At 40.6% G+C, this 144179-nt stretch overlaps 1 protein-coding gene and 1 long non-coding RNA gene across 3 annotated transcripts; both read right to left on the bottom strand.

The window, feature by feature from the left end:
• Positions 1-69811: 69811 nt before the first annotated feature.
• LOC138066547 (uncharacterized) lies at positions 69812-128454 on the bottom strand. The gene is made up of 4 exons (XR_011139858.1): positions 128232-128454; positions 87436-87525; positions 82969-83122; positions 69812-73885 (listed from the first exon to the last, which is right to left on the bottom strand). It is a non-coding gene; the product is annotated as an uncharacterized lncRNA (long non-coding RNA).
• A 1748-nt stretch (positions 128455-130202) lies between these two features.
• OSR1 (odd-skipped related transcription factor 1) lies at positions 130203-141735 on the bottom strand. Of its 2 annotated transcripts, none has more exons than XM_068937116.1 (4): positions 141576-141735; positions 138350-138410; positions 132035-132722; positions 130203-131402 (listed from the first exon to the last, which is right to left on the bottom strand). In XM_068937116.1, the coding sequence occupies exons 3-4, from the start codon at positions 132679-132681 to the stop codon at positions 131267-131269; spliced, it is 783 nt and encodes a 260-aa protein (XP_068793217.1). In that variant the 5' UTR covers positions 132682-132722; positions 138350-138410; positions 141576-141735; the 3' UTR covers positions 130203-131266. The 2 variants fall into 2 exon arrangements, with proteins under 2 accessions (XP_068793217.1, XP_068793216.1); XM_068937115.1 differs by lacking the exon at positions 141576-141735 and adding an exon at positions 139392-139543.
• Between the last annotated feature and the right edge of the window lie 2444 nt (positions 141736-144179).

The raw sequence follows: 144179 nt of genomic DNA, 5'->3' as shown, positions 1-144179 counted from the left end.
ATGTTTTGTCTTCTGCTTTTGTTTATAGTCCTTCAGCCACTTTTCATTCCACAAGACAGTGCTCATATCCCAGCCAATTTAAATTACTTCAGCATTTTCTATCAAATAGTTTCCACATCCTGGGCCAAACTCTTCCTTCAGTTATTCCTGCCCGCACTTATTGATGTCAGTGGGATTATATACAAGCAATGCATGAAAGAATGTGGTACGCTTTTTTTTATTATGTTTAGGTTTTAGCTTTTACTTTTTAGTTTTGCTTTATGATAATTCGGAATTTAAAAATCAGCATATTTTCTCTCTGTATTGTCTGAGAGCATATTGTAAGCTCTTAGCCAAGAAGATGGAATCACCTGATCATGCAGAGCGAAAATATTTTCATCTCTAAAGTATGGGCTTGGCTTATCATAAAAAACATGATGAAATTTTACTCCTGTTTTTATATGCATATGAAATTCTGCATTTATATCTTAAAAAATAAACAAACAGAATCAACCTCTCCTTCTAGAATCTCATTAATTTTATAGCAGTAATCTTTCTTGAAGCTGATTTGATCTTTTGGGAGAATTATGCCTATATTTGATTTAATTGAAACCTGGAGCTTTCTGAAGTACTGGAATGCTGCTGAATCTTTTTCCCTTCCTCTTAACGTTAGTTTGAATAACTTCATCGTTGTCATTACAGTGATCTGACATACTGCAGAAGATGCATCTTGAAATATTTTAAGTGACAGGTCTGTGAAGTCTATGGACTCTGAGTCAGATATCATAACATTTATCCTTAGAATAGCCAACAAAATGCCTTTTTAATTAGCATACTATCTGGATACTTAAACGGTATCCCCAATTAGTATTAATAAAATCTGTTTAAAACCAGATTCAGCTGAAATAGCTAAGAAGCCTGATAGTAAAGAGTTCTTAGGTCACTGATCAAATCCAGTACAGATAAGTAATGCAGTAATGGCTGAAATTTATATTTGTTAGCAAATATAAAACAATTTGACTGGTTCAGTCCAGAACCTAGTACAAAGGTGATGATTTAATTAAAAAAGAAAAACATACTTAGAACTACATTGTTACTCTTGGGAAAATCTCAGCAGAACACCGAGTGTGTGGAGGTATTTCTTGTGATTGTAATAGAGATGTCTCAAGTTAGGAAATGAAAAATATTAGCGAAGAGCCTTGCCCAGCTTTAGTCTGCTATCTACCTGTTAGGCTGATCAAAGCATATTAATCAAATTAGGCAAATAGAATTACCATCTGTGGATCTTCAGAGGTACCTGCCTCTCTTCCTGAACTGTATAGGCAGGTTAGTTACTCATTCTATGAGACCCGCTTCATTAGGAACCTTATGTTCGAGTGCAAACCATGTGCACAGGTTAGGAGAACTGGATCCAACCTGTAAAGTGCATTTCAGATACAAAATTCTAATGAGCAATCCTAATCCCCTCATTTAAATACCTAGGGGTTGTACTAAAAGTTTGTGGCCCATCCTCCGGACTGGACCAACTCAGATGAGCGAATGTGAGTGTAAAGCCATCTCAGCTTTGCCGAGACTAACGCCCTCTCTGACTCAGTCCCATGAAGAGCCTAATTTGAGCCTAAGCCTGCACAGATGATATTTAGCATATACTGGCAACATCCAGTTCCCACCAGAGAAGAGCATAACACTGCGCAGAGCGGGACAGAGAGGGAAGGGTCTGGGAGCTACACCCCTGCCAGGCAGAAGTGATAGGAACCCCCCAGTCCCAGGCTGTAGGAGAGCTCAGCAGCCAGTGCCTGTGAAGTATTTTGAATAAGAGCCCACTTCACCTCCTGGGCCACAAGATTCATGGGGCCAGGGAGAGGGAAGGTAAGCGGATATCAGGCTCTGCAGCCTCAGTGGGTTTCATATGCACGCACTGAAGCCTCATAGTTGTATTTTACATTAGAAAGCCATTCAGCAATCAGACACACACACATGCACTCACGCGCACGCACACACATGCACAGAAGACAAATTTTCCTCTTTCCTAGACCTGTGTCCTACCCATAAGACTCCTGTGCTAGAGGCAGGCAAACAGCATCTCCGCCCCTTGTCACCTCAGCCTAATTCATGGCATCTAAATTTCACCACAGCTTAAACGTAGAATAGGTTTGTATTTTTCCAGATCATAGTACTTTCAGGATGACCATGAAACCATGATACCTAATGAATCCCTCCGGCCAGAAGCGGGAAGCAGGGCTTAGGTAGAGAGAAATGTGTGTTTAGACCTTTATTCCTTTAATGTTTTGCTCTGAGCTCTCTACTCTCTGGAGCAAATTAATGAATCAATACTGTGTTTGGAGTGACTAATCTGCTACTGTCACAGGCTCTCAGAGGAAAAGACTTTGGGATCAATGCATTTGAACCCATGGAAGTATGTTTTTGTGGAACAGGGTTGCTGGTGCCCCACCATGCAATAAAATACAGTAAGTTGGGCTGTGTAATTACATCCAGGACAAGCTGTAGGAAGGCTAGCCTGTCACCTAATATATGCGCTTTGAAGGAAGTGAAAAAAAAAGGAGAATTCATGGCAGTGTATAAGAATCTATCTGCTCTGCCTTTGACCAGCAAGTTAAGCTTTCCAGTGGTATTTAAAGCAAAGAGTAGTAGAGGCAAAATATATATATATATGTCACAGGTAAAGCACATGTAACTCTTATGAAGTCTATCTCCAACTGTCTTTCACTAGCCATAATTAATGGCTTAATTTCTTGTATATGCAGTGTTAGTCATGAGCGTTAAAGGTAGGGATTTAAAGAAGGAAAGGAAAAGGGTTTAAGAGTTGATGTGTGGGGGCAGATGGCCTATAAAAATAGCAGAGGCCAGCACATCATTGCTGTTTTATTTCCTTACCAGTGTCACCCATTAGTTCTTTTATTTGAGCTGTTTGGGATTGTCTGCCCATGTCTCCCATGTACCACTTAAAAGTACAATTTCAATGTTATATCAGAAGACTTTTGGAAGCGTGACAGTTGTCTAAAAGACCATGAGTATACTGCAGAGTTTCAGCAGACACCAGCTGCAAGAAAAATACATGCAAGGAAATGTAAAATTATTTTTTTCCTCCTAGTTTATTAGAACTTAATTCATTCTGGGGGGCTAGTTAGCAGCATAAACTGACATTTAGCAGTCTGCCTGCATCATCCATTTAAGTCAATTAAAAGAGGTAGGTATCCCTGAAGATTTCGGAGATGTATTGAGCCCACAGAACTGAAACACATAAATTTGGAAGTGAGTTCCCCCAGGCCTGCTGTATTAATAAAGTTGGGCAATGAGGAGAGGGCATTTACATGCAGAACTGGTTAGTGCTCCACGTGGACTGAATCCCACCAGTTTTTCTATTGTGAGGTTGAGTTCTTCTCTCTAGGTCCATCTTCACTAATGGATTAGCTTTGTCATTCCTGCAATGGACTGAGATTTTTCATGTTTGTATGCCACAGGCATTGCTTTAGCTAATCTTCCCCAAAGATGCCACTTTTTATCCTAAATCATCATCTCCTCTTTTTAAGGGAAGGAAATAAGAAGTATGTGTGTGCGTGCTTGCATGCGTGTGTGTGTGTGAAATTCAGAGAGAGAGAGAGAGAGAGAGAGAGACAGAGAGAAAGAGAAATAGCTCCTGGAGCAGGTATAAGATAAATACATGAAAACTATAGACATGAAACAGACCCTGATCAGGTACACAGCAGGGTGCCTGTTTAATGTCCACTTTGTACCTATTGCTTGTACAAATAGAAAGCAGTGGCTTCAGACATGGCCTTCACTTTACCTGCTCCGATATTGAACAGACCTACTTTCATACAGGAGACAAGAAGCAGTGGAAGTACAGGTGGCGAGTAATAATAGCCACAGGAAAAATCTGGACACAAAAAGTCAAACTGGTGAAACTTGCTCCTGCTCATCTCATGGCTAAGAAAAAATAAATGCAATCCTTTATGTTTTATATCAGAAACAAGGTTCAGTTTCTATACATGTACATACACATGCATATATATTTTATATATATATAAAATATATACACACACACACGTATAGATGCACATATGGAGAGAAGAAGAGAGGAAGAGATGGAATGGGGGCTGCAGCTTATATCATTTTCCTAGTGTTGCTGGATTTCAGTGCCAGTTTGATTGTTTATTGCCTCTTACTTTGTATCACTGACATCTTCTTGATATCATTAATATACCAACACACTACTTATATAACTGATGGCCTGAAACGAAGTTTCAGAAACTGCCTACATTATATCAGCTAATTGTCCGGTGACTGTGGAGAAAAGAAACCAGAACTATGTATTTCAAGTAATGCCCAACACATGGCAAACATCAAGTGAGGAATGCAAGGCCTATGCTAGTGAAGAATGCAATAAATATGGTCCAGATCATAAACACTGCTATAATAAGACAATTGAGGAAGAAGATTTGAAAAGATAAAATTGATTACTGTACCTCTGCTTGTACAGCTTCTCCAGGAAATAATTGAACAAATAAACTCTAACCCATCACCTCCATGTCTAGTTCAACCACAAGTTTTTGAGCTCACTATTCCTGACTTCGAAATAGGGAAGAATGATTCTCTCCACAGCATGAATTAATCTGCAGAACACTCTGGCTTGTGTTACGCAGGAAATATGAGTTACATGGTTACAGTGCTACCTCTGGTCTTAAACTCCGTTAACTCTGAAACGAGCTGTGTTTCACATCATTTAAACACAGTGGCCTATATCCTACTTTGTTTCACCCATCAACTGACCTCACAAAGTCCACTGCAGTGTGGTAAATGGGGATGTCATTCTGCCCGTCCTCACTATTCTATTTCTCTGTGCAGGGCTAAATAATTCAACAGTTGGTGCCAAGACAATTGGTGTTGTGCCTGAATAAGCGTTATAAGATTTGGCCCTTGGACTAAGATCATGTCAGGGGCTATGTCTCATTCTGTATTTTTTTATATTGCCAGGTTTCTTGCATATCAATAGCATAATGTGAATAAGACAAATCCAAATCCTCTTCTGCTGGCCATAAGAAATGTTTCACTGAGGTCAGTGTTCACCCCTTTATACCGTTCTGCTGATGGATAGAGGGGCGTTGGATCTGAGAGGATCACAGAGTAGCTTTGCTCTACATGGACCATATGACTATGCACCAAATTATGGCTTTGCTTAGGAGGAGCTTACAATTGTTTTTAGACATTCTTCATATTAAAGTTATTAGGAAGGAAATAGGATATATGAGGTTGGTAGCAAAGGTTTTCTTACTAATCTGACAACACGAATAAGTTCAGCTCCATTTTCCCATGCATTGTGATAGAACTGATAATGATTAGTGGTTATTGTTAGGGATCGCCATTAATGGTTCCACAGTATACATGCTGACAAGCACCGATCTCTTCAGTGATCGTCCTGGTACATTTAACTTTATCTGCAGGAGTTGTTTGTATGCTAATTAGAGATTTCTCGTCACAAGATTAGTAAACCGGACGACTGGACTCTGCTTCTCCTTCCCACCTCATAACTGAGTCTCTCTACGTGCTAATGACAGTTGTGTAAGCTGTCTGTAATAAAACTTATATAGCATACCTATATAGAATCAGGCTTAATTTTAATCTTTCTAAAATGCTTTGAGATTCTCAGCTGAAGAACGTTCTCAATGTCTGGAAAATATCAAACCTTTACTATTGTTAAAACTAGCCAAAGAAATAGATTAAATAGCCTTTGCAATGACATCCTTTACCTTTGTAATTAAGATAAACACTTCTAAGAATCAATCTACATTATTAATGAGTAACCTTTTACAAAATGAATAACCTTTTACAAAAGCTGCTTAAACAGTTTTGCCACACTGAATATGTGAATGGTAGGTATGGGTATTTTCCACGCCTGTTTCCTAGATTAATGAGAAAATAAATTTAATTCTCATGATAAAACAATGAATGAAAGACGCAGAACTCAGACACATGCCTATAAGATTATGTAATATTTTAGAATACTTAGATACTTGCTGTCATATCAAAAGTCATCAGATGATTGCTGTAACTGCTAGTCCCTGCCACTGTTCCAAAGGAAGTTAGAAAATCTGCTTAACATAGGCTGTTTTTTAGTCACCATCTTCACTCTGTCTCATTACAAGGGGAGCATTCCCCACTCGTTACATAGAATGTACAAAGATTAATTTGTGAACTGGCTTCTTCTTTGGGAGTGCTGTAATCTCACATTTCCAAAGAAAATGATGGGAGACCCAGATATTCAGCACCTCCCAGGAATGGGACCAGTATGCTGGACACAGAAAGTATTTCCATATTTGAATCTCTTTTTGTGTGTGTAATATTATTTTTTTCTTCCAAAGACAAAACGTCCAGTATAGGTAAAGTGGGGGTAGTGCCACTGACACGGCTAATTAGAGGTCAGATTTCAAAGTGTGGTGCTGATATGTATACCCAGCATTCACAGAAATAGTGAAATAACTGTGCAGCCAGGCAACAATATTTTCATATTAGGTCTGATTAAATAAATACGTAGTGTAAGTGAAAATAAGTGTTCAGTACGACACGTATTGGCCCTCTTCACGTCAGATACCTACTAGTTTGCAAGTATATCCCATTCAGTTGATACAGGAGAAGGTTTTTGGGGGGGCTTAGAGTATTCATTGTTCTGTAAGATCCTAAGCTCCTCCACTGACATCAAAGCAATGCTCCACTGACTTCTGACCGGCAGGTTCAGCACCTGGCCTGCTTGTGGGAAGCACAAACAAATAGCAGAATCCCATGTCCTCAAGCCTGTGTGGTTTCACCAAAGATCCAGGATAAAGCAATTTGAGTGAGGATTCATCCACCTATCACCTACTGTCTGAAAGCTTGACTTTCTGCAGTCAGTGAAGACTGACACCTCAAAAGGGTGAGTCATCCCTTCATCCTATGCTGGGATAAGTGGATCAACAGAAGTGCCTGTCTATTCCCTTTAAGAAACTAGATGAGAGATTTAGACACCCTAATTATGTTGCCCATATGTAGGGGTGTATATGTGTGCCAGCTGTCCAAGTTCCCACAATAGTCGGTGAAGATGCAGTCAAAGGAGCATAGAGAGTAATTCGGCTGAACTTTGACCTGGGGAAGACTCAGCTGCCTAAACACAAGTGTCCAGTGCCTTTAGAAATGCTTTAGGGTAGCTGACACGCTGCAGGGTGTGGGCAGATATGGCACGAGAACCACAGGAGACCTAACACACCTGGATTGGCAGCTGGGCTACAGTAAGTAAGGCATCTGCTAGGGCATGTATGCCTTGATATGTATGTGGCTGAAGCAGGTGAAATTGGTCCCAGCTGTTGATTCACAAAGTTCAGGAAAACTGTTTAGAAGATGCACCTAAGCATTTTTAGCATACAAAATCAATTAAATTTTTTTCTGAAATATATTCAGTGAAAACTGCCCATCCAGCAGCTGTGGCTCCTTTAGTTTCTGTACAGAAGTTTTGAGTTCTGCTAGGCCCAATCCTAGTTAATTAATCAATATTGATTAACATGCTAGTAAATCTTTAAGGAGTGAGCTTCAACAGCAGCTGATTTCTGTTACGAACAATGACTGACTCAGCAAAGGGAAGTTTGAGCTGAATTTGTGCAAAGAATAAAGAAATGGGTGAAAATAAAGGCTGTCAGAAAGCAGGTTTTCTGTCAAAGCATTCCACTTATCTTACAGCTTTGACACATGGATTGTGGAAATGTTTCCTGTTCCAGTTATATAAAACCATCATTTACACATAGTCAGTCCACAGCTTGGCATAAAAGAAAATAAAAAAATTGTGCAGATAACTATGTGTACTGTCCTATTCTGACATTAGGGAGTTACCTTTCTCAATACAGAATGGCTAATTCTTCTCTGACATTACATATATAAAATTTAGCAGTCTTTAAAGGAAGCAGGTAAAACTTATTTTCAGGAGCCCAATTCACATTGAAAAGAAATAAAGCACATGATGTTTAGTTTCTCTGAAATAGTTTTTTTCAGATCTCCTTTCTATCATTCACTGACGCATGTGGAACATGTGAGCTTACAGCTTTCCTATCAAAAAGTTACCTTACGGTCCTTTCATCCATAAGCATGTTTAATTATGTTTTTTAATCCTACTGAGATCCTGACCTCCATTATATTAACCTTTCTTCAGATTCTGAATAACTCTGGCATCAAAGTACAGGGTAAATATACTCTGACCCAAATATATTAGCACACTGTCTGACCATTGTGGAACAAGACTGAAATCTGGGCAGAAAACAACAAATGGTCGAGCAATGTCACTCAAAAGTTACAGCTACAGTAAGTGCAGAAGAACACATACATCAGCACAAATGTTTATTTTTTGAAGGATAAGGAAGCTTCATACTCTGCCTCTCACAACCAGCAAGCTATTTAAGCCCAAACTTCAATTGCCCCAGTTAAATTTATTCAGTTCTATGGGTTATCCTTATTCCAGGATCTCCCACGTGTTCTAGCCACCCAAAATGTATGGCATCTCACTAAAGTCCCAAGTTTTGCATATTTTAAGGGCTTTGGGATCTTCAATATTTGCTATTAGCATAAGAATGAAGAAAAACAAGGGTTGTTGGATAAATTTTAATAATAGATGGTTTAAGTTTGAAAGAACTGAAAAACAAGTTGTGGTGAAATCCAGAATCAGATCCTCTGTGAGGATGGGATGTCAGTAACTCCATAGGTGGAGCTTTCTTGCAGGAGAAAATATTACAGAATGTACCAAGAAAAACTTCCAGCTGAGACAAACTTATCTCCCATAGGTTCTCCAAGCAAAAAAAGTTACTTTTGACTTACTTCGGTTCCGAAGTTGCTGCTTTCAGATCAGGAGGTTTTAATGCAAATTGTAACTGTAGGACCATGCAAGGAGCACACGAAATGTGCTTAATTTCCAGATGAGGGGGGAATATATCCTAATTAGTTATGTCTGCTCTGGTGTCTGGCTACCAGCTGACAGACACAACAGCTGATCTCTCTGAACCAATCCAAATTGAAAAAAGATTTGGGTTAGGGTCACTTTTTGAGTGGGCAAAGGTTGGGGCTGGTTGTTATTTAAACTGAACTACTTCATTCATCTCTAGTTACCTATATGTCAATACAAGAGATTCCCTTCACCTAATATGCTATGGGCTAAAAATGTTATATTTTGTTTCTACCTGCTCGTCTTCATGTGACGTGGCCAGAAGAAGAAGACAAGTCCTGGGACAAAGGGGAAGTTCTCGACACTGCTGGAAAGACTCTAGAGTACGTTATGAGAAAAGACACTTTGGATGTAAAGTTTTGTGCAGCTCAGGTCAGGCTGAGACAGTCAATCAGACGGTTATTGTTAATGCCTGTAAATGATACATTCGACATGAGGGCTTTTGATCTTTTTACTTCAGATGCTCTTCCATTATCAATGTGGCAATTTAGCTATCAGTATGGAGTTGCTCAACTCAAAATAGAGATTGAGATAAAATGCAATAAAATCAGTGGAAGACGTCCCCTAAATTTCATAATAAATTGGTTCAAGTTCATCGGATAGGTCCAGGACAACAAATCCTTAGGTAATTGAGCAATTAGATATTGCAATCATTACTTAATGAGTCAAATCTTAAATTTAATTTATGAGTTAAATTATATTTAATTTATGAAGTAAATTTAATAGCCAAATGTTTGAAAAAATAATTGGTTATATTATCTCGGTGTCTAAAATTCTGTGATTTCTGACTTGACTTTCAGACTAACTATATCACCATCATCCTAACCATCAGTATTAATAAGAATAATTAGTTTCAGTAAATTATAGATGTTTTTCACTACGTTTCCTCCTCCTTAGAGGAATGAGTATGTGTGAATACTTGCAGGACCAATATGGATGATGTTTACAGCAAAATAGTGTACACTATTAAACATGTAAATTAAATAGTGCCTCGCTATTGACCGTCTCATAAAAGAATTCCTGGGCATGGTTTGGTAGCATGCATGGCTCAGGGACCACTCCCTAAAGGCAATTTGGTCGAGGTTACCCTCCTCTGAAGGCTGAAGGATTTTAATAACTCCTTATGCCACTGGCCTGAGGGACAGAGAATGTCTGTGGTCTTACTGGTATGGACATTCCCAGAGAGCCCTGGGAAGTGTCTCTAAGAGGCATATATGCTCTGTGGCGCTAGAAGGACTGAAAGGCAGACGAAATTAATAATTCAGGATTCAAATCATATGAAAAGAGCCAAGCATTTTCAAGCAAAATGTTTCAATTTTTGCTCTCTCTGACTAGAGTCACACTCCTGAGCTCATAAAACAGACAAAGTATAAGCAGGAAGTACAAATCTGTGTATTATATACAGCATATTTAAAAGCCTAGAAAGGATCCTTCATTTCAGATTTTTCCCTTTTCACAGACGGATGACTAGGTGGTATTGTTTTGCTACCTTCCCTTAGCTTTTCACATCTGTCCTCTGACATTCTCTCCACCTCTCCCCTTACCATATCCCACAGCATATGTTTAGGATGTTCATAAAACTATCCCTTAATTATAAAATCTTGTCTACACACTTTAATAGAAATCTGCCCCATTACACCGCTGACTACTCGTTCTCCAACATATACTCTTATTATCTTCTTCCATCCTGTGATGCTGAAGAAGGTAACAGGGGTCACCAATCTAAATTCCGAGTGTGTAGACCTTCTGGATTATCATCTGGCAAACATTACAAACTTTTCCCTTCATGATTATTTTCTATCTGTTTTATGGCTGTAGAGCACTGCACGCTAGTTCCACTGATTATAAATTACAGGACGGGGAAAGATCTGATGAAAATGTTCACCTTTAAGTGGCCCAGAATTTTATGTGTGTGAGAAAACACATATTTTTCATTGCTAACAGATGCAGCTCAGACCGTAGCCAAGTAACTACGCATGACACACAGATATACACCTATGTTACATGCATTGCACATGCACATGAACACATACCCTGTATTATTACAAATTCAGCTTTCACTTTATCACCGTAAAAGCCACTGATGAAGAGTCTAGAGTTTGCAACGCTTTACTGTGCAGCTGTTTGGCATACTCTTGTGGCAAAGAGCAAGTGCCATGACTGCAAAATGGGACACAATAATGAATGACACTTGCAGATTTCTTTTTCCGTACGCCAGAACTCCTACATGCACTGCTACTAGCATACTGGTACTTCTTAAGACCCACTTCAACTGCTGGAAATGTTACTGAGAAGAATATCAGCTTCTGTTTTTAACTGGAAACGTATTCTGGTTTGATATTTGGATATCACTTCACAGCTAAATGCTTCTATTTCCTCATATGTAAAATGGGGAATAATGATATTGACCTTTGTGGAGCGCTTTGAAATCCAAGGAAAAAAAGAGCTACATGAAAAGCTGGCATTATTATTATTATTCTCTTACCATCTGCAGAGGGAAAAAGAATGAAAGCTGATACAACAGAAACAAAGAAGTAGATGTGTTTTGACAACTTCACATAGCCTAGAATTATCTAGGCGGAGGCTGGTATTTGCATGGAATACTTGGCCAATTTTCAAGAACAAAGGCAACAAAATCTAAAATATTAGAGTTTATACTTCACGCTACTGACGTGTAAGGTCAGAACTGAAAGAAGGATTTTAGGTGGGTTAGCATACTATTTTTGTTTGGTGCTTCTATCCAAGTGTTATAGACCTATAGCTAGATTCTGGCTTCTGGAGTCTTCATGTGTCAAGATCTGAGACCTGATTTTCCTGTTTTAAATTGAGCAGCCATCCTGAAAACCGTAATAAGATGCAGCACTGTTGACAGACTTTCTTATGGAAAGCAGAATAAAATGCTATAGAAATTGCTATATACAGCTATGTAGTGTAAGGGGTTCAGTGCCGTCATAAAGCCTCCGGATGTTGCTTCCTTTATATCTTTCTATTGTTCTTTTTTTAGTTCTTTGCTATTGTTTTATAAGCTTAGCTTCATCTCACTAACTGTTGCCATCTAAAAGTTAGTACTTTATCCAAGTTAGTTGTCCAGATTCCTTTTATCCTTAGCAAGGAGTGGTAGGCACATATAATCCAGGCTACGTGGACCTGTCTGTCTTAAATCTATCTCTTTGGATGGGTTAAACTACAATCTGAAAAATTTTTCTTTCCATTGACTAGTGAGGATGCCAAACTAGCAAGCTTAGATTAGATGGCTAAGTGTTTGATGGCTAAAGTTAGGTGAGAAAAATCCTTCTCCCAGTTGCACGTAATAATATCAAGAGCTTCACAGAAAACATGGAGAAGAAAGGTCCTGGCCTAGTCTAGGAACTCACATCAAAGAGATGGACATACCAGCGAAGTGAGAGTATACCAGTAAGGGCAATGGTTATGGAAATAACAGTACACAATTACTCATTTTAGGCATCCATCTGGTTAGGTGTGTTGTTTCATTTAAATGATGTGTAAACGCACTCACTTAATGGCCATCATTTATACATTTATACATGTCATGTGAGCACTGCAACACACACGGTTTTAATTTTAAAACCTAAAGCACAAGTAGCAGACCTCACCTTTGCTGGATGCTGTCGGGTGTCAAAACCGAAAAGTTCAGCTTGTGCCCCTTCCAAGGAAATATAATACATACGCATCTGTGCACCCTGAGGTCTGCACACAGCTGCACGATGTTTTATGAGATGTTGCAGTGGCTTCTGCTAGACTTCCTGACGTAAAACTACAAACAATCAATCCCTCCTTCCCCCACATCTCATTCTCTCAAGCAAATGCCTGAGAAAATAGATTTTTTTTTGCCTACTATGTCCTTTAAACACTTTGGCTCTAAAGAGTAGAAGTTATCTCAGTATTTATAGGAGATTATGATCCTGGGTATTTCAGCTTTGAGTAGAAGGAAGCCAACTTCTTAGCTTTGGTTCAAAACAAAAGTTTCCCTCAAAAAAGTCTAAACCAACCTTAGAAGGCAGAAATAAGTATGCTCCATCAAGCAGAAAAGCGTGAGCTCACATTTAAAATCTGCACACTGCTATCTCAGCCACCCAAGAGAGAAATGATTCTGCATTAACAGAAGAAAAATGCAACTCTGAAAACTGATATCTTTGTGTTTACGCTAGGACAACTGCAACACAATACAATATCCTGGCACTCTTCTTTCTTATAGTCTGGCTCTTCTACTCAGCTTGCATCTTGTTCTAACTAGATCCAAGTCAAAAGAATAAAATAATAAACAAAATACATACTTTTTTCTTGTTGTCAAGAAGATGCAAATTTGATAACCCGAAATATTTTTAAATTGGTGTTGATTCTGGCAAATGGATTGTTTTATTTTTTAACTCTAAAGACTTCATTTTGACATTTTCAGAACATAAGATTTTCATTCAAAATGACTTTCATTTTGATAAGTGGCTTAAATTCACTAAAAAAAGAACAAAGGCATGAGTAAAACAATAAATTAAATTTTTGTAACTTTGCAGTTAACCAAAAAACTGGAAAAGAAACCTCTCTAATCAAAACAATTCAAAGTGATTTTAAATTCCTTATTTTTTAAAACTGCCAACAAACTGAAAAAAAAATCAATCATTCTCTCATCCTTTCAAACTAGAACCCAGAAAAAAAAGTAGCAAATACTCCAATCCTCAAGTGCAAAAGGTGTACCAGCATTTATTTTCATGTTTTCACAAAATAATCATGAAGCTTTCAGTACAATATTTTCAACATCCTAGAATAGTGTAAATGCTTGAGAAACGAAACTAATCATCGGGACTACTTTGAGCACTGACTATTTTGAGCATTCTCCAAACTGATATTTGTCCATGTTTTTCAAAACCGATGCACCCATGCATTGTTTTCTGTATTTATTATCATTCCCATATAGGAACTGAAACAGAGATACATGCCTAAGCAATAGGTATGAGTGCATCAATAAGCATAGTCATGACTTCAGGCATTACACATCCAAAGGAACTGAAGAATAAACTTTTAGCCATTTCACAGTGTCATGAACTGTTAGTCCGGGACTTCCAGAAAAAAGCTTGGGCAGAAAGTACACAAACTCTATTGCAATTCAGTGGAAATGGTGCACATAACTCCATCAGCCATCCCTGAAAATCCAAGTCTTTGAGCTGTAACACACTCATTTGGCCTTTCACTCAACACTATCTAAAGTAATACACTTGTAAATAGAAATCCTTTGCTGGTGGCCCTTCTCTTGGAATATGGCAGAAAAAAACCCTGTACTGTGAATGACATTCTCTCCAGTAGAACCTCACTTTGCACAGTTCCTGCGTAAGATTTGATGTACGCACAAAATCATGGTGGTGTCTTGCTATGTGACTGTTCAACGGCCTAATGCTAAGGGATATATGATCACTCTTTTCAAATGTTACCCTGGAAACAATTTGTCTCTTGGCAGACATTGCATACTTACACAGGAAACTAAATTTAAATCCTTAGGCATAACATCTTGGTCATGCCTGCCCTTTTGTTTGAACTCCTTTAATAAAACTCTTGCCCTCACACTTGGCTGTACTAAATCCAAGTATGATCTTTGCTTCCTCCTCATTATTAGTTCAGAGGGAACACTCTAGTAGTTGTATGCAGGGTTATCCATTACCTAAAGGGAAAACGTGCCAACTTGGAGCTCTGTTCATTGACTTACATGATGTTTACCCAAGGATTTTCATGCAACTGGCTTATAATGGCCATGTAATTTGCCTCTTCTGAGCAGCTTTACAGAACTGGTATTCATCATCAACTCAGACTTCTCAGCATACAACAGGTGAGTCAATTCATAGGTGGCTTGGGAATAAACAACGGAACAAGGTGGAATATTAAGAAAAGAAAACTAGGCAAATAGAACCAGTGCAATCAATCAAAAATATGATTCTTAAATGAGTAGTTTGAGAGGGGGACGACGACAAATTAATGGAAATGTTATGTACACAAGTTAGCCTCATACCTGGCTGGAGGAAAATAGTGCAACTGGAAATTTTGGAAGGAAATCTAAATATCTGCCCACCTGCTTGCATTCTTGGCCAGCAAGAACAGCACTTTCCAAACAGATCAGAGATTAAAGCAGTTTTACACCTTTGCCCACCAACTGCTACAAATGCAGACAGCCCCAAATAGGACAGGGGAGAGGAAATCATCTCGTTATTTCACAACATAAGCGAGCTTGCACTCACACTATCTATTTAACAATTATTTCTCAAAAACCTGTACAGCAGCCGAGGTTGTGCAAAGCTCAGGCTCTCACAATGTCCTTTTGTGATGGCAGACTGCCAAAATTTGTTTCCAAATGAGCATGTTCAAGGCCTGATAGGCCTTCTGGGAGAGCTTAGACCTCCCACATTAATAAAGAGGTTTGGGGTCCCCCTTCCTTTTTTTTTCTCTTTTTTTAATTGTTGCTGAAGCATTCCCTGTGGCCCTGGAAGCACATGTAAAGGGAGACAAAACTCGATATAAGACTCAGAAGGATGGCATAGGGATTTAATAATACCTCTAGGACTTGACTCCACTGATGAGGTAGGTCCTGGCAGGGGACTGTGAGGAATTATGCAGAGTGCACCCTCCCTCCCCCTTTTCTTCATAAAATAGCCTATAAGGCAGAGAGTGCCTGAGACATGAGCAATGTTTTTTTTGGGAATGGAGGACTTTTAGCAGGGGGAGGAAAAGCAATTTTCAGAACTTACTTTTCAGCACCATACAACACCTTGAAAATATTTTGGCAAAAAAAAAGGCAGGTGTTGAGCAGTTCCAGGATTCAATCAGAGATTCTGTTCTTTGGCTGGTAGCGTAGAAAATGCTACCAGCATATTAGAAGAAATATGAATAGGTCTACTCAAACTGTTTAATACTGTAACTAGGAGAAAGAGAGAGTCCGTGTGAGCCTTACTGTGTCTCATCTAAAGCATCATTAGGCACCAGTTAAGGAAAGTTAAACTATTTAACAAATTAGGGCTTTGTTGTGCTGAGTGCTTTTCTAACACATACCAGGAGGCATTTGCTGTTCCTCAGTATTTAGTGCAACTAAATGGGACAACTGAAAGATGAGAAAAAAAAAAAATTCATCCTCACTTTGCTTATCATGAGTGCATGTCTTGCAGAAGGCCTCACAGAAAGGTTGTTTTAATCAGGAACTGCATGCACATCTCTCAAATTCCATTTCCCTGCTACAGATACAAGAATTTTCTTCTCAGAAGTATTCTCTAGGTTCCTCATGCACATACCAGATACTACTCCACTGCTGTCAAATAATGTTTTTACTGGGTTATACAGATAAAAACAGAAGTCAAACCTGGCTAAAAACATATTCACAGAACCCGATTCACGAATATGCTCCAGTGGCTTTATGTTACCCCAGTTATACAAGACAGTCATAAAACTAGACTAACTAATGTAGGGCTGCTGTGTGACACCATCAAAGTACAAAGCAGCTAGAACATCTATGGGAAATCTATGTTGCAGTATTTTACCTTTTCTGCCTCCTCACTTTTCTGACTTTCTCATCAGTGATTATTACCAATTCCAAAGGCATTGAAAATACCCGGAAAATAAACACTTGAAGAAAGAAAAACTAAGTGTTTGACAGCAATAACTCAGACAGGTCCTAGCTTTTGTTTCTTAATTAAGTATGCAAGTGTATCTCTATTACCGTTGTTTTTATACTTCCTACAACTACATTTCTTCATAGGAGGATCTAGCAATATTAAATTACTTTTTGTTAACAAGATCATCCCATGCTCCTTAACTCTGAAAGAAAATGTTTCTCAAAATGTCTAGATGAGCCTGGGAACTCCTTAACTGATCATGTGATTGAAATTGTATCCACAGATTTCAGATACACCATCTCCCATGTATACTAGATTCAGGCAACTTCATTGTGCATAATTATCACTGTTTTAAATACTAGTAAGTCGATAAAACACACTTGTAAAATAATTTCTTACTGTCTTGGAGGTGGCCTGGATGATCTTACATTGCAACTGACCTAAAATTCTAAAAAAAAGTAAAATTTCAAAAAAATGCAAATTAAGTGGGAAAACACCTGCAACTTTTTCAAAACTTCCTTTCCTCTTCAGAAGAATCTTCAGAATAGTGGAAAATTTGAAATATCAATTTGAAAAATTTGAGAAAAAAAAAATCCATGTCTAAGGTTGCTTTCCCATAGAAATTCCTGTAACACTTTAGTAAGGTTTTAGACTGAAATCTGAAAGAGTTGGAAAAGGACAGAAAGAATTTCCTTTAACAAACTTAAATAAGATAGAATTTCTTAGCAGTGAGAGTGATTAAATATTGGAACAGCTTACTCACACTGGCCTAACTGTAAGAAAAGACAGGAGATGGCTCGCAGCCTGTGCGCAAAGAGGGAAGAAGATCTGGCTGAACACTGTGATATGAAAATCTTTCTGGTGTGGGAATATATGGATATGAATTCCTCTGTTTGTCCCTTACCTTTTGTGCCATGTTGCAATGTTTGCCACTCCAGAGTAAGATAATAAGGCAGAATACACACCTTCAGCAAATTTGAGGACTTTAGTAAATTAAAGGAAGCCAGATGGCAAACTAAATAACAGAGATTCAACCCCAAGGGAACCTGATAAACTTGAGGGCTGGACCAACAGAAATCTCATGGAATTCAACAAAGAGAAGTGCAAAGCCCTGCACCTGGGACAAAATAACTCCATGCATTAGTACATTAGCGCATTGATGCTGGGAACTGGCTGAGTAGTAGCTCCGGTGGGTGTGAGACTGAATATGAGTCAACAGTGCCCTCGCATCGTGGATAATGCAAACTGCATACTTGGCTGCATTAGGAGGAATGTCGCTAGGAGATCTAGGGAAATTCCATTATCCCCTCACATTCAATGTTGGTGAGGCCCCATCTGGCATACATTGTCCTGATTTGGGCCCCTCTGCTCCTGTTTCAAGACAGATCTTCCAAAGACCAAGTTAGGATTTAAAAGTCGCATGCGGTAGTTGTTAGCGGAAAAGTTGCTTGAATTGGAGATATAGATATTGCATGCTTTGAGATATACAGGAGGTCCAGATGAAACAGTTTTATCTTGTCCCTTCTCTCCTTCCATTTCAATGAAATCTAAAATAGCCTGTCCTATGAAGTCAGTTTGTTTCACTGATGGTTTTGGCAGAGCGTCTCTGTCATCATGCTGCCAGGACATGTGACAGAATAAGATGACTGTTGGACTGTCACAGCTTTAGGCCTTATGACTCTGAGGGACGAATGCCAAGGCAATCAACAGGCCGGGAAAGCTGTACACTTTGCAAGTTCTGCGGCATGACACGACCCTGCAAAGGGGAAAACTGATGAGTTAAAGGATAAGGAAAGACAGGGAATGAAAGCACTGCAGAGCAATTAGTCCCACTATTTCATCTTTACTGGGCTCCTACTGCCTGTATTTCATTTCAGACTATTCGATAAGATATTCTGAAGACTTTAGCACAAAAGGAAAAATTAAATGATGGTCGCGCAACATCCCCACACTTCTCTAGTAGGGATATGACAAGGGATTCTGCAAACCTCCGCGCTCCACCCTAACTTTGCACTTTATCTTGTCTTGCCTTGTCTTATCTTGTCTTATTTTGTCATGTCTTGCCTTGTCTTATCTTATTTTATGAAGACAATCCTGCCTGAGCTAGCTGTGAATATTCCAATCCTAATTTTTCCATCAGGTTTTCCAGCCTGTACTAAATTTACCACTTACGGATGAATAATCTGTTACCCTTCTGCAACAAATTAATTGCAGACTGTTACAGAATGAGTGATGTGGGTACAAATTCTGTGAGTCTCTGCTATATAAAATTCAATGTAGCCTTTGCTGTTGGGATAATCCCTCACTAATGTACTTGGCAAAAAATACTGAATGTGTGTATACGACGTGGGAAATTCTCAAGTCAGTATTGGCTCCTCAGTTGCATGTTTTTTTATTTATTAAAAAAAAAAAAAAAGCTTGTAAAGGTCTAGAAAGGCTTGTTCTGAAGTATTCCTGCTACCCTATGCCTTCACAAAATGCCTCAGGGGCATTTCGCAAAAGTATATGTAAATGGCTGCTCCTGATTGCTTTCAGAACTGCACCCAGCTCATCACTGTAATCCCAGCACAAAAGGTAATTCTGTTATTAAAAACTGAACCAAATATACACAAGCATGTGCACGACATGTTCTGTTAACCTGGCTTTACGGTCCACACATATGGTGGATGTAGTGTAACAGCTTCGACGTAATTAAGATTCAGTCCTGCAAATAACTGCATGAGCTTAACAATCACTGCCTGTGGGGATGTCTATACTGAGGTCTGTACTATGAATGCAATTCATACACATTTATTAAGCCGAATTATTTTTAAACTGGCTCGTTCAGATCCTGGTAGGAGTGCACCTATCCCAATACAGAACTCAGTATGGGTAAATGTATGAATTTTTACCCAGCTTTTTTGAGAGTTTTGCATCTTGCACAGAATCCCCTGCTGATGCAGCTACATTTCTAGCAGTGTCTAAGCTACTTAATTTAGAAATGGCTCATATCTGCATGTACAATTTGTAGACAAAGTACAGAAAAATCCTCAGGCAGTGAGAACTATATAATACAATTAGTCTTTTGCAATAGCGTACCCAAAAAATGTGTTTACACAGGGATATGGACTTGTTCTGGGGACAAACAGATTCCAACAACTAGTATAAGTGAGACACTGAAGAACATGACTTCTTGGACTAGAATGAGCTGTATTCTGAGATACTTCAGAAACTGTGGTTAGACTGCTTAGTGTAAAGCTGTGTGTTGTAAGTCTGCAGCCTTGGTTAAAGTCAGAAGGAATTGCATATGTGTCAGGGAAGAATTTGGCCCATTAGAACCTAATGCGATGCATCAAAAGAAGATAGAGCTGGCATCTTTCAGAGAACTTTTCTGACGTTCACATGCAACTGCACACTGTGGGTGGCACTGAGCTGGGTATGAATTGGTTGGAGCATAGACAGGAACCAGAGCAACTGCAGCTAAGAGGAGGTCTGCAGACCACCCCCAGGATTCTGTAAGACCACCAGTTTCCTTCAGAAAAGGGAAGGAGGATGGGGTAAATGCATGTAGGCATTACAGACTCTTGCAACAGAAAACAATTTACTGTTACCAATGAGAACTGTGGCTAGAGAGAGGGGCTGAGTGTCATTTGTTCATTTCTACTGAGAGCTAGCTCCTGAGACCTTATTAAGAAGAAATTTGATTGAACAGTCTTGGTGAAGTGCTGAGAATTTGCAGCTCGGGCAGGACTGGATCTCAGATTCCAGCCTATTCAATTCAGTAGAGGTTTTGTCCAAATATATGAAGATAATATCTTGTCGTTATTATTAAATGCATACAAACAGCCTGATTTATTCTTGTTTTATGATATGCAGGTGTATGCACACATGCATGCTAGGCTATCTGATGGTTTGCATTGAATTTGGGACTCATTGCCCTCCTCATGGTCACAGCTAACAGATTAAAGCTCCATATCGAAATCTATTACGCTCTGATTAAACACTTTTGATACAGTGCTTTCTACATTCAAAGATGGTGTTCTGGTTTCTCTTTTCCTAATGTGTGTGGGCTATTCCATGTCCCTCACTACTCCTCAGATTCATCGTGCCAGACCCCTCTCGTGCTGGCAATAGCAGCATTTGCACTTTAGTGATTTATAATACCGGACTCCTTGGGGAAGAGTGTGTTACACTGGCAATAAAAGGGGTTGTTGTGCAGGTAGAAACTTGTTTAAACAAATCTAAACTGAAGTTGGGATATAATGGACGTTAGTGGCTTAACATAAGCTCTGAGTGTCCAGAAAACTTGTGTTGTTTTACACATCAGAGACCTGCCTGAGCTCTTCATTTCAGAGATTTCCTTGGGCCAAACGAAAAAAGTACTACTGGAGTAAATCTGAAATGAAAATCAAATGTTCTTATGTATCAGGCTGTGGGTGATGTGCACGGGAAAAAAAAGGAATTATTGTTGTCAGCATGGTTAACAAATAAATTAATTATGTTTTCACAGCTCAATGAAGTCTTTGTTTTTACTTCCAGCTTCCTGAAAACAAATTTCAGATGTAAAATCTCCCAAATCTTATCCTTGTACAAAATACTGAAACTGTAAGTGGGAGAAAAAAATAATATACTGATAGATAGGTCTTAAAAGTTGCTGACTAGATATTCTTCATTAAGTAATAAATTCAGCAGATAACGCTATAATCTATGAACTATATAACATAATTTTCTGTTCAGACAGCTGAATGAAAAGGTTCAGAGTGAAAGTTTGATTCAGATAATCATCCAAAAGTCTGAATGTTTATTGAAATTATCTGAACCTATCAAATCACCAGTCTGAACTGGCAGTCTCCTGAAAACTATCATTTCATGGATTCCTGGCACTCACCTTTCAGGTGCTGGCCAGAAACATCATTTTTGTGGTGTTACAGATTCAGGCTTCGATGGCAATTAGAATTGTCAAAAGAAAAACCCTCTCTCTAGTAGTTCCAGAACTTCAAAAATATTTGGTTACAGTTTGGTTCTGAAAGTGTGAAAAGGTTGAGGTCAGAGTTTTTAAGTTCTTTTTTTCTTTTCTTTTCTTTTTTTTTTCCCTGTTTCCTTTTATCTTTTTCAAAACAATTCTTCAATACCTAGGAGGAAATGTCCCAAATGTTCCAATAGTGAAATAGTGAAACCGTTCTAAATGTTATTGTTTGGTAGTTATACTTCTTGTGCCTCTTCAGAACATGAAACCTATAAAGCAACTGTTACAGTAGTTTATTTCTTTGTCGTCAGCTCTGTCTGTTGAAAATTAAAACATTGTCCTCATCTTGATGTGTGGCATATCTGACTGTGAAAGGCCTCACCATCTGTTTTAGGGCCTGTAGAATTTAGCAGGGAATGTGAACATCATTGTAAGAAACTTACAGTGTTTATTTTATTTCGTTTCAGACACAAACTAACTTCCTATAATCTCAATACAGAGCATTTTTTATATATTTTTGTGTATAAGCTGCTTTAGATTGAAAAACAGATTTCACATCCAATCTTCTTAGGCTTCAGTAAAGATTTTCCCAGTAAACTTTTTGTTACAGTACACAGGCACAAATCTGTGCTGCAAGACAAGGCTGAGGTTTTTCTCACCTAACTTTAACTGTTTAAAACTCAGATATTTAGCTTGAGCTAATCATGTATGTTCTAACTATAGCTAGATCTCACTCAGCCCTGAGCTTATAGAAAGAGAAAATTTGAGACTCTTAACCTCAAGGGAGGTGGAGGGAAGAAGCAGGTGTGTTGTGCCTCCACAAAGCTACCTCTGCTTTCAGTAGCAGGTCCCACCATTTGAAGCTGGGATCAGTTTAGTCTATAATATTGAACCTGTACAGCCAGAAAAAGTCCCTGGAATAAATTCAGTTAACTGACACAAGCTCAGTTAATTTTGCAATCACATATCTATTGGTACAGGTGGAGATGTTATTATAATAGACTGGGTTTCTCCTTTAAACAGGAGACAGCTAAATGATTTCTGAGGTTATTCTTGGTTAATTATGCCTTAGAATTGCTCTCTGAGATAGGAGAGCTTTCTGTAGGGCCTTCCTAAAGGGACTGAGCCATTCTCTTTTAAAGAAAGCCGTTGAAATATTATCAAATTACAGCCCACGGAAAAGCTCTCAAGTTCACAGGACCAGTATCTCTCAAGCACATGTGTTGTTGTGTAAAAACTTGGGTTTACTTCAAACTTCCTGTCTAGTACGTATTTATTTTTCTTGGTATATCACGGTAAGCATCAGTTTTTATTTCAGATCTTACTGGGAAAATGTCTGCACCAACAAACTCAAACAGGAAGAAATCTATGTCTTAGTTTAGGTATCTTTCCTATAGACTCTGCGGGTTTCTTCACAACTTAAACTGTGACAGGTAAAATTTTGCATCCTGCTTAAAAGTCTTCACTGCCAGTCCCATGACTTCAATTCAACAGTTTTTTAAAGTGAGTTCCGACAGAGTGTTCTGTTAACTTTCACAATTCAGCCAAAAACCTGGCTGCTGACTATTCTGGCTTACGAAACCAACTGTGAAACCTAAATCTCTAAACAATTATTGAAGTCTTGGGGTTATAGTGATTCCACACCAGTTAAACTAATTACTTATAAGACCTATCACCAGACTTGGCTGCTGGTAAGAATTTCTACAGTAATGTATAACTTTTCATATACAGAACCGAAGATGATTATTCATCCTTTATCTATGACTAGAATTTTGTTTGCAGCCTTCTGCGAAGCTTCTTACCTTTAGTTTAACCACTGAGGACTCTTTGGCACTCTCTAGAACTACTACTACCTCTCCTTTCTGCCTCTGATGCACGATCACCTTGAATTAAAACCTTCTTCCTTAAAGCCCAGTTCAGATTTGGAAGTCTTGACTCCCAAAAGAAGATGTATAAATATCTCAAAGAGTAGGACTTCATTGGTAAAATAAAGAGAATATAAGCAGGTCTTAAACAATATCCCTGCAATGAGCTTGAGTATCGCTTTTAACTTAACAGTTCGCCATCTAATGACTGAACAGGACACAAAAGGACAAATAGTCCAAGTATTGTATGCTAGGAGCTATTTTCTGAGACTGCTGAAAGCAATGGTGACTGTCCCCAAAACCAACAGGACATTAATGAGTTCTGCCATACCCTCAGTGCACATAATTTAACTATGTACATATGTAGTCATTTGTTTATTCCCTAAAATATTAATATGTCTGGGAGCAGAATATGGTGGTGGACATCACCCTGTAGGATATACAACATAGTCCTTGGCATAGCTACAGTTACTAGAGGCCTGATGGTCCTCCTGGGATATACTCTTCAACATTAGAACAAAGTCCGACAGTCCTGAAGTACTACTTCCTCCTAAACGTTCTTAGAAATCAGCACTCTTTAAAGTATTCAGGTTGCACAATACTGAGGTCATTGACTTTTCTCAAAATTACTGTGGAAAACTGGCATTCTGGGCATAAGTCTTCTCATTTATTATAAAACCTCTTATTTATTATGAAACCTCTTATTCCTTTCTGGGCCTATCAAACTCATGGTTTAAGGAGCACACAGTGTAAAAAGCTATTATTTTTAGCTCTGTGCTATTTGGAAAAAAGTTTCCTCACATTCTATATTAAAAAAAAACAAGTTCTATCAACACCTTACCAGCATCATTATGCATTGTCTGGGACCAAAAATTAAAAATTTGTATTCTTGTTGTAAACAAGAAATTGTCTCATCAAGGATATAGTAGCTGGTCAATATTTCATTAGTCTTTACTCAGAAGAACATCAGCAGAAGCTTTCTAGAACTGGTAGTGGTTAAAAGTGTAAGGACTTCAGGATCTGGCAATCAAGAGATTACTTCCTACGTAAAACCTGAGTGATTTGTTTTAAGATTGTTTAATGCTGAGGCATTGTTTTAATTTTCCACACATGTAGAATTTGGCAGGAAGTAGTGAACGTGCTTTGTTTGACATCTGTTGACCTCATTTAATAATTGTTATTAATTCTTCTATTGCAACTTCATTAGATCATATTACTTTCACATGGCCATATGGCTGCCCTCTGGTGGCTGGATTAACACCTGACTATTTGCTGGTAATGACTGGTAACAGAAAAGAATTATTTATTGCTCTATTCAGATGAATTAGCTTTAATTTTACCTAAAGACTCCAACTGAAGATTAGATAATTTTTGATATAGGGATGCTGAATTCAGTCTGTAGGTGAAGGAAAAGCGCTTATTGTAAGCAGGCTATTAATAAACAAATATTCAGATGCTTAAGGAGTCTGCTTTTAAACTGAAAATCAAACACAAACTTTTTCAAGATCATGCAAAATGGAAAACTAGTCTGACTTCTGTTGAGGCTATAAATCTTCTGAACAGCTTTGTCCTGTGATATTCTGGTATTTCTATTTTGTAGCCAAAACCAGGAATTGCAGAGGAAGAAAAAAAAAAATAGAGAGAGAAAAGAAAACAAAAAAAGAAAAAAAGGCTTTCAGTAAACCTTGAAGTAATTGTTGGGTTTGAAACGGTGGGAAGAGTCAGTTCTCGTTTTATTCAAAACCAATTTGGTTCTAATCCCAAATGCAGTTCTACATCCGTAAAAGAATTCTGTCATTAAGATACGTATTTTTCTCTTTGGGTGACATGATTGCACACAGACTCATCAGGCAGTTATTTATATTTCCAAACAAAGTTAAAACTGATCCAAAACACAGCAAACATCCAAAATGAAAGCTAAGTTAGAAAACTAAGAGGTTAGACACTCAGGACTGTGATGTTGGTCGAAAGAGCCAACTTAAAAAGAAAAAAAAAAAGACAAATTAAGGTAAATACATTCCTTTCTCTTCTGGGGATCAAAACTATTGCTGATTTATTCACTGTCATAGGGAAAGAGCTGAATTTAATTTTTTATAGAATTGTCATATCTCATCTTAGAAGCCAGCAAAAGTGTTAGTCCCAACATCCTTTTACTCATGTTAGAGAAGAGAAGAGAAGAGAAGAGAAGAGAAGAGAAGAGAAGAGAAGAGAAGAGAAGAGAAGGGAAGGGAAGGGAAGGGAAGGGAAGGGAAGGGAAGGGAAGGGAAGAGATAGTGTAAGCCTAATGTAACACTGAGCAATGAGCAGGAAAACTGCTCAGCCAGTCTAGAACCTGAAGCACCTTCTCATCACAAAGACAACCAGTGTACTTGAAGCTGGGTAAAATACTTCATCTGTGTACAAGTTTGCATAATCAGGGACATTAAATGAGTTTTACGATATAGACTTTTAGGGAAATGAAATACAAAACACTCCCTGCATCTCACTTCCTGTACTCTGCTCGTATGTTCTCTTAGCATAATGGGATGAGCAAGCTCTGAAGACCCGTCTCTGTGCCTGACAAGGAAATACACTTTTCTTTGCCTCAGAAAAAGAGAAACTTAGCTTATCTCCTCAAGCTTCAGTAGCATGGTTATAGTGCTGATGGTTCCTGTCCAAATCCTTGTTTGTCAGCTGTCAGGATGGCTGTCATGCTATTTTTCTTATTTCAAGATAGACATTACACCACTTCCTTATTGGTGTAAAGGAAATTTTACCATTTAATGGTGTGAACAAGTTGTATAGTTAAATTTCTGCTAGATAACTTTAAGAATTATTTTATAATCCTATCTCAGTGTTATAGCTACTTAAATAATGGTCTTTTCTAACCTTTTGGCAGTAAAAGTCTGTTTACCTGTTTATTTTAACGTTTTAACTGGCCACTCATTGCTGCAAAGTTTGCAAGTCACACATCCTGAGCAGAAAGGTCCTCCCTGGAGTTCAAAAAGCCTGCGGCACGTCTCTTTTTGTAGCATTAAAACTGCTTGAGATCAGAGACGGGGAAGGGAGGACAGTGTGGGGTTTAGGAATAAAACAGTGCTCCCATGGTGAAATCTTTTAGGGTAGAAAGACTACCTTAAAAAGGAAGACTTTGGGAAGTTTTTAAAGCTCTCCTCCTGGACTGTGAGACCAGCTTTGCCCTGAGGCTGATTAGGGAGTGTTCATGGACTGTGGTTTAATTTTCTATGTAACTGGAAGGCCTTTAAAAATTAAAATCAAAGCCTAAGCCAGCTCTGGATCTGACTGAGGGCCAGTAGAGGATTTGTAACATAAATTTGAGGTAGTCGTGTTATCTCTGACCTCAGGAAGGTGGCAGCTGTATTCTGTGCCAGCTGGAAATTTTACCTCCCTCAGTTTCAGATGAAACCTTCAATAAAGTTACAAATATGTAGATCACTGACATCTCTCCTCCTCCTCCTCCTCCTCCTCCCTGGAGGAAGGGATGCAATTTGCTCCGAGAATAAACAGACTTTTTTTTAAATGAATCAATCTGACTACATTGCCTTTGCAAGATGTGAGACAACTCCTTACCCCCCGCCCCGGCCACTAGAATAATTTGGTGGTAGTAGTAGCAGTAGTAGCAGCAACAGCAGCAGCAGCAGCAGCAGCAGCAGCAGCAGCAGCAGCAGCCGTATTTTCAGCTGAGATGCTTGATTTGAGACAATATCTTGGTAGTGGTATCAATGGGAGTGCCATGTAAGGCTGAATGTCTTTGACGCATTGCTGCCAGCCTAACCAGCCTATCCAGTTTTGTTACATCAAGAGAAGAAAAATCAGTGGACCCCATTAGGTCTTCTGCCTTTGAAGTCTTGAAAGAGTGGGAAGGATAACTTGCACTCTGAGGAGTCAGAGCTGGAGCCATTTCTCCTGCTAGGCCACAAGGGAATCTCAAGACTCGCTGTGGCAGGAGAAGAGAGGTGAAGCTCATTAAGCACCGAGAGCTTTCCTGTGGCCATGGCCAGGAGGAGACATCTTTTAGTGTCACTAAAGCAATCTCCGTGTTCTGCTTTGTGTGAATGGTGACAATGTTCAAGGTATTTGTTCATGTCATACTTTGGAGCTGGGTGGTTAGCATTTCCTCAATCACTTTTACTACTTTGAAATATTATTCACCTTCTTTTTTTAAGACTTTTCTTCCTTTTTTGTGTATTCTCACCCTTTTCCCTCTTTTGCTTCTTTTGACCATCAGTTCCTTGGCAGAAAAAATGTGTAAATGAGAGAAAATTATTTTTCTCGTGCAAAGAAGGAAAAAACAGGTGGAAATATCTCATCAAAAGACAAAAACCAAGTAAGACTTTTAGAAGAAAATGCATTTTGTTTCTTAGTAAATTTGTCCAATAATGTTTCAGTAAATATACCTACGTTAATGTCTGTTTTAATGGTTTATTTATAAATATATGTATCTATATTCTAATCATAACATAACGCCCACAATTATGATTGCTAGAAAAATAAAATGCAGTGATTTTATATTTCTTTATCTAGAAAAGTTCTGGAGTTCTGGTGAAACAATCATAAAGGTTTTTTCCGATATCTGCTTAAAAGATATTCCTACTTAAAAGAGATTCTCCTGGAGTTCAAAAGAGAAGAAATAATCTGGAAGTATGCATATACATGCCTTCACAGTAGTTTATTTCAGTTTTGAAGGTAATTCAAACAAAATTCAAAACAAAAAAATTCTTGCAACACCTTCTAGAGGAGAGAGTAGGAAAACAATTCCAGCATCAAAATGAATACTAGAAATTATGGACTTTCATTTGATATCATTAGTCTTTTAAAGGTCCTGGTTCTTAAGTAGAAACAATGCCTCATTGCTCTTATGGTTTCATTGAACTAACAGTAAATTCAGAAAATTATAAACTCACCCCTTTGGTAGTCCAGGCTGGGAACTGACAGGTAGGCAAATTACCCTGATTAAACTCCATGTAGCTGTGTTGACCTATTATGCTCCCAGAAGTTTCATCTATGGTTGTGACGCATCGTTGTTATAGTTCTTGATTTTTCAAATTCCAAATTAAAGAAGCATTTCTGACAAAAGCAATTGTCCCACATGGCTCCCGCAAAAAACACACTTCGAAAGAGCTTGCAATGTATTTCATAACAATACTGTTTAAACAAATCGTTTTTGTATTTATAAGAATGTGGAAATTAAGGACAAAAAGCCTAAATTATCCATCTTGCTATGCTAGAAAAATGTCAGGTTTTGTGCCTCACACATCATCAAATCAATGGCACTAGCTGTCTCTTGAGTTGCAGGAGTTTTACAAGTCTAGAGATATGTTATGATTTTCTGTGCAAAGAGATGGGAAAGTTAAACACATGAAAACTTTCTAGAATAACCAGAGGATCAGTATCATCAATATTTTTCAATGTCAGGTATGCTTCCCCTCTAGAATCCCTTTTCACGGTTGAATGACAGCAGAAAACAAACAGCATTTTATTTAGGATATTTAGATGAGAACTCCTTGCAGCCTAGGAATATAGATTTTCAAATACACATCAAATGGGGGAAAATCACTTAATGCCCCTTATACAAGGGCCTTTGTTAACATCTTAATTTCAATCAAAAGAGGCAAACTGAGGAAAAGGTATATGTTGTTGCTTAAAAGAAGCAAACAAACCGAGAAGTAACAAATTCCCTTAAATCTTCCTAACCGCACAAGCTCTGTTCAAATTAGCAATGGCTCTCCAAAGAAGAGATATCTGTGTGAATCTATCTTTATTTAAAGTGGCGGCATCTCACGGTTTCTCTGTCTTAGTTCTAACAGAAAACTTTACAATAACATCTGACTTGCAGACTGTTATAAATGTACTTTCACAACAACTATCTAAGCTGGAGGACTGCTGTCCCAATTCACAGATGGAGATGAAAAAGTACAGCGAGATTATGACCACTTCTATAGCTTGAGGTGAAGAGCAACCCACTTAATCACAGGTAGCCTGGCCCTATGAGTTACACCGGAGGCATGTCCATTCTACTGTTCAGGAGGAGACACGTGATGGAGAAATTAGTAAACTTTACTTCCAGACATACAGAACACTGTGCTCTGAATTTGTACAGATGCTTTTGAAGAGATAGAGTTGCAGTCTTAATTGCCAGCCCTTATTAACTCAGGACGTGCTGACTTCATTCATACCACGAAATTAAACAGGGAACATTACTGGGGCCTGGAACTCAATCATCTGTACTGTTAAAACTGTTAGACTGCCTGCTGGCACCCTTTTCACTGGGACCGAACAACGCTCTCTTAAACACCTTTCAGCACAGTGCAGCAGTTAGTTCAGTCCAAGGACCACACTCAATAGATAGTTTGGATGGAACTGAATGTGTTTTGGAGAGTAAAAGAGTTTAAAATTATGGACACGGTCAGACAGTGCCAGTTGGCCTTAAGCTAGAGAACAGGCTCTGTCTGGGACAGCTGTATACAAGCATAGGTGTTCTACTAAGTCCAGTTCAGTAACACTGTTTCTACGGCTAGCCAGTGTACTAGCAGCATGCATACTGCTGCCACGGTGACTGCAACAGGAAGCGAAGGAACTTGGGTGGAAACAATATTAGTGTACTTCATGAAGGGTTTCCCTAGCTAGTTCTACATATCTGCTCTATGGCTCCCTTGCGCTTCTGCCTTTCACCAGTGGTATCTCCCTTCTATACCCACCAGGCATACATTCCTTTTATGCTGTTTCGGAACTGGCCTTGAGTCAGAAAGTCCCTTGAAGATACCATTTGTCTCTCCCTAAGATGAGTTGTAACAGAGAAAAGGCTTCCATCCTCATTCCCTCTTGAAATCAGTGAGGTGATAGCTGCTTCCTGATGCTCCTCCCAGCTGGAGAGCAGCTTTCACAAAGTAAATACTGAGTCATGAGTCAAGTGAACTCCCATGGTCATGGCCTGTGAGAGGTATTTGTCACCCAAGTGCTGCCTTGGATGTTCCTCTCCTCATCTTGGTATTAATTAGCTTTTGAACACTTGAAGCGTTCTGTGTTGTAGAGAACAATGTATTGAAGCACAGTAGAAACAGGCTACTCCAGGAACCTGTGAAGGAATGAGTTTAGGTGTATCTGGTCATCCATCGCATGGTGTAGACTTCCGCATTTCATTGAGCTTCCTGAGTTAGTAATTAATTGTCCATAATTAATAGAGAGAGAGAGAGAGGCACCTCTGGAAAGCCATTCAGCCCATCTGAAGATACTACTTGCTGTCTGGAGGCACACATCTTTCTTTATTGACCACAAAAGGAACCTATAGCAACCAGTTACTCCTAAGTTAGGCACGTAGTTAAAAGACTAAGGGAGGTGTTATTATAACAGGAATCCAAACCATTGCATCTGATTATCAGTGCTGCTTGTAAAGAATTACAATTAGCAGGTTGTCTCTTCGTAATTATAAGAGAGAATGCAAGACCATAGCAATTATTTTGCTAGTGAATTATGTCTAATTTACTTACAAATACACAAGAAATAGGCAAATAATTAGATAATTCGACCAAACATGTTCCATACACAGTTGTTCCATATTTCAAAGATTTTGTGGTCAATGCCAAGAACTGACATGCTGTTCTGATGCTGAGGGAATCATCACTTCCACCAGACTCAGTACTGTATGCTTTTATTTTGCTGCAAGACCGTCAGTAAAAAGCAGTCCAGTGTACATGTGCATGGAATCATTTGTTGCTTCACCCAAATGCAGAGACATTAGCAGCAGAACAAAGCAACTTTATTTCTTCTTGAAACAACTTCACACAACTGAATTTAGTCCATTAAAGGGAAAGGGTGTATAAGAAAGAAATGTTGATTTTACAATATTTAAAATTCAAACAATTGCTGCCAGTTTGTTACCAGTTTAAAAAAGAAGAAGATGAAGAAGAAGAAGAAGAAGAAGCAGAAGAAGAAGAAGAAGAAGAAGATATTACAGAAAAGAATTTTCAAATATCTCCCATTCACTATTTTTTACACTGAAAAATGACAAATTTTCAAAAGTCAGTGACTCCTCATATAGTAGTTTTGGAAGGAACGAAGTACGAACATCTTTTTGAATTGGGTTGACAAGAGAAATCTAAGTAAATAAAATCATCATAGGACTACTCAGAAGGCCATTTTCTGTAACTCTTCCTCAGTAGGTATTGGTAGTTACTTACATGAGTCAATGCACTGAGCTTACATCTGCACTGCTTTATACGGAGTTCTGGACACCGGATGCATCCACAATACTAACTGATGCAGTACAAAGAGAGAAGAACCAGAGTCTGCTTTGCTGCTCTCTGTTATGGCTCTAGGACCATATGTCCATACCATGTCTTTATATGCAATTCATGCCAGCTGCTAGTCCCAGTTACACACTATGCATGCATGGAAAGCCAACTGCGGGAGAACCACGCACACATATTACCAGTGAATGCTCTCAATAAGGCCTTGGTGAATGGCTTCAGTCTTGGTTACACTAGGAAGTAAAGTGCTTCAGGTGCCCCAGGGGTATATTTGGGTGTGTATCATAAGACTGTGAGTGCAGATGCAAGACAAACTCGCACCTAAGAACCCCCCATCCAGTTCACTAAAGCGCTAATGTAAAGGTACCCATTATAAAATACATTGAAAGAACTGGGTTCTTTGAGCCAGCTTGTGGCCCATTTTCTATCCCTAGCTAACTTTTGTACTGGGATTCATACCTGTACTACATGGCACCTGTTTTCAAAGGGACAAATCTTGGGATCACTGAAAGTTATTGCTGGAAGTGAACCACGAATCATCTACACCGTCCTCCGAGTCTTGTCCCTGACCAATGGCAATTAGAAAGCTTTATGGACTTTCAACAATTTTATTAGTTAAACATTTACTAGGGCTTAGCTATTCTTTTAGTTTGAAAGCTTTCTTAATATCTAATTAGAATTTTTTCTTTTCCAGATTTCCAGTTTTTTCTTACTCTACTCATGAAAGGCATGGAAAATAGTTCATAATCATTCTCTTCCTAGGTCTTTTACATATCTTATCATGTCACCAGTTCATGTCCTACTCCACTCAACTCCAATCTTCTCTTTTGAAAAAAACATTCTTTCAGCATTTCCTCAAAGGTCATGTTTTCTTAATCCCTTAGTTTTTTGCTCACCTTTGGACTCGCTCCAATAGGTCTACATTTTTCTTAAAGTGTGGTGTTGAAACTGGGCAGAGTACTCCATCTGAGGTTTCCCTAGCACTGAGTAGAAAGGAATAATTATCTCCTTTGTCTCACAGGCAACACTGCTGTTATCACACTCCCAAATGAGATTTGTCTTGTTTGTAGCATCAAAGAGCAATGTATAGGGTTTGTGCTTCCCTGTAGTCCCTAGAGCCTCTTCAACAATTAATGCTTCCTGGCTAGTCTGTGCATTTGATTTTGCTTTCTTATATATGATCCAGAGTTTGCAGAGCATGCATTTGTTCCACCTTGTTAGTAAGGAGAGAGGCTTTTTCATACACAGAAATCTTTCACACCGCTGTTTTTTTCAAGGTACTTTATACACTGGAATGCTTACAGCAAATTATGTAACCAGTTTATGCATATTCTGTAATTGTCTTCCCAAGTGGGTTACACTGACTTTGGAATGACTTTGTACGAGTGAAGCTAAGACAGACATACTTGCATGCTATTCAAATGTGGATTTGTTGCACATACTTTGCACTGCAGCAGTCTATTTACATGTGTAGCTTCTAATGTTTGAGAATCGTGATATCTGAATGTCCATTTCCTAAGTAAATGCTGACTTTCAATCAGTACTCTGCCTTAGGACATGTGATTTTGACATTATACAACTCTTTCTATAACAGCATCACAATAGCTATGCAGAGATCCTGAAATTTCTCATTATCCTCTCTAAAAATCACGCAACAAATCAAAATCTCTGTCTTGGGTAAAGGCAACAAGCATCAATAGGTGCAAGCCCATTTCAGTTTTGAATATTCAAAAAATAAGCTATAATCAGCATAATAAATACTATAAAATAACAACCATGTCAAAGCAGAACAGAAAAGATCTAGATTAATTGTCATCTGAATTTTACAACCAGAATATGATCCACATTCTCACACTGAATAATGTTACGCAAACAACTCTAATTATTTTGAGATTGTGCAAAGTATCACTGGTAATAAAGAAGAATAGCAGAATTTAATCCTCGTACATTAATAAGCATTTAGCCAGGACTTTTTACGTATTTATATTCTAAAAACAAAACATAGGTTTACAGATGTTATTGTTCAGATTTATTGCAAATTATCTTTACAGAAAGAACCTTTTTCAGGTTGAAAAAGTTATGTTGCTTTCATTTACATTAAATATAGCTTTTCTATGGTCATTAAGTGAATTATATTACTTGAGGTAAAGCACATTCAAGGATCTACACATAAATAAAACCAGGTACATTACAACTACTATTGTGATATTTATCACTGATGGAGCTTATATGATTGCAGAACTATATAAAAATCTTTAGGGGTTACCTTAGCTTAATGGTGTTCTTCCCTTTCACTCACCATCCATTTCTTATTGCAAACATCTGCTTGGAAATAAAAAGGGTTTTATATTTCCCTGGGACATACTTGGCTCTACAAGAACATTGCTCATTTTATTTAAGAAATACTTAAGTTTAATCAAGTTTTTAATTCCAGAAATATTACAGCCACTCATCTTGAATGACTTGAGACTCAAATCTATATATTTTAAAATGTCATTAATGAAAAAAATAACGTAATAGCTATTGTTGGATTACGTAGCAGAAAGTGAACTTCTTTGCTTTCCCTTTTGATTAGTGCTTTGGCATTTATTCAGTGGCTTGGCCTCGCTCATTTAAGCCTTGGTGCAATAATAATAACAAATGAACCCTATTACTCTTACTGTTTACTTACTTCTGTTCTGATGCTAGGTACTCTCCAGCTCATCTTGTTAATTACAGCTAATATAACAGAGAAATATCTCTGTATGAATAACAGAAAACAAGTTCCTTATAAGCTTTACAATAAACCTTTATTGTGAAATAAATCTAAGAGTTTTGGGGAGGAGAAAATGATGTGTTTTGCACTCACACTGATGAATGCAAAAATTATATACCGTATTTTACTTACTAATGTGCACTAGTAAAATTCATGGCATGCTGTTTTACAGGCAGTAAAATACTTTTTCCAGATGTGGCTTCATAATTCTCCAAAGACTATCATAGTTATCATAAGATTTATGGAGGATAATTTATTAATCACATTTTTTTTAACTTTGGAAATCTGTTTAGTAAGATGAAAGAGAGCTTTAAAATAAGTCATTTTAACCAAATGTGGATGGCATTATGATATCAAGTTACCCCTTTTGTTCAAATTATTTTTAATGACTTTATTTGTTTTATAGCCTCTACAAGTCAGTACCAACTTGGTGGTAATGATATATCCGGCAAATCTCTAACATTTTGAAAACCAGCAAGGAAACTTTTTCTACTATACTAAATTAACTGAACTATGCTATGCTATTGTTATAGTTTATTTAGGGATATGTAAGCTACTTAAATTTATTTTTATAAGATTTGAAGGAGACAAAGCTTATAAAAACTAGGGCTCACTACTTTAACTCAACTTCCTTAATGAAAGTTTATAAGTGGATCATATGCGTAAAACACTGCAAGGAATGAATACTGATTTAAAATCTGTATTTTACAATCAAGTTTATGTTGCTGAAGCAGTTTCATTAAATCTGCAGTGAACATAAAAGTCATGCTAGGTTTGATTCTGGAAGCTATTTCATGCACAGATGGCCTGATCCAAAGCATAGCAAGGTCAGTGAAAATCATTCTCTCAACCTGTACAACCTTTAGGCCATACTCAGAACTCCTGGTTAATTGATTTCAATCCCTGGGCGCCGTGCTTGGCTCAAATTCCATCATTTCTAGCCCAAGCTGAACTATGGTGGCAAATACATATAACCTGTATCCTAGGTACATATGATATGCTGTATATTATGCATGCTACAACCTATATACATGTAGCATATGTTTGTGAACAACATCCTATACAGCAAAGGCTCAAGCTCAGTTGCCTACATAAAGGCATTTACTACACATTGATTAGCCTTAAGATGTCCTGCCAGGCCTCCAGCTGCTGATCCAAGAGGCTTCAGTTCCCCAAAGGGCTTGTGCCGTACCTTCCAGCCCTGTCCAGTTGTCTTAGATATACAAAGGCATTTTAAATCGCGCTAGATTCTTAGGTTTAGGCAACTGAGTTCAGCCTTAGTTCTCCAACAGCACTACGGGTTCTCAGCTACTAGCATGGTTATAGATACTTCTTTGTTGACATCTAAATGTAGGTGTCACAACCTTAAACTGACTCATGTCCTATGTGTCATAAGGACATGAAGAAGGAGACATGAAGGCAATTCGATACCCATCAACGTTTGTGGGTGCAATGGAATGGAAGAAATTGTTTAAAATAGATTAGAGATACTGACTGAAGTTCAAGAGAATATTGTCAGAAAATATTGGTGTGTTAGAAGAAGCAACTGGGAGAGATGCTAAGGATTGCATCAGCTTCCCTTATGGAAAATGTTTCAGCACTTGCTATATGGGTTTGTAAGATGGTGCTCTTAGGCAGAAATGACTGTCAGAAGAACTATTTTTCATTTATGCCATATGTCCCAAGCCAAGCTTTATCTTTGTGATGTAAGCACTATACTTACCATTGCCTTCACCGCTTCCAAGTAGACTTTATGCAAACAATGGAGGCTAAGTGTTTGACCGCTTAGGAAAAGGAATTTCATACAGATTGCAGAACCCTAAATATTTCACATTTTGTTAAGCACCGCCTAACAGCTAAGCAACCACTTAGCTCCATGAGCCCATTTCTCATAGGATGGTCCTCATGATTTTATAATCAGCGGATTAAACTGGTTAAATAATTCCACATTTTACCTTGCATGTTGTGGACTGAAAGAAGATGCTTATAGTAAAGTTGTCATTTGATGCTCTAAACTTCACTGACCTTCTGGATATGGTGCAGAACTCACAGAACTCATCTCCCTCATCTCCTTTTAATTTCCAAGCACATGTAGGAATGAGTTGGGGGAGAGGATGTGGCACTCATTTGGAGCTCAGGCTTACAGAATAATTAAAGGAACTTTCCACCCCCAGTGCTATTAATTTTCTTGATCAACTCCATAGCATTAATTTGAACATCCTGCTTGAGTAACATGATTAGTTTTGGCATGTAGGGTCAATTTATCCTGCATATTATATCTGATATTATGTACCATAATAGTCTTGATGGAGTTTGTACATTCCTGAATATGCACACAAGTAGATACCTGCATGTATGAACATACATATACAGATTTTGAGGTAACCAAGTCAACCTTAAAAAAATTCAATTCTGTAGCTGTTTTCCATAGCAGAATTTGGAGTAGCCAATCCACATAACCCCACACATGCTATTAAAGTTCTGAAGGTACTGAAGGTGTCTTGCCCAACTTCAGACTACATTACAGATGCTTGCATCCAAGGCAGTCAGCCATGTCTGTCTTCATGTTCAATACTGAAAAATAAACATTTTCTCGGAGTAATTCATCTGGCCTGTTTCAGATGTCTACTTTAGAATGGGGATGAATTGTACGCTGCAAGAGCCTGTTTATCTTTATTGATTAGCTAAAGCCTGGAAAACTAGTTCAGGCTTAGATGTCTACTTTGTAGATGTCTAAATTTAAGCAAATGAATCCCATACTCAGCGTTAAAATAATTTCCTACTGATTTTAAGGATTCCAGATGTTTGAAATTTCACCATATCAAGGTTTTAGTCAGGTTTACCAAAGCAAATAACCTGCATTAAGGGAACCTACCTTTTGAAATTAAGTATTTTGTTTTCATGTTATTATTTCTTCCTTCCTTCCTTAACCAGTCCTTGCCAAATTAACGTTCTTTAAAGCAATGAGTGAGTATAAAACATTTTTGCCATTTTTACAATTGTTATATACTATTTTAAAACTTTTATATGATTTTGAAGAAGTTTTAAGAAATTATTGTTCTCATATACCTAGACAAGTCCCTCCATGAAAGACCGGTGTTATATAAGAATTATTAAGATAACACTACACCATTTTAATCTTTAATAAAGTTTTATCTTTCATTTCAAACTGATACTGCAAGAGCTGGAAGATAGCTCACAGTCTCTAACAGCAAGTTCACATAAAGCTTTAAGTTCTCAGTGAAACTCTCTTCATTTTTAGTACACAGACTATTGGAAGGATATTTTCTCTTTCCTCTACATAAATTAGGAATTATTCTGATATCTAGCTAAAATTTTCCCCAACAAATAGTTCAGTAGGTTCACTAATAGAAAAGAGGTATCATTTTTAAAATATGAATTTATCTTAAGAGTGGGAGTGTTTCTCAGAAGATTGAAACTATGATCAGGCTATAATAATTCAGGCCCCACAATTGTTCAAAAACATTAAGTATCACAACTTTACTACTCATATATGGTTCCTATTTTACAGCTTCTTTTATGCTCTCCTGAGGGCTAAGAAAAGGTTTTTTTCAAATGAATTCTGGCATATTCACGTATCTCATAATTCAGCAATGAAGGAAATGAGAAACTACCAAAGATCACCATACCCACATTAAAAAAAAAAAAAAAGTAATAGTTGGCCATCCTGTGTCATTCTCTAAGAAACTGTAAAAGATTTATAGACCACTGGGCTTCATCCAGTAGAGATGCTAAATAAAACACTGGCCTCGACATTGGCATTCAACAGGTTGACCTTCCTAACTCTTAAGAAGCGCCTATGATTTAATTTGTAGTTTATTGCCAGAGAAGCCCTCCCAGACTAATCTCACTGAACTAAGCAATGGTCTACTCTACATTAGGGAGCTTTTTCCCTCCATGAGACAATGGAAAGAAATGGGCACTTCCAGTGCATGACTCACCTAATGATGAATAACTCCCTGAAAGTGTCCATTTCTCTCTACCTACCTTACACAAAACTTAGGGAAACATTTATGAATGTCTGTGTCATTGATTTTCATACAAAATGCTTCAGAATTAATTGATGTCTTAGGGCTTTGTGTTGTAACTTTTCACCTATAGTTTTCTAAATTACTCATTTCCTGACAATCATGTTGTTAATTTATTGAAACAAAATCGTTAAGACTAATATTTACATTAAGAATTAGTACTATCTTTTCACTAAGAAGACACTAATATCATCTTACTTTCTGTATGGGGTCAAGCACAGTAACAGTTATTAGAAAAGGATTGTGCATACAAGTAATCAGATATTGAAGTTCTTTAACAAGTTGTTGCCAAAAGGTAAACTACCAAGAAGGAGAGAGCTCAAGACAAAACAAAAAGTCATACTATTAGCAACACCAAGGAACGATCACAAAAACTAGCTCTGCCAGATCTGTACTACAACGTATGTAAAAGCTGGGCTGAACTTTAAACTACTTTTTCCATCCTGTTAACTGAAATGTGTAAATTATGAACTGGTTGGCTATTGAACAAATCATCCATGGACAAAGACATCTTTTCTAACAAAAGAATGATTGTAGCCCAGTTTAAATTATTTTGGAACCATCCCAGATCCAAGAGAGCAATTCACAGTTCTGAGGATAGCATGACCAAGAAAAGGCAGGCATTCTTTTAACAACCATGTTGGAACATGATCAAGCAAATTCTGCACTATCTCAAAAATGCCTGACAAGGATACCTGAGAAAATGCTTCTAGAGTATCCAAAGAGGGGAAGAAAAAAAAAGCGGGGGAAAGAAACACTAACCCTTAACTGATAAAGTGCTATATTTTAACATTGCAACTTATCCAAAAAGGCTACAGAAATTATTACAAGGAAATGGAATTCTGAAATGGAATAAAAATGTCCTTGTACAGTATCTCACTTAAGAAGCTGATCAGTAGAACAGAAGAAGACATCATGATAATTCCTTGCCACAGAGATCATCTTCTTCCTTTACTGTAGTAAAAGTCTTACAGCATTTTAGCATTCCTAATCTCTTTTCCAGGCAAGGTCTGTAGTTTGGTTGCTCTCTTTTCGTTCAAGGGCATAACGCTAACTGCCATTAAAAAATAGCATATCCATACAGAATAAAACTGAGGCATATTCAGAAGCACCTGGAGCCATCGTGTCTGGGATATCCTTTATAGGAATATGAAACATATGAACTTCAAGATGTGCACAGCAGCTTTATTAAAAGAAGGTTTTGAAGTGTAAAGAACTCCTCTATTTTTCACCCTTCTTTATTATTATAGCACGCAATAAATTAATGTTGCTATGCTATAGTGAACCGCTGATTATTTTGAGTTTGGACGCACCTGTCTTTCCCCACTGAGTGAAAAGATGACAAGTTCAGAGTAGATGTGTAATCTGTAGACGGCTAACTTCAGGTAAAGTAAATCTTGCCCGTTTATTTGAGGGGAAAAAAAAAGTTCCCAAATATACCATTCCCACTAACCTTTCCAGGGTCTTTGGACAAGACCTAGTATCTAATAAGCCTTTAATCTACTCTGTCAATGCACTCCATCAAAGCAGCCAAGGAACAAGCCCATAACTACTCTAGCAAGAGCAGATTATGGCAGCTTTCAAACTACAGCTATACTAGTAAATAAAATGGGATATGCAGTGTTCCCTGTGCCTGAGGCCAAACAACATAGTAGGTCTTACTCCCCTAAAGTTGCACTAGCATATCCCCCAGAACAAGATGGTCCCACCTGAACTGCCTGTTGGGAGCTGTCTCGGTGTTTGGGGTTTTTGGGGAGACTGCTACATGGCTGAGCCAAAACTGGGCTACAATTTTGGTCTGTGCCGTGGCTTTATTTATATATCTACCTCAGTCAGTAGAGAGGTACCCTCAGTATTTGCACCTGAGCTCATTGTATTATATAATTGGACATCAATGAAGTGCAAAGCACTCTTATCCATCCTGTAAGTTGCTCCAGCACTTTATAGTAGGATTAAGAAAATACTTCAGAAGAAAAGAAGCAACCTCAGCTGAAAATGTCAGTATAATGAGAGCAATAAAGATCAAAGCTGACTGAAAAATTAAAATCATAGTGTCCAGGCCCTGAGGACTGCCCCCGTCCCTGCCCGTCCCTGCCCCCACCTGGTCTCCTCCATCCCCTGCCCCATTTCCTCCCAGCCTGAGGCCATCAGCCGCTGCCTCGCCACTGCAGCCCTGCCCCTGCCCAGCCAGGACCCTGCCATGGTGGGAAGTGCTGCTGTGCTCAGCTCCCAGCTCCCAGTCCCTTCAGGAGCAGCAGGCCCTCTCTGCTCGCTGACCCACACGTTGTGAACTTTTGTTACCAGATTTCAAATTGCTAAAAAAATCTTGGCTTTTTGATAGTATTTAATCAATTAAGAGTTTGGGAAAAAAACTAAGATAAAATTTGCTAAGTTGTATTTTAACTCTATTTTCTAATGAATAGTAAAACTTTTTAAGTTTCCTTGTTCTGTGAAATGGCTATGAATAGTTAGAATTGTGCACTTTTCTTCAATTTGGCAGTTACTTAATTCACATGGCATTTTTTTCTTCTCCTTCCTCCCAATGCAATCAATAGCACTATAAAAATTCTACCACCTCTGTGCCTTTTCTGTATGTTCTGAGGAGGGGGAAGAACCAGAGCATTCATTAGTTAAAAACAGCAGTTTTAAACAAGTCTTTTTGTTAATCCAAATGTCTACCTTATGGTTTCAGATAGCCAAACAGAGCTAGGCACTGAGAATTGTTTACAGTCTGAAAAGTCACAGACAGGTACATCAAGTGATACTACATTTCTTTTTTAATGTTCAGATGGGAATTCAGAGGATTACTCAACAAATTATATACTCTGATTTCTTGAAATTGACAGATGAGTAGAGGCAATGTTGTACTCATTGCTGAGCTCTTATGATTTTACTGCTTGTAAACTGATATGAAAGACTCAAACAGTAGGAGAGGACCATCTTTACTTAATTTATACATTTTATTCAACCAAAGAGAACATTTTTTTCCCTTTTCTGGGAGTAGAATGCAGAGTGTCTTTTGCAGTAACTTTGCACACATGTTCATCATGGCTTATAATGGCGGGTGGTTTCTCATCTTTATACCATCTTTTAACCATAAATTTTCTGTGAATCACGGAATGTCTTGACTTGAAAGATTCACGGGATCGACATCTGTTGTGTAGAGTGATACAGCTGAAGAAGACCTAATGCAGACAGTTTGATGTTACTTAAAGATTAGAGATTGCAGAGACAGTCTTTATACACACTCCAAAGCCATTTATGTATCTTCCACAGCTTCTCCCCAATCTTCCTGTCCTATCTATGCCAGTTCACACTATCCATGCAACCTTTCCTTTTTACCATTTGTATATTTTTAAAAGCAGGATAGGATGAAATGTTTAGCACAAGGAAGGAGTGACTTACAGTTCTGCATGAAAAAAAAATCAAAAACATCCCTGTAGAAGAATACTTCATTGTTACTTACTTACTACCTAAATACATTAACATGCTATTATTTATGAGAGAATAGCGTACAGCAGGACTCTTGCTAGGAATATGGTCCCATTCTGCTCATTTTCGGCCTTGAAGAGTTGTTTGTATTACATAGAGTGAAGTCAGATAAAATATTAGGAAAAAAAAGTTTTATTCTACTATTTAGAATAGGGAAACTGAGGCACGGGACTCATAAATTACTCGTCGTAACATAGGAAACCTGTAGCAGAAAGGAAGAATCACAGCCCTACTAGACGTACGTCTTGTCTCCAAAATCAGCTCATCATCACATTGTAATTTTTCTGCTCAATCTTATCTGATAGTTTTGCACATTGCTAGACTGTGGTTTGGGACATTTCCAGGTTCCAATGTACAGTGTACATGTTTGTTTCTTTGTGTGTGTGGTGGGGGGGAGGAGTTAATAAGAGACTGAAGAACAAATAAAGACATAGAGTATGAGCAAAAGAAGTAATTTTCCAAATCGCATCTTCCAGTTATGTATAATCCTTTTGGCATGTCATGTGGTTTGCATATGCAGATAGATAAAATTTGTCTCAGTGGTAGCGTGCATATATGCAGATAACTTCTCAGTGTTTAGAGCATCTAACCTGAATTTTGCTAGGCTTAAAAATGGCAGACAGTTCAGCACAGCTGGAATAATCAAATGTTTACTATGTTCAGCCAAAAGGATTAGGTACACATGTGCATAACTACAATCTGTACATATACTATACAAAGGATCTAATGATTGGTATCATTATATAAACTTCTCATCCTGATATTTCCCAACTGTTTTTCATACCTCACAGGCTGATGCCAGGCACCGCTGGTTTTGCAGAGTGGGTGTGAAGCTGGAGGAAGACCCAAAAGCACTTGCTGTGCTGAGTTCAGATTCTGCCAAAACTTGCAGAATAAACTATCATCAAAAGAAAGAGGGTAGATTTTCCCTGGATCTAGCTGCTCCTGATTACCTGTTACCCCAGGAATTTGAATTAGACTGTGGCCAGCCTGCCTCTAAAGGCTAATAATCCTTGCCAAGGCCTGCTGGGACTGGAAGAGGTCTGAGTCCATGGAAAGAAGGCTTAGCGCATCTGAAACGTGATAAACTCAGCAAAGACAACAGTGAAAGAGAAAATACGGTGGAAAGTATATGACTGAAAGGTGGGAGATGGATGAAGGAGACTGGCAGGGTGAGGAGACAAAAGAAGAATTGTGCACATAGCCTAATAGAGAAAAAGCAATGGAAAATCTGTCCTCATACTAATAATCTGGAGCTCACCAGAAAAAGAAGGGGATTCCTTAGTCATGTTTTAGTCCAGTGGATATGAAGCCTGAGTGAAGCAAAAGGACTGAAACCAAGTGAATACGAATACTGCTGAAATAATGCTAATGTCTTTTTGGTTGCCAAGTTAGCCAGCTTTCTCCACCATTTCTGTGTTTGTCAGGTTGTTCTGGTCCACCTGGAGTAGCCCAGTGACACTCCCAGTAAATCTGTCTGCCTTTAGATCCAGTCCCCCAGGACAGCCATTTCACCAGCCTCTGAAATACTACCCTTCTTGCATGAAACACAGCTATTGTTTAACAGTTCAGAGCAACAAGCTGAGGGCAGGAAATGAAGAATAATGTCTCCACTTGAAACAGCTAATTATACTTGTGTTGATCTAGTGTTAAACTTTCCTGTTATCATTGGCTACACAATCTTGTGTATCTTGCCTGCTCTGAGGTTTTCTAGTGGCTTCATCTTGGGCTGCAGTCTGTGTTTTGCAAAAGCATGGAGAAGCCTTATTCAACACGAGCTGTGCCCTGCTTTTTTTATGCACTGCTTGCCAGTAAAGCTGTACTTTTAACATTAAGTTGCCTTTGGTTAGGATGGCATATCACACATGTAAGAATATAAGAAAGTTTTAACCTCACTTTGGATAAGTATCATCAGCCAGCAATAAGATCCCTCCTAGCAAGGGAGAATTGGAGCCAGTTAATTTCAGTAGCAACAACCTCTATTTTACTGCAGATACCTCAAAAGACAAGCAGCCAAATTCTTCTCAGCCCAAAGGCAAGAACTGATTTCTGAAATCAAATCTGCACGGAGTATCTTCATTGTAGAATTAACTCAGATAATCAGCACCAACATTTCTGTGACTAGATTAGCTTTAGCCAGCAATGAAAGAAATTTGTAGTCAAGTTATTGAGTCCTTCCTAGGGCTGCATTCATTCGTGGGTAGGATCTGAAGGCGCCTTGTCCTGAAGCCAACTCAGGTACTTGCATTTTTCGGAGCGTATTGCAGGACTTATGCATTTTCCAGTGTCTTCCCACAATCATTTTTTTGTGCCTAAGACAGCTGGCCTGTTTGAGGGATGTACTCTCACCATAAAACGAGAAGGGGATCCAGAGGGGGTTTATTCAGTCTGGTGAAATAGGAAGCTGAGCTTTATTGCCTTCACCACAAAACCAGTCGGCCTGCACTGAACACACCATCAGAATTCAGTACAGTGATGGTTTATTAAAAAAACAGGAGGTAGATGTAATATCACACAGAATCACACAGAATCACACAGAATCGTTTAGGTTGGAAGGGACCTCTGGAGATCATCTAGTCCAACCTCCCTGCTCAAGCAGGGTCACCTAGAGCATATTGCCCAGGATCACATCCAGACGGCTTTTGAATATCTCCAGCGAAGGAGACTCCACCACCTCTCTGGGCAACCTGTTCCAATGCTCTGTCACCCTCACAGTGAAGAAGTTTTTTCTCAGGTTCAGATGGAACTTCCTGTGGTTCAGTTTGTGCCCATTGCCTCTTGTCCTGTTGCTGGGCACCACGGAGAAGAGGCTGGCCTCATCCTCTTGACACTCCCCCTTCAGATACTTGTACACGTTGATGAGATCCCCTCTCAATCTTCTCTTCTCCAGGCTGAACAGGCCCAGCTCTTGCAGTCTTTCTTCATAGGAGAGATGCTCCAGCCCTCTAATCATCTTGGTAGCCCTCCGCTGGACTCTCTCCAGGAGTGCCATGTCTCTCTTGTACTGGGGAGCCCAACACTGGACACAGTACTCCAGGTGAGGCCTCCCCAGGGCTGAGCAGAGGGGCAGGATCACCTCCCTCGACCTGCTGGCAACACTCTGCCTAATGCACCCCAGGATCCCATTGGCCTTCTTGGCCACAAGGGCACACTGCTGGCTCGTGGTTAACTTGTTGTCCACCAGCACTCCCAGGTCCTTCTCGGCAGAGCTACTTTCCAACAGGTCAACCCCCAGCCTGTACTGGTGCATGGGATTATTCCTGCTGAGGTGCAGGACCTTGCACTTGCCTTGGTTGAACTTCAGGAGGTTCCTCTCTGCCCAGCTCTCCAGCCTGTCCAGGTCCCTCTGAATGGCAGCACAGTCTTCTGGTGTGTTAGCCTCTCCCCCCAGTTTAGTATCATCAGCAAACTTGCTGAGGGTGCACTCTGTCCCTTCCTCCAGGTCATTGATGAATATATTGAACAAGACTGGACCCAGGACTAACCCCCTGGGGGACACCGCTAGCTACATGCATCCAACTTGACCCTGCGCCATTCACCACAACCCTCGGAGCTCGGCCATCCAGCCAGTTCTCAAGCCACCTCACCGTCCACTCATCTAGCCCACACTTCCTGAGCTTACCTAGGAGGATGTGATGGGAGGCAGTGTCAAAAGTCTTGCTGAAGTCCAGGGAGACAACATCCACTGCTCTGCCCTCATCTACCCAGCCAGTCATTCCGTCATAGAAGGCTATCAGATTGGTCAAGCATGATTTCCCTCTGGTGAAGCCGTGCTGACTACTCCTGATCACCTTCCTGTCCTCCACATGCTTAGTGAGGACCTTCAGGAGGAGCTGTTCCATCCCCTTTCCAGGGATGGAGGTGAGGCTGACAGGCCAGTAGTTTCCTGGCTCCTCCTTCTTGCCCTTTGTGAAGACTGGCGTGACATTGGCTTTCTTCCAGTCCTCAGGCACCTCTCCTGATTGCCATGACCTTTCAAAGATGATGGAGAGTGGCCTAGCGATAACATCCGCCAGCTCCCTCAGCACTCGTGGGTGCATCCTTGACTTAACTTCTCCTGGGAAGTTCTAGCTAGGTGGGGCTGCTGCTAACGAGCTCTCTGGGCTGCCCTGGTCAGAGGGAGTTGGGGCTTTTGTTTCAAGTGGCTCCTGATTGGGTGGGTCAAGCACCCTTGTGAGTCACTGCTAGGCAGAGGCCTATATAAGAGCCAGGCCTAGAGTGCAGCTCCCAGAGCGCAGCCAACAGACGCAGCAGTTTGTGCAGAAGGGCGCCAGAAGGCAAAGAAGGCACCTCTCCATTTTGCACACTTTGCACAGTGGTGTGTCCTTCCCCGGGGCATGGTCATGACACGCCGCAGAGCACGTTCCCCAGTGGCTGCGGGAGGTGCTGCATCGGCTGTGTCTGAGGCCTCAACCCAGACAGACCCTCAGACAGCAGCTCTGCAGGTGTCAGGCTGCAGGGAGTGCCTGGGGCCTCTCCGCAAGGCCTGGGCTGACAGACAGCTCTCCTGTGTGAGGTGTGCTGTGGTTGACCAGTTGCATCACCAGATAAAGGAGCTGTGGGAGGAGGTTAGTAGGCTGCGTAGCATCTAAGAGGATGAGCGGGAGACTGACAGGGCGTTCTCGGAGACTGTTCAGCTCCGGGAGTCCCCTGTCCCCACTGCAGCGGAGGTGTCAGAGGGCTCAGCACCATGTGTAAAGGTGCATCATAACGCTGTTGAAGAGGGCTGGAAGCTGGTGACCTCTTGTAGAAAGAGAAAGGCTCTTGCTCCTCCTCAAGACTTACCCTTGAAGAACAAGTTTAGCGCCCTCCAAGCCGAGGAGGAGCTGGGCATGGCTCCAAGGGAGGCAACTGGCCTGGCAGACCCTGTGCCGTGCAGGAACCCCCGGAAGAAACGGCGAGTGATTGTTGTGGGTGACTCCCTGCAGCAGGGGACAGAGGCACCTATCTGCCGACCTGATCCCTTGTCCAGAGAGGTTTGCTGCCTGCCAGGGGCTCGAATAAGAGATGTCGTGGAAAGACTGCCAAGGCTTGTCCACGCATCAGACTACTACCCTCTGCTGATCTTCCATGTGGGTGCTAATGACACGAAAGGCAAAGTGGATACCATCAAACAGGACTTCAGAGCTCTGGGAATGGTGGTCAAGGGTCTGGGAGCCCAGGTTGTTTTCTCCTCAATCTTGCCTGTGAGGGGAAAGGACAGGAGGAGGAGTAGACGAGTGTTCCAAGTTAACAGCTGGCTGCGCCGCTGGTGTTGGCAACAGGGCTTTGGTTTCTATGACCATGGGACCCTGTTTGAAGATCAACAGCTGATAGGGAGTGATGGGATCCACCTTACCAAGCGGGGCACGCGTGTCTTTGCCAACAGATTGGCCAGCCTGGTACGGAGGGCTTTAAACTAGGCAAGATGGGGGAAGGGGAGTGGTATAGTGGCAGGTGAGTCAGTAAAACACCGCTCAAGTCAGGATGCCTCCAGCGGGTGCATACAACCAGGGGAGACAGCATGCAACGTGGCTATGGAGGATCCTCTTGCACCTCTTCTGGGAAAGCTGCGTGCTTGACTGGCTCTCTGAAATGCCTGTATACCAATGCGTGCAACATGGGGAATAAGCAGGAAGAGTTAGAGATCTGTGTGCGGTCGCAGGGCCATGATCTCATTGCAGTGACAGAGACATGGTGGGATAGTTCACATGACTGGGATGCGGTCATGGATGGCTATGTGCTTTTTAGGAAAGACAGGCCAGGAAGGCGAGGTGGTGGAGTTGCTCTTTATGTGAGGGAGCAACTAGAATGTATGGAGCTCTGCCTCGGGGTGGATGAAGAGCAAGTGGAGAGCCTATGGGTAAGGATGAAAGGGCAGGGTAACATGGGTGACACTGTTGTGGGGGTCTACTACAGGCCACCTGATCAGGAGGAAGCCATCGATGAGGCCTTCTACAGACAGCTGGAAGAAGCCTCACGATCACAGGCCCTGGTTCTCATGGGGGACTTCAACCACCCTGACATCTGTTGGGAAGACAGCACAGCTAGGCACAAACAGTCAAAGAGGTTCCTGCAAAGCATTGATGATAATTTCTTGACCCAGGTGGTGGAGACGCCAACGAGGAGAGGTGCAATGCTAGACCTTGCATTAACGAACAAAGAAGGTCTAGTTGGAGATGTGAAGGTTGGGGGCAGCCTTGGCTGCAGTGACCATGAGATGGTGGAGTTGAGGATCCTACGAGGAGGGAGCAGGGCAATGAGTAGGATTGTAACGCTGGACTTCAGGAGAGCTGACTTTGGCCTCTTCAGGGACCTACTTAGGGGAATCTCCTGGGGTAGGGCCCTAGAAGGAAGAGGGGTCCAAGAAAGCTGGTTAATATTCAAGCGTCACTTCCTCCAGGCTCAGGATCAGTGCATCCCTCTGAGGAAGAAGTCCAGCAAAGCGGATTCAGCAGGAGACCTGCATGGATGAGCAAGGAACTGCTGGCAAAACTCCAACAGAAGAAGGAAGTGTACAGAATGTGGAAAAGGGGACAGGCCACTTGGGAGGAATCCAGGGACGTTGTCAGAGCGTGCAGGGATGCGACAAGGAAGGCTAAGGCCCATTTGGAATTAAATCTGGCAAGGGATGTCAAGGACAACAAGAAGGCCTTCTTCAAATACATCAATAGCAAAAGGAAGACTAGGGAAAACGTGGGCCCGCTGCTGAATGGGGCGGGTGCCCTGGTGACAAAGGATACAGAGAAGGCAGAGTTATTGAATGCCTTCTTTGCTTCCGTCTTCACTGCTAAGGCCAGTCCTGAGGAATTCCAGACCTTGGAGACAAGAGAGGAAGGCTGGAGAAAGGAAGACTCTCCCTTGGTGGAGGAGGATCAGGTTAGAGATCTTTTGTCTAAACTTGACATCCATAAATCCATGGGCCCCGATGGGATGCACCCACGAGTGCTGAGGGAGCCGGCGGATGTTATTGCTAGGCCACTCTCCATCATCTTTGAAAGGTCATGGCAATCAGGAGAGGTGCCTGAGGACTGGAAGAAAGCCAGTGTCACGCCAGTCTTCCAAAAGGGCAAGAAGGAGGAGCCAGGGAACTACAGGCCTGTCAGCCTCACCTCCATCCCTGGAAAGGTGATGGAACAGCTCCTCCTGAAGGTCCTCACTAAGCATGTGGAGGACAGGAAGGTGATCAGGAGTAGTCAGCATGGATTCACCAAAGGGAAATCATGCTTGACCAATCTGATAGCCTTCTCTGACGGAATGAGTGGCTGGGTAGATGAGGGCAGAGCAGTGGATGTTGTCTCCCTGGACTTCAGCAAGGCTTTTGACACTGTCTCCCATCACATCCTCCTAGGTAAGCTCAGGAAGTGTGAGTTAGATGAGTGGAAAGTGAGGTGGCTTGAGAACTGGCTGGATGGCCGAGCTCCGAGGGTTGTGGTGAATGGCGCAGAGTCAAGTTGGAGGCCTGTGGCTAGTGGTGTCCCCCAGGGGCTCAGTCCTGGGCCCAGTCTTGTTCAATATATTCATCGATGACCTGGAGGAAGGGACAGAGTGCAGCCCCAGCAAGTTTGCTGATGAGACTAAACTGGGGGGAGAGGCTAACACACCAGAAGGCTGTGCTGCCATTCCGAGGGACGTGGACAGGCCGGAGAGCTGGGCGGAGAGGAACCACCTGAAGTAGTGCAGGGTCCTGCACCTCAGGAGGAAGAACCCCATGCAGCAGGACAGGCTGGGGGTTGACCTGCTGGAAAGCAGCTCTGCCGAGAAGGCCCTGGCAGTGCTGGTGGACAACAAGTTAAACATGAGGCAGCAATGTGCCCTGGTGGCCAAGAAGGCCACTGGGATCCTGGGGTGCATTAGGCAGAGCGTTGCCAGCAGGTCGAGGGGGGTGATCCTGCCCTTCTACTCAGCCCTGGGGAGGCCACTTCGGGAGTACTGTGTCCAATTCTGGGCTCCCCAGTACAAGAGAGACATGGCGCTACTGGAGAGAGTCCAGCGGAGGGCTACAGAGATGAGGAGGGGACGGGAGCATCTCTCCTCTGCAGAAAGGCTGAGAGAGCTGGGCCTGTTGAGCCTGGAGAAGAGAAGACTGAGAGGCGATCTCATCAACGTGTACAAGTATCTGAAGGGAGAGTGTCAAGAGGATGAGGCCAGTCTCTTCTCCATGGTGCCCAGCGACAGGACAAGAGGCAATGGGCACAAACTGAACCACAGGCAGTTCCGTCTGAACCTGAGAAAACACTTCTTCACTGTGAAGGCGACAGAGCATTGGAAGAGGTTGCCCAGAGAGGTAGTGGAGTCTCCTTCGCTGGAGATATTCAAAACCCGTCTGGATGTGATCCTGGGCAATATGCTCTAGGTGACCCTGCTTGAGCAGGGAGGTTGGACTAGATGATCTCCAGAGGTCCCTTCCAACCTAAATGATTCTGTGATTCTGTGATTCTGTGATTTATGGATGTCAAGTTTAGACAAAAGATCTCTAACCTGATCCTCCTCCACCAAGGGAGAGTCTTCCTTTCTCCAGCCTTCCTCTCTTGTCTCCAAGGTCTGGAATTCCTCAGGACTGGCCTTAGCAGTGAAGACGGAAGCAAAGAAGGCATTCAATAACTCTGCCTTCTCTGTATCCTTTGTCACCAGGGCACCCGCCCCATTCAGCAGCGGGCCCACGTTTTCCCTAGTCTTCCTTTTGCTGAGGCCTTCTTGTTGTCCTTGACATCCCTTGCCAGATTTAATTCCAAATGGGCCTTAGCCTTCCTTGTCGCATCCCTGCACGCTCTGACAACGTCCCTGGATTCCTCCCAAGTGGCCTGTCCCCTTTTCCACATTCTGTACACTTCCTTCTTCTGTTGGAATTTGGCCAGGAGTTCCTTGCTCATCCATGCAGGTCTCCTGCCCGCTTTGCTGGACTTCTTCCTCAGAGGGATGCACTGATCCTGAGCCTGGAGGAAGTGACGCTTGAATATTAACCAGCTTTCTTGGACCCCTCTTCCTTCTAGGGCCCTACCCCAGGAGATTCCCCTAAGTAGGTCCCTGAAGAGGCCAAAGTCAGCTCTCCTGAAGTCCAGCGTTCATCCTAGTGAACTCTACAATGAAGGCAGACAACACATATCTGCGTAGTTTCATGGCTCTCAATATGAACAACTACCTATTTCAGTGTACACTATTATATAGAATATAGGTGTAGATTGGTACAGAAAATCAGAAGAGCTCCCATAAAGAGCAATGTTCATGTATCGAGTTTCCAGGAGTTGTCCAAGAAATATGTTTGGGGGGGGAAACAGAATTGTTCATTCAGGTTGAAATTTGACGCTGTCATGATCTGGGGAGAAGAGAATGCTTTATATTGTTTTGGTTTTGAGAAGCTAGATTTTCATGACAAACTTGTAGTGTATTGTTCACACACTGCTCTTCCGTTGATAAAAGGAGCATTTTTGGATGAGAGAAAGTAAATTCCCCCTCCCAGACTTCTGAGAGTAGCAGCAACAGCATACATCTGTTTCAAAATTTTTTCAGAAGTTTGTCTGCTCATTCTGCTCTGCCATGCAGAAGGAAAATGATCTATAACACTGCAGAACCCAGGGTTACATTTAACTGACTTCTTGGTATTGCTGCCTACTTCAAGGTCTGAGAGGCATGCACCGGTTTCTGGCTCTGTACAGCATGTGGCACCTTTGACTACTTCTATATTAGCACACTAAACAGGTCCAGGTCATGATGCTAAATTATTAGCACACTTTCTGGCACAGTTTTGATCCAAAGTAGCACTCTTCCAGATAATGCCTGGACACAGTTTTCAGGTCTCAGCTAACGCAAAAACGAACAGATTGTTTAGATGCAGCCACGCTTTTAGAGAGTAAGAGAGTTTAGCTGGTTGATTATGAGCTTACTCATGCCAGTGGGCCACAGAGCTAAAGGAGCTCCCTGGCCCGTTGCAATTACCGACATAAAAGTAGCCCCAGAGTTATGTACCACGGCTGTACAACCGCAGGGCTTATCATAATTAAATACTTACTGTCTAGATTCTATTGCTCTTTGAATAACATCCATTCTACATTCTTTTTCCAGTTATTACAGCAACACGAGCAACCACTATCCCTTGTGTTAACACAGTGGATATCATAAAATAAGTTTAATTTGTCTTCAACTCAAACTTATTGATCAATTGGATAGCTCGCATCTTTGTTGAAAATATAAGTAGCCAATAAAACAAAAGAAAAGAATAGCAAGATTTTTTTTTTCAGTGTGACTTCATGGCAGATGAACAGCACAACTATATCTCCTAGCCAGTAGGCAAAGACAGAGAAGGCTAACCAAAGGTTATGCCTTACAGGCATAAATTTATCCTCTGTGATGAAATGTAATCAGATCCTACCAGTTTCAACTTTGAAGTCTTCCTGAACCCATAAAGTTACAAGTCTGAACATATCTCTACTTTTACTCTGCATGTTTCTGTATTTTTCTAAATAAAAAAATAAAGGAAAAGAAAGTAAAGCAAACAATGGCATGGTAGGAATTTGAATCTTCTTTAAAAAGAACACAAAGATCTATTCCTAAGCACAATTAATACTGCTTTATAACACAGACAGCCACTGTATAACACAAGCAGGTAATCCATCTCTTGCATATTTCTTTTTAAAAAGCATGTATACAATTAAAGGGTGATCTTGATATATATCCTTGAAGTGAGGTCTGTATTTTTTCTTCCACTTGTGCAGTGAATTGCTTTTAAAAAAATTCATAATTTGCACTCATCCTATCTGAGTCCAATGTGAAAAAACAGCTTAGGTATGGAATAAGAAAATGACTCAGACTGTCTGCTGTGTTACTAGCATCTCGCAGTCAGGACATTCTATTTTAATATTAATATTTATGTGAAAAGAGAACTAATTAACTTCTTACAGCAAAGGTGGTAAATGTTTGTTTTCATGAGTATTACTGCCTGTAATTCTCTTCCATAAATTGCACTCATACAGTAGGAGAATCAACCTTGTTACACTGAAGCATAGTCTTCTCCCAGAGAACGATGACTAAAAGCAGTGAGACTACAGATGGACAATGCTTCTAAACACAGTGAGTAAAAGTATCAGGATCCGATCACTAGGCTGCAGACTTTTCTTGCATAGCTACGTGAAGGGATGTGAGCCATGCCTAATATAATTGTGCCAGCAGAAGCTGTTTTATCAGCATAAATTTTCTATGGGATAGTTTCATTTCATTCAGAGAACATAATATTGTTTCACTCCACCAAAGCAAAATGAACCCTTTCTGATATTATAGGCTGGGAGTAGGATTCAGATCAGTTAACCCAACAGTCTAAGAGTATGGATCTAGTCTAAGCCAGATTTAGACTTATGCAAGGTCCCTTTCTTGTCAGTGGAGAAATACAGGTACCTCTATAAGGCAACTCAGCCAAATCACCCATATATCACCCTGTCTCTCTCCACTGACAATAAAGGGTGTTGAAGCAACCGGTTTAGTCTGGACTCTCTAATTTTCAGATTTACATAAGGACATAAGGACTGTGTATTGAGTGAGACCAAAGGTCCAGCTAACCCCTTCTCTTGTGTTCAGCAGTAAGCCATATGTGAGTATATATGGGAGGGTACAAACAGGGGAAAAGTATGTAAACTTACTCCTTACGTCCTTTTTGTTCCCACTGTTAGGATGCTTTGTTAGTACACAGTCTTTCCTTCACCTGCAGGGTACTCCAGGCCTCAGAGTCTTCGTTTGGAATTGTTTGAAGTTTCTTCAGGGAAGGATCAACTTTTGAGGAATAAAGCTGGAAAAGGTTAGTCAAAAACGTGATCATCTTTTGCACATGGTAGACTGTTAGAAGTTGATGTGGTTCCTTTTATTATTCCATGAATCAGTCAAATAATACTCACTTCTCCTGTTGGAATAGCCTGCAGTCAGCCTGTACGGTGAGCATCATCATTCGGCATAGCAGTTCTGTGCCACAAGTACGCAATGCTCCAGACCTGCAGATTCACTACACCTTTTTTTCTTCAATCATCTTCCTCATCTGAAAAAAACAGGAAATTAAGCACAAAATCTAATGAGCAAGGAGTGTTAAAGCTCCAAAGTCAAATATCTGAAAGCTGCAAAAATCCAAACTGAGCATTCCCCACATCAAATGAAACAGAGGCAAGCTAGAGCCTCCACATGCAATGCACAGAACAAATGTAAACTAAGGCAGAGCTACCTTTGTGAAGGGAATGGTGATATGGCACTCCCTGACATTCAGTAGCTTCACTTTTCATCCTAAATAGCTTTTAAAGTAGTATGTTGTTTATGTGCATTTGTCTGTGCAATATGAGCTCTATTACATATGTAGTCAGTCCTCCAGTGGCCATGTCCTCAACAATAAGTATTCTGACAGAGATCAAGCTGAGGGAAGTTACGCACATGTAAAAGATGAGGTTATAATGGAAGTTGTTTGGCAACTTTAATTGCAGTGGGAGTGATTTGTGGCTGCTGCGTTTGGAAGTCAGTGCACAGTTCTCAGTGACCTGCACTGGGCTGCTACTGGCCCCATCGTTATTTAGGGAGTTACATTCCTGATCCCTAGTAAAATGTCATACTTTGCATAGGATTAAGCTATTAAAACTCTGGTAAAATATCTGAGTGTTATTCCCAAAAGGCAAGGATATTTTGATTAAATTCCCCAAAGAAGACATATCTCTTCCATAAGCAATGTGTTCCAATGAAAATGATCTATATTTATATTAATTTTAAGAACATATTCTCATCCCTTAGGATTCTTTTTTGCTAGTAAGTTCACAGGGAGACTGCAAATTTTACTTTGTCTTGAAATCCACCTATTGTTTCTTTCAGGAAATTGCATTTATAAACAATCAACATAAGAAGATGATATGGAGTCATGCTCTCTCCTCATCTTCTGTCACGATAGCCAGAGAGATGGAGCAAAAGCCAGGATTTAAACCTTCATGTGTGGCATGGGTGGCATGGTCTGGAAGATGCGCTGGGAAATCCCAATAAGTGTGAGGCATGAGCATCATCCAAAATGTGGTCGTTCTTCTAATAAGCCTAGTTACAGGGCTGTGGTCTCTCCTAGCTGCATCTAGCTAGTACTGCTTCTTATGGAGCCAGATAGCCAAAAAGCATGCTGGTCAGTCACTTTGGTAGCTGTCTTTCCTCACATGAATGGAGCACAGTATGGACCTGGAAATAATACTCTGAGAGGTTAAAAAAGATGATACTTCCTAGAGTGTCCTGCATCACTTCTGTCCTCCCAGGAGCCTCAACAGCAGCGAGTTTTTTCTCAAGGATCCTGGTTTCCCAGCACAGGATAACATGAAGAACTGTTTTTATACCTAAATACCCTCTGCTGTTAAAGTTAATTACAAGCTATACGTGCAAGAGATGCTCGCTAATGCAGTACCCATGTTGAAGCAAATTCTCAGGAACAACCTATAAGCCGTATACGTGAACTTAACGAAACCAAAGACTACATGCAAGTGTTTCTCTGAATATTGACAAGGTGCAAAATGACAACCTTTTTGAAATTCATTTCCAGTGTTTACTGGTCATCTTAGTTTAATATTTTCATCAGTATAAAAAGATTTATATCTTTGGTCCCTGGCCATTACAAAAGCCGTTCTCATTCATGATCAAGATACTTAAAAGAACATCAATTTACCTTGAAAGCCCTTGATCTGGGATTATATTATATTCTCTATACCTTTACAGAGTTTCAAGAGACTATTATGTTTATCAAGGACATTTTTATTAGACACCTAGGATTTTAGGGATCCGTGATATGCATGATATAAAGACTTTTGCTAAGGTTATGCAAGTTGCTTTTGGAATAGGATCAAAACATAGTCCAAAACTCCCTACCCCCTTACTTACAGAGCTCCTGTTATTGTATTTAGTTTTGGATAAACTTTTCTCTGGAAGGTGATTGCTCACAGCAGTTAATTTTAAACTTGCAGGCTTAGATCTGGCTCTATGTGTGTGAACAGGCTGTCATCATACATTCCAGGTTACTCTCAGAAATGAATGTGTCTTTCCTCAGCGTTTCTCAGTGCTGAGGCGTCAGACATTCCTCCTGCTCTGCATTAATCCAATTACTAAACACCTGCAGACATGCAATAACAGTTTTTGTGCCAAGTCCCTTAGAAATGGTTTTATAGGAGAATGTAATCTGCTGTCCTGCTATCAGGAGTCGCGTTACACACCTGCCAAGTCCTGAGCTGAAAAATAACAATCAACGTTCTAATTCATTGCAAGAATGTTTGGGGGCACATTAAAGAGACAAAATGACATTCTTCTTAATTTTACTGCCATGGAATCCATTAAACATTTTGAACTTGTAGTTAATTTTATTAAAAGCCAACTGCAGTACTAAAATATTTACAATACAGCATGATAAAAATGGTCTTCTCATGGCAACTTAAGCAAGTTCCAAAAGATCCATTAAAGGGAGAGCTGCTTCAAGCACATATATAGTGTCATTCCAATTCTGTTCTTAGGGATTTATCTGATAATCACCAAAATGCACTTCAAAGTGGAATTTTAAGCTATGAAATAATTTGTTTTTCTTGTGCCTTTTTTATACTTTTCCCTAAAGATGTCCCTTTTTACTCCTCTGCTTTTAAACTGGTTGTGCTCCGCAGAACTGAAACAAAGCTTATTTCCAGAGGGAAACATTTTTCAAGGCACAAGGGTCAGTTACTTGACAAAGATTAATACAATAGAATGGAATAGAGTTTTAGGAGAGTGAGTCAACTGCCGACCATACCACAACTTCTTGTACAGCCTTGGGTAGGTCATTTCATCCCTTTGTGGCACAGCTGTATCTGTAAAATATGCATTCATGAATCACAGAGATGTTGGTGTGATTAGAGAAAAAATTTTAAGATATTCCTAGAAAGCCTTTTTGTGAGCCCTAAGTTTGCTACATGAAAGACAAGTGTAGTCCTTTACTGAGCATAATAGCTCATCTTTTCCTCTGTAAGACTATTATTCATATGCATTCAAATGTCAGTTTATTCCATCATGCACCATTAGCTGCAATTACAAGTGCAGGAATGTAAACCGTGCAAAATTATTTTAAAAATAAAACAATTTCAAGCATAAATTTGAAATAAAATCTCTCTAATAATCCATAAAGTTGTTATCCCTGTTTACCTTGGCAAGGAATTTGTAGTAGTGATAGTATGTGCTCTGTTCAGGAAGAGAAATTGGATTTGACCAGAGTCACCTGCAGTTTATAGCACTGCAGTCACTGCTGAGGGCTATACATAATGTCCTAAGGGGTCTTTTGCACAGCTGTAGACAAGACAGCTAGTGAATGCTAGCCAACAAAGAGCATTCCAGGGCTACGGCCCTGTGTACTAACCCCTTCCAACTAACTTTACATTCCCCCATCCCATATGTAACCTTCAGCCCCCCACTCGAAGCAGGCAGTCTGACAGTAATAATAGTAGTCACAAGAAAAGGTAACCTCTGTCATACTAATAATTTTTGAAAACTTAAATGCCCAGGATGTGATTTTAATTAAAATGCACACTGCCTGACTTGTCTGTTTCTAGGAGAAGGTTTCTCTCACAGAAAGAAGGTGATTCGTTACACTCACTTGCACTCCCACGCTTAGAGGTCAGTCCCATCATTACATAGTCTGATTGCAGAGAGCGCATACACTGGTATACAAACAAGGGAATGAGTTTACTTTGACTTTATTTTGTTTTTTCACAATAGCCTTTGTATAAGCAGCATTTTGGAATGATCAGAACAAAGGAGATGATTGTTTGTCAGCTTCAGCAGTTCCAGTTGGTGTTATATTTTTTGCACAATCTCCTGGAGAGCTTCTAATAAGAATATATCTGGATTGATTACCTAACTAATCTGTTATTACACTTAGTGCACGGCTAATATATAGGGATGATCAGATATAGATTTGCAAGGGGAAAGACTAATCTGTTTCCTCAGTTTTTACCATACAGAGAAATGAGTGTACTCATCAGATTCAGTTGTTGCTGTACGGTTGCATATATCTACATCTCCCCATCACAGTGCAGCTGGTTCTAGCTTTGGATATTTCTTCCTTAAGAGTAACACCATGGGTTCTATATAGCATGTTGCAGACTTTGTTCCCGATTCTCGTGTCCACTTTGGAGGGATCAGGATGACTTGGGGGAGAGACCAGGGGGAACGGTTGTCACCAAGACCTGTATTAGTCCACAAGCAGGTTTGAGAACAGAAGCCAGTCTTTGGAGTTGTTCTTAAGTGCTTTAGGCTCTAAGCAGCACTGCATACACTAGAAAACTTGTATCATTTTTACCTAAGCATTCAAAAAACTTGTACTTTGCCTTCTACAAAAACGCACAACCAACTCTCTCCCAAAAGAGTACAGTTAAAATACTCATAAATGACCGCATTCGTGATCTGATGAAAATTCTAACAGGCCCAGAGCAAAAGCTGAATATCACATGTACTTATACCAGGATCCTCTCTGAGGTAAAGGACTTGATGCAAAGTGCTTTGCCTCAACCCCTCCCTGCTCTCTACTCTTCTGCTGTGGAGGCTGCCATTCGCTGCACTGTGTTGCTACCACACACCAGTTGCCTTGCACATACAGAAGCTCTATTTGCAGAGGAACTACAAAATATCACTATCCATGTTCCAACGAATATGCATTAAAGATAGTCTAAATAATGCATTTGCATGAGTAATACCTGGATTATAGACTCTTAGGGATCTATATAACTTGCCTTTTTATTTTCTGTCTTCCCAGAAGCAAGCTCCATGCCCGATCTCCTTTCCACAGAAGTCAATGAGAGTCTTGATACTTATTTCAAGAGGAGGAAGGTCAGTCCCACTGGGGGTACTACACTGCCTAAAAATGACACAACTTTTTGGAGAGAGCAGGACCCAGAAGTCTCCATATGTTGCTCTCACGCTGGGCTGACTTATTTCAGGGGAAGGTCAGCCCAGTGTGCAAAGGGGCAGGGAGCGAATAACACATTTGCTGCATGCCTGGGAGAGGAAGCTTGTAGATGGGAAGTGGGGCTGGCTTTTCAATTCCCATTGGGGTTAGCATCCTGCACGAGTTACTCCATCTCAGACCATGTACAGCTTCAGCATATGTTTTCAGCTCTGCTTCTTTTCAAACAGAAATAAAAAATTTCTACCTCTCAGGGCTAAAAATTCAGGACTTGCTTATGGATTAAGACAGAAGTTTCCTGCTCTCTACTGATGCTGCACTTGACAAGATGATGACAGATGTGAGCTGGACAATGGACCACATCCCTCTCCATCCATCTTTTATTCCATCATCTGAAGTTCTCACCTACAAAAGGTGTTTCAAGAATTTTTGTTTCCAAAAGACTTTTTTCTTTGTGTGTGAATCGGCAGATGTATTGGAGGACATGAACTTTATATCAGTGGACTCCTTCCCCTTAGGAAACAGTTCTCTTTCTGTGATGGTCAGTCAAAACATTCCCTCTGGGTAGTGAGTAACTTCCACAGCTGTGCAGTCCAAACGGCACAGATGCTTCCCTAGGCTCTGCATCCATAGAAACAATAACGAACCAGACGTTAGAAGATTAGATGTTAGCATTGTGCATTGGATATAAAATATACAGCTTGCCTGCCATTCACATGTTGCCTCTCTAAAGAACACCTTCAGTTTCTTGTCAGTGTTTGGCTGATTTCTTCATCTGTATATTGTTTGACTTTTTAAAAATTGTATATTAGTTGTAAGATCAATGCTAAAATAAGCGTAAGACTTTTTTTTTGTATTTCAGCTGACTAAATGTGATGATTCACTATTTCACATGGAAAAAGAAAATCATTATTTTGATCACCTGGTTCGTTTTTTGCTTTCTTTAGATTTGGGCTCCGGTAGGAAGCACATTTATCGCTACAGTCTGAACTTAGTTATGTTAGAGTAAATCAAATAGGACAAAGACCACCAGGTAATCTTTGTTCTCTGGAGGGAAAGAAATGCCAAATAAAATGATTATTTATCTGCAGTAGTGCCCATGTGCCAGAGTTATCAGGTGATGGAAGAAATACACAGTATATACTGAAGCAACTGGGCAAAGAGAGCACTGGAAAACTAACTTGAATGGATCCTGCCACAACCATGTTCAGTGATCAAAATCTTTGCAGGGCTCTTGGGGGTGTTTATAATCTCCTAGACTCATTCTCTTCCTGTGAAATCCTGTACTGACTATCACATTCAAATATGATGTCTAAACTAATTTGGAGTCAGACACTACAACTACCCCCTTAGACCTATTCACTGAGATTTTGGTTGCTGTCTTCTCCTTTTCCGTCCTTCCTGCCATAGGATTATGAGTGCCAGTGCCCCAAAGGATTAACCCCCAGCTTAGTTCTGCACACAGAACAAAGTTAGACACTTTTTGAAGAAAATAGCCTTAGAATAAAAAATGCAGAGAGAACCTAAGAGGAGATGCTCTAATACACTGTTGCACGTATTTATTCTACGTAATATTCTACGACCAAGTAGCATCATTTTTAACCTGTTCTGTTGTCCAGATTACACAATCACTGTATACTGCGTTAATACCTTGGCGTTCACTTGTTCAGCACAAACAATGTCACCATAACTGGCTAAGGTAAGAGAATTTGAAAATCACAGATCCACCTCAACAACTTGAAAAACAGAAGTCACTTTAGCAAAAATGTATTATCACAGAAAAAATCAATGACGTGTCAGTGACACATCTCAATCAGGAAACTGCAGGAGCAACTGAAAACTTATAAGGATAAAACTGTGCTTAACACAGGCATTGAAACCAAGGTTCAGCTTTAAACACTGTTGCAGATATTACACCCTCCACCTGAGCATTAACTAAATAGCAATGCAAATAGATAACAATTTCCAAAATGTTTAAATGCCTTAGAATCTTTTGTAAATGTTATCCAGAGTCCAAGAACTGAAGCAGGTCAGAAATATAAGATGAGCATGACATTTTGGGGGGTATTCACAAAGGCTCACTTTATCCTCACAAGGGTAATCCCGCTAGACATCCTCTACAGTGAGTGGAGCAAGATGGGCTTTCCCAGGGGGCCTTTGGGAGTGACTCTATTAGGCTAAGCTAAACTTTGTGAATACTCCCTTTCAATATAAAACAAACACCATATTTGGATTATCTACCCTCATTTTCAGACCAGCTCTAGCCATAAATATGAATGCAATTCACGATGCAAGTCATGTCACAGTACCCCTGTCTTGGCCGAAGCCCAGCGGCTCCATGCAAAGTAGCTGTTTAAGTGCTTTGCTGGAGCAGAGCCACATTGCTCAGCACCTTACAGGATGCAGCCCCAGAGGGGTATGTGTATATCTGCACATTCAGGCACATCTGTGAGGTTATCAAGGAGTTAAAATTAGGCAGTCCACCTACCACAGCCTTTTGAGCTGTGATACTATCAAATTTTACAAGCTAAACAGGATCAAGCTGGTTCATATAAGAATCTGAGATATCTAAGGATCCCTAGAGGCTGCAAGAAGTGATATTAATAATTCAAGAGGTGGCACTTTTTCTCAATACTGAACTAATACTGAACCACAAGTCAGATCCCCCAACCACTTGTGATCAGAAAAGAACCCACTAAACTCTTGGGGGAGTGGGAAAAGAAAGAAGTGAAATGCATCAGTTTTAATGTCCTGGCAGAATTCTGTTATAGGTAATTATTACAGCTAGCCAAAGAAGAGTAAACATTTGCTATCAAAGGTTAAAAATAAATGAATGCTTTCCATTTTTTCAAAGTAAAGAAAAAGAGGATACTTTCTAATCAATCTGTGAACTTTCCTAAAATTATGATGTTTTTAAACAAAAAATCATCAGAAAACTATACTTTTAGTTGAAGATCTGAAAAACATAAACAAAATTTATCATGTTGCAAGCTGTCTGGGCATACCATCTACTGAAAAACACAAGCGCACAGCCATACTATAGACAGAATTTATTCTGTCACAAGAGATCCAATATTTTGCTCCATGTATATTTAATTTTTTGGCAAATGGGACAGCAAGATGAGCAAGATTGGCAGGTCCAAGGTGCAGACCCCAAGGTTTGCTGCACACTGCTGACCCATTCGGTGACTTCACCAGCGTGGGACAACGGCAGGTTTTCTTCCCCATGCCTTGACCATGGGAAGTATGTAGATTGCCCAGGCAAAGCATGCTCTCCAAAACATCAATCTAAATGCAAATGCCGAGGAAGCAAGACCTCCCTGAGAAGTTCTCCAAGGGACTTCACAGCAGGGATGCAACTTGGATGCTCCTCCTGATATCTCTTCCAACAACGGCCTTTGACTGCGAATGAGCAAGAGCAGAGCAGTACTCAAAGCATGCAGGGCCGGGTGAGACCGTATGTACCAGCGCCATCTGGTGATGTCTGCCACCTCTCTCCTCCCTGCCACACTGCCCAGCCCACGATTTCTAGAGTGTTTTTCTCCATGGATATGACAGAGCTGGGAATAGACTTTGTTACATGAAGTTCTGGAGTAGACCTAAATGAAGGAAGCTGGTTGAGTGCTGGATCTGCTGCTGCTTTTTTTTTTTTTTTTGTACTACTTCTTGCAATTTTTTCACCAGGAAAATAGTGTTAACAACGTATTACCTGTGAACTAGCAAAATGAATAATGGATGGAAATGCACTAATGTCACAAGGAAGCCTGGGATAAACTAATAGCAGCTTCCCTTTATCCTAGATTGGGAAAAAGAATTGCAAATGGCTGCACACTTCACTCTTCAATATGGGAAGGAAAAAAAAAAAAAAACCCAAAAGACAGATTTATAGTCAACTGTCAGGAAGCAGATGAGCAGGCCAAATATATTGTAACCCTGGGACTAGGTCGTGCACCCACTGCATAGGAAAAACGTCCAGCCACTGAAGTCAGTGGGAGTTACTCATATGCAGTCTCTGCCTATCTGATCACTTGGTGTTTGCCACAACATAGGATGGATGGAACTGGGCATGGACATCCATGTCTCCCTACAGGAAAAGAAAGCAAGATTTGATTTTGTAGAAAAATTGGGTGATGAAGTGAATGAAGATTATATTATATTAGCAGTAAGAGTTGGATTTCATAAAATCATCAGTTCATAAGTTCATGGTTTAAAACAAGACTGTTCAGTGTACCCCTGATACAACTCCAAAATGAGCAGTAAGGAGAGGGCAGGATCTTTATATCTTCATATTTTTCTCTCTCCATTAATAAAGATTGGTATGTGAAATATAAATCCGGGAGGAAAACAATTGCAAAAACACAACTGCAAAAGTAGTTTCTTAAAAGCATTTATCCACCTGGTATACACATAATAAAATTCAAGCTCAGTAGAGTAAATGCATTTTAAAACAGTCTATCTGTACATTCAGAAGTATTACAAGGTGCCTCAGATACATGAAGGAAGAGAGCTGGGACAAGGAGACCAAGGCTTGCTACTTGAAAAAAAAAATCAAGAGATATTGTGGAAAAGAAAATAACCCACTTTAGTTCATTCAAGAAACCGTAAGAGTAACCACATTTATCAGTGAGATTTCTTCACAGAAACAGGCACTAAAACCAGAAACAATCACTAGAGTATTTGAAGCATTGCCTAAACAAGTCCATTCAGGTCTTCTAATATTTTAATGCTTTTACTGTGAGTAAATAATACAAAGTCAAGCAACTCCAACAGAATTTATAGAGAGAGCTGAAAATTATGGGTCTTTGATGAACATATAAACTGGGTCTTACTGTAGGAATGAAAGTTAGAGATCTGATTCAGTTCACCTAAAATAAGCCCTGAACTTCTATCTAAAATTTCTGGGTCTATAAACCAGTCTTCCTAGAGTAAGGTCTCATTTTTCCTGTGGATACCTAAGTTACACAGACAGGATCTCCCTCTAGAGGCATTCAAATGCAACCATTCTTACCACTGACTGTACTGAGAACTTATGCTTTTCTGTTAGGAGGACTGGCTATCTCAAATTTAGGAGCAACTAAGCTAACAGAGTTAAGAAAACCATGTAGAGCAGTGGCAGAAGCTTCCCAAAGAGGTAAACCCCCATTTTATTGTGTATTCTGTAGGTTTGTTGACCATGCTCACATCCCATGGTGTTGCACAAGCAGCGGTTCATCTGCTTTGCCCCCTCTGCAAAGGCACCCCTTCTCTGACCCCATGAGATTGAGATAGCTGCATGGGATTACGGAGCGTGCATGGAGTTAGGCGCTACTGTACACTCCCTTGTGAACACAATGTAACTCTTTTTAAACCTCTTTTGAGACATACAGAGGGAGAAGAGAAAACTTCTATAAAATTTGTGTAATTGGTTTGTGGAAAATCAAAGACTCCAGTTGCTTCCCAGTCTGACCTCTGACTTTGATGCTACTCCAGTCCTGGCTTTTGCCTATTTTCTAGAGCACACAGGAATACTCTGTCTGCCCTTCTCAATTAAATGCAAAACAAATTAGACTCTTGCTCTTGCCCATTTTAGCAGAAAACAATTACGGCCCATAATAATACATGTTTAATATTTGCAAATAATTTTTTTTTCTCAGTACCTTACATTCTACGATGGTTTCTCACCTATCTTCGCACTGATCTTATGTCTTTCTCTAGGTTATTTGATATTTTATTCTATCTAATACCGTAAGCATACCTCTCCCAGGCTTCTCCTCATTGTTGAACCAGTTAACTTGGAGAAGAGGAGAGGTAGTCATGGAAGAAAATCCATAAGACATCTGAGCTGCATCAAAAGCCACCACTGCCCTTCCACCTTCTTCTGCATCTCTGTGTGACTGCAGCCTGTAGATTGTGTAAAGCTGTCCTGCACTATCTCCATCATGTGAATGAATGTACACATGCAAGTGAATCTGCTTCATACATCAGACAATCTGCATGGGAGAAAGGTGCAATGAATGTGCCATTGTGAGAAAAAGTACATTATTAGACATCACAGGCTCCTCAGAGGAGAAAACCCTGCATTTTCTAGAGACTAATTAAGAGCACACCTCAAATGAAGCTTTCTTATGGTGTCTGGTCAAAGTCGAGTTGAAACCACTTGCTTTCCTTCAGCAGGCATCAATATGGCCTTTCTACTTCACCCAGTTGTCTTTTTTCACAGTACAGACTGGAACTTAACATCTGAAAGAGATCTAAAATGTGGTTGAAAGTAGTAAGCAGATTACGAGATCAACAGTTACGTGCACAGGCACTTGGTTCTAGGTTTAGACGAACTTAAAGTAGTTGCCTAAGTTACCTGGGCTGTCAATTGAGAAAAGTGGGAGACACCAAGACTTACAAGGGAGAGCCAGTCTTTGTAACTTTCTTGCTTTCCTCTCTTACTCCTCTGACCAGGCAGGGAACTCGGATTTTGACTTCTCCTCTCAGACCTTGTAAAATTCATTTCCCTTCCTGCTTCCATCCAAGGTGTTAGTTATAGTTCTGGCCATATTAACTGTGGTTTCTCAGGAGAAGTTAATCAGAATTTAGGCTGTCCTGGATGTGGAACTGGATCACTGCATAGGGAAGCGCTAAGCATCAACTCCCAGCAGCAGACATCTTTGGTCATGCATGAGCAATAAAATTTGCAAAGTGACTATTCTACTACTTTTAGATGCCTGAGACTTAGGTAAGAGTTAAATAGATTGGATTCTGCCCCTAATCCACTAAGGAAACCAGGGTAAAAGTAGCATTGAGATCCTTATTTTCCATGCATAAACAGTCTTTATCTACTGAGTCAAAAAATAAATTTTCTCTATGAGAAAATTTTCAGTCTTCAAGAAATTACACTGTCCCTACAACTGAAAGCTCTTGTAATTTAATGCTCTTATCCCTATACTCTGTTAGATCATTGTTACAGTATAGTAAAAACACATTCCAAATGCATAAAGATTTATTTGCTCCCTTTTTCTTCCATCACTTCCTTTCTCACCTTCTGTTTCTCTTTCTGTGTAGTTCTGCCCTTCCATTGCTGGAAAGAAATAAACCAAATCTTCTAATTATTACTTGAAGTGCAAGCAGGCATGTCATCAGTAGATCTCTATGTGTAGTGCTGAGGTGGATTCAGGGAAATTGAAACAATTATTTTAGAACAGTCCAAAATGCAAACTTTTCAGGAATTTTGTAAGAAAAACATTTGAAAATTTTTATTTGACTTTTGTTTAGCCCTTAAAAAATCAAACACTTTTAAAATGAAAATATAACTTAAGAATAAACAGTTGGAACTTTATATTTTAAAAGTATAAGAAATTAAATGTTCAATCCCTTTCATACTTGAAAATATATTAAAAATATCTACTCAGTTTTGCAAATAGTTTTAGTTATCCACAATTTTTTATGAGTTTATTCCCATGTCTTCCCTCTCCCCAGCTTCAGGTGCTTACTTGGGGCTTACTCGTTCCTTAATACACTTATCTTCAGTAGGTTTTTATCCCTCCTAAAACAGTGAAATCCTGAGTCTCTTTAGCCAAAACAGAGAGTTCTATTGACTTTAATGCACCCAGGAGCTGACATGTCATATTTAAATATTTGAAAAAAATCTTGCTGTTGTAACTCTAACCTTTTTCCTTCAAAAACGTATGAAGGGTAAAGCACTTGCTAGTGCTCCACAAGGTGAAAAAGTTGTACGTTCCTGTCTTACATTCCCTCCCTTTTTAGGCATTTCTGTCTGAGCAGTTAGGAGCGCGTGTAGTGGTATCGTTTCAACAGAGTCATTAGTGCAATGCAGGCATTTTTGGTGAAGCACTCAGGTAGCGAGCTCCAGTTATTGCTACTACTGCTACATATTGGTCTAGTGACGAGTGTTCGTGCTGGAGAAATGAAGGAAGGAGACAAGAAATCATGGTATGTGTCCCCAGACACTATACCAGTACATTCCTCTGAGCGCTAAGTATGTCAGTGTGGAAAACAGCAACGGAGTGGAACATAAAGCCCATCTCTCACACACCAGGAGGGTTGCATTTGACTTCCTTGTAGTTACCTCTGATTTGCTCAAGTGTCAGTTGGAGAAGGACCACAGCCCATGCTTTAAAATGTTTTTATATGCTCCTCTGAGTACAAAACTTGGAGAACTTTGTGAAAACAAGCTACTGTTACTGGTTTGCCAGGTAGGCAACCTCTCTGAGCTCTGGTTGAGAGCTGGTCCAAATAAAACGTTTCTCACAGCTATGACTGCATCGCACTAATTCAACTAGTATCAACAATTACATCAGAAAAATGTGTTTACTTTGGTTCTGGGCCACAGAAACTGGGCCCAAATGTGATGTAGAACATATGCCTGTTATTGCTTATAGGGACAAATAATTTTACAGGTGGACCTCAACTTTCCTTTCTTTTACTAAGTCTACTCCTCCTGGCAAAGAACCTGGAATGCAGCATTTATTATTTATGGAATTAAACTTACTTATTTGAGTAGACAGTGTAAACATTAACTCTTAGATTGGAAGTGATTAGACTAAGATTTTATTTCTGTCTTTATTTAGAGGTATATGACCATGATCCTCTCATTAAAACTGCATCTGTTTATACCAGCAAGAACTGAGATCCTTGCTTCTGAGTAATCTTGCTTACCTAGGTGTAAACCAGAGCTAAAGTGACTGAAATCAATAGAATTACACTCATGTAAAATTAGCATGGTGGAGATTACAATCAGTCTTGTTCTTTGTTAGTTAACTCATCAAAGAATTGATCCAGACAGCCAAAAGTGAAGGAAAAGACTATTTAGCCAGACTGTTGGTTCAGATGTCATACAATATCATTTCAGTCTAGAAATTTCATCCTTACTGCCAAGGAAATTAAACAGAAACATTACATGATTTTTACTTGCCATCTTGCTCCAGTGCAGAGGTAGAGGAGTCATAAATTGGAGTTTCGTTTTAAAATGCTTGATTTAAACTATCTGCGAGTGCAGGTTCTTTGTTTATTGGTAAACTTTCTGTCATTAACAGAAGTGAGTATAAAGCATCTGTAAGGGATAAACTTTATAGAGTGAGTATAAACCACTTAGGGGATATGTCTGAATAAGGTACAACATGCACTTAAGCTATTATAATACAGCAGCTATTATTCATGTGAAACAATAAACCACAGGATCTTTTAGGCTGCAACTTAAAAAATGGAATCAGTGACTTAACAGTGAGCAAAAATGAATCTGCCCGCATTTATCCCAAGTCTGAGGTTTATTCTAACCTGGAGTTTGGGGTTTAATATATCAAACAGACATAATGAGCAGAATGCAAATTTAAGCTACATCAAAATTGCATCTGCCTTTAAGTTTGGGAGTATCTCCATGACAGGGAAACAACTACAAATATAACCAGTCCCTACGAAATGAAGTAATAAATACCTATTTAAGTGAGAGAGCTGATCAAGCCAAACTGGATAGAAGAGGCACACTTCTGAACTTTCGTCTAGAGTCTTAAGTTTAAGTCAGAATCTTTTCTGAAGTTTCAAAATTGCCAGGGGAGCAGCTGGAAGCAGAATTTGTGAAACACTGCGAGACTAGCTCCTTGTGTGTTCCTTTCTCTCCGTTTGACATCTTATGAGAATGCTGTCATGAGATTGCAACCCATTAGTAGAGGACAAAGGCAACTAAATAACTCATATAAGTGTTTATGCTTTTGAGATTGGTCTGCCTCTGCCACATTTGTAGATCTTTTACATTTAATTCACTCACTGCACACAGTAGGATCTTAATTAAGTCACTAGCACCATGAAGGTAGATGGAGAAAGTCATTAAAGTGTGAATTTCGCAGTAGTAGAGTTATTTACCCTTCTACCCAGGCTGAATTCTGATTTGGGTCATTACACTGTGCCTACCCTTCATTCCTCAAGAAGTTGCATTTCCCTATGGCACACTTTTAAAATTATTTCCATGAGCTGCTGTGCAGCATTTCAGTGCTTGCTGAAGCTGGTGAAGCAATGGTGAGGGTTTTGCTGATCTGACAACCAACTAAGACAACAGGAACGTGAATTTCCCATTAATTTTGAATGCTCTAATTTCTGAATACCCGATTTTGAGATAGATAGGACTGGTTTTTCAGAGAAAGAGCTAAATGCCCCAAGAGGACATAAAAGTTTCGAGTCTCCTTTGCTATGAAAATCAGAACTGTTCTGTCTCCAGGTGTGGAGTAAAATAAGCCTCAGCATGAATGGACACTTCTGAGAATATTTTTCTTCTCGACAGAAAGTGAATAGAGATGTTCCAATGTAAAGCGTTTAAGAATTTCAATATTTTCATACTTTATCTGCCACCTAAACTACTCCCTTTTACATTTTTTGAAAGGCAAAATAACTAAAGTGTTGCTGATAACATCTTCATTTTAAATACTCAGGATAAAATTATAGTACATTTTGTTCATGTGTTTTTATTAACCCTTGAACTGCTGCTGAGCAATGCATGTGTTTGAACAAGGGTTGGAAAGCTATTAAAATATTTGCTTAAATTCTCTACTACAGTCTAAAGATTGAGCTCTAAAGCCTCTGGGATTTGGAAATGCACAGGAAAGTTAGCTGAAGGAGGCCTGGGAGAGGTAAACGAGCTCGAGCACACGCCTGCAAAAATCTTCCCTCTGCCTTATCAGTTTTAATAAACTTGACTCCTATCTTCTACTCTTTAAATTCAAGGATGCACACAAAGAATTCACAACTATGTAGGCTGTGTTCACAGTAATCTCATCTTTGCCATTTAAATGTAGAGACAGTTAAATGTCTAAAAAGCTTTAGGCTTATTTGTCCTTGATTTTCTCCAGTTTCACAATTTCAAAGTCTACTGCATTCTCTGTTGCTTTCTTTCTCTGCTCATACTACATAAAAACCAAGTCACCTGCATATTGTATAAAAACCATATTAGCCGGGAAAATACAATATTATCTCTCATTAATTACATTCAAGCGAAATATTTTTTTCTCCTATGAGGCATATATTTTCTTTCCTTTCTTTTAGCTTTTTGCATTTCACACATTTCATCCATGATTCATCACACACAAAATAGTAAAACATTCTCAGAGCACTAACTGTAATCCAGTTCATCCAGCTCTCTTTTCCTATGGCCTAATGCCTTTAATCGCTACTGTACAAATGTCAGAGTCCCAGCTGGTCTCTCCTTCTAGTTCAATAAATACTTTATTCTTTTGGCCTGACAGAGCATCCACAGCAAGAGGGGCAGAGCCTGTTGTCCCCTTTCTGCAACTGAGGTCAGGGTGCTCCCGTGTAATGTGGGAAATGTGGTCCTAGAACCCCATATGCGGAAAGGGAACCTGACTGCCATCTGCCAGGGGGGAACAGTCCCCGTTGTATACCAGGCAGGGAGCTTTGACTGGGGTTTTGAAAGAAGGCAGCCACAGTAACATTTTGTGAAGATCCCTCATTTGTTGGAGTAAGTTGGAGTGCTGTGAGAGGCTTCAGCGTCAGTCCTCCCAAAGGATTTAAGGAGAGGAACACTTTGCCGCTGGAGCTTAGTTGAGTTGGGTTGGCGCAAGCCACTCAGCACTGTCAAAACTCAGCTAGATCTCTATGTAAGCCATAACACAAGCAGTGGGATTCATCTCACCCAAATATAGACCTCTGCAGTGCAGAAATCAGTGTCTCAGCCAACCTCTCTAAGAATCCCTCTATTGCCAGTAGAGACTCCTCTGGCCTTGTTCAGGCGTTTACAGGATGAGATGACTGTCACCATATCGGCTGTTTCCCTCCACGGACTAAAAAGGGAGTGTCGGTGTTGAGCTCAGCTATAGATTTCTGCACTGTAGGTTACTATATTTGGTCAGATGAACCCCACTTCTGTGCTTAGAGAATGTCCATGTAAACAATTAATGCATCTGGGGGCTTACATGCCAGCCGCTTTTTGAATCCTGCTTGTGGACTTTGAGTTTTAATCCTTTACGGAATATAAAACCTAACTTTCACTAAAGTGAGAAAGTCTTAAACCTTTGAAAATATTAACTTTCTTTTGTTTTGGTAGGAGTCACCAGGTGGTCATGTTAAATATAATCTTACACATTCCTTCTCAGTCTATGAGGAATACATGCACTTTCAAGGAACGCTGTATTGTTAGTTTTTGGTGATTCAGGTTTATGGGGGAGCTTTTGTAAACAACTAGAGAGTTCACTCTATCTTATGCTTACTGATTAGATTCAATTCTTGGTGAGAACTACTTTCTGAGAACTGGAAGGTGGTTTTGGGTTAAGACTTCTAAATCAGGTTTTGCCTGCATGTAGTCTATGACCACCTATGTTCAGTGACTATTGTACACAGTATAAATAAATGATTCTAAGATATTCTGTATCACTGATTTCTTCTCTGATAGGAAGCTGACTTGCAAGCCTTGCAAATCCATCACTGACGAGCAATAGTGTTATATTTCAGGATCTACCTTTCCTTTCCCAAATATGCACAACTGCCGTTAATTTTCGTTGAAACTGCTTGAACTCAGACACAAAACAGAGGCTACTTTGGGATGCAGTCGTTTAATATATGAGAACCTTCTGAGTCTTAGAATGAATTTGGGTTGTGGGTGGGTTATTTGTTTGTTTATTTTATTCCTTAATTTATAAAAGGGATGACGGCCCACCCAGTGGAATTTTCCCATCAAAAATAGTATGAAACAGAATAATGGAATGCAAGATTGATTAGATGGTGTGCTTGTTGGCAACGGGTGCATGTACTTCTTAATCTTAATGGATCATAAAAAAAAATCCTTTCATACTTACCATAATACATGTGCTAAATTGTGGGTTCTTGGCCAATGCAAAGAAATATTCTATGATTTCCAGAGATGCAAAGTAAGAATTTCATATAGCACATAAGTGGGGCCTCTGTTTAAATGCATAAAGATAATTTCTTAATTATAACAGTGATACTCATTAAAAAGCTTTCCAATAGTACATGCAGTTCCCACACTGGTCTCTCTCCCGCTGTCTGACAGACAGACAGCTTGGTTACACATGCTCAGAAAGGAGGGTGGAGACCCAGATTCTTGGCTGTCTTGAAGTTGCCACATCCTGCCATGTGCAGAATCCTTATGCTATTGGCTAATCCAGGGAACAATGCTTCTTGAGGTGTCTTAACATATTCTGCACCTCTGCAGGAATGTTTTCCGTTTTATGTAAGGACAAGTATCCAAATGCTTTTGGGAAGACAGAAATCAACTGAAAATTAAAAAAAATAAAAAATGAAAAATAAAAACAATGAACCACAAAGTCTCCTCGTCTTGTTGGAGGGCCAATAGCTAGACTTTGTCATGTGGCTGGTCAGAAGAATACACTAAAGAAAATTACTCTTTAGGATCTTATAAAATTCATAAAACAAAAAATCATCATAATTTGCATAGTAAAAAAGGGTCAGACATCTCCTCCTTGGCTCACGTTTTACTGCTGCAAGCAAAACAACTGTATAATTTTTAAGAGACATTTGATTACATGTATATTTAACTGCAAATTTCACAAAATTGACGCATTTTCCTACATTCTTTAGCTCTCAAAAAAAAAAAAAATAGGGGTTCTTTCAATAAACTTCTGTTATCTAAGAATACACACATAAATTTAACACATCTTCATCTCACCTGCCCAAAATTCTCTCTTTTTCTTTTACTATCTCTTAGCATGAAGATTTTTGCTCTCCCTAGCAAAACATTCATGATAATCTGTCTGTAAGACCCTTGATAATGGACAGGAGAAAATAAAAATAGATACCCCTTTTGGCGGCTGAATATTTTGCTTTTGCAATCCACTCAGTCTTAAACCTGAATCTCTCAGCTGGTCTCTATTACCTGAAGAACTTCTGGGAAATAGCAGTGTATTGAACTTAAATTTGCCTGACCAAAAATCTTAGTCCACGGATTAAAGTTCATGTGTAATTTTTTGCTGGGAAAGATTTCTTCAGATAACAGTCCTTTATCATTTAAAAAGCTAATTTAAAATATTTTTTTGGTTTAGTGCTAAAGTGTAAAACAATGTAAAATTTGAGCATTTCATTTTGATCAAGTAAAATGTCCTCCGAAATAAATGACAGCTTTACTTCAATAAGCACTTTCAAACTGAGCCCTTAATTAACCATTACTGACATTTACAAGAATCACTGGTGTCTGGTATATCAAAAAGATTGGGTTCACTACCCAGGGGTAAAGGACATGAATGTATGTCATTATAAGGACTTATGTTGGCAAACTTTCTCTGTAATTTTAATGGAAAAATACTATAGAGCAATAAGATGGATTACAACTAGTAGAAAATGCAACTTTTAATGATTATTCTCTATCTATCTATGAAACATTAACATCTGCAGAGCTATTTTCCATTTTTTAAATGTGTGTACCTATTTTGGATTTCTGTCACAGCTTCTGGTGTAGTATCTGTTTTAATGAAGTCCAATCAGACCACACTGGGGTCCATTTTGCAATGTTTTTACTGCATAACCGTATTTTTTCTTTTAGTACTAAAGTGTTGCTATGAGAATAAAAGCATATACAGAAAGGGAAGTAAGTAAAAATTGCCTTATCCAAATTCTTATTTAATAATGTTCTCCGATCTGTGCTAAGCTTCAGGCTATATATAGACATCTTTTAGAACAGTGCTAGCTGGCCTCAGCCAAAACTATGCCAGGGTGCCAGGAACTGTGTTAACAATTTAACAGTAAAAAGGAAAACCAGTGATTGTCATCACAAAAGGATAAGGCCAGGTGGAACATCTGCTCCCCAATTCTAGTTTTATAAAGAAAACAGCCTTGTCTACAAAGAAGAAAATGGGTCGATTCATGTCATTAATTTTCTCTTCTACAACTGCAGGGAGAAGGTCACAGGCAGCCTCCACGACCTGGGCTATCGAAGAACTGGAGAACCCCAAAGGGACAATCTCTCTGCAGATTTGGAGGTTGGAGCCTGGATTTTCCTCGGTCTTGACTTTCACATCTCTCTGTGATTCCATCAGCTGCCAAAACTTCATTCCCATCAGGAGGATTCTTAGAAACTGCAGGCTGTCCAGGCTGCCAAATTCTGGGACAAATTGTTCCCTTCAGAGAACTTTTGGAGAGGACAGAAACATAAGAACCATGATGGATAATTATATTATGAAATAATAAGAACAGTTTCTTCGTTGTTTCAGGCCAATAGGGAAAAAAATGAGACTTTACTGGTAAAGTGTACAAAATCTGAATTACACCTTCTTCAAGAATTGTCAGTGAAAGTTAGGTGTCTGCAAAGGGTTGTGAAAAGAATTAAAAACCTTTGGAGTTAAGGAACATCTTTCTTTCTCACTCATACCCCAGTGTATGGTTCAAAATCCAGTGATATTGTGGATGCATCATTGTTTGCAGCTGCCGATATGCTGTCAGCCAGGCAATGTATCCTGTAGGGTCTTGTAGTCTGAGTGAATTGCACTCCAGCTGCAAAGTTCATCCCTTTTCATCTGGATGGGTTTTTAACAATGGTTTCTGCTCTCCCCGTTGCCCAAACAAAAATATCTATAAACAGCAAACTCCCTTCCTCTCCCTCCAAAACCCTGAGGTAGCGGAATGAATGCAGCACACATGGTGCTAAGTGTTTTAGAGTAAAAACATGCTTAATACATGCAAATACCGACATTAACCATTATGAACAGACATGATTTATGTGCCTGTCAGCAAGACATCAATCATGACAATAGAGAGTCAGCAGCAATATCAACAACAGTAGCAGGAGTGGAGGGTCAGAGCCAAGATGGGATGGTCCTTCTCAGCCACCCGGGGGGAAGAGAAAGAGACGGATGAAGTAGTAGGAATCCCATACATTGTCTTTTATGGAAAGCGGTGCTAAATTTTAAAACATCTCTCGAGCCCAGTAAATGTCTGAAATTGTTTCTTTGCTAGGTATATAAGAAAAAGATAACCAGTGGGGACATTTGGAAATGCCATCGGACGAGGGATCTGGATATACCAAAAAGAAGACAGGGTTTTTACAACTATGACATCAAAAGTATTTAAAGGGAACTTCACAGGAGATATTTTGAACAATGGGATCTATGATTTACTGTACAGTACACATGGCAAGTGTATTTAACTGTTAAACTATTCTTTACCACTGACAGAAACTGGAGCCAAGAAAGAAACTGCATCAGAGCTATGCTTGTGCAGATTGATTGTATATAGCTCAGAGAACATAGTATGTGAGGCCATCCCTTGATAACTAACTTGAATTCTGAGTAATGTAGAAAATACCAGTTCATGCTAAGAATAGGGGTGGGAACTTGTTGAATTTGAATTTTTTGGCAGGAGAAGGCTGGCAGGAGAAGGCTAAGGAAGAGAAGATGTTGGCTGAGAGGAAAGTAAAAACAGTGATGTCTTATTTAGATATCTCAGGCTCCACTTGAAGTTGGCTGGGACAACTGGATAGAGATGCTTAGAGTTTACTGATAAATTGGTAGTGAAGGAAATTGTCAACCCTGAAAAAAAATCTACCAAGGAAAAACAAAAAACAACTTTGTGTGTATTAACAAGAGCTGGTTTGATGTATTTGCTGCAGCTGGGACACACAGCAAATGTCTCAAAGGATTGCTTGGGATTGCAATGGATTGTCTGTCTAATTTACACACACAAGAGACTGAAGGCAGAATCTCGTCCCCAGACTGGGTAAAATATAGCACACCAAATGATGAACAAGACTTTTGAAAAGAATCGCAAAATTACTACTGATAGGAATGATAGCGTGATTTCATCCACTTTTTTTTTCTCTCTTGCATTGTACGATAGATGTCATTAAAAAGGACATTTTTGGTATATCCTAAGCGCATCATCTTAAAGCTCTTGCAAAAGCTATTGAAATTCCTCACTAAAGTGACACTGGAAGCATCATAAATGGATTGTGCCCTGTTGGGAGAGATATAAAAGATACAGATATGAAGAGGAAAAGAATGAATTAATTACAAAGAAAGGAAGAAGAATATAATTGAGGTTCCCTTTTTTAAGAGCAGAAGTATCTAAATTCTGCTCTAAATAGCTGATGATGGCTTAAGAAATCTGAGCAAGTGTAGAAAGTAATCCAAAGCAGGAGGAAATTCTGATCAAGTCACAGAGTGTCAAAGGGCTAAAAACACGTGCTACTGTGTGGTGCCAAATATTTTAGGAATTGTTTGTTTGTTTCTTTAATAAATATTGTAAACTGTTACTAATTTTCTGGGTTTGTTCTAACCCTGACGAGTGTACAGTATTTCACGATGTTGGATGACAGAGATCAACAAAGTAAGTTCAGCTGCATTATTTACACACAGTATCCACTTGGCATGTACTGTTCTGCAACCCTTTCAGATTTAAATTCATCCATATAGAAGCAAAACAAAGTCAATGATCTCTTTTTCTGTATTCCAGTGCTGAACTGCTCTAGACTGGTGAAGCATACCTCAATGATTTTAAGCCTGCATTTTTTGTTCGATCTTATGTTATTTTCTGAGTAGCTTCTGTTTTTGTTACCCCATGTCTTATAGTCATCCAGTTCTGATGTAAAGACTCCCAGGAATGTAGAACTGATGAAACTCCTGCGTAAGTTTGTTCAGGTGATTAACTATCTTCACTATTAAGTCGTGTGCACCTTCTTTATACCCTGATTTGGCTATAGGACTTCTGAGGCACAGCTATCTACAAACAGGATCAGGAGTATTGATTGGATTACATAGTACCATGAGACATAGCACATTATCAATTCCAAACAAGGAGGATAGATTTTTATAGGACTTATAATATTCTCAGTGGACTGCTTTGCCAGTGCAAGAAACTAACTTCAGCTGCAACATGAGTGCCCAGTTACACTGACTGATTTTTAACTAATCTTTTCTGATTTTAATTAACACTTTTTCTCTTAACGTCTTTTTTTTTTGCCCCAATCTTCTTATCTAAAATTCAGATTCTTTCTGTAATTAGTTTGTATTCACAAACTAGTTAAAACTGAAAAGTAGCTTTTGCTACTGTCAGTGTTGCTGATTTTCAGACTTTCTGGCAATATTACTACTAATCGGCTACCATATCCTGACAGAGTTCCGGGAGCTCTATCAAAATAAAATGCCCTTTTTATGCGTGTGTTCCCCTCCGAAATTTGGCCCAGGTAAAACAAATGAGAAAGTGAGCTTATTTTCACCCCAAGCTAAGTTTCTTTTTTAGATCAGGAATAAACCACATATAAAGGAAATTCATTCAGCTCTTTGGACAACATGAAAACTGAACCTTTTTTTTTTTCCATGTGTGCGTAGCAATATTTTCTTTTAGGTTTGATACTTGATCTATGATTTAACACTCTGGAATCTCATGGGCAACAAACCTTGGTATTTCTGCTAGTTGAAAAGCAGCATTGAGTATTGAGAGGCACAGTGAGGTGTTTTAGTGCAATAAAAACTTTCTAGAACATTGAAAATCCATCAGTTCCTAAGAAAATTCAGGTCATTTTAATGGTGACCATGAGAAAGGATTCTCCTACCAGCTTTCACAACCCAAAGAAACAAGCAGAGATCAGAAAAGCAAAACTCCTGAAGGTATGTCTTTAACTCCACTGTAGTGTTAAGATACTACCTGAAGATAACATTAAATGTGGTGTTGGGTCCATTTGTCATTTCACAGTTCTGCTTTTAAGCCAAGATGCAGTCCAGCCGTGGCTCAGTACCCACTCCAGAGGTCTGTGTTCTCAAGAGCCAATGATTAGGCAAGGCATGGCAGTGTGACATTATGTCTATACTGGTTATATAATAAGCTAATCATTAATTCATGGATCTCTGCACCATGATCTGTTGTGTGGACTAAGCAGATAGACCAGCTGCTGCCACGGATCAAACTTGATTTCTTTCTTATTTTAGGCCTGAAAAACAAATGAACGCTAAACATAATTATCTCCATCTTACCTTTAAGATAGGAGCCAGAAATTCAGTGAATAAGTAACAATGTGCAAAATTTAAATACTCAGTGAGCACCCATAGCTATCCTTGACTCTGCATCTGTCCCAAGTTGGAGATATCTAAAGTTAAGATTCGCAACTCTGCCAGGTTGTGAATTCCCAGGATGTTTGTAGCTGAACTTCATTTATTAATATATCCATCATTTCCAGTTTCCTCTCTTTGTCTTTTTTTTTGTTCCCTTTCACATAACTGGTCTTCCAGAATGTATTTAGACCTCGCTGGAGAGCTCTGTCTCATAGGTTAGGAGCTATTTCTTGGACTGCACTTTTCCTAAGCATGTCAGTTAGCGTGTCTTGGGAGACACAAAAGTATGCATTGTACAGTAAGTATTTCCAACTACAGTAGCTAAATGAATGCAATCAGTTAAGCTTTTTCACCCAAAAGTAGGAATCCTGTGCCACACATACTAGTATTAACATGTCTTCCTCTTTGGCGATGAAAGATCCTCTGAAAACCTAAGCTGTCAATAGAGGTTGTGGAGACGGATCTGTCACGTGAGGTAGAAATGCACATACCTTCTTCTAGAAAAAAATTAAGCAGACACATTTGTCTGCAATGGATAACCACACCGTTACTTACTTTGCATAAAGGCAACTGCCTGAGGCACCTAGGAAACACACACAAAGACTCTTAAGAAGGTTTTGCCTATACCTTGTCTTCGTTACAATAAAACGCATTTTTCAGGAGTATTAATGATAAACTGTTCTGGTAAATCCCCTCACATATACCTTGAGACTGAGTGCAACAAGCTGCTGATTTTTACAAGGAGATTTTCTCTTTACTCAGCATGCATGAGTGTTAGCCCTTGTCTATATATAACGAATTTTTCTTATATAGATTAAATAGTAGAAATATACCAGCAAGCCTTCTTAAAGTATAGGTGTTTTGTAATAGCTTAGCTGAGTTTTCCTGCTCAGATTAAGCTCTTAAAGCAAAATGAAAGGTTTGTCAGTATAACTGCATCGGGAAGGCAAAAAAAAGACCAACCTTGTATCTGACTGTTGTCACTTTTGAGCGTAGACAAGACCTGTTTGTAGGAACAGAACGATCCATAATTAGTGAATATTTCTGTTCTCAGTTATATCAATATAAAGTCTGAGCACTTAGACTCAGTACTGATATCTATAGCTGAGTCACATGTTTTCATCTGCTTATTATTATCAAAGAGGTGAAACAGAGCTGGAAAATGCTCTAAATGTTTCTTATTATGTTTCCTTAATATATTTAGGCCTCTTAAATTTTACACTCAGTTTCACTTCAGAGGATTCAGGTCTGGACCTCAGTTTTGTTATCTGGTCAAAAAAAAAACCAAAGGTAGGGTCAGAACAAAAAGGGGTGTGTGTGGATGGGTGTGGGTGGGTGGGTGGGTGTTTCTTCAGTCCAGATCTTTATATATCTTGTATAGTTAGGTGGATTAAAAGCTGTGAAAAATGCAGATCCTCCAGAAATGGTAATTATAGATTAAAATATGTTAAGAATAGTATTTACAGAAGCACTTACAGTAGACCAGTTTGGAATCTTTCTACCAAACCAGGGTCTAATCTGTAACAGAATTGCTTCTATGTGTGGAAAGATCTTGAAAGTTTCAGGCAACATCTGTACTCGTAAACTAACCAGTGCCAAGCCCTCTATGCTGGTCAAGTGGCACAGTTTGGTCACATCGGTAAACTAAGATCCTAGCCTTCAACAGTAACCCCATCCAAACTGCCTCCTGGGAATGGTCCCCACCCATTCTAACTCCTGCATATTGCCTGGAAATGCTAGGATGCTAGTTGGAGTGGGGTCAAAGCCATGCCAGGGACTATGTTAACAATTTAACAGTACAGGGTTGAGTTTCAATGCCTGGGAATGTTTCCAGGTACTCTTTAACTGTTATAGAGACAACTTCAGAGCTCCAGAAGTTGAGATTCAGATGATACCAGTTAAACCTTCTCTCATATTTCCTCTTCTAGTGTGGTTTCTTTTCTACTACAGAATAGAAAAAGGGAAGGGAAGCGAAGGGAAGGGAAGCGAAGGGAAGGGAAAGGGGAGGGGAAGGGAGTTTTCGTGCTGGAATATATGTACTTTGATATTATTCATAGATGAATATCAAAACTGAAAGAATTCTGTGATTTTCCACAAGTTCATGCTAGCACCTATGAATTCTGTTTTCTCCAGAGGGAAGGTGAGTGAATAATAGAACAATGTTATACAGTAGATTCTCCCTTTTCAGGAAATTTAATATTTTTAAAGTCTTTAGATCATATAAATAAAAACAATGAATGTTTTCACTACATTTTTCATTGCATTGACAAAATTGTATATGATTGGCTGAAATTTATAACAGTATACTTTTACAGCAAATATACATGTATATATATTTACAACAAGTGTTCCTTTCTTGCTTTAGATACTAGCAGGAGTGCACATTTCCTTTATTGTTCACAGAAAATCTAAAGAGTTCTAGGATTATACTGAGAAGGTTTGTTGTCATCGTTGTTGCTGTTTTTATTGTTGTTGTCTTTCAGCTAGAAACATTAGGAATGTTTTTCCCTTTAGTTATGTAGCTTCCTCCTCCTCTACTTTCATAGCAAAATCAAAGCAGAACACAATTCCAATGTTAGTTATTTAAAAATAACTGACATATTCTCAAATGACTAGTGATGCAATTCTGAGAGGAGAAAGATTGAGGGCAAAGTGACCTATCCAAGACAGGATAGGACTCTTCAGCCTTGAGGCTGAATGTAAAAGAAAAACCTTCCATATTATAAAGATCTCTTAACTTTTAAAGCAGGGTGGCTGTGGCCGTATCACTTTCTGGAAATGAAGGCTGGTACTTGCTGACTCCCAGAGTGTGCTTGGGAGTTGGTCAGGGACATGCTAGCCAACCCAGACCAAAAGGTCAGTTATGTTATATATCAGACCACACTCACAATTCATAGATGACCAAATTTCAGTGCTGGAAATATTATTTGGTAAAGTTTAATTTTACTATTGTAGATATAGTCAATAAGGGTGACATGATTGAGAAGTTTCACGTTAGAAGAGTTACAAAGCCAAAAATGAGAGGAGCTCAAAGAAGATGTAGGTATGGGTAACACACAGAGTACCATGCCAAAACATGCCAACCTTCAATTCAGTAATTCGCATGTCATTGTTTAATCAGATGATTAAAGTTATTCCTGAGTGGTAATATCTTATATGAGATGCCTAAAAAAACTTGAAACTCTAAGGTGTCTATTCTCACCTTCCTTTTCTCCTCTGTACAAATACTAAGCTTCTTTTGAAACAACTCCTGAACTGCTGTATTTAAGATTAAAATTAAAATTAAAATTAAAATGATACTAATTCATCTTTTAACACTGTGTAAACTGGAGCAGTTCAGAAATCACTCCATAGACAACCTATTTTCCCATACAGCAGGGTAGGGTAGAGAGGTCAATGTGGTAATCCTGCAAGATTGTTCTACTGTTTCCGCTTGTGAGTGAAAACTGTTTGATACACACCTGTTGAATTAATTCCTGAAAAACAGAGAGTGAGAAATATGCTTGGGAGCCTAAATAACAAAATATGTGATCATATTAACAAAGTAGTCATACCCAGAGCTAGCTTTCATCAGCTGATACATGGCGATTGATTGGGTGCATGCTCCATTCCAGTCATGGTGTAAAGCACATGACCCTAAACATCTTCATGAGAAAACATAATTCATTACTCTGTTATCATAATAATTCTATAACTCTCACTTATGTATCCAAAACTTCAAGTGGGGTTATAACTATGAGACTTGTAAAAGATAAGATAAAGAGCTTGAGTCAAAAAAAAAGGATTGCAGTCAATCATGAAGGTGGGCAGGAGAGACAGGAGAGGAAGGCAAATCAAACTCCTAAGAGTAATCCAGGTAATAAATTGCCAAGAAATGCATATTTTTAGTAGTAACCATAGAAAAGAAAGGAGAGGTACCACATAACTAAATCTTGCATTGATACAGCACTCTCTAAAGAAAGTTATAATAGACAGTAAGGGCAGTTGCAGTAAATGATAGCTCCTATCAATGATAAAATATTAATTAAAAAAACAGACCTCTTGTCAAGAACCAGGAAGACGAACCTGATCTTTGTGACCAATATGAGGTGTCATTCAACATTTCCTGTATACTAACACGATTTACTTCTATTTCTGAAATAAATCTTATTTCATTTTATGAAAATGCCTGAAATGCGGATGAAATCAAATTAAGAAGATAAGAACTTGACCTGCTTGATCAGCACCTCTACAGATGGTGCTGGCAACTTTTATTGGACTACATTGTCCACAACTGATTGAAGTTAAAAGTGACAGGCCTTAATGATGAGTTAGACCTCCTTCTGCATTGAGCTATCTGCCTGAGACACATTAAGCCTTAGAACTGTTTACCATAGCTGAAGCTACAGTACGCTAAGCAGTAAGATGCTGGCACAGCGTTCACGGTCTGGTATGAACACTAGGAAGCCGTAGCAATATTGGTCAGTTCTTCATAACTTCATTTCCCAAATGTTCATAATTAAACAGTTTTTATTTAAGTAATCAGCATGAAATCCTTAGCTTTGTTTTTGCAACCGGTATTGTGTTTATGGAGCCAAATATTGAAAACTTTGATACTGAATACCTTGTATGTGTTAATTTTGGCAACCTCTAAAGATTCTGTAGATGCCTTGCTATGTTACCACCACCCACTCTTCAACCCCCCTGGCCATCAGTCACTCCAAACCACTGAGACATGTTTCTCTTTTAATACTTTCTTACAGTATTTCTCATGAAAATCACAGGGAATCGTGTGTGATTTCAGCAGAGTGAAATTTGATCTCAAAGTGTCTGTAGGACCAGAAGTTTTTAAAGAAAACATTTCTTAAATCTTATGTTCACTGCTGCTTCAGCAGGCCAATTAGACTTGATGGGAATTCTAGAAAGCTGTCGCCAGGCATTGCAGCAGGAATAGCAAACAAGGCCCAAAGCAAATAAACGAATGGGTAAAGTGTGGCCATCCTCAGAACCTCCTAGCTGATGACCTTCTCCTCTTTGCAGAGGGATGGTGGAGGTACTGGATGAAGGGACTCCAGGTTAATTGGGTTTGACATTAGTTAACAGCAGCAATTACTAGGGAGTAATTAATCAGGGAAAGTCTCCAAACAGAAGGAGAATAAATAAACGGGTAGTAACATTCTGATCCATTTACCCTCTTAGATAAGGACGTGCCCCAGGTGTCAGGCTGAGGTGGGACTAATCTGTCTTGCTCAGTTTCTCCCTGGAACTTAGGTGACTCTTCACACATCCATCTTCCTTCACATGGAGACAAACAGGCATTTGCAGAGCCATTAACAGCACAGTTCCTATAAAAAGTTAGGACAAAAAAACATTACAATTCCTCTGACCTTCCCACCTCTTTTCTCAACCCCCTTTCCTTAGGAGCTCTTCCACAAAGCTTTACTAATGCAAGCAAAATCACCTTTCTTTTTTCATTAAGCTGGAACCATTTCCATACTGCAGCAATGGTGGTTTCTGGGTTCACAAGAAGCAGCATTTCATAGAAGCCAATAACAAAGAACTTCAACTACCTAACCTGCAAATACCAAATTCCCTTTTTTTTTCTTTTCATGCTGGCTAATGGGAGTAAGCTATGTGGCGTGTCCTGAAAACCTACAGCTAGCACCATCGACTAATTTTGGTGGCTTTGCCACAAGCACTGAGTATGGTTACACTGCTCCAGGAGCAGACTGCTAGACTGTGACTCAGTTGTAATGCAGTCCCTTGTCCCCCTGCACTAATCTGCACTAGTCCTGCACCTGGCACAAGTTATTTCCACTCCCATGTGCCAGCCCATCTTGGCTGGTGCAGCGTGGGGAACGCATCCAAAGCTCTGAGTGATCCCACCTACATAGACCAGGATTAACACTACAGAGGGTTCCCTCTCGCCACACAGACAGCTAATAGATATGAATGCTCCTTGCAAGAGAGAAAGAGGTTATTTGCTACCCTTTTCTGCCTTGGGTGGGCATGAACTGAATTCCAGTTCTATCTCTCCAATTTAGAAGGATATATTTGTCCATAGCATATTGCAGATTGTCAAAGCATTAAAGAGAGAAGAATAAAGTTTGTACAATATTAAAGGAATAATCTTCATAGACAATCGTATTTCATTCAGTTACTTTACTCAGAAGGTCAGGCTTTCTCCTGGTAAAATATTAACAATGATGTTGGGATTGTTTCCACGTAGATGTCTACATCTTTCCCATAAAGAATCCCTGAAATACTAAAACCGAACAAAAATGCTGCTATATTAGTGTAATATTATGGGCTATACAACTTTGATGTAAATCTGTACAAACCATATTCTTTTCAATGTAGAAAGGTTTAAGTAGCTCTAACGCAGTAACCCCTCTTAAATAACTACAGAAAATCACAACTAAATAAATACCACTTGATAGTTTAGCTTTTACTTAGCTGCCAACGTGTTTGTGGGGAAGAAGCGAGTAAAATTTTAATTATAAAGGGGTGGTAGTTTCCAAATATTTTACTGAAAGAAGGTAAATTTCTAAAACTTTACAGAAGTAGCTAAAGCCACTACGGAAAAGAAAAAAGGAAGAAAGGAAGAGAGAACTTATCCAAAAATAAACATAGAAGACCAAGTTACGAAAATTAAGAGTTATACATCTAAATCACTGCACTGTGATTTCCAATTAGCTTTAGAGCATACTTTATACCACCAAATTAAAAATAAGCAATTCCACATTTGTGGAAAATGAGAACATAATGCATAGAAAGTCTGCTGGTGAAACCAGGGCTCCACTGAAGCCGAAGGCAAAATTCCCATTGACTTTAACTATGCTGGAGTTTTACTCTACACATGCAAACTCTCATTGACATTGAGAAGCACGTCTGCATCCCTTATTACACAGGGGCAAGATAGTTGCAGCGTGTAATGCGGACTAAGACACTATTAAAATTATTTAGGAATTGATGTTCTCTATATTCCTGGAAAGAAATGGGAAACTCAGAGTGTTTAAGGTGGATGTTTCAGGTTACGTATGTGACTGCATCTGTGACCATGGGCAAGTCACTTAACCTTTCTATGCCTAAATTCCTCACTTTGAAAATGGGCCAATAACATTTCTTACCTAATGGGGAATTCAGATTAAGATAAATACAGCAAAATGTGTGAGGTTTTCAGAAACTGCAGTAATAACAACCATAAAAATAGATTAGATGATGACTTATTGCAGATGCAAAGAGGCATCATTGGGCTCTGTACACATTGGTGGAAAAGTGGGGGAGTGCAATGCAGTGACAGTCCTGCTGTTTTTCAGAGCAGATTTTTGCATTTATACAGAGCTGCACTGAGAGAAAAAGCTCTAAAACAACTTCAAAGAGGTTTGGTCACAGCAAGGCATGAACATGGCTGTCCTCCTTTTGGATTCCTGTCAGTATATCAGCAGGATGCTGCGTTGTACAGAGAGACTTTACTGACTTCCATTTCCACCAGCACAGGCTCCACACTCCATTGCAAATGTTGACCTGCTCTTCAATTTAAGGATTGAGTGATCAAAGACTTTAGGTATAAAGAGCATTGTGAAACAGAGAACTTGGAGATACCAGTAAATATTGTAGAATGATTTTTTTTTTCTATTTTTAAGTGCACTATAGTAAAATTTAAAAGATCTTTCATTTTCTTGTAGCAGTGCAAGTTGACACTAGGCACAAACACAAAGCTTGGTTTGTTATTATTTAAACTTCTTTAATCCTGACTACTGGTGCTTGTGGAGAAGGGAGGCATTGTTGGAAAGAAGCCATATTTTTTCAATTTGATTAAAAACACCTTCTGAACAGTAAATAACTTTAGGGGGCTGACCTCTGAATCAAATGATACTCCAGAGTTGTGCAGTATAAAATCAGATTCTTTTTCCCAGCATTTTTGAAGGCTGGCTTGTCAAGCATTCTTTTTGACAAGCTTCTGGCTGAAAGATCTGTTATTTGCCTCTTGTCAAACAAGTATGCTTCCAGTAGACTTTATAGGTCAAAAATATTCAAGAGGAACCAGCATATCTTTGCTCAGTGTGTGCGTAACTTTAGTGCTGTTTGATCACATATAGATAGCACTGGAGAAATTGCTGGCATTGTTTCATGTCATCTGATAAAACAGTGCAATAAATTTTACTGCAAGTTGGCAGCAAGAAGAGCTGCTACAGGTCAGGTCTGAGGTGACTGATGCTTTTACAAGGGCTGAAGGAGAAACTCAAACGTAGTTGAGCTGCAGGAGTTGTAGTAAGCAGAGACAGAATAAAGCCAAGGGGTTCGGCCCCAACTTGTTATTTCTGAAGGACTGGCTTTAAAACTTGTAGTTGAAATGAGATTCGGCTTGATCCGGCTCCATAAATGGTGCCATCCACATTCAATCCACAACACCTGTCAATCATCATTAAAAAGAGAAAAAGAAAAGAAACTCAGAAAAGCTCAGAAAAGCAGACAGGGAAGCAAGAAAGTGACATAAATGAACAATGAAAAAGGTATTTGATATGCAGACACATGAGTTTACACTACGAAAGGAGCTCACTCTGCAGGGAGCACACTTGCTGGAAAGGCACAGCTGCCTAAATTAGGAGTCTGCAAATGAAAAATATTGTTAGTTTCACAAATGTTCCTGGGCTGTGAGTGCTTGCCTACTGTTAACCCAGCTGTTAACTCCTCCTTTTTTTCAGTCGCACATAAACTGATATGAAAATTCTCCTCAGAGGAAGATTTTGTTATTTCCCCTCAGTCCTAAAGTACCAAGTTTCTATCACCCTTTTTGCTCAGGGTCTAAGTGGCCTGGATAGCTCAGCTCATCTCCAGTAAAAAGTTTGCTGAAGCCTTTGTACTTCCCCAGAGATATCGCTTTAGCAAATAGCCACCATCACCAAACCTATTGCATTGTAAGGTGAAGCAAAGAGGGACCATTCATGCTTTTTATGAATTTCCAAATTTCCAGACCGTAAATAAAAGCATCAGTTAGCACCGAGACCTATTCTGTCTCAGCTATAGAAACACCGGAACCACTAATGTCTTCCATGAGTTACCAGGTTCCATTGCAGTTTACAAAGAAAACACAAACATCAGTAAAGTAAAGCATTTTCTTCCAAATTGTTTATTCAAGCTCCCAAGAGCTTTCAAGACATTGCAGAAAATCTAAATTTCAAAGCTGAAGCATGTGAATTCTAGCCTAAGCACTTGTGTGCTGCAATAGACCCATTGCTTCTTGTAAAAAATACCATTTCACAGAAACTGAAGAGTTTATTTGGCCTTTTAAGTATGACTTTTTAATACTTTGACAAGTGTTATGTCCTTTAAATACTTATTAAAAGTCAGGCAGAAACTTAAATTTTATATCAGCTTTTGTCTGTGAGGCATGAAGCAAAAATGAATCATTAAGTCTCGAATCCTTACGAGCTAATTCATTATGTTAAATTAATTTTCTGTGACTTGTAGTGAAAGACAGCTTTTACAGAGAAAAAATAACTAAAAAGTGCACCTGTAATTATTGCAAACTTAGATTGAATAATATACCTTCTCTTCCCAGCAGAAAAGAATATATAAGCCCAAGCAAATGCAATTCATCTTGGCGTGCGACAGTACAGGAAACGGGGCAAAGACATGTCATCCTTGTACTTACCCGCCGTGATGTTGATACTGGACCTCTTCAGTCCTTGGCGTAAATAAGAGCTTTTATAAGGCTGTCATCAGCATCTTCTTGCACAGGTAGCTGGAGTACGTAGAACAGACACTTTGAAAAATGTTTAAACTACACTGGCTAACTTTACATTGAAGTAAGTTTCCAGCAGAGCAGAAATACCAGCTATGGGAAGGTAACATTTTATACTAATGTAGTCATGTTTTTAAGAACAGGTGGCAATCCCAGAAGGTTTGAACAACTGTGATGGTCCCGTATTATTATGTCTAACATGTTGCAGACTTTATATCTGGCCACTTAACAGAATGCAGAAGACCAGACTCCTTGAAGTTCCGGTATATGGACACTGCATAGGTCCACTGTGCGAGAAGAGTCTTCAGATATATACCAACCTTGAATTTTGTATTACCAAAGTGAAGCAAAAAAAAAAGGGGGGGGGGGGGGATAAGATCTTGCTAAATGTTTGTTTTTTTCGTACAAAGATATTCACTATGTCAAAAAATTTAGGAGTAACTTCTACCTTTTCAGTATCATGATTTTAGGTGCATTTTCAGTTCTTCTAAAAGATCAGCATTAACAGTGAAGTATTAAAAGAGAAATACTTACCAGAATGTTTTGAATTTTATTTTTTTTGGTCAAAATAGCTAATTTCAATGAAAAATAAGAATAATTTTACTTTTTTTCCCTGAATTAAAATGTTTCAGAGCATTATTTCTGGAAGGCTTGCCTTTTGAGAAAAAGAGATTCTATCTTTCTACAGAATTGCAGGTCTTCTGTCTGAAAACTTTGAAAGCTACTAAAAGCTCTGACGTGCTAAACAACTAAAACGTGAACCTCAGTAAAAAGGAATTTCTTTTAAAAATTTGTCATATAAATTATTCCTACTTTAACCAGCTTTAATCTTCACCTCCTTGAGCTAAAGGAGCATTTTGTTCTGTTTAATAATACAGACAAGGCCATTCCTTAAGCCATGACTCGTATGTATCAACAGTACAATAAAGCAAGTATAAAAAGGGCATTTGTAGAAGTAATGCATTTCATTCCGCAGTGCTAATATGAGGCAACTCTAGTTTGAATGTGGAGAATATAATTTTCATACCTAGAAATAAAGGCTATTCATGCCTATCTCTACTTGTTTTGTTTTCTAGGCCTGCTAACTAGAAGTAAATAAATTATTTATTAGGAGGAGTTTATTCAGTGGATTTGTCCACATTTCTGTTCTCAACCTGTGAGTGAATTAATCACTTAAAAAAAAAATAGGCTTTTTCTATAGTTAGTTTCAACGACAAGAGGTTATTTGTATAACCTTTGCGAAACTCACACGTTCAGGGTGATCAATCTGTTGTTTGGTGACCCTGTGGCAAGGTGTTAGCCCAAGGCTGGGGGAGGACCAGGAGGGCTGCCGAAAGCACAGACGTTTTTGATGGGCTGTGTGAAGCATCCAGATGTGCAGCCTTGCTTCTAAGGAACTGACATGGCACAGTTTCCATCTGTGTCTTAGTATTATTTTACTACTATTAACCACTAGAAAAAGAGGGTTGGTTCCGTCTTTGGGGGAATTCACTTCTATGTTTGGCTCAGTTCAATTTTCATAGTTCCTGGAGGAACCAGTCCTAAATTCTAAAAGATTTTTTAGGAACCTGTAGGAATAGTAGATTTTGTCTATATACCCTTGAAAGTGCATTTGAAACTTTATCTATCTGCTCAAAGGCTATTCTAGATGACCCAGGCTGACTACGGAGGTGATGCTCAACTTCTAGCCGACACATAGGCTCAAACTGCGCCATATTAAAACAATAAAGCTGCCCATCTCTAAGTCGGACAAAGTTTAACCTGTATAAAAATACTTATACTGAAATGCTTTCTAAAAATATATGAGCTTTTCTATGGTAAAACTGAGATAATTTTAGTAATGAACAGCTTTTTTATTTTAAGGATACTGCAAAAGACTGCTTGAATCCCTGTCTAGCTTCACCATTCCTCAAGTATCAATAAAACAGACATTGTAAATAAAGCTGGCCAGAAACTAGATCTACTCTTTTACAAATTAGGGGAAAAAAAGTTCGTAAAATTAAATTTCTATTAAATTAAATTCCCTGGGAAATTATGTTCTAGAGCAATTAAATTTGTCTTCCAAAGAATAATTTAAGAAAGTTGCATAATACAAAATATATTAAAAAATAAGTAGCATTTTAAAAAATGACTTGTTTTAGTCAGAAAGCAGTGAAATGAATAGCATAAATCTCATCAAAATAGTTCTGTATTTTTCCTTTAAAAATAATTTCACTAAGAGCCATATTCTTCTGTAAAATATGTTGATTTCTGTGAATCAGCAATTTTCCAGAGGAAAAACATTCTGTGGGAAAATTTCCAAGAAGCTCTAGCTGTGAACATTATGGATTTTGAGGTACTTAAACACCATATCCAGGAGTATACGAAATTATACATATATACCTAAATAATATAGAACTTGCTTGTATTTCTTTAACCATTACTTTGAGGTGAAAGAAGTATTTTGTTTATTTTTTTCAATAGAATATTAGCTGAATTCATGTAAGTTATGCCATTTGTTAACTATTAGTATTTTTACTGACATCTCTTTTTTTAGTAAAAAGTTTTGACACATTTCAGGAACCCTTAGGCTACTATATATTTTTAAAAGTATTAGCAAAATATTTGTTCACATTTTCTGCTTTATGAGGTTGGGAATCATTTATTCTTATAGACACACACACATACAAAAGCATACAGTCGTGAGTTTGGTAGCAAATCTCTGGCAGCAAACAAATAATGAGCACTGTTAGGAAAACACTGAGACTTACGCAAAGTATTATGTGAAAGCTAGTTGGTATTATAATAATGATGGTCAAAATAAATATTTCACGAGAAAATAAATGGATTGAAATGTACTGATATAAAACAATTTTCAATAATGATAAACTTTTAAAAAATAACATCTTTACAGGAAAAAGGAATCAATGCATTCAATATTTTTTCCTATAAGCAGATCAATCAATTGTGACAAGCACCATGACATTCATTTTTTCAAAGGCCACTGGATGCATTGCACAGAGCAGCTAACACCTTTTGAGCACTATCAAACTGGAAGTACCTGAACTTAGCTCCCTCCCACATCTCCAGTCCCACAAGCTTTGCGGTGTCTTTATTTTCTCCCATTTTGTAAATCCTTCAAACATAAAAATAGAAATGAGGAAACAAGCCTAAAGATGTGAGGAGAATACTGTGGGGAGGAGAGGGGTTTTAACAAGTTTTTGAGCCAGACACATGTTGCCACATGGTTCACATTACAGACCAGTGTATTAAGAGTAGACCACCACAACACACAGGTGGAAGCGTGAGTCTGGGAGCCATTGAAGTTTGAATACTGAGAATTTTCCCAGTGTATCACAATTACAGAAACATCTGTGCTAAATAACTTTGTGCTGATCTGCTGTGAAAATTTAGTCTTCAACAGCCCTCAACATTTCTAATTTCTTACTTGTTGTGGGGTGGTCTTGTGTAACGTATTGTGGTCACCGGTTTCAGAGCCATGAAATGGTTTCTTTTTCACACCTTCATTTTGTGTGTGTGTGTGCGTGTTTATCAGTTCAGAACCTGCTGTATTTTCGCATATAACACAACATATATTTAAAAGAAAGCGGAAATTAATTCCGAAAAGTCACAGCTCAAAAAATCTATGTGAGGGACAGATCCTGTGCTGGATTGAAGAGAGAGAGCAATGAACGTTTGCACTAGCTGCAGATAATAACTTCAGGGTTAGAAGCCAAAATTTAGTTCTCAGCTGATCCAGCACTGACTGAGGGAGTAAATGTGTGACCAAGACCAAAAGTAACAGGTTTTAAAGATAATAGTACAGAAGTTGTAAAATATCATGAAGGGACCTCTCTTTTAAAACAATGAGTAAATCAAAGTTGCTTAAAAGTGATCACTCTCACCCCCCTCCCCCCCCCAGAAATGGCATGGAGCAAGGTTGTGCCAACCAAGTTGCTTTTAGCTATACAATAAATAGCACTAGCAGGACAACTCAGACTTCAGCAGCAAATTCTACCTGGAATGAAGCAGAAACAAGAAGTTACTCTGAGGTTCAATATTGACAGAACCTGTTCCTATGAAGGTGAAGGGTATACATCTTCTCCTCAGCTCACCTCTGCCACCTCAGGAACACTTTTGGTAAAAGACATTGCCTAGCCTTGTTTTCATGGTCATTTAAAAAAATCATTTAATAAACTGTTGAATTTGAGCAACAGATTCTTTAGGTCCCATCTGAATACTGCTGGTGACAGTGAAATTGGCCCTGGATTTGTCTCACTTGCCTGTAGTGGTTTAAGAGCTATGTGCCTAGAGTGGACGGTCAATAAAGGTCTCTTCAAATCTGCTAGAATGAGAAAAGCACCTCCAGAGGACAGTTTTTCCCATCTCATAATTACCGTCTAAGAGGCAGGATAAATCACCATCCACAAGGACTTGTCCTTCTTCACTGACTACAGGAGGAACCTCAGTAACAAGTTTAAGTGAGATGCCTAAATTGTGAACAGTTAAAGTCAAGGCTAAAGGATTTTACCCTCAATAATTTTGACGGGTGAGAATTCGTTAACAGTGACAGGTTTCTCTGAGGCTCTGCTCCCGCTGTGCTTCAGAACAAATCTTCTCATCATTAGTGTGATAATTTTTACTGAGAGGTAATACAAAAACCCTACAGTCTATGTTAAGCAATACCTCTGCTGTTTTCTTTCTGACATTCACTACAACTTTACTCAATGATTTAAGCACAAAGAGAGGAACAACTTTTCTAGGATAAATGATACTGAGAATATATCTGGGGCAGGATCAAACCATTAGGCTTGCCTGGTTACATTCCTTTCAAAAGGGGGATCTGCTTATTTACACTGTATGTGCAATTATATATTCAGTAAAATCCAACCCAGATGTCAATAAATGTCCAGATGTTGAATAAAGCAGAAAAAGGGTAGCAGAAGTGGAAAATTCTTTGGATGATGAGTGAATAAAACATATTATGACCTTACATAATGAACTATCAGCCAACAGGAAGTTGAGATTTCAGATAGATCTTAGGTCAAAGGTAGCATTTTGGATTAAGATAGGTATCAAGCCAAATAATATAATAATTTATATCAATTACTGAAAAAAAAAAAATTCAACTACATTTCTCTCCTTATTTTACTATTTTAGAGTCTATGCAAAATCAATGCAGCAATTAAAGTCTAAATGAAAAATGGTACCCACTGAGATGCAGCTGTGAATTCACAGAATCACAGAAATCACTGAATGACTGCGGTTGTAAGAGACCTCTGGAGATCATCTATTCCAACCCCCCTGCTCAAGCAGGATCACCAGCACATTGCCCAGGACCCTCTCCAGATGATTCTTGAATATCCGCAGGGAAGGAGACTCCAGAACCTGGCTGGGCAACCTGTTCCAATGCTCTGTCACCCTCACAGTGAAGAAGTTTTTCCTCAGGTTCAGATGGAACTTCTTATGTTTCAGTTTATGCCTGTTGCCTCTCGTCCTATCAGTGGGTGTCGCTGAGAAGAGTCGGGCTCTTTGCACCTTCCCTTCAGATACTTAAATGCGTTAACCAGATCCCTCCTAAATCTTCTTTTCTCCAGGCTAAAGAGTCCGGCTCCCTCAGCCTTTCCTCATATGGCAGATGCTCCAGGCCCTTAATCATCTCTGTAGCCCTTTGCTGGACTCTCTCCAGGAGTGCCATGTCTCTCTTGTACTGGGGAGCCCAGAACTGGACACAGTACTCCAGAAGTGGCCTCCCCAGGGCTGAGTAGAAGGGCAGGATCACCTCCCTCGACCTGCTGGCAACGCTCTGCCTAATGCACCCCAGGATCCCAGTGGCCTTCTTGGCCACCAGGGCACATTGCTGCCTCATGTTTAACTTGTTGTCCACCAGCACTGCCAGGGCCTTCTCGGCAGAGCTGCTTTCCAGCAGGTCAACCCCCAGCCTGTCCTGCTGCATGGGGTTCTTCCTCCCGAGGTGCAGGACCCTGCACTTGCCTTGGTTGAACTTCAGGAGGTTCCTCTCCGCCCAGCTCTCCGGCCTGTCCACGTCCCTCGGAATGGCAGCACAGTCTTCTGGTGTGTCAGCCTCTCCCCCCAGGTTAGTCTCATCAGCAGACTTGCTGGGGGTGCACTCTGTCCCTTCCTCCAGGTCAGTGATGAATACGTTGAACAAGACTGGACCCAGGACTGACCCCTGGGGGACACCGCTAGCCACAGGCCTCCAACTTGACTCTGCGCCATTCACCACAGCCCTCTGAGCTCTGCCATCCAGCCAGTTCTCCACCCACCTCACTGTCCACTCGTCCAGCCCACACCTCCTGAGCTTACCTAGGAGGATGTGATGGGAGACAGTGTCAAAAGCCTTGCTGAAGTCCAGGGAGACAACATCCACTGCTCTGCCCTCATCTACCCAGCCACTCACTCCATCAGAGAAGGCTATCACATTGGTCAAGCATGATTTCCCTCTGGTGAATCCATGCTGACTACTCCTGATCCCCTTCTTGTCCTCCAGATGCTTAGTGAGGACCTCCAGGAGGAGCTGTTCCATCCCCTTTCCGGGGATGGAGGGGAGGCTGACAGGCCTGGAGTTCCCTGGCTCCTCCTTCTTGCCCTTTGTGAAGACTGGCGTGACATTGGCTTTCTTCCAGTCCTTGGGCATCTCTCCTGATCTCCATGACCTTTCCAAGAGGATGGAGAGTGGCCTAGCGATAACATCCGCCAGCTCCCTCAGCACTCGTGGGTGCATCCCATCAGGGCCCATGGACTTGTGGGTGTCAAGCTTGCCTAAATGATCTCTAACCTGATCCTCCTCCACCAAGGGAAAGTCTCTCTTTCTCCAGCCTTCCTCTCTTGTCCCCAGGTCAGTAAAGACCAAAGCAAAGAAGACATCCAGTACCTCTGCCTTCTCTGTATCCTTCGTCACCAAGGCCCCTGGCCCGTTCAGCAGCTGGCCCACATTTTCTCTAGTCTTCCTTTTGTTGCTGATGTATTTAAAGAAGCCCTTCTTGCTGACCTTGACATCTCCTTGTCAGATTAAACTCCATATGGGCCTTGGCCTTCCTAGCCCTATCCCTGCACACTCTGACAACGTCCCTGTATTCCTCCCAAGTGGTCTGTCCCTGCTTCCACCTTCTATACACTTCCTTCTTCTGTTTGAGTTTTGCCAGAAGCTCCTTGTTCATCCATGCAGGTCTCTTGCACCCTTTATTTGACTTCTTGCTCAAGAACACTCGCGCTGTTCTTGAGCTTGGAGGAAGTGATCTTTGAATATTAACCAGCTTTCTTTGACTCCTCTTCCTTCTAGGGCCCTATCCCATGGCATACTTCCAAGAATGTCCCTCAAGAGGTGAAAGTCTGCTCTCCTGAAATCTAGGGTTGTGATTCTACTTTTTGCCCTGCTTCCTCCTTGCAGGATCCTGAACTCCACCATCTCAAAGCCAAGGCTGCCTCCAACCTCCACATCTCCAATGAGCCCTTCCTTGTTTGTTAGTCCAAGGTCTAGCAGCACACCTCTTATTGGCTCCTCTATCATCTGTATCAGAAAGTTATCATCATCAGTGTTCTCCAAGAACCTCCTGGATTGCTTATGTCTTGCTGTGTTGTCCGACCAGCAGATAATTCTTTCAAATGATGAGTTTTAGTGACGTTAGATACTATGAGTGTCAAGGCTTTGCTTACATTATGAACTTTATGAAGGTAAAATTTTTGTTTAACCTACACAAATTTCCAAAATGTTTCTCACTCACTGCACAGTTAAATCATCTGTTCACTGAATGACAGCTCACAGCTACACACAAAAAATTTACTGCAGAACAGAACTCAGTTTCCAAAGGTTCACATTTTTGTCAAAATACAGCCACTATTTACCAAAAAACTTCCTCTCAAAAGAAGCTATTTCCATGGCAAATTATGGGCCAAATTTTCTGCACATGAAAATGACCACAAGTCCCAGTTTTCCTACTGAGATTTTTCCATGTATTTGTATTTGGCTCTTCATCCTTTTCCTGAATCTTTTTGAATGAAAGCTGTGCATAAAAGACAGGGTTTTTTAGTTATTCTTTTCATGGCAAATACAATGGTTTTGGAGGATTGGTTTGAGTTTTGTTTTGTTTGGTAGTTTTTTCATTCTCAAGAATTGCTGGAACATTTTTTACACAGATTTTCACCAAAAATCTCTTTCAGACAGAAACTATAAATACGAACTTTGGGAATGGATAGCGATCAATTAAGAAAACTATGAAAGAATTAAAAAGAGGATAGAATGGAAGAGTTATGCAACTTTAATTGTATTTGCCATTGGTCTTCTAGCTATCAGCATCATTAAGGAAAACTAAATTATGACTTCTCTTAACATTATTTTGCATTGTTGCTTCACATTTACCTTGTTTGGCTCAATGAAATAAAAAGTAAATACATAAGAAACAGTACTAGAGTTTGAAATGTTGATTATTTCAAACTAGCCTATTAGTAACCCAGGAATATCCACCCAATAGAGAAATTAATTTGATATTTACAGTCATGAGCTTCATGATATTTATTTTGGCTTATAAGTATTCTGAAAATGTTCTGAAAGTATTTTTAGGACATAATATACAAAAGCTGACATAATAATCGAATGATTGTGATTGAATGAATGGTGGTAGGAAAACACACAAGAGGACAAATGAAGTCTAACTCTGCTTTAGGTCCAACGCTTCACAGCCTTGCATCTTACATACTAATTTATAAGATTAATGCAAACAAAAAATCAGCATGACATTCGAATTCTGAGATGAAAATTCAGGACAAAGTATGAGAACAACAAAATTATTTAACCAAAATGGGAACAAAAAACCTATTCTTGTGTATCTTCATAAGTGAAAGACCAAGGAGAGCAAAAAACAAGTTTTCATAGGCAACCCCTGAATGGGTTGTATAGTTATTTCTCCAAGAGTTTCAGGAACAGTAAGCAATTTGACTTATCAAGGATATTTTAGGTTTCACCCTCAGCGTAACTAAGGATCAATGAGATTGCCATCATGTAAAGACCCAATTTCACGCTAAGGAGAAGTACCTGGAGCCCTAGAGAGAGCTACTCCTGCAACTTTCACTGCAGAATCAGAGCCTGAAAAAAAGAATGCTATGATTGCATCTTTTCAAGTAGATAGCACATGGCAGGTCCCAGTCTCTGGCTGTGAGCCAAAGAACATGGCCTGACTCACACCAACATGGCCAAACGCGTCTCCCCCTCACACCAGCATAGCCACATCCAGATTGCTTAGGCAGCTCCCCAAACCCTGCCAGGCATTGTCCAGGGGACTGCTAGTTGGCCTGGGCCAAAAGCATGTCAAAGGCTGTGCAGCAGTTTAACAACAATTGCATGCAAGAATTCTGGCCCATGCCCTGGCCCTGCAGAGAAATCCAATGCTGTGACTGTAAAGGGAACTTTTGTCTGCAAGCTTTTGTTATTCAGCTTAAACACCTACTTCCAGGGCAAAGCGGTACATATTTCAATAGGAAATCGAGTCTCACCAAGGGTTGCCTGAGTTCTTAGTGTCTAATAAAGAGTCAGCAAATTTATGTTGTAGTAAAAACAATTGGGAGTAAAATTCCTTTAAAAAAATATTCCATTCATCTAACTACAAAGTGAGTTGCAATAAATACAGTATTGAGAAACAGAGCAGCTTAGCAGGGTCTTAAGTAGTCTCTGCATTCTCACTGCTTCCTTGCTGCTGCTCCCACATACGCATGCACACACACTGTCACATACTCTTCATCGTGCTGCTTAAAGCAAACAGTGGATATGACGGACAAACATTGTAAGCACAGATGTGTCCATTATAACCAGCATGAACTATGCTCATGAGGAGCGCTGTCACTTCTGAAAATCCAAGTGTCTCCGGCTGCGAAGAAACAGTGGGGTGTGAGAACAAAAGAAAGGGATGTTGTGATTAAGGCAGGACTAATGGTTCATTAACAATATCCAAGGCCTGGCTCTTCAGCTTAGAAGTTAAGGATTTATTTCAAAATTACCTTTTGGCTTTTTTTTATAGTTATTCATTTCTTTTCTGTGCCTTTTGAAAAGGATTTTTAGCTTCCTCTCCTGCCCTTTTGTCTGATGGCTCCTAAAATATGAAGCAAATGAAAACACAGATCTAGTGAAAACAACCTTTTTTTTCCCCTTACTCATCTTTTTTTTTCAAATCTCTCTCTACTGTACAAGTCTAAGGAGGCGGGAGGGAAAAGGCTGCATTCCTCACTTTAAGAATGGCCCTACCCAGCTTTCTGGTGTCCAGCTGGGCAACTTCAGAGCAACCTTCAGAGCAGGTAACAGTCCTGGTGCAAGCTTGTCAGGCCTCGCTGCACAGCACAGACCTATACAGACCCAGCAGCTAAAGTCTGGAAGTAGTTTAACTGCATGTACTCAGGGTCTAAAAGTTACTGAGGCCTACCGAAAAGAAGGGAGGTTGATTTTACTCTAAAACCATAGATCCTGTTTAGACAGAGTCCATAACTGTGCTGCCTCAGGCTGAATTGATTCAAGCTGAGATGCAGTCTTTACAGTAAAATCTGACTTCTGAGCAACCACAGTAATTAAGTTATCCTATAAACTCCTACACTGCACAGTTCACAAGCAAGGGGCATCTATGTCATCGTATAAGCTCCACTTGTACCAGTAACTTGGGTTGCACCAGGGCCTCTTCTCTGGCCTGACACCAAGTAGGAGAGTCCCACCATGTCCATACTGTTAAAGTCTCTTTTCCACCAAAAGAGGGTAATCCATCCAAACTGCCTATTGGAGAAGATCCTGGTTCCATGCTAATTTCTGAACTGTGCCCAAAATTGTTTGGAGAAGTACTAGTTGAAAAAGCAAAGTGAAAAGCACTTTGAAAAAGTCCTAGTATGAACAAGAGCACAGCCAGGAGATCAATGGAAGCGACTTTCCCCTTTACTCAGCACTCATTAGACCACTGTGTCCAGTTTTAATTCCCCAGTACAAGACAGATACTGATAAACTGGAGTGAGCTCAGCAAAGGGCCACAAGGATGATCTAAGATTGAAGCACTTGCCCTATGAGGAGAGGCTGAGGGAGCTGGGCTGATTCAATCTGGAGAAAGGATGTCTTTGGGAGGACCTAACAGCAGCCTGCTAATGCCTACCAGGAGGTTATCAAGAAGTTGGAATCAGTATCTTCATGGCAAGAGGATGATAGGCAGAGGACATAAATTGAAACAAAAGAAGTTCCGACTTGGTAGAAGAAAAAATCTTTTCACTTTTAATACAGTTAGGTAATGGAGCAGGTTGCCCAGAGTTTCCATCCTCAGAGATTTTCAAGACCAGACTTTATGAAGCCCTGAGCAATCGTCTGACCCCAGAGTTGTCTCTGCTATGAGCAGGAGGTTGGACTAGAGACCTCCTGAGGTCCCTTCCAGTCTAGGTTACCCTACAGTCTTATGATCTAAAACTTGGATGTGTAAGTCACCGTGGGCTCTCAATGGAGAGAACAAGCATCTCTAAAGGATTATTCAGCTGACCTAACTCAAACCTCTAACTTGAGATGAGCTGACTTGCCTACAAAAGTGCTTTCTTCAATCCAAAAGCAGTCTAGGGAAAATAATTTAAACTTAGACATCTAACATAGTTAAAAGCATCTCAGTCTTGTATTCCACCTCCCTTTTTGCCCGCTAAGATTCAAACTTTCCTCTCTAGTAGCAATGTCCTAGGCTGCTCCTGAAGGCCAAAGGACAACAGTAGGATACCTTGTGCAGGTAGCTGTTGTAGGATAGATGTCTGTATTAGAAAATAAAACAAGAAGAATGTGCTGACTAAAGCAGTGGACCATAATTGCCCAAACTCTTTAACTGTTAACACTCTGTTTGTCACAGTTGTAGTTCTTGCCAGATATCACTCTCAGACATAAAGCTCAGCACAGTTTGGGGATGATTTCCAATAAGCAGTGTGGATATCTTATTTGGGAGAAGATAGAAAGCCTAGCTGTGTAGGTGCAAGCCATAATGTGTCAGGCAGGAAACAATCCGTAGCCCTATTTCAGACATTCCTGTTGCCTTAGCCCTAGGTAGGAGTGTAACCCCTTCATGATTACCAAATTTCAGTTTATAAAACCTGTTTTATTTTCCTAATAACTAAATGACCTTCCTGTGCTAGCTTCATGACTGGAGATTAATACGCTCTGGGATCACTGCCCAGTCACTTCTGCCAACACAGGAGCCATTCCAGGAGACATGTTCCTCTGACTCCCTGGTTCAATTTCAGTATATTTCAATTTTCCATTTGTAGATTATAATTTTTTCCAGTCCATGGTGTTCTGGTAACATACTAGGTCTATTGGAAAGTAGAATCAGCAGCAGTTTCCCATGCTAATTCATCTGCCACAGTGGCAGTACCTAAATGTCCACTTGAAATCTCTCCGGAAAAATAAATCTTCCCCCATTCTAGTGAATTATGCAGTGTTTTGCTCTTTGCATCATCTTACTTTAAATATTACACTAAGGTTGATTGTTAGAGAAAAATCTCTGCAGTAAAACTCTACAGTACAGTAATCTGCATCAAAAAAGTGATCACAAGTGTGAATAATATATCACTTTGAATCTGATCCTGGCCAATTTTTCATGTACGTTCAACTTGAAATTCCTGTGGGAATGCCTACAAGATATTTTAAGACACTCCAGAACAAATTAATTGCAGATACAGGCAGCAAATCTACAAGCACTTCCCAGGCATGACTGGAGGCCACCCTCTCAACTGAGTGGAACCCTTTAAGCTGTGGAGAAAACACCACACAACTTACTGCAAGGAAACCACTAAGTGATGTAATAGATTAGGAAATCTCTAGGCTTGCCTGGACAAGAGGTAGGTGGCTTTCTGAGCATCCCTCCCAACAAATTTCTTCTCCTCCAGATGCCTTTTTAAAAAATATTAGGCATATTTATGCCTTATAATTATTTATGCCTCCCCATAATTTTCGTGGACTATCTAACATTTTTGGCATGCTAGTGGCATAGAAATCTTGCAGAATTAGGATTTTATTCACCACCTCAGAGACCATTCACTTCAACAGCAGTAATGAAGCTAGTTATAACTGAACTGCTCATACTAGAGGTTCCCAAATTATGATATATGGACCTTTAAACTGTATTAGCATCCAGTTCTGCTTATGTGCAGCATCTTACAAGGATAGTACAATAGTGCTTCACTGACCCTGTGAGAAATTGTACCCCTGCAGAGCAAGAAGCTGTGACTTCTCGTTCATTACCTTGCATGCAAACAACTGGAGCTGACCCTGAAGCTGCCAGCTGGCACTGATGCCCCATTTTACAGTCAGTGAGCAGAATTACTGCTCTTGGGCAAACACTGATGCAGATGTGTGGCTGGATAAGGTAAGGTGCATGTGATGGGGACACTGGCACAAGACCAGATGGGTGTTAAGATCCTAGAGTACCGTGTCAAGCTAGGAGCATAGAGCTACATGAAGGAATATATGTAGGCTAGAGGCTTAAAAGGCTTGACAGACAGATCAGCAAGGTGAGGGGTGTGGAAGTGGAGTCCTCGTGTGGGGAAGTTAGAGAGGACATGGAGGCCAGAAACCAGGAGCTGCTCCTACGCTCCTCAAACAAACCCAGTTTGAGAAACCATCGGTTTATTTAACAGCCTTCCTGTGAAAGGTTCCCTCTGTTGCACACAGACCAGAGCATCAATCCTGCAAATGCTCAACTGCAAATCTAGGAGTGACCTTGCTGACAGCACTGGGACTGATTGTATGAGTGACACTAAACACGTGTATTCAGTTTGGGTGCTACTGTGATGTATAATAAATAATAACAAGTATAAAAACAGATCTACCTTTTAGCAGCCATATCTCATCTATATATGTAGATCCACAGTCATAAATGCTATAAATATAGCTGAAATCATCCAGTGTATATTGAATGTAGATATTCCAGGATGCCCATAAAATACATTGAAAAATGTGAATTGATTACATAAGCAGCTTTTTTAATGAATGAGGTCTATAGATTTTTATAGCATTTCTCTCTCTAGAATCTAGTAAAATACATGGAAGTCTTAATTATAGCTCAAGATATCTGAACTATGTTGGCCTTTGATTTTATAATACAATATGTAATTCCTGTTGGCATAATAAACCAATAAGTTTAGTATTTTTTATAAATGAGTTTAAATTTATAAGACTATCAAAATACCTCCTGGTTCCTGTTAATGTTTAGGAAACATTTCAGAAATGTTTCAGGTCTCTGGCTGAAAGAATTGCCTTACTCTTGCTGAGCTTCTGTTGGTCCAGTGTCTTGAAGTAATCAACAGTTATATGCATTATATGAGTAACACACACGCAAACATTACGTACGGAGGTAAGAGAACCAGAAGGAACTGAAGAAAAATAGAAACTAGTCTGCGCGTGTAAGAACTTCCTCCAGCAAGATGTTTGGATGTGAGAGGCCTGTCCCGGGCCAGTTGTAAATCACATACTGCTTTGGAAGGCATGAAATGGAAGGGCTGCCTTTCAAAGAGCACCTGATCACTTTGCTGCTTCATGCTGAGACCTCAGCTCTTGCTTTTGGGTCATGATCATATCAGTGCTCCTGCAAAATGAGTTTCACTTCTCACCCTGGAGATGATGGATATGTGGATCCCAGCAGAATGTGGCCTGAGCCAAGTGCTGCAGCTGAAGAAGGTTAAAAAACTGCTCCTTGTCATTCTTTGAGTTTGTGCCCCTTGTCGTAGCTCCTAGAAAATTCTGAAACTGTAAACAACCAAACTTATTATGAGAAGGATGGTAAAAGGAGCTGAGACTTTCACTGATATTATCTGGCTAAATACGTAAAATTAAAAAGCATATAATTCTACTTTTAGAACTCAAATTTAGAGCATGTACTAGCACAATCTGGTAATGTTCTGTGACAGAAAACTAGTAAAATCTTCTTGTCAAAACACTAAATATCACATAAAGGAGGTATAAGTGCTGTATTTAGGTAGATTAGCTAAAGCATGGCGTAAACCACAGTTTCTTGAAATTCTGTCTCCAAGATAAAACTAAAAGGTTCTATGGTTGTTATTTTTGTTCTATTCCTCAGTAAAAATACATTTAAAAATATGATGCATATGAAGTGTTCTACTGTTGCTGGCTTTTGGCTAGCTACATATTTTTTGTTGAGGTTCACACCATAATGTGAGACATATAAATTTAGGATAGGCATCTCCTCAGTCAGCTGTTCAGTAGAACGTATATCCATATACATTCAAGGCCTTTCATTCCCTGGAAGCCTGAGGAACATTGTGGATATTGGCTATTCAGCACTAAAACTAGTTAGCTTATGGTAGCTTTTTCTCAGTTCAGTTTCTGCAGGTCCAAACCACAATGATCCACAAGAGGATTAAAGCACATATTAATGAGCTTTTTCACCCCTGTAGATTTCTTCTTCCAATTTGCCAGAATTTTATGTACCCCCTTTTTGACCCTGGAAGCTATATTTTCTTCCATCTGGAATGATTGTTTCATGTTAATAAGTTGGGTTGAATATAAAACATAGGAATGTTGGTTAGCACAAGACCTAATGAAGGCTCTGGGGTTTTCTAGTTTTTTGTTTTTTTCCTTTTCCTTTTCTTTTTGTTTTGTTTTGTTTTGTTTTCCTTAAAGAAACACTCTACTCATTTGTTCAGGCCAGGAATGTAAATTTCAGATGTTACTTATGCATATCTAATGTAAAATACAAACATTAGGCAATAAATCCATGTTTAGACACTTAAATAAGCAGTCTGATTTAACACACTAACATTCAGGTAGCCTGTTTTATCTCCTGACCTCTATCATCTGAATTAAGTAAGACTTGGTAAGTATTGAAGCCCTGTCTTAGAACAGGGACCTGTGGCTACTAACTCACGTTACCACCGTTATGTAAGTTAAGCTGGACAAAGATTCCAGAAAAAGTCAGAACTGAACAAACAGATGACATTTTATTTAGGTCCTTTGTCCTGGATAGCAGTTTCCATCTAAAATGGCCAATATAAAACGGACCTGTATCACCCACTGGAGGAAAATCCAGCTTCTGCAGTTACCCATATGACTTCACTTATAAAGGTATTGGTAGCTGAGTACGTTTTTGAGGGTAGAGTTTGGTTGCAATGTTCTCTCATTGAGAATTTCCATTTGCTTGATTTTTTCCTTCTTCTATATATTCTACTTACTCTGAAGTAGAAGTTTCTTTTTGCTCTTAAACAAATGAAAACTCAACAATCCTTAGGTCCACTGAATCCTTAACTAAGCAGTTCTGCTAGAATGAAAAGGGAAAAAAGTATGCACATGGTAAACACAAAACTGCTTAAGTAGATACCCATATACGGTAATACGTATGGGTTAAATACTAACATATTTGGCAGAAATGCATGACAAGAATCTTCATCCAGAGCCAAAGCCTCGTAGACAAAGGACAGAATTTACCACAGGCTTCCCTATCTCAGCTGCACACAAAGCCCATTTATTTTTTTGCTATATCTGGACCATCATCCATTATGCATTCTATATGACATACATCTCAAAGGGGTTTACTTCACCTGCTTTCATGAAATGAACCTTATTCTTTTTGCTCTCATATAATAAGAACGTTTGCTACTGAATATTAAAATGTTCTGTAACATGTGGCAGGCACCTGTGATGTGCTGCCATCGCACTTGACTCTCACAGAACAAAGCAAGCCAGGTCACCTTCCAAAATCAATCCTTCCCCTCCTCAAAATACATTTTATTTGAGAAACGCAGGTGCAAAGCAACACACCTCAGCAAACACTGAACACATAAAGAGCTTCAAAGAGGTTTTGTTCCGCTCCATTCTGCTTAGACATACCATGGAATAGCACATATGAAGGAAGCCGTTTTCACTTGGTCAGTTCTCATGCAGTAGGATTTTGTTTTGTTTTGTTTTCTCTTACTCCTTTTCACCAAAATTAAAAATTATCATTAAGAATGTGGGTCACTGATAATGAAAGGCAGTTTCATGGCTCAGACATACAGTGTACCACACTAAAACAAATTTCCACCCATCAGCTGAAATGTGGTAATGACTGTATAGTCTTTAAACGCTACGGTGAATGTGACATAAAATGCATTAACTTCATTCTCAGTAAAAGAGGTTTAAATTAATACACTTTACTTTACATGTGCAAAGGCCTAAGCACATGCGCAAACTGAAACTTTTGTAGCTTATATTCTTTTAGGGAGCAAAGCAAGTTAAATATAATTGAGGGCTCTCTCCTTTTGATCTGGAGGGTTCCTGAAACTTTTTAGTTATACTTAACCAATCTACTTCAACTGCTAATTCACACTGCCTCTCTCGAGCATCCGTGCATTGGCAAGTTCTGGCTTGTGGGTATGGAAAGTGGAAATTTTTCGGCTTTCAGACTGTACCCACAGGAAATGTTTGTACAAATGTCAAGACTCTCGTGTCCAAATATTGGCATGTGGTGCCTCAGTTTGCATAGCTTTGGTGTAATCATTTACACCTGTGCAATATGAGTTCAAAACGCAGGGATTGCACTCTTATTTACTGTCTGGTAATATAAAGGAGTATGAAATTATATTTTCTTTAAGGCTGTTTTAATATACCAGGTAGTGTAAGAGGGCATTAATAAGAGGGTCTCTCCCTCATCCAGCACCCACCATAGTGGTAGAGATCTACACTTGCTTCGTATGTGTATAATCACTGATCTGAGGTAGAAGACTCTGGAAAACCAGACTTACTTTGTGCAGAAGCTGAACATTTCTTTTATGTTACTTTCCTGTGTTGTATTGCATCAGAAATGCTTTTCTTCATCAGATATTAACACATAAATGAAAAGGTATCCATAATTTACTCATCTTGTGTGAGGATAAAAACGATCATAAGAAAAACTGAAAACAGACAGAGGAATTTTGGAAGAAGTCTTTCAAAGGGAAGAGAAACAACACCAGTATGCAAGGCTTTACCAGACACAGGTAACGGGTCGATCACATTTGCCATCTGCAGTGGATAACTTAGACAAGCAAACTGCTCATTTCCCCAGCATAACTGCAGCTATGGTACTATTATCTTAATGCAGCCTTATGTAACCTCCATTACTGAAAGAAAAGGTGATGCTCTGATTCTTTACAGACAAGAATAGGAGCCAGGTGCGTGAGCACTGCATGCAACAACAAGACCTGTTTCAACACCAAGGACCGACACACATAGACACACATGCAGAAACACATGTATCCTTTGAAACATTAATGAAAGAATTTCTGGCATTCACCACTATACTTGATTCTGCAAGGATTACAACTGTGAGCCATGTCATAGGTGTTTCAGGCATGAAACACTTGCAGTGCATCAAGACAGCATATTGCCATTATTAAATGAATGCAGCAATTCAAAGAAATTTTGACTGAAAAGGCCTCATTTTAATTTACAATCAGGGATCTTCCACCACTCCTACAGTATAAAAGAGCTTTAAAATGAATATAAGTAATCCCAACCAATCTCACTCTAAGGCACACTTATGCTGCTTTACTGTAAAAATGAAAGTTCAGGCTATCAAGAATTATGTGTGCAAAGCACTTACTGAATACGACCCATTGCTATCTTTTCTTTGATGCTAACTGTTCAGGGCAAAGTATAGAATTACATCTTCATCATATCAAGTTCTACTCAGAAATAGTACGCAAAAACATGATGATTCAATGAAAGATATAGAGGGCCAGATCCAGACTCATATTATAGTAAAGAAGTTCTAAAAACACCTTAAAAGCATGGTAAGAATCAGGACAAAGAAGAAAAAATTGCTCAGAAAAGCTAGTCTAGTCTGAAGAAACAACATACATTATCTTTAAGATGATCTAAGGCTTTATGATATCTGATATTGCAATATCGTATTTGTGATAACATGATTGCAAGAGGGAACTGTTATCTAAAGACTCAAGGATGCAACTCCAGGAGTTTCTAATTATCCTGCTTTGTGTTTCCATGTGACTCATAAGTTATTGCTTTTCCAAAGTGCTGTAAACTTCTGCACACTTTATGCTTACAACAGTGTTAGCATGAGAAGGCAGCATTTAGTATTCCTTTCACCGTAAGCTTGCAGTGAACTTCACAGTTGTCAGGTAGCCAGCATGGACTCAGCCATCATGGTGGTGGGAGGGGAAAGGCTGGCTCGGAGGACGTGTGTTGTGCTGCTTGGCCTCAGGGCCAGAGGACAGTCCCTCTGTCAGGATTAGGTGTCTATAGTTTGATGAGGAGCAACTAAGCTGCAGCATGCAACAAATATGAAATGACTTCCCTTGAAGTAAGCTAGCATGCGCAGGGGCACTTATTACTCATAGACAACATCCACAGAGGCAGGGAGGAGTTAATACACTGCAAATTCAAACCCCACCTTACCACACATTGATCTGTTTCTTTAGGCAAACCCTTACTTTCCTCTCCATCTATGAAGATGGTGAACTCTTCAAGGCAGAGATTTTACCGGATGTCCATTCATCGCTTGCTTAACTTATTTGAGTCAATTGTGCTGGAGATCTAATGTCAACAAGGAATGAATGAGTCCAAAATTCATGATTGCATCTGCACTGAAATCCCTGCCATGGTCACTTGGCATGAGAAGGACACAAAAACCTGAATACTGAATTAAAGAAAGAAGTTGAGTCAGTGGTCAGGATAATAGTCTCTGTTGATGGATTAAGCCTTTGTTCTCCTGTAGTCTCTGGATATGTCACCTTGCTTCATCTCTATTCATAGCAGTGGGGACAGGAATATTTCCTATCCAATCAGTGGTGTTGAGGATAAATCCAATAAAGGGGCTGATACAAATGGAGGTATTTACAAGGAGGCATGGTGTAGATAGGGCCCTTTACAGGTCCTTGTACAGCCACACACAGTAGAGCCAAGCAGGGCATGACTGTGCTTTGCAGGGAAAATAATGTGGATGTTGGAAACAGCAGAGCCATGTTAGCACACTGCTGCACCTGAACTAATAATAATGTCACCTGAACTAATAGTGCCATGCTGAGGTGATTGCATATTGAAGCTGGCAGAACTAGCTCAGTATCTTTGCACTGTGTTTCGTAGTGTATCTATGCTCAAAGGCTGTCCTTCCTCAGAAAAGTGATCATAACGTGTCCAGCTACAATCTTAAATTAAGATATTTTATCTTTTATCTTATTAAGCAAGGAAGATGCCATCTATCTATGTTGAAGACACAGCTGTAGGTGGTGTCACCTGTACCACAGTAAATCAGAATTGACTTCATTGAAATGACTAGAGTCAGACAGACAGAGGAATAGGGGAAGTGATATGTGAATTCAGCTCAAGAGTTCAGTTTCATTCATTTTTTCTTGTCTCAACTGATGCGTGCAGAGAGTGAATGATCCTTGGCAGCAAACCAGGATGAAGGATATTGAGATCAAAGGAGTACCACCACACCACTGTACTTCACAGAATTGTGTGTTTTTGGCACAGAAACATCTCCGATAAGCATTACAAATATCTTTTTAATGGATATTTTATTCTCTTGACAGAGACTATTTAAGATTCGAAAGTGACATAAAAGTAATTTATCCTCACATGTAAAAGTGCACTTTCGAGATAGAGAAATCACATTAATTTTACTCATTCATGTAACACTCCAAAAACTAATCTTTGGTTCCTCCCTCAGTGCTGTGGAAAGCAAAAATTAACTGACTTGGGTACAAGGAAAGGAATGAATCTGCATTTGCTTTACTTTAAGGTTCCACTTTCAGAGTAGCAAACCTAGGTCATCCGCAAAAACTTTGTTTTCTACTACAAATTCCACTTCATATTATGCTTAATATATTAATTTTCCCATTAACGTAATTGTTCATTAATGTTCTATTTAATAGCACACTCTATTATCAGTCATGCTAATGCTTTTAATTTCTCAAATCATGCAACATACAGTACGTAACGTGGTCATGGTTGCATGAGAATGATCTTGTATTTATAGGCTGTCTTTCAACTAGAAGAGTCCCAGAGCAGATTCTTAAACTATCTTTTGTGAATAGGTTTATAAACAATGGTTTAGGGCAAATGTATTTATAGATCTGTTATACCTTTGTATACATATTTCCAACTGGTCTCTTTTAACTGGAAGCGTACCGCAGATCTGTCATAATAATATGGGCCATTTAATCCTTATTTTTCTTGCTAATCGGGAAGTTTCTTTACCTGTTCTCCACTTTGAGCTTTCTCCTGATTAACCCTGGTGTTCTTATCAGGATTCTGAGACACAGAAAACTAACAAGAAATTACAAAATAAGGAAGTCCGGAAGTGAAGACTAGAGGACAGAACATTGTATGCTTTCTTTGCAATTCTTCACTGCACCAGAAACAAAATGGAGGCCTGCCTTTGAAAACAGAAGACTCCTCAAAGGAAGCAAATTGCAGTTCAGACACAGCAAAGGCAGAAGGGTGTTAGAGTTAAATATCTACCATGTGCCAAATTTCAAGAGCTATTTACATAGCACTATCAATTACCTAAGTCTCCTGATGCCAAATGAGGAGTCTCTCTATACTGTACTGTCTAATCTTAAAGACAGTCAGGCACAGAGCATAAAAGAGTACGTTTTTGTCAGCTCAAGTAAGGACAGGTCTATCATTTAGAGAAAAGACAAGGTAACTTTGCTTAGAAGTCAGATTAGCAACTCAAGTTCAGTCTTAGGTTCATTAGTATTTTAACAAATTGGAGTATGTCCATTCCTCCTTTTGTCTGTTTGTTTGTTTGTTTGTTTGTTTGTTTACTGGCATGCTTAAGGACAGGACTTTTTTTTTCCCCAGAAGGAGATCGTATGTGGGAAATATGCTCTAGGTGACCCTGCTTGAGCAGGGAGGTTGGACTAGATGATCTCCAGAGGTCCCTTCCAACCTAAACGATTCTGTGATTCTGTATAAGATGTGTTCTCCCTCAAGTGAATAGAAAATATTTTGAGGGAAGGATTCCCTTTGGAAAATATTAATAAAATCAAATCCATTTTCGTCTAATTTTTCAATGGAAATCAAGTAGTCAGAAACGAAATAAAATTTCATACAAAATTTTGCTGAAATGCAATTTCATTTTCTCAGAAAAATTTACATTTTTTTCTGAAATGTTTTTCCGGAGCTTAAAACGTAGTAATTCTGCTGCTGCCTGCTATCCTCCTCAGACTCCAGGATCAGGCTACATCTTTTATTATAGCCCCTTAGGATCAGGCTACATCTTTTATTATAGCCCCTTAATCCCTCTTCTTGCTGAGCCATAGATTCCCATGTGCCATCATCACATGGGAACCTCTAGTCACTGTGTTTTTAACTGATAATGTCTTCATGAGGAACACAGTTGTTAGGGTAGAATAAAGACACAAGGTCCTTAAGGGTCCTAGTTTAGGGGTCTAGCTCTTAGCATCTACCTCAGCAACATTTATCAATATTTCTCCTCTGCTTCCTAATCTACTCTTTAAACAAAAAGTCAGTATTTTATCTGGAAAGGCAACACTGTCTGTTACCTTTAGAGCCTAAAAGCCTGAAAGTAGTAGTCTGAGAAACCTTTGAAGAACCAAGCAGGGTGGTGAAGTCCATCCGAAGTAACCAAGTCTTTCCCAACTAAGCTTTGGGCCAAATTTGGCTGCACACGTGAGTTCACTGAGAACTGCAAAGCAGTCACCTATAGGTTAAAGATAAGTAAGTAAAATAGCCAGCAATGACACATCTTTGGTGAAGGGTTCCAGCACAGCAATGAGATTACTAACATTTTAATTCTAGGCAGGTTCTCCAGGTACCAGCTGGGATCTCAGGCACCAGTTTGGAGTTTTTTAATATGTTTCGATTGTCTTCAGTGACATTACTTGTGAAACTAAGCATGAGGTTGGACACTTTGCAGAGATGGAGACATGGAGACTTAAAGAGCAGCTACTTACCCTGATTCTTTTGATAATACAGAGGGAATTCCTCTCTGAAGTGACACAGGCTCTCTAGGAAACACAAAGTCAGAAACTGTGCTGAACTGACCACCAAATGAAGTGTATCTTATTTTTTCCACCAAGTTTTCCCATCACAGTTAAGAAGAATTTTCCTGGGAGTCTCTGGTATATTTTTAGGTCATAGTTTTATGTTCTCCCAGATAAACTGTATATCTCCGTGATACAGATTTTTTTGGAGGATGTGAGTCTATTATTAACCCATACTAGAAAGCCTCGGCTCTTCACTTCATATTTTTAGTTCTGGAGGTCCTCAATTTAATCCCAAGTGTGTCAGGCAGCATGACAACCGTCACATTAGTATCTTAATCTTCGGTTCCTGAGGTTAAACTCTTACATCACTGTTAATTGGTGAGATGGAGTGTCATGGCTTTCTAATCTCACAAGGATCTGATTTCTTGTCCAGTAGGTTATCAGATATTCATATACATATTCATATGTTATAAAAAATAATCACAAAGTATCCTTTAATGACACTTTTATTTGCCTTAAGATACACAGCCACTTAAATTTAGTCAGTTACTAATGACTTCATCAGATATGAATGTGTCGATTCAATGTTAAAATGCCCTAAAATACAGTAAAAGTTCATGTCAGTAAGATTGAATGTCAGTAAGACTGAAAGATTCAGTCATTAATATTAAATGAGGTTCATCGCAGATACGCAGAACTTCAAAACATATGTACAAGGCTCACTGACTTCCATGGCTTTTTCGTGAGACTTAGACCATTACTTCAAGTCAAACCTGTGTTGAAGTGCTTCTCTGAGCAGAAATGGATTTATGCACATCCCTCAATGGTCTGCTGAACCAGCAATTCTAATACTAATTAGTATCAGCATTAAAACCCCTACCAAGACATGACACTCAAATCCAGCGAAGACGGGATAAAATTGCGGCATGCATTCTTTAAATATTTATACAGTACATCAAAACAAATGAAACTGGAGATTCCATTTCCAGCATGAGCTGCAACATTGCTAGAATGGGGTCTACTGTGTCACTTATTTTCATTTCTTTGATTTTTTTTTTTACGATTCTTCTACTGAATTAGTAATCAGGGACAAGGGACAGAGTCATACTGTTTTAACTCTTCAGTATTCCTTAGAGTAAACAGACATTCAGACCAGCAGAGAGATCTTTAACTTTTGAATTATTTTGAGAGTATGAAAGTCACTTTCGCAGATCAAGTTTATCACAGTATTGAAAAGATGTAAGTATTTGTGATTATATTAAACTTTGTACACTTCAAAGAAAAGTGCCTAAGAAAAAATCCCACACTTTAATATAAATTCCTCATTTAGCTGATCATGTTTGAGTGTGCATGCAGATACATAGATTCTCCAGGGGGTTGTTTGTATATCTACAGAAAAGAAAAAGAAAGGCTATAACGTTTAATTAAAACTATTTCTAAAGATTCTACTTTTAAATATCGATCTATTTTTTTTCTCTATTTTGGTGCAAAATGAATGTAGTGGCAGATCAGCTCTAGTCAGCGTATCAGTGGCTTCCAAGTAACTATGACATTTACCAAATGTTTGGTGAAGTAGTTGAGCAAAATGTAGGATAGTAAAGAATACTCCTGCCAGGCTTCTCTTTCACCAGCTTCTGACCCGCGGTTGCAGAGAGCCCTGGACTCCAATCCAGTGTTGTGGTCTGCATGGACAAACAACTGCACACCCACAGTTCCCTGCTGATGTTATACTTTTAATATAGATTTTTTTTCGTTGCTTATATGACATATGATTTCTTTTACTGAAGACGGAATGAAGTAACTGGAGAAAGATCTGACTGCAAATATGAACTAGGGCTTCATCTACCAAAAGAAGAAAAAGAAATTAAAAAGGCTGAAAGAAGGACATAACAACATACTTTTGCATACTAACGTCTGCTACTGCAAAAATAAATAAATAAATAGATAAAAGGAGTTATTCTTCCTGTCCAGGCTGAAAAGACTAAGAAACAGCATGATGAAACTGAAACATGTAAGAGTCATCTTGGGTCTTAGGATAACACGTTCAAACAGTAGTATCATATCTAGGGAAGCTGTAGACTTTCCATCACTAGAAGTTTCTACAATAGGTTCTGACCTCTGCCAGAAATGATAGAAATACAGCCCTTTAAGACAGGAACAATGATTTCTTGAAATCTCTCCCATCTCTATGATTCTGTGAACCGTCATTTTTGTACTTAATGTGTTGATACTTGGAGGAGGAAAAGGGGATGCTCTAACCTTCCCTCCTACAATGTGATCTGGAAAACCTGCCTAGTTGCATATTGGAGAAAACGCCATTGTCATATTTCATTGAAGAGCTGCAAAGTGTTGGCCAAGATTTTTTATCTTAGGTCCTTAAAACTATAGGAGCAGAACACTGTCATCCAACATTCTGATTAGTGATGCTTTCTACATGAGAACAACCGCCATACTAAGTCAACCAAACATCCACACAGTCCAGTGCACTGACTCCAGGAGAGACTAACAGGCAGGTGCCCGCAGAATATATAAGAACACAGTGAGCATACATAGAACAGACAGTGAGCAGTCATTCCTTACACACTTTTTTCTTGCTTCGCGAGATTTTACAGACCTTTTCAGGTGTATTTAGTTTCTTTCACTGTAGTGCATCCATTCTGCCCCATATTGGGAGAGAGGCAGGGACAAATGATGGCCCATTCTCTCATCCTTTTTGGTAGGTATTGAACACCTTCAGTGATAGTAAGACAGTTAACTCTTGCGAGGTAATATCCCCTACTACATGTTCAGAACATTTTACACTAAGGCCCAGAGGTCATGGCTCTCATTATCTCTTTGCATGGAGAGGGGAGCCTTAGGTTCTGTCTTAAAATAACAGTTTATAGTATAAGGGCAGGCCTATGAACCAGGTATGTGGTGCAGAAGGACTGTTCTCTAAATTAAGCAGCCATAAATGAGATGCCGTATTTTAAGTCTAGATTAGAGGAGATTAATTATCTCATAGTTTATGGTAGCAAAAGCAAATAATTTATTCTAATTTTGTTGATACAGTTATGGTCCACACACAAACAGTCTAGACTTACTCTGAACTGGAAAAAAAATTTCAAAATCATCTCCCAGATGAACAGTATTTTCCCGACAAAAGTGTCTTGGGTAGGCCTGGGATCTCAGTGTACCAAGCAGCAAATCTAAAATCTCTAAACTTCCTGGGCTGAACTCAACTCTGGTGCAAAATCCAGTCGAAATGTGTTTGTACCTTTCCAAGAACTTGTGAACTTGCATGGAGTTTCTGTAAACCCTTGTTAGTTTGTCCGTTTATATCGCCTGAGTTTTGGAGAATTTCAGCTTCCGGAAACCTCTTCCCACAAACTCAGAGCTAAACCAAGCTCAGAGCAGAATTTTTGTTTTATGTAATTGTTTATGTATATGTTCCACTGATTTATTGGTCTCAGAGAAGAAGCAGTATGAAATTCCTTGCCTGCTACTGGATTTTGTTAAAAGTTGACTGCTTGAGCCACGCTGACTGAAAGCATTGCTAAGGTTCAGAGTCCATCATGGGATGAACCTTCCTCAGTTCATTACAGCAAACGGTCATTTATTTCTTTTCCCCACTATCTCTCCTCAGCCTTGTTACAGTACTATTACAGTGACCTTGCAGTCAGTCTCCCTCTGCCCAAGCTCTGTGTACGGTCATGAAGAGTCCTTTGGCTCTCAGGTTCCTAAAGAAAATTATGATTTGGCACAGCCTGAAGTTCTTCTTTTAAACACAAACACTATCTCCCTTGCTTGGCCACTCTCCTTGTTTTTTCTGCTGCCTTTTCCGCTCCCTCCTTCCTCACTATGTCTACCTTCCCTCTCTCTCTCTCTCACTCAGTTCCTCTGTAAAAAAAGCTAACACTCTTAGAGAAATCCATGTTTACATAGCGATTGTCTTAGCTTAGAGTAATGCTACTGGAAAACATCATACATGAAAAAACTTTTCTGAGGCATTATTAGATAATCTCCATCATACACATTCTAAAACTTTCATGTGCTTCACTCTTTTGGAAAATGATTTCACCTCATCTCAGCATTCCCATCTGTCCCGGTTTTGTAGGTTAGTAATAACGAGGCTGTTTAAGGCTTTGCCTCACGTTTTCACTGATTTTAGGGAAGCTCTAGAACCTTAGCCTGGGAGTTGTAATCTCCAACAAGGAGACAGTGCTTTGGAATGACCTAAATCTTTTTGCGTTAACTGGATGCTCGGTAGAGCACCTAATATCTGTATCAACATCAGAAACATCATCACAGACAGAGAGTGAGCTCCTGAATGATACTGCAGGCAGCTGTGATCCTAGCTGGCATGGTGATATGGCATGTGCCAAACCTCTTGCATGATGTTTGAATACAGCTCCGGAAACAAAGGGTATGAACAAATGACGTGAATGAGCTTTGCCTATCTGTCATGCAAAGGTCACAAAAGAAGAAGGCTTTTTGCACTTTCCCAGTCTTTGTTATGTGTGCATGGCCAGGCATAACTGTCTCTAATCTAGTGAAAAGCTAAATATTGCAGTCCTTATACTAGAGAATCTTTGCCTGATATAAGGCTAGGTGAAGTTGCTGCTCTGCTGATCTCTATGACAATGTTGTCATTGATCTCAATAGTGCTTAGATTTTCCTCCTTGGTTAATATAAATTAATGTAAATCAGGCCTGCATAAAGTTATCTGAAAGCATCTGCCTGTATGTGATGGATGAAATAGAACTTGCAGAGCATATCTGGTGTTTTGAATTATTTTGCTAATCTGCATATTCATTTACTAAATTGAAACTGTGTGAAAAAGAAATCCACTCATATGCCTATGTTACTTCTTTAATATAAAATTTCCGTATATTAATCTACATATATATCTTGTGTAATTTTTTTCCCCTCCTAGGAGCTACATCAACAACCTAGGGTGGTTTCTTTAGGGTTTGCAGCCTTTCATCTGTGTTTGTATTCAGTGACTTTATTAATAGGAGCAACTGATTGCTGCATTCGTAGTGATTTATGTGGAAATATTCATATTAAGCATATAATGAGGGCCATGGAACATTAGTTTACATTTCGCTGGCAGTCACAGTGGCTTTTGCAATTGTTTTTAAATGACCTTAACATTCACGTATAAAACATATGTGATAACTAGGCTCAATCCTCACCCTACCGTTGATCTTTTGAAACAGTGAACATAAGATAAAGATCTGTTGTGGTTCTCTTCTCAGTTCTCCATAACATTTCATAAATAGGTCAGTTTTAGCATGTTTATATAAATTGATTCCCCTTCTGGGAATGCTGGGCTGTGATAAACAGTTCTTTCCAATTAGTTTGTTTTTTTAAAAAATAGTTGGGGATTACTATTACAGCTAAAAATATTTTAAATGTAAGTATCTTCTAAGTCAAGAAAATGTTTTCTGTCTGTTACCGACAGATGAACTGCAAATGCCTGCTCCTGTTCACTTTAAGATCAATATCGCAGTCTCTACACGTGGACTCCGTTTTGACAATACACAGCAAAGTGAGGAACACTGTACCCACTACCACAAGTCATTTTGACCATTTGACCATAACCTGGCCCTCAGGGGAACAGCTAAGGCCAATGGGAGTCTTCTAGTTAATAATCCCAGTTAATAATCTCAGAAAACATCTACAGGATCAGACTCTGTGTTGTCGTATTTGCTTTACAAGTCATTCTGTTGGCTTACAGATTTGTACATTCCTTTAGATGCCAGATGTCCTTTTAATTCTCATTAATAATCCATTTTATTTGATTTTATTGTCAGGCCCCTTTCTAGAAACAATTTGTGTGGCAAGTCAGGTCAGCTGATGAATCTGTTGGCCAGTAACCTTACTCAGCAGTGAATAGCATTAGATGCATCAGAAGAAGATGTAAGAAGTAGTGACAAATCAAAATTATAAGTTCTCTTTGTCCCAAATGATGGCTATTATTACCCATCCTGATGATCATGCTCATCCTGATGATCATATCTGTCTTCAGATATAATCAGAATTTCAGAATTAAAAGAATGATGGTGACAAATCTTATGCTCTTCATCCCCACTATTTCATATCATTGTCTGCAGTTTTAGAGGAAAGAACAAGGCTCTGTATTAGGCCTAGCTCTGCTTCTCACTTTGTGGTCCGTTAGATTTGACAACAGATGGAATCCCTGAGGCATATCAATCTAATTTTAGGATATGTGTGTTACGCACGTGTTGTCGATTACAGTGGTGTATGACGTCTTTCTAGGAAGGAGGTCCCTCTCTCCCACTGGGTGAGCAGGCTAAGGATAAAGTTTGAAAATGCCATTAAGGTTGGGCTCAGTCATGTCCTAAGAGCCCAGATGAGAAGGGACCATCTTTCAAAGGCTTTACTCACTAGACACAAGAGATGCTACTCAGCTATGCTTTAGCAGTAATATATTCAAACTCCTGTAGAATGGAGCAAATCTCCAGGATTCAGACAGACTTCAGCATCCACTAAGTAACAGACTTCAGACTCTGTTTCTTAAAGCCCTATGGCCACACTTCTGAGGGAACTGGGAAACGCCAAAACACCTTCTCAGACAAGTACTTGGATAGATTTATGGTGTTGGCTGAGCAGCCTCAGCAGAGAAAGAGGTAGAATAATCAGATAATTAAGGTTAGTGCCTAACTCATTCTAGAAGTGCTGTTGGATACAGAACAGCTTCAGACAGCAAATTTGCCAGGGAAAAAGGGAGAGGGTATCTTTTTATAGTCATATTATTCTAGCCTCTAAGAACAGAGGAAGGAAACTCTGCTTAGAAGAAGGCGGCAAGCCTTCTTCAGGTAATCTGTGGTATACTCTAACTGCTAGGTGATTTTTTTCTTTGAGAGAATGGCATACACATTTTTTTTCCCCATATTTTGTGTTATGAAAAGGCTTTCCCTATTTTCCTCTATCCCATCACTTCTCAACACCTCCACTCCAGTGCATCCCACTAGCCTAGCCCTACAGCCAAATGAGATCATTTTCAAAGGCTTGCATCAGGCTTCGTTTTAGCATGGGCTGTAAGAGTCAGGAGGATTATCTTTCTGAGGAATATATTTGTGATGCAACACACACATTCCCCAGCTTCAAACAATGTCTTACAGATATCACAAAAAGTTGGAGCAATTGTATGTCTAACGCTACCTTTTCCTTAGAAGTGTATGAGGGATAAGACATTTTCGTTGTATACACATAAACTTTAACTGTTCATTTTAACTGTACAATCATAAGTTCCAATTGGCCTCACAGTCAGAGAGCAGTTTCTCACCCATTTCACACACTGGCACAGAAGTAGCTTCAGAAGCATGTTATCTAAAGAACTTACAGTCTGTCAGTCATGAGCAGTCTGGATGTTACACTTAAGGCATATATGATGGCTTCTGTCCTGACCAATCCAATACATTGAAGCTAGGATATTTAGAACTTAAACCTATAATTTGAGCTTTGCAGTAAGGAAAAAAAAAAAAATCACATTTGCAACATATAACTCATACGCCTGGTAGCCTACACAGACATTATGGCTACAGAACATCAATAAAAAATAAAATAGGATGATTCATATTTACACATAACATAGATAAACATATAGACATATGTATATATATGTTATTGAAAATTCCATCAATATTAAAGTATTTTATCTCTTATTTTCAAATCACTCTTTGGAAGAAAAGCCCGGGTGTGGACATTAACTCAAAAAAACATTCTGAAACATTCAGACTTGACTTTAAACCCTTCAACAGAATCATGGCTTTTTTTTTGGAGTACATGGATTTTTATTTGACCCTTGTGAGACACTTACTGGTCTGCGTCTGGAAATTAAGAAAAAGCATAAGACATACGTCTTCTGATTTGTTGACATGAGATGAGCAACCAAACACAGTTTAGCCAGCACATGAGTACAAAGAGCTAAGCTTCATCACTGCTGCTGATTCTGACTCTAAACACTACGCTTCTCCCTGCCAAAAGACCCCTTTCCACAAGTCCCCAGTTTCACAAGGATAAGGGCAAGATGCAAACTACGTTCAAGTCCAACTTGAATCTGACCCAGTTGGAGTATGAGAAGAGAATATGCTGCCACCCACACACAGTTTGCAAGAAGGAAATAAAATTTTATTGCTTTATTTGTGTATATTTTTTTCTTTGTAAGTATCTGCATTGTCTACCACCAAAGCACGGGTGTTTGTGTGTTTCTCTAGGGAAATTAGTGCAATTTATTTTGAATAGAAATATCCCTTTGCCTGATTCATTAACTAATATCTTTGAGCCACAGTTTCCATGAGTTTTGCTGGCACAAAGCATTCAGAAACACCAGTTTTGAAGGTCGCGTATGTGAGTATTCATGGAACCCAGAACTGCAAAAATATTCATTGGAAGTATTACTCATACAACTAATCAGGAAAAAGGAATAGTGCCAGGGAGCCAGTCTAGCCAATGACAGTATGAAAAGCAAATATTGGCTGTCCACAAACAGTTTGTATAGCAGAGATTATCTATACAACATAAACAGCTTAATACTCCCAAATAGCCAGTATTTGTTCATTAATTTGACTAATTTTGTATTATACTTTAAATAAACATTATGAATCTATTTTTATTTTCTCAGCTTTTGCCAAACTTTAGCTATGGATTGATGTATCTAAGTTACAGAAGGAAACTCGAGGCCAAATAATGCATATCTTGATATGCTGTGGGTATAGAAACATCAGTTATAAGTGAAAAGAGTGACCACATTAAATAAAGTTTTCCAATTCATCGTAAATCTCAAGTACTGTTGATGTTGGTACCTTTTCAGAATACTATATGTAGAATACTGTCCTCAAGTGGGCAGATATACGGTTGTTAAATTGTCACTGTGAACTATTTCTATGAGAAAAACTTTTAAAATAATAGAAAACAAGAAAAGGTTCCCATTTTGAATTATTATGAGGTAGCCTATACTATGAAGTGGTCAGAAAAGTCTTCGGTACTATAAACTATGCTTACTATTTATTTGAAAGACTGCTCTCATCTTGCAGCAAATTCCTCTCCAACAAATTACTCCTCACTTCACACTAGCAGAAAATGAAGAAGAATTAAATCTCAGACTACTTCCTTCACATAGTTTGTCAGCATTTTGAGAGATTAATCATTCTCAAGATCCTAAGAATCATAAAGCTTTCTTTTAGATAATTTAGAGAATAGTAAGCTCTGATATCTAGACGAGGAGTTTCCAAACATCAGTGTGTCATCACGGATGCCAGCAGACAACAAAATGGTACATGAATGCAGCTAAAGAGCCATGCATATGCCTCTTCATATGTGTGCATACATGTAGAAAATCACCAATGCCATCAATGGCTATTTCAAGGACAGTGAGTAATCTCAGCGAGGCTTGGTTACTCTTAGCTCCTGACAGAAGCAATACAATACAAAACAAAGATTGGTAAAAATTATTTTGGAAATCAAAGCCTCCAGCTAGCATATGGTTAAGCACCTGTATATCTTTCAGCGTGAGCATGTGCTGGCTCACTAAGCTACACTATGTAAAGCAAGTATATGAAGTCAACAACGTAGATAGGTTCACAGCTTAATAGCCCCACCTAAATGAAAATATATATATGTGTATATATAGAGAGACATTTCATTGACGCTTTTCTGCTTGTTCATAGATAATCAATACTTTAGAATTTAATTAATCTGATCTTTTGTTAGAACCTCAGTTGGGTGTCATTTGTCCATGGGCACATTACAGCCTGTTGTGTAGATGTTTTTTAATTTATTTTCCTTATATCTAAATACGTATAAGCCTTCCCTTCCAAGTTTGCAGAGCTCTGACAACCACAGCAGACCTGCCCTGCACTCCCATAAAGTCCAATGAGATAATGTACAATGTTATGATTATCGCCATCTGGTAGGGACAAAGGGTAAGCAACTAGATTTAAGGAGAAAATTAAAACTTTTTTTTTAATCAGATGTATATACAACCAGTTTATAAATTCAGGATGAGTTTATTAAAAAGCTCTTTGTATATCTAAAGGAAAAAGTACTACCCTATTTTACATAATGCTCTAATTGCCATATGAAGTGAATAATTTCACCATAAATGCATTTAGGCTATATTTCTGCATATGCTATTATTCATTTATATGATGCCTTTTTGTTTCTATAAATATATGAGCTGTTCACACAGACATTACAATTTTTGAACTTTTTGTAAATTTTTCTCTTTAGGTCTGTTACATAGAATGCTACCTGTGTTCCAAGAAGTCATTGACTCTAAATAAGGAAAGCAGCCATTTTTGGACCAACCTTGAGCCATTTGTTGGTAACATTAAACCAATAGGTTTTAATTGCATAATTTTCTGCTTTCCTATCTGAATAACAAAAAAAAAAAAAGTAATAGGGAATCCTCTGTGAAGATTTCCACTCACCATACAAGAAATAAAATAGTATTTATATTAAACACTACTATCTTTTGAGGTCCACTGAGATTTTCCATAATCGGTGTGAGATGACAATGAATAAGCTTTCCTTCCTCAAAACAAGAGACGGTATATGTTGGAAATGGTATCTGTGATCTGTCTTTTAATTATGCAACCAGTTTGATTTTTGACTGTTATTGAAGAGGGCAGCAGAGTACATCAGTATTGTAATAACAGTGAGATACAAAACTTTCCACATCTTGGTCTAACCTCTGAGGTTTTTTATCAGCATGAAAACCAAATGTATTCATTCAAAGTGCAGTTTACATGACTTATCTCACTCCTACTTGAAACCAGAGCTGATTGATTTTTTGCGATATTGCGTCTTTCTTTCTCTATAGTTAGGTTTTCATTATAGCGGTTGTACGACATTAACTGGTAGGGCTAAATGGCAGAATTAGGATTAGAGGCAAACATGGAGTTGCTGCACCACAGCTCCCTCAGCGGAGCCGCGAATGATTCTGAATGTTTGGCCACTTTAATATTAGTGAATCTATAGCATTCATTTATTCATAACAAGACTGTGCTGTTGACCTAGTTTGCTTGTTAAACTAATGGAAGTTGAAGAAGCTAAAAAGAAAATCCTAGAGGGGTTTCATTTTTGTGCCTACTTGGTTGGATCAGTAATTCCTTTTATTTTCATTTCTTTTCTCCTGGCTGCATAACTGGATGAATTTGTTTTAGATTATTTTCCTATTAACTAAAATTTCCCAGAGGTTCCTGGTATTTGCATTCAGTTATTTCAGTAGCAGATATAACATTGCAATGAATACACCATCTACTGAAACGATGAAGTCGTCAGGAAATCAGACACATGTTCCTTACAGATGTTTGACCTAAGGCATATCAGAGTTGCCAAATCCACCTTTGGGTCACACTCTTCTCCATCTGGAGACCTACAAACATTGGGCCAAATACAAGCAGTGATTTATAAACTGGGTAGCCCTACTAAAGTCAACTAGATTTAAGTGCCAAAACCAATGCTGTAAGTGCTAAGAACTTGCAGCCAACAAAGACTTATTTGGGACTTCCTGGCACTCTGCCTTTCTGAACATCGGGACACCATGAGTTTGGTGCTTACATGTAAGTTTAGAAGTTTAGAGTTCAGCTTTGGAGTCCTGAATATTAAATCCGTATTCACAGCTCTAGGTTTAGCCACTCCTCTCTTGATGTTTTCTCTTCCATTTTCTCCATAGTGGTTGGGATGAGTCAGAGAAATACTCCAGGGTATTCAAAGTGCTGCACAGGCTTGTTCCCAGTGCATCTGCGTGGTTACTTGGCCTGGGATTGCATGCCGATTGGCATTCCTAGCAGACAGGCTTGTATTCTTGTTTTTGTTCAATCCCTTCTTGTGCATCTCATTGCTGTCCCAGGACTGCCAGCAGCAATTAGAGCTTTTCTCTCATGCCCAACTTTAGCCAGGTTCCTTCTACTTTAAGAAGATCTCCGTCTGAGGTAATCTACCAACTGTATCTTAGGAGCACAGGACAACATCCTAACATCCTAACATCCACCTAGAACTGAAAAGGATCATATGAAATCTGGCTCAGTAAAATGACAGCTAGCCGTATAATAGTTGGTTCTCCCTCATGCTCACACTAGAAGTCACAAAATTCCAAACCTTAGTCAGCTCACAATCAACAGAAGGTCTCAGTATAAAAGACAAAAAGTCTTAAAACTAAAAAGTGCCAGAGGAAAAGAGCTGAAGACCTCAAGGGCCACAAGGACTCTGATTAAATGACACCAAACAGTAAGGCCTCCCTGCTGACTCTTTTACACTGGGTGAAATCTTTGCAGAAAGCTAGGGTTTATTCCACGATAAGATAACCAGGCTGACATCAGTTCAGTGCAAAAGGTGATAGTGCTGTTCAGGAACATTAACAACTCCATCCGTTCGTCCCTTCCATTCCCTTGTTTCCCTTAACTCATGAAATTGTTTTTTATTATATTTTACATGATTCATATATTTGATTAGGCGCATTGGGAAGTTAAGGTACTCTGAGCCATTCATCTAAATCTTTCCTTTGTGGTGCAGGAAAAAGGGAGTTTGATGAAAACCTTGTGTCTGATCTCTTCCTTTCCCGTTTTGAAAACTTAGTATTCCTTTTTGCAGCACTTTGAAATAGGATTATTAATCCACTGAGGGAAATAAACAGCTGGAAGTAAACATTTCCCAACTGCAGGAGAAATACTAACTGTTTCCTAAGCCACATCCAAGTGATCACCAAACAAATGCATAAGAGAAAACCAGTTCTTGGCCTGGACCTATGCCTGCGCTAATGAACAAATCAACAGTAGAGGGCTAGCTGAGTCATTCTTCTTTAGGGATCATCAAATATGCAGCTTCTTAATTATTTATTGGTTGCTAAGACCAGCAGCCAACACTGTGCTCAGTGCTGTACATGGCAGCCTTTGCCCCACAATCTAAATTTGGCATACCAACAGCATCCAGCAATTAACTGAATGTTCGGTAGACAACCAGCAATGCATTTGGTGGGTGGTGCAAGCCAAACTGTTTGTAAAGTGTTGGAGAAGTAATTTTCCAAGAGAAATGCATTTTAAGGAAGAATCTGAAAAACAGTACACAACGGGCACCACAAGAACTGATGGACAGTTCCAAGTAAAGCAGCACAAGACATTCCTGAAGGTCTGCAAATTCTATGTTGCATACTCATTCTGCCAGAGATGATGCTATTTTTCACATGCTTTTCACATGCTGAACAAAGGTTCATGTGTGCAAGGAAACTGTTAAGGAGAAGAACCTGTAAGCTCATAGCCAATGATATAGATTTACTCATAATACAAAATTTGCCATGTAAAGGGGAAAAATCATTTTGAATACGATATGGAATTTCTGTAAACCTCAGATAAAACAACTATGAAACAAAAATAAGGGTGTGTAATTAACTGTCCAGTCACCGTGCTAAATTAAAATGAAACTCATCCCATATGAAAAAAAAAATCTTTAAGGCCTCACAACAGTAGGGCCTGCTGCATCAACCCATGGACAGATCCTAGTCAAACCAGATGAGTATCAATCACTGGACCCAGCTGCAGGTGGTCTTTATACACAGCCAAGACAACTCACACAGAGGAAAATCAGTAGGAGACAGAAGGCTGTGACCTGGCCTAAAGCAGGGAATTAAAGTGCCCTCAGGCCTCAGGAGCATGTGTAAGTTTGGGAAGAAACACAGGCATTTGTTATTTGTGAGATTTGATAGTGAAACTAATAACCTTGTGTGAAGGAAGGGCCTGGAAAAGACTTTCCCAGGGCAGAAGAGGAGGTCAATAGCCCTACACAGTTATATGCTGCTGGCGTCCTACTCCAGCCTCTGTGGAGCACATCATGATCCTTCCTCTGTGTGTGTGTCTGACTGCACTCGCTGGCTGTGGCAGGGGGAAGAAGGGTGGTAGAATCATGGGCACACCTATTGCTAGGTATTAACTCCCTGAAGACAGAAACTAAGTTACGGACATCTGCTTCCTAGAGCAGCTGTAGCTGAGATCTGCTTTTGGCTTCCTTTAATGTTTACTTATTGGGAGATTTTCTCCTCTGTTTTCTGAAACCTTACCTGAGAATTTTCTGTAGCCCTGTGCTGAACTCCTGGAGAATAAATAGATAAAAAAACATCCTCAGAAGAATTTACAAGGCATGTATATGCCGAAATGACTTCACATACATTTGGAAGAAAGGAATGCTATGTCTGGACAACTCATGAATGGAAAAAAGTTTTTAAACAGATTAATCATTTAGCTGTAACAAGCAAACTGAGTAGTCCATTTGAAGCCAGTAAAACTACTGCAGCCAAGAAATCCAGACACCTTTTTCAAACTGTGGATTTGACTGATAAAATGAAAGCACGCTGATAACTAATATTTCCCAATTACATTGTGTTTCTGGAATCAGGAAAATTGTGACTACATATTTATGTGTACCACATTTCAAGTTACGATACAGTTCTTCAGACTTTAGCATCAAGTCCCAGTATTATCCATGTATATATCTCCTCAGCTTCTCATTATTAACCCAGATTCCAAGATGAACATAGAATAAAGCATTAAAATTGTGTTGGAGAGAACGAACAAGAAGGAATACAGTCAGAGAAGTACCCACAGGTGATCAGTTCAGTTTGGATATAGAAAGATCTATCCGGAAAATAGGGTATGATCTCTTAATGTCATGACAGTGACTAGCATTGAAAGGCTTTACCAAGAGAAATAGGAAATTTGTTGTAACTTAGATCTTGTAAGTAATAAAAAAAAAATCTGCAAAGGCCTGCTCAGAGGCAAACATAAACTAGTGTTCACTCACAGAAAAGGAAAAACCTGATGCTTTTCACTACAGAAACTATGTGGCAAAAGCCTTGATATTTACAAGCTACTAGCATGTATTATACAGAAGATCAAGGCTGTCTTGTTGCTCATCTTGGATTAATTAAATAATCAATAATTCTATTACTTTAATCATATTCCCTAACTTCCACTCTGCCTGTGGTCACCTCCCACTCAAATCTGCAATATTGATGATACTTAGATGCTAAAGAAAATAGAATCAGAATTAATATGCACTAAGAGGCTTTAAACTGTAGGCCTTATCCAAGAGATAATGGATATGTTTGAAAAGTGCCTGAAGGCCCTGTACAAAAGAATTGATCTTACCTCATCTGAGTCATCTAAAACTTAGTCAGCTGATCTAAGCAAGTCTAAGTTCCTTGTATGGTCAACAGAAAGAAGTCCCCTCTAGAGGAAGATCTGAGCTTGCTGCAAACCAGTTCTTTCAGTTAGGTGAGCTTTCTTCCAGATCAGTTCCCAAATTCATCTCCCCGCCTTGCTGACAGGAGTACTAGTACCAGCACAAGGGCTCAAGGGGAGGTGAGCACCAGCAGCAAAGGCTAGTGCGAAGAGGAAGGAACATCCCTCTTGGTGATAGCCCACATTCTCGTCACATATAACTCAGTTATAGCCCCAGATATAGCTGTCTAAAGGGAGATATGAGCTGGAAGTGGCTGAGCCATGTAAGCATGACACAGATTCTGGAACAGCTATGCCAAACAGCTCTGTGTGCAGCACAGCACCGTGCTGAAGCCTCTATTCTGCTTGCAGGCTTCATGCCAGTGTTCCTGCAGAGTGTTGCCCTGTGTCATGTAAACATGTCTGCTGGGTATTCATGGCACGGTGCTACTCAGAGTGGTACGGATAAATGTAAAGTTTCACTGAAAGCTATAAGCATTTTGGGGCAGCTGAGGTCTTTTCTGTGCTCTGCTGGATGCTGAGCACACTTCAGCTGCTCCTTGAGTTTAAATAAGGTAAACCTGACTGTTTAAAACAGGTCAATGGCTTAACTTCTCTCTCCCAGCCAAAGAAGTGATTCTTTCTAAGATAAAGAAAGCTTCCTTTGCTGCTACAGCTCTCTGAGCAGTTAAATACACGTGGCCAAACTCAGTCCTCGTAAAACCCAATTGACTTCATTCAAAAAACTCCTATAAAGATGACTGATGTCACTAGAGTCCCACCAGGGATGAATTTGGCCCATGCCATTCCTCCTGTTTAGTCATCAGACAGGAATGTAGAGAAGAAATGCATGCTGGGCTCCAGGACTCCATCTCTCAATAGATTTGCCAGAGGTGAAAAAGAATTACACATGAATACAAACTTGCCTTGCACACTCTACTAGATCTCCCAGATCAGCCACAGCTCTCAGCTGCCCAGGTATTAATTTGAATAGCTCATTTCACTACAGTTGAACTGAGCAGGATTCACTGTATCCAGCAATATATACTGCAGTTTATGCACAAGTGCTCCAGTCCTCTTGGGAGCAAAAGCAGCAGCATTATTCCCATTTTACAGAGGAAGAAACCAAAATATGGAGCTGGTGTGATTTGCTTCACATGGTGACAGAGATAGAGGAGGTACTGACACTCAAGTACATATGGCTTCCAGCCAGGTAAGCCATGTATTCCTGTGATATATCTTCATAATTTCCCTCTCCCTTCCCCATCTTGCTTCTCCCTGCCCCCAGCCACATCAGCATTGTCTGTAGCACGCAACTGGGAAGCTGGGATTAATCCATCCCCAGGGAAACTGGGATTAATATACTACTCATGTGGATCCTTTAAAAAACAAATGATTTGTGGTCCCCTCTTCAGAGGCACATGTAGTCCACAGCTGAGAAGTAACCATTTGCTGTTCCAGAGCACAATCTGAGGGAGGCTTTTATTCTGCTTCCTGAATGTTCACTGAAGATCTCATCTGACAGGACTTGTTCCTGCATCCAGCCAGCCTGAGCAGGCTGTACAGAATCAGGCTCTTGTAGAGCACTAACAGTTTATGGGCAGAAAAAGAATGACTGGAATGCAAAGGAAAAAAAAAAAAGAGAGAGAGAGAGATGTGCCAAGATATCTTTACATTTTCTCCTGTAACTGGAAATGACTTAAAAAAAAAAAGACTTTAAAAAAAAAGTGTTTCCCTTTTAAATCATTTTAGAAATAGACAACTGGAGTCAGGTGCCCTGGTTTTTACTCTTGCAAACTCCCATTCAGTGATATTTTTATGATGAAAATGCAAAATTTAAAGCAACTGTGAAAACAGAATCAACTCTCAATTGGCAGACAGGGGCCTAAGTAAGTTTTATTCACTGCATGAATGTCAGATTATAAAACATATGCAAAGAGAGAAGAGAAAAGAAAAAGAAAGAAAGGGGAGGTAATTAATCATTTAAATTATTTGCAATCCTGATTCAAAAGGCATATTTCCCATCTAGTTGCCTTCATTTATTTGGGGGGTTAATACGACTTATCTCCTCTGACTGTCATAATTTCATCTCTTTGCTTTCCTTGGAATCACCGCACTGACACTGCCTAGCAAAATCAAAAACACTGGAGAGAACAGGGGAACTGTTCACCAGTGCGGCTGACAGCACGACCAGAGAGACACCTTTTGTTTGCACTGGGAGTAAAGTGGCCTTCTGAGGAGAGGAAATACACATACTTATACATACAGTATAAACGATGTTAAGAGGCTGTGTGTGCCCTCCGTGGTCAGTATTCCCACGTAATTTTAATACATCTGTAACTCTGATTGTGCCAATTCTGTTTTTTTGTTTTGTTGTTTTGCACTTAAAGATATATGTTCAAGGAAATTCTTGACAGGTAGATCACCAGGCTTCAGCCATAGAAATGAAACACATTTCATGCCCAGCTGGGAGGAAAGTTTTCTCCACCTTTATGACCCCATGGTTATAATAGTTCCCAGGAATCAGAGACCGATGCGTTCTCTTACCTCGCCACGGGTGTTTCGTTATCGTGGTGATAAGAAGACGGTGAAGCGACCGTGGGAACTCCTCAGGGGAGTGACCCCCCCCTCTACACCCCCCACTTTGGATCCACCTCATAGTAACGACCCTTAAAAATGACTGGCTCCAAGAGACATAGTCTTTCACCTCCCTCTTCCACGACCGGACTCCGCGAGCATCCCTGTTCGCCTGCTCTGCCGTGAACGACGCGAGGAGACGGAAGGGGAGGTTCCCCTGGGATTTTCTCTCTGCGGCTCCCTTTATAAGAAAAGCAATGCGCGGAGGGAGCCACCCGCCCCTTGGGCTGGCAGCAAGCCCCGTGTCAGCGCCGGGCTGCGGGCCCCTCCGCAGAGAGGCGCGGGGCGCGGCGCCCCTGCCCCGGCAGCAGGCACCGGCGGCGGCAGCCGGAGCCGCCCGGCGCGCTGCCGGGGGCGGGTGGTCTTTTCCGAGCAGAGCGGCGCAGGCAGCGCAGCCAAGGCTCGACGAGAAGCCGGGGGAAATCCTCAGAGGCAGCGCAAAATGCCCCCCACGCACCCCCGAGCAGCCCGATCCGGCTCCGCGACGCGCGCCAGCGCCGTCAAGGGCTTCTCCTTGCCCCGGCGGGCGCCGCGCAGGGCTCCCCGCCAGGCGCTGTGGAGGTGCGGGAGGACAGCCGAGGCTTCCTGCGGGCTTGGGTGAATTCTCCCCAACTCCTCGCTTATTCCGAAGCTCTTCTCCGATGCCTTTTCAGACAAAACCAAAAGCCTTTACGCTGAGAGAAAAGGCGGGGAGGAGGGGGGGGAGCAAAGCAGAAGCAAGCCGCCTTGAAACTCCGTCCCTTCCCACAGCTTTCGAAGCTGGGTGCGGACAGAGCCGTCATCTCAGCACCCTGCGCTTTCCAAGAGCTTTCCTACGCTGAAGGAGGACTCTGCAATACGTCCAGAAAGTGCCTTTAGTTACCTACAATGCGCTGAAATTGGTGCCCAATAAATAGGGGGAGAGATGTTTCTTCCCCCTACCCTTACATTAACAACCGCAGCACTCTTTCCCCTGCCGCTCATAGGATTCCTTGACCAAATAAAGAAGTATTTTCTAAAAGCGGAGCGGGGAAGGGAGAAAGGAACCGCTTTGGACCGATTGGCTTGCGAAGCCAAGCATCTGCATTTTGGAAATGCAAGTGCCACCGGGTTAGGTCCGCTATTATTTCGGATGTGTCACAATGCTTTGCAGGAGGCTTTCATGACGGAGCACGGACTTGTCATGGGGGAAGAGGGTTTGGGACTTGCCGAGGAGACTAGAAAGGACGGCAAGAGGCGCTTCAAAGTCTCAGGCGGACCCCCCCCCCCCCTCCGCTCTGAGCTCTCTCCCCCCGTCTCGATCCAAAACGGTTTCGCAGTGGAATAAACATCTCTGATCTAAGACAGCTGCTGGGAATCAAAGGCCGCCCAAATCAGCGCTGAACCAGGCGAAGATGCGATTGATAAATACACACTCCTGACAAGCAAAGAGAAGGGGGTGCGAAGGCCGCTCTCCCTGCAGTGCCTTCAGGCTGTGAGAACAGTTACAGTTTGCCCATTAGTCATCTGATTTGTTTTATAACACTTCTGACACCTAATCTTATCTGCTAATACCCAAGATTTAGTTACCCAAGACGATTTTTTTCCACACTAGCAGTAAAATTACTTGACTCCCTACAGATCTGCTTACTTTTGTCAACCTTAAAAAAAAAAAAAAGGGAAAAGCAAAAGAAAAAAGAAAAAAAAAAGAAAAAGAAAAAAAAAGAAAAAAGTAAAAGAAAATAGAAAAAGAGAGCTTATACGTAAAGAAGAGAACTAGACTTTACAAGGCTGGTTTAAAAAAAAAACAAACCACTGAGGATATACCGAGTACATTCGAAAAAAAGGTTCTGAAAGTTGATCTAAAAGGTTTACTAGGGAAGATACCAGAAACCAAATGAACACGGTAGTCCACACAGACTTGCCTGTAAAATAACGATTTATTTTAATACTTAAAAAACACACACAATCCAGTGATAAATGTCAATTACCAATAATCAGCATAAAGTGCCAAACAGCCATACAACTTTTTTTTTAATAAACAAAACGTATTGGAATGTCTCTTAATTTGAATACACTGTTCAGAAAGCCAGCATTTAAAAAAATATGCTCTTAGGTTGAGATTTGTTCTCTCTCATGAGGACATGCGCAGATTTTAAAGTACCACTAAAACCAAATTGTGCATATCGTCAGTCTGATATATTGCCATCTTTCTTTCCTTTAATTTTTTTTTTTAATAAGTCCACAAGTTACAAACCTCCTTCCAGCGCACTAGACCGCAAGGCAAAGACAAGGTCTCCATGTCCCACAAGCACTGATTTGTCCCGACTACAGGGGACGTGCAGATCTAAGATCTGGATGTGTTTTCTAGCACATGGTAGGACTCCTCACTTGAGAGATTTAGGTCATTTCCAAAAGTTAATTTTCTTCTCCTTTTAAGAAAACAAACTAGCAAAAAGATTTGCAAGTTGCCCTTCTTCTTGTCCTAATGGTGCTGGGATGAGAAATCACCATTTCAGTTCTTAATCATCTTCTGGAATTCTCTGTATTTCCTGAAGTGTAAAAGTAAGAAGCTTTATACAGTCAAAAAATAAGTATAAAATAAGAGTTGTTTTTTTTTTTTAAGTAATACTTTTGGAAGTTACGGTTTGGGTTTTTTTGGGGGGGCTTGGGGGGTATTTTTGTGGGTTTTTGTTTGATTTTAATGAGATTCCTGTCCAACACGTGAGCACCACCTTTTGGCATAAAGTTTGTCAAAGCCACACAAGTCAGCTAGCACTCTCCGTGTAATTCATGTATGTTTTAAATGCAGAATAATCTTTTCACCCACAACTTAGGAAGTTAGTTGCTTGGTGGGATTTTGCTCATTTTTAAGTACAAACAAAAACAAAACACAAAGTTCAGTGCTCCCATCCTGGCAGTTTTGTTTCTGTTCTAGTTTTGGTATAAAGTCTGAAGGGGAGGAAAAGTTCATAGAAGTTGGAGATTCAGCACTTAAGTTTGGCAGGTTTCAGTTCCTTTACTTGCGTGTGCAGTGTCTTGTGGACGGCTAGTGTTCTGGACTGGCAAAATCCTTTCCCACATTCTTGACACTTAAAAGGCTTTTCTTTAGAATGTATATACCTAGAGAGAAGCAAAAAATTGAGATGTCAAAATAACCAGCCTCAACTTAGCAGTGATCTACCTACCCAGAGACTGACTCAGAACACCCTGGAGCCTTTTACACCAACTTCTGAGGCCAAGACTGCTGGAGTGTGACACTCCAGTGATCATCTGCATTTCTGTGTGTGTGCGTGGTGGGTGGGTGGATGGGGGTGTGTGTGTCTGAGTGTGTGTGTGCCATGCGCGCGCATGTTTGTGCAAGAAGAGAAGAGTGTGTAGGAGGCTTACAAGGATGACATTCTTAGGGGTAAAGGGCTAGAGAGCTTCACGGCCACTAGGTCGCCTGTGTTCATGACAGTTCTGAATGATCACAAAGGCAGCATGAGTAGGATGATGCAAACTGAGGGTGAAAATGTCTGTATAAGCTAGTAGTCTGGGCAAGATGTTTTCAGGTTGAGTGAATGTAACAAGATTGTCTTTCAAAGTGTCTCTGGGCCCTTCCAGCAACACTTAGCAAAGGAAAGCCTAAAGGGAACATCTTCCGCTGGCTAGGAATATGACCTGTCTTTTAAGTACCTTCAAGACTGTAGCTGAGCAACTGGGAGAGTATGGATGCATAACAGAGAAGGGACAGGGAAAAAAAGAATGGTTACCTGTGATCCCTTAGGTGATCCTGTCTTCTGAAGGCCTTGTGGCAAATGTCACATGTGTAGGGTCGTTCATCAGTGTGGGTTCTTTCATGGATCAAAAGGTTGTAGGACTTGGTGAAGTGCCTGCCACAGAATTTACAGACGAATTCCTTCTTGGTTTTGGATGGTAACCTTCCCCGGGTGGGTTTCTTCTCTGGAGAAAGTTTAGTCACCTCAAGCAAAGAGCCCAGCCCTGCAGGGGAGCCCTGGCTGTCCACTTGTCCCAGTTTAGAGTGGTCCTCTTGTGTTGCAGCCACTGCTAAGTTGGCAAAGTCGAAGCGAGGCTTAGCTTTGAGGGTCACATTGGTGGCCTCTTGCTTAGGCTGGATGACATGTGGAAAGAGTGGGAAGGTGGGCAGCTGGAACCGTGCATCCACCAGACTTGACACGCTGGGCACCTTGGAGAAGGAGGAACGGGGCAGATGCATGGCTGGGTACCCCAAAGTCCACTGGTGCAGGTGTACAGCATGCAAGGCACTGAAGCCATAGAGGTTGGAGAGATGGTCAGAGGGCACGGTAGGCAGCCCGTTGAATGCTTGCAGGAAAGAGTAGTTGGTGAGCTGGAGGGAAGGATGGATAGGCACTGGTGCCGGGAGAGTCTTACTTCCCATGGTGACCGCTCAGGAGGAAGATCTCGGGTGTGGGAAAAGATCTGGAAAATAAAAAGAGGGGAGGGGCAGAAGAGGGAGAGGTGGATTTATAGAGAGATATAAGCAAAGGGGAATTCTTATCTCACCCCTCCCTAATCCCCCTCTCCAAAGCCATGGAAGGAGGCTGCCTTTGACTTGGAAAGGCAAGATCTTGGCTGCTGGCCCATCCCCACAGGCCTCCAGATCCCTTTTCTTCCTCCCTGCACAAAGGGTATGACCCATCCATGTCCACTCACCCTCCCAACAGCATCTCTGTGCCAGGTAGGCCTCTGATGACCCTCCATGCAGGAACAGCAGAGAGATATTGTTTTAGACACCAAAACTCATGGCTCTCCTAGGCAGTTTAAAATCATTTTAAATCACTTTCTGCATGGCCATACAGCCTTTTCAAAATGGTAGGCTACAGCCCACTGGGTCTTTCCATTGAAACCACCTTCAGCCCTAACACTTGAAGGGATGCAGGGAAGAAGTGTGGAGAACTTGCCCCCCACTGCATCACACACCTCCCTGCAGCCTGGACTTAGCCATGCCTCTGTCTCCTGGAAGGTGGGGGGAACTGGGTTCTCAGAGCTGCCCATTCTCCCTCCTTCAAAAAAAAAAAAAAAAAGATAAGGGGGGAGGACAACAGCCCTCCTTTCATTTACTGCAAAAAAAAAAAAAAAAAAAAAAAGGGAAAATGCTGAGCTTGGGTGACAAATCTAAAGTGCCATTTGCTCACCCCAGGGGGAAGCGTCTGGCTTCAAGCCCATGTCCCAGTCTAGGCAATCACTTAATTAGAGCCCTTCAGAAGGGAAAAAGACAAGGCCTGGGGAGACCCTTCCCACAGGGGAACCTGGCCCACCAGCCAGAGGACCCAGGTCCTTCAAGGCCCCTTGGGGCAGGCAGGGGCTGCAGGGCCTCAGCCCTTCCCTGGGCCAACCACCACTACTTTGCTCTGTTTCAGGGTCCTGCCAAGCCTCCAGCCTTCCCTTGGGGCAGGCAGGGGCTGCAGGGCCTCAGCCCTTCCCTGGGCCAACCACCACTACTTTGCTCTGTTTCAGGGTCCTGCCAAGCCTCCAGCCTTCCCTTGGGGCCAGATCCCTTCCCATTCCCCCAGTGAGGTGGAGGAAAAATGCTACCAGAGAGCAGCATCGAGATGCATCTGGCCCTCAGCACAACCTTGACTCCTGTCACCCATTTAGCAGAAGAGGCTTCCCAAGGGCCCTTAGTGGAGAAGTAGATAGCCCACCTTGTGGATGCGAGAGATCACCCATGGCTTTTGGATGCAGAGCACCGCTACACCCCAGAAAGTCTTCTCCTTCCTCTATGGTCCCCAGGTTGTGCTTGCTTGCCTCCGGCGATCTGTGGGGTTTACTCTCACATGGGCCCCTCAAGAACCGTGCAGGCACCCTGTAGGGTCCTGGCAAGACCCCCACAGGGTTCCTTCAGGATCTTTGCAGGGTCCCCATAAGGGCTCTGCAAGATCCCTGCTGTGTTCCCACAGGATTCCTGCAGGGTCCCCTTAGCAACCCTTCAAGATGCCCTCAGGATACCTGCAGGGTCCCCATAGGATCACCACAGGGTCTCATTAGGATCTCCATAAGATCCCCACAAGGTCTCGGCAGGGTTCTGCAGCGCTCAGCCCAGGCAGGTAGGGTTTATTTAAAGCTCTTTGGGAGAAAAGGAGGTAGCAAAGTGCTGCAGACCAGTAATTGTCCCTCTAGGCCGGGGGCGGGGGGAAAGGGGGAAAAACTGATGATGGAAGAGTCCTAACGACCGGGGAAACAAATCTGATTTATATGTGAGCTGCTGCCTGGACCTAGGAGCTGTGGCTGGGAGGATGTGAGAGGGAGAAACTCACTCTGAGCAGCTCTATACACCAGTCCACCTTTCACACCGCTTTACATAAATCAGCAGCAGGAAGAGAGACCCAAAACTTAGAGGAATTCCATCGCAATGACCCAGAATAAGAGAGTGTGACATTTTACCTTTTTTAATTGGATACATTTTGAATAGTGACTGATTGAAAAATGCACACATTACATTCTCCTCCCTCTTCTTCTTTTTTTTTTTAACTGTTTATGAGCCGATTGACCAACCAGATTGTTTTGTTCTTCGACTGGGGAAATACTTTTTATTTTGTTAGTGCTGCCCAGACGTTAGGCATTTCACAGCACAAATACCTCGATCGATGACCCCAAGAACAAACAACGCGGAAAATACTCTTGTGCAGATACCTGAAACGTCTGTTTCTATATGTCACAACAGCTACATGTCTATTAGGCAGTCCTAGATCTTTGAAGTATGAAACATGCTACTGCAAATTGAGTTCATTTCTAGGGTTATCCTTCCCTCCTTCAAATTCTTAGAAAATATTTTATTTGGAATATATAACCACGAATCTACTATGAAAATATGGGAAAATATCTGGTTGATAACATCTAAAAAATTCTGTTTCGATTTTCCAAACGAAGAAGGGGACAGAAAAGAAGGAGAAATACAACTGGCTCATAATAATATCCATTGTCTCCGCTGTTTTTTGCTAAAGCAGTTCTAGTCTTATTCAAAAATAAAAAGAAAGGAAAACAAAAAACAAAAAAAAAGAATAGAAAAAAAAGAAGAATAAGAAAAAGGGGAGGTGAGAGCAGAGTGTTCACGTTACTACAAGTTTCTTGGCACTTTTCCAGAAATGTAAGCTACACTTTTGCTCTGTTCGACCGGGACGGTCAAAAATATAGATGAAGAGCAGAGTATTTCACAGAGAAGTCTCCTCTCTCCAGGACATCAAAGCGAATGTGTATTTCACAGTGCAGTAACTCTCTACTCTCCCGCTTGCCCGCAGAGAGATCAATGTTTCTTTGATTTCGGTGTCACCTCCACCTTTAATTCTGCTTCATGTAAACAGATCGTTATCGGGGCTTTTTTTTTTTTAATTATTTTTATTTTTTTAAAGAAGAAGACCCCATGAGTTCTCTGCTTTAATTCCCCCATCACAACAAAACTGTGCGAGGTTTTCTTTTTTAACACAAACTTACTCGATGAGTAATTAAGAACAAACCACTTGTGTTCTGACTGAAACAAAACCCACTCATGCCAAGATAAATTTACCCTACAAAATAGGATCATAAACTTGAAAGACTACATCTGTCTCCAGCTTTCTTACCCTTTGTCCTGTTTGAAGATACGGTAATGCTATTGTCCAGTTGCCATTGTTTTAAGACTATTGTAATCTTAACCTTCCAGATTAAGTTCTATCTCTATTATAAATCAAAAAAGAAAAAGAAAAAGAAAAACCCAGCCGACTTGTTGCCGGTAGCATAGCACGAAGCGAAATTAAATGGATTTTAAAGTAATCTTGCGGGTAGTCAGTATTTTTGTTTTCTACCTTGAATTATCAATTTCCGATGTATCCTTTGAAAGGGATATTTGTTACATTACATACTTGACTCATAAATAATGAGGTTTGCTAATTAGTTCCACATGGGAGAATGGAGGAGGTAAATTACCCTGAGAACGTTGCTTATTTTTACAAACATGATAAAGTAGCGGGCATAAAACTCTGCATTCTTGGGATAGCCCCAAACTGCAGCAATCAGGTTCATCTGTCAAAAAAGTCCCCCTTCTTTTTTCTGAATCCTTTAAGGTCTGGTAGCTGTCTCCTTTCTACTACATCGCAGCGGTCTGCAGTATTTTGCTACCAGGTCGGCTACTTATTTTGTCCCCTTTGCGGGTACAAGATTTTCCCTTCCTATCAGTTTAAGCGAGGAAATAGAGCTTACAATTGATCTGTGTTAGGGAAACTAAATGGAAAGGGAATAAAATTGCCCTCTCACTCCGCATTATTCGAGCGTGATGCTCTTGAGGAATAAAGTGCATTGTTCAGCACGGATTTATTCAAAGTATTAATGAAGTGTGCAGAATCTATTAAAGCAGGTTTATTCGGGACTAATTGAGCGTGAAAGAGTTAATTGCTAGCATTAATGAGGACTGCAAGGACTCAGTCAGCCTGTGCCTTGGATATCTCCACTCAATCCTTATAAAATCATCATTCACATTTTATCACGAAATCAGTGTTGACAAGTTTCGCCAGACCACCATTGCGAATGCTGATGAATGCGCCGGATTTTAGCCTAGGAATAATTATAATAACCAGGGTTCAGCTGCAGAAGCGATCGCTACACTGCTCGGGACAGCCTTTACCCTCCCAAAAAAAACAAACAAAAAAAAGAATCCCTGGTCCGGATCCTAATGGGACAGTGACTACGAGGTCCACGGGCGGGAGCGCAACCCCGGCTCTGGGCTCACTGCAAGGCGGGAGAGCGCGGGTGAGTCCGGAGGGGCGGCCAGAGGGGGCTAGGCTGCGCCAACATCTCCCTGGAGAAGTTTTCGGGTTGGTCTGGGACTTCTGCAGTTTTTTTTTCCCCCGTTAACCACCCTTCCCCCCCCCCCCGAGTGTATAAAGACCCCCAAATACAAGATTCATTCTCGATTTCTCTCTCGAGAATTCCTCGCGGCCTCCATTGCACACAAGTACATGACCCGTCCTAATGGCCGGCTGCAGGGACGATCTCTCCCCCGGGCACTCCTCGGCTTCCCAGGGCCACATCACGCACGGACCGAGAGCGAGGGGCGCAGCCGGGTCGCGTTTAGCGCGGATCTCTGTCGGGGCACGCAGGGCTGCGCGGCGCATCCCGGGGCCTGGCGGCCCGATCGCGGCCGCCTGCGGCCACCGCGCACCGGCCGCGGTGCAGGCAGCGGGGAGGCGAGCCCGCGGCGCTGCGGGCTCCCGAGCTGGACTCTATTTTAGGAGTTGGCCCTTTTTCTCATTTGGCTTCAGATATACTAAACTGGGCTCGCTGTGCACCTGTCCGGGACACAGCTCTCACCGTCCGTCTCTGGTTGCATTTTATCGGACAATTCCCGCAGCTTTACAGTAATCTCCAAAATGTTCGATTTTTATAGTTCCCCACTCAAAAGCCAGAAATAACAACTATATCCTAATCCTCAGCTTTGCACTAGCACTTTATAGGCTCGACCTCGAGAGAAGCCCAGTTTCTCCCTACGCTGAACTTGTGTTGCTCCATTCAGACTAGTATAAACATCAGATTCATTTCTGTTATGGCCTTGGGAGAAGACAGACAAGGCTACTTGGACATTAACAGGCTATAAATGGAGTATAAAATGGAGTAGAAAGAAAGAAAGAGGGGGGAAAAAAAGAAGAAGGAAAGGAAGGAAAGGGAAGAAGAGAAGGAAAAGGAAAGGAAAAAGCTGAACGCTCAAGTCCTTGAAGGACATTCAGACTTCTTGTTGCAGCTCATGTGTGTCATTTTTAGCTCGGGTTAAAAGCACAGCTCCTCCGCAAGGGGGGATAAGTAACTTTGAAAGGGGAAGACAAATCTTTAAATAGCATCAAAATATCCGAGCCCCATGTAAACGCTTCCCCCGGCCTTCCACCCACCCCAAGGAGAATAGCCTTCCTCACGTGAACCGGAATTCCCCCCACTTCTTCTGCACCATCCAGAAGATGGTGGGAGGAATAGGGGAAGAGGAAGAAAGGAGGGAGAGAAAGGAGGTGTCTGGATCGATACCCCCAGCCCCCGAGGCTTGGCAAAACAAAAACCAAACAAAATGAGTTGTTCTTTTTATTTACCTAATCCCGATCTGCGCTCCACCGCTGGCAGCAGTTAAAAAGATCCTGGGCTAAATTGGAGCTGGTAAAATAAAACAAAACAAAACAAAAATAATAATCAAAAAAAATAAAAAAGGTTGGGCTAGGTCAGTGTCTCTGCTGGCCTTGTGGGGGGGCCCGGCTCTGCGCCCACCCCGCCCCACTGCTCCTCCAGCCGGGTGCAGGCAGATCCGAGCGAGCCGCGGGGCCAGGTGTCCAGGTGCCTCGCTGCCGGGCGCGGAGGTGCGCTCCCTCCTCCCGCTGCCGCCTGTGCGGGTGCGGCTGCCTGAGCGCAAACGCGCCCTGGAGTAGCCGCGCTCCGACTGAACCGATCCCTTCCCTCCAGCCTCCTCCTTATTTCAACCCCCCCCCCTCCCGGCTCCCCCCCTCAACCTCCCACCAGACGCCGGGCATGCGCACGCAGGGAGAAAGTTTCTGGCTGGGAAGAACCAACTTTTCAACCCGCTTCTCCTGCCGCCGCGGCAGCAGCCAACAACTCGCAGCCCGCAAACGTGTGATCTCGCCCCCCCTGCCCTCCCGCCCTCCCCCCCGCCCCGGCCCCGCTCCTTTGGCCTCCCGAGCCCGCAGCCTCCCCGGGGCATCTCCCCCACGGCCCCCGGACGCGCGGCCCCCGCGGCAGAGCGGCCCCCCGGGGGCGCCCCCAGCCCCGCTGCGCTGCCGCGCTGCCCAAGCCCGCCCGACTCGCCGCACCGCCCCGCACCGCGCAGCGCAGCGCAGCGCCGCCCGTCCCCGGCCGGCCTCGCTGCGCCCCTTCCCCGCCGAGCCGTGGGGAAGGGGCCGAGGCCCCCGGCCAGGACTCACCGAGGTCTGCCCAGGGAGGGAGAGAGAGGGGAGAGGGACAGAAAGAAAGAAAGAAAGAAAAAAGAAAAAAGACAGAAAAAAAAGAGGGGGAAGAGGGGGGTGTGTGGAGGGAGGGATCTGCTCCCTCTGGCAGGATTCAGGGGGTTGGAAATTGTCCTCCCTCTCTGGAGGCGTCCCCGAGAGCACCCCGAGATCCGCGTACCTGTGCGGAGTCCGCTGCCGGGCCGGACCCGCTGCCTCCCGTCTCAGCATCCCTGGAGGGCTCCGCTCCCGGGCTCCACTTGCCGCCCCGGCTGCCCTGAGCTCGCTCCCGCCCGCCCGTCCCTCCTCCCCCGCCCCAGGATGGGCTCCCCTGCGAAGCCCCGCGGGTCCCCCGGGTGTCCGGAGCCGCGGAGCCGTGTGCGGAGCCCTGCACACATCCGGGGGGGGGGGGGTCAGACCACTCGGGAGAACCAGGCAAAGCAAAACAACCCTCGAAAGAAAAATATAAAACCTGCTTTATAGTTAATCCTGAGACCATAATGTCCTTGCTTATTTGTTTTTCTGTTCATCCATCCATTCACACTCTTTCAGATCCGCGAAGAGGGAAAATTTGCTTGGGACTATTACATTGTCCTGAAGCCTCAGGGTAATATAATACACTAGCGAAGACAGATCCGTCAGGATAACATGGTACCATGCTCAGGGATACGCATGTTATTTTTATTGTTCATGTCACCGCTGTTGTTATACTGTTTTTTTTTTTTTTTTTGCCCTATCTCCGGGGGAAAAATAAGCAAGCAAACAAACAAAACAGCAACAAGAAAACAACTGCCCATCGCGTTATCATTCTGGAGAATAAGTGTTCATGAACACGACGGCAGCGTGGCAAAATAAACCTTAGCACTGACATTTCACCCCAACAGCATCACTGTTTCGGGGAAGAGTCTAGGGTCCAACATTTTTTCACTAGCAGGGCTGGGCAGATGAACAGATTTTCGTTCCTTTCTTTTGTAAAAGAGTGGCATTTTTAAGAGGCAGAGGCGAAGCAAAGTTGTTCCCCCATATCGGCTTCTTCAGTTCTCCCTCATTTCGTGATATTCTTTTTTTTCCCTCCCTTTCTTTTTTTTTTTTTTTTTTTTTTCATTTGTTTCTTCCCCCATCCCCTTAAAAGCTAACAGTTTTATTCCTATTTGGTGGGCTGAAATGTCGAGTGTGGTCCTGTGGCCGACGCTGTAAGCTGATGCCTTCGAACAAGTTTGCCTTTTCAGAAATAGTTTTCAAATCATGTTGTCAGAACACGAATGTAGGATCCCCTAAACCAAGAAACAAACCGGAGATATTCTCTTCTAACTGGAGGTTTCTGTGTTCCCAAAGGAAGACTCTCGCCTCGCTCTTTGTATGGCTCTGAATGGGTGCGTGTATTAATAGTAGAAAAATTGCAATTCTCTTTAGAAATAAAGCGGATTAGTTGAGATGATAAACACAACAACTGCAATAATAACTGCACTTGCTCCGTTTAAGGGAATAAAAAAAAAATTGCACTTCCAGTTATAGAGACCATCACTCCTGAATAAATACTTAAACATAGAAATAAAGGGCAGTAAAATATCTCAACGTCTGGCGGGGAGGGAGACACAATAAATGATTCCCACGCGAAAATAGTTTAAAATCAAAGCGGTCGCTGGGTTATTATTCCGTCCCAGAACATAACTGGATGCTGTAGCTGAAGGCTGCCTGGATAATGTATTGTCCGATATTTACGTATTTGTTAAAAATAAAAATATTTGGACTTGTCAACCCACTGGCGATTGAACTGAAGTTTCAGGTTAGCTGCCTTGTTAAGTGCATTTGGTTTAAATATCTGGTGTTTAAGTTATGGGAGGGAATGCTGTTCCAAACCCTTTATTCTCGGATGTTTTTTTATGATGTCCCTTGCTAATTTGCATTATGTCAACTTGTAGCGGTGGGGAACCTAACACCGGGAACGGGATACAAAACCACTATTTGCACTGACACGCAGGGAATACACTGCGCTTTTCCACAGTGAAGATCTGCTGTCGATTAGGAATGTTACAACTTCAAGAGACTCGTAAAAAGTAAAGGCATCTGCTCCCAAAGCCAGCCACGTTTGTAGGATTTAGACGTGACAGCGAAACCCAACGCGTTTCAAGAGAGATCTGCGGGGTGATTGGAGAGACCCCATCCCAGTTCCCGTCTCCATCCCGATACCTATCTCCATCCGCACCCCAGGTCTCTGCTAGGTGGGGGGCTCCCCGGGCCCCGGGAGCGTCATCCCGAAGAGCAGCGACCGCCCCGCCGGGGCCGGCTCCCCGCTGCCGCAGCGCTCCAGCCCCGCCGCCGCCGCCGCCGCCGCCGCCGCCCGGCGGGCGGCTTCGAGCCTCACCTGCGAGCAGAGCCGGGCAAGGGCGCGTCCCCTTCCCTGCCGTGCGGAGCCCGCTGCGCCTGTCACCTCGTCTGCAACGAGTTCTGGGCTCGCGGGCTAATCCTGCCCAGCGCAGGTATAAGGGCTCGCTCCTCCTCTGGTTTAAGCTTGTGTGAATGCCAAGCATCCCTGGATTTACCTACACATGTGCTGGGAGAGGGTTACACAGCCCCGCTGGTGTTCCTCTTCCCTCTCTTAGCTGGGGCACCCGGCTTCACCTTCGGGACCCACTTAACCTTTTGCAAAATAACGATTCCTAGCCCCATCTCGTAACCATGTGCGGGAAAAATCTCCCTTTTGCTTGCTTGGGACTTTCTCCCCATCGGGGAACCGCGCTTGCCCCTTGCAAAATCTTTTATTGAGGAGAAACAACCATGCCACTTGCGAAGTATCAGCCGCAGGCGCCTCGCCGGGATTGCAAGGAGCAGCGGGCTCCGGCGGGGCAGGGTGGGGATGTCTCTCTGCTTGGCGGGTTTCAAGGCATGCTTCGCAGCCCGGAGTTCAGCAAACATCTCGACCCCCGCGATGAGGCAGTGGGTGGGGGGATGGCTGATCAGAGCTGCCTCCGATCGGCAGCTCTGCAGTTCCCAAACCTCCCAGGGGAAGGGAGCGGGGAGCAGGGCAGAGCAGCCGGCTGAGCTCGACGGCTTTTCCAAAACCTCCTCGCGCCTGGAGCTTTGCTGCGAGGGATGGAGCCAGCTCTGGAGAAACCCACAGGGGAGAGTAGGCACAAGTGCAATGGAGCGTCCCCTCTCGCCCCCATCCTTCCCAGGCAAGGTGTTCCCCTGTGGCAAACCCCTGGTTTTCAGCGGCACCTGAGTGATTTTTTCTTTCTTTCTTTCCTTTTTGTTTTTCTTCTTCTTCTTCTCTTCGCTTTGCCCGATTTTTTTCCCCTTGTTGCGGTCTTGGTGTTGACCGCAGTGAACGATTAGGGAGTGAGGGCTGTGACTACCGCCGGGATGCATCGGGCTCAGAGGGAGGCGGGAGAACCGCTGGAGACCAGCCCGCCGTGGCTGAGCCCGAACCGCGCCGGAGCGCGGGCGAGCCGCGCGGGGGGCGGCGGGTGCGCGCAGCCGAGCCCGGCAGCCCCGACACCCCCTTTCCGAAACTGAGCCCCTCCACCCCGCACTCCCGGCACCCCGTTCAGTGCGCAGCTCGATTTCCATCTAGCCTTTTTATTTTAATGGCTGCTAATGACAAGACGCGGAAGATTAGCCGCAAGCAACGGGAGTGGAAACGGCTCACGCAGTGCAAGGAAATGCTCTCTCTGATACCACCCTCCGCCCCCACCCTCTCCAGAAAATCGCAGATAGATGTATAAAACATTCTGCCAACTTTTGATTTTTTTTTTAACTTCAACTTCTAGGACTCCCTGAAAATAAAAACCAAACTAAGGACCAGCTCCATTTTGTTAGCAAGGGGAAAGTTGCTTGATTCTTAGCCTGATGCTGAGATCTGACCAAATGCGTGAATATACTGCAACCCTTCGCAAAAGAGCTGCTGCAGAGGGTTAGCGCCCACCAGCAAGCAAGTGGGCTCCCTCTTAAAGTCACCGGGATGTCTGCGCAAGGAGTAATGGCATGGGATGGCCCCGCGCACCCTTCCCCACCGTGGGCTGATCGCCCAGCAAAGACAGACTTCTGCCAGCTCCTTTTGCAGACTGGACGAAAATCCAGAGCACGGAATAGTGTGATAGGGAATTAAGAATCACAATGGCCTTTGCAAGCAACTAATTAAGTGCAGCGTCCCCCCCCCGCCCCCCCACCAGCGCCCCACCTTGTTTGCAAAGTGGTGTGAAGTCGGTTGTGTAAATGATTCCACTTTAACTTCCAGCCCCTTTAGATCACTAATAATGCCGTGATGGTGCTGCTTACACTGCTGCAGTGAGAGTCAGCATTTCCATTATAATTTCCTATTTTCAGGAGTTTTTACAGTGGTCATAAAAATTCAATCCAGGCTCAAACTTGGCATCCTAGGGCTCCTCCCAGGAGTCATTTCTTTTTGTTGTATTTGAAAGAGGAAACCATTTATCTGTTTTTACATTACAAGAGAGCAACAAAAGGAAGCAAAAGCAGAGTTTGGAGAACATTTTTGTATTTTATATTGCTTGCTTTTGCTCAGCTTTACTGTATCTGCCATAGATGTTAAAGGAGCACAGTGCACAATAATTAATAACACATGAAAAAGCATCAGGTTATAGAGAAGCCAGAGTCCGCAATCAGAACTGGTCATATAAAATGCTCTTTATCATTCTAAAGCCTTTTACTTTTCTAAAATGATAATTTGCTAGCCATACATTCAAAATGTAATTTGATGCTGGGGGTCATTTTGATTTAAAATGGACTAATATTTTGGAAATCTGAGAAAGTTTATGTACATGCTCATATTTAACAAGAATTTCCTAAAAGTACAGATGTTTTCACTGCAGATTTGAGGGGGTCTACCCTCCAGCCCCCTTAGTGCAAGAATATGTATAACAGTCAAATAATCTTTGGATTTAGGTGTCCCTAAGTATTCATTTATATGATGGATTGTAATGGCTATATGGTTCCCTTGAAACCATTA

This window comes from Struthio camelus, chromosome 3, assembly GCF_040807025.1.
Source record: "Struthio camelus isolate bStrCam1 chromosome 3, bStrCam1.hap1, whole genome shotgun sequence".
Lineage (NCBI taxonomy): Eukaryota > Metazoa > Chordata > Aves > Struthioniformes > Struthionidae > Struthio > Struthio camelus.
Note: the sequence above shows the minus strand (reverse complement) of the source record. Positions and strands in the feature narration are given on the sequence as shown.

Excerpts from the sequence above, each read along its gene's own strand:
- OSR1 (XM_068937116.1), bottom strand. The coding sequence starts at position 132,681 with ATGGGAAGTAAGACTCTCCCGGCACCAGTGCCTATCCATCCTTCCCTC. Across the intron at positions 131,403-132,034 it reads GATCACCTAAGGGATCACAG|GTATATACATTCTAAAGAAA; the intron begins GTAACCATTCTT and ends GCTTCTCTCTAG.